Source organism: Cavia porcellus, unplaced genomic scaffold, assembly GCF_034190915.1.
Source record: "Cavia porcellus strain 051 isolate PalLab524CR breed Dunkin Hartley unplaced genomic scaffold, mCavPor4.1 scaffold_8, whole genome shotgun sequence".
Classification (NCBI taxonomy): domain Eukaryota; kingdom Metazoa; phylum Chordata; class Mammalia; order Rodentia; family Caviidae; genus Cavia; species Cavia porcellus.
In genome coordinates, this window is record NW_026947491.1 from 92,374,190 (window position 1) to 92,515,139 (window position 140,950).

Consider the following 140,950-nt stretch of genomic DNA (forward strand, 5'->3'; position numbering starts at 1 on the left):
GGGGGTTTTCTCTGTAGAGGATGATGTCATCTGCAAGTGATGATAATCTGAGTTCTTACTTTCCTGCACGTATTCCTTTTATTCGTTTCTCTTCCCTGATCGCTTTGACTAATGTTTTGGGATTTTGCACAGCGGTGGGGACAGCAATCTCCTTTCCTTGTTCCTGATTCTAGAAGGAAAGCTTTTAGCTTCACTCCATTTATTGTGACGTTGGGCATTGGTGTGTCATATGTGGCTTTTTATCAGATTGAGAAACACCCGTTTTGTCAGGTTTTTTTTTTTTAAAGAATGAATGGTTGTTGGGTTTTGTCAAGGCTTTCTCTGTGTCAGCTGACACCACTGTGTGATCTTTGTCCTTGCTTCCGTTTATGTGATGTTCTGTATTTACTGATCTGCACATGTTGCAAGGTCCTCGCATCCTGGGATGAATCCTCTTGGTCAGGATGTAAGAGCTTCTTGATGATTTGTTGCATCCTGTTTGCCAGTTTCTTGTTCAGGATTTTGCACCAATGGTTATTAAAGACATTGGCCTATAGCTCTCTTTTTTGGTTGAGTCCTTTTCTGGTTTTAAAATTGGGATAATACTAGTTTCCAGGAACGAATTTGGGAGTACTCCTTCCCTTTTCTTTAAACAGTTGAGGACAGTTTGCTTATATCTTGCACAAAGTTCTTGTGAAATTCGCCAGTGAACCCATCCGGACCCGGCCTTTCCTTAGTTGTTAGTTTTTATTATTATTATTAGGAATAGTGTTATTTCTTCAACCTCATTGAGCAGCATTGGATTAGTCAGAGATTTATGGCTTCATTTTTGGTAGTTTATGTGTACCTAGGAATCTATCCATATCTTCTGAATTCTGTTTTATTAGGATGCAGATTCTCAAGGTAGTAACTAGTAATCTGGGTCTCAGCAGTCTGTTGTGATTTCACCATTTTCATTCCTTTTTTTTTTTTTTTTTTTGTCTTTTTCCTTTTTATTGGTACCAGGGATCGAACTCATGACTGCCTACTTTCAAGGCAGGCGCTTATGCCGCTGAGCTAAATCCCCAGCCCCCACACCATTTTCATTTCTAATTGTACTGATTTAGGTCTTTTCTTTCCTTGTGTTTGTTTGTTTGTTTGTTTGTTAGTTTTTTGAGAAAAGGGTCTCGAATTCACTGTGTAGTCCAGGCTGGCCTTGAACTCACAGCCATGCTCCTGCAAGTCTCGGTTTTCTGCATCTAGCTGTGAGGCCTGGCGGTCTGTGTGGTGCCCATTCTCTCTTACCCCAGGCTGAAGCAACATCCAAACCAAGACACACCCATGTCGTGGTAGTAACAGGGAACACAATCAGAGCTCAGATCTGGGTGTGGGCGGCCGGGCAAGGGTTCCAACACTTAATGCCCAGGTGCTTTCAGATCCAGCTAATTCTTGAATGCAAGTGAGACCAGATCTAGTTTCTCACCCAATTAGAGATTAAGAGAAAGATTTTGAGGTAGGGAAATTGAGGCGGATTATCCAGGTGTAATCACTAAGGTCCTTAAAAAAGGCAGGAGCATCAGTCAGCAGTGGAGGTGGTGACTGTGGCAAGTAATTCCACAGTGGTGACTGTGACTGAGTAATTCCTGAAAGCTGGAAGGACAAGGACTTGGATTCTTTCTCAGAATGTCTGGGGAGCCTCAGCCCTACCAGTACCTTGACTAATACTTAGCTCCATGAGACTGGGTTTCATGATCTGAGCTCCAGAGCTGAAAGATGACATGTGTGGTTTATCTTATTTATTTTTGAGCCAGAGTCTCGCTCTATAATTCAGGCCTTGAATTCACTATGCAGCCCAGCTGGCTTTAAACTTGCAGCAATCCTCCTGCCTCAGTCTCTTAAGTGCTGGAATTACAGGCATGCACCATCACGTCTGGCTATGTGTGGTTACTTTAAGCTACTAACTTTGAGACAATTTGTTACAGCAGCAATAAGAAACTATTCCTATCACAGTGGGCATATGCTTATGTCAGCGTGGTAAATACTAAGGTGCCTAGGGCTGGAACACTCTATCCAGTCTGAGATTCCAGATTGTCCATTGATCTGTGTGATCCCACAATCATTGGTCACCCACCAGCTCAGGAATCCAAAGGTCCCTTAAATCAAAGAGCACTTTGGAAGAAGGCTTGTATTATATTCTCTGAGGTACAAACTCCATGCCCAAGAAATAGGAATCCACGGAAGCTTTTGTAGTGTGTGTGACCTGATCAAATAGGTTTGAGAGGATGTGGCCTCTAAGGAACGTGGACAATGGAGAAAGGGTCTGTCACACAGCAACTGTCACATGACAGATTATTTTGTAAACATAGTAATGCCTCGGTTCACAAACGCTTCTGTTCCTGAACAATTTGGCTCACAAATAGAACTCTGCTTTGAAGGACAAACATGATGATGGTTCTCTTCCCCGGAATCATAGACTGAATGGAGTTTGAGAATTGAGGTAGCATTGTAAACACAGGAATCCTATTCACAAGGATGTGCAGGACTGACGGGTCATTACGTAAAATGTCTCGGGTTTTACCATAGATTTTCAGCTGTGGGAAGGATGCCTTCATGTATATTTTAACACAAGCACTTAAGTCCTTGGTTATTTATTGTGTATAACACACAGTATTTTAGTTTGGAAAAGACTGGTGGTTATGCTATATAGCTACTTAAACAACTGTAGATGAAACTTATTTTCTGTTTTTGCAGTGCTAGGAGTTGAACCCAGAGTCTTATGCGTGCTAAACAAGCAGTCTACCACTGAGTTACACCTCATCAACTTTTTTACAAAAGCGACTGTCTATAAATTCATTATAGCAAACACTTCTACAGTATGTGATAGGTATTGTCCTATATATGTCATACGTAAAAACTAATTTAGTTCTTGTAAGAATCCTATGAGATGTTTATTATTTTTATTTCCATTTTAAAGATGAAGAAACTGAGGTGGAGTTTAAATTACTTGGCTTAAAATCACATGGCTAGTAAGCAGCAGAGCCAAGATCTGGATTTCAGCAATTGAGCTGTTAAACTGTGCTCTCAATCATGACATGACAGTGCCTCTTACACTAATTTATTTATACAATGGGATATTTGCAAATTCAAATTGCTTTCACTTATAACTTTTTTATTACAATACCTGCTGAGAATTAATTATGTTAATTAGTGCTAATGTGAAGAAAACCAGCAAAGCCAAACTTAGCCTGATAAGAAAATAAAAATCACCACATATTAAGCACTAATAATGTTATTATTTTTAAGTCCCCCCCCTTCCTTTCCTTCTAAAATGACTTGCCTATAGCTCAGCTCCTTGTTAGGTTGAGACAGGAGGATTACTTGAGCCCACAAGTTTTGAAACCAGCCTGGGCAACATAGCAATACCATATTTTAAAATAAATAAGTAAATAAAATGTCTAGAGGACCAGGTGGGTAAGGATTTATGCTTCTTGCTATATACTTTTTACATCTAGCATGGTAGCTGGTCCCTAGGAGCACTCAATAAATACTTGGTCCACCACAGACGTAATGGTTTCATGTAGTGGTCAGTTTTTCATCCCTGTAACAAACTCCCTGAGACTGGGGGACTCTGTAAGCAGGAGTTTATGCCTGGCTCACAGTTCTGGTCCCAGAGTGAGGATCTGCACATGGTGGCGGCCTCCTTGTTAGGGGAGGAGGCTGCAGCAGGGAGCGTGCGTGTGTGCTCACCGTGCTGCTGCACAGCAAGTCTGGCCTTGAATCTGGAATCCTCTTCCTCGGCCTTCCACGGTGCTGGAACTGCAGACGTGTACCTGCGTGTCAGATTACTCTCTCCTTGTAAAGCCAAGACGATTCACCCATTAGGGCACCACCGTAAAGCCTGTGTCAGTCCGAGTCACTTGCCAAGGACTCACCTCCACCCCACAGTGGGAACTTTTCCTTTCTTCTTTTAGCCCAGTTGGTGGGGAGTGGATTAAGCCCTCGGCCTCCTGCTGGCTCCTTGGCTGAACTACATCCCTACTTACACAAATTTGCCTCTTAATTTCTCACAGTGAGAATCAAATACATGAGGCTTTGGGAGACACACTCAACCCAGATCCAAAGCACACCCAGGCTCCGGGGCACAGCGGTGTTAGCTGGTCAGAGGCTGAGGCTGCGTGTTTAATTCCCAGTTCTGCAAAACACACAGAACAAACCACAGCATCTCACAGCCATGCTCAAGACTGTGCTCGATGCTGATTAGCTTTGGTACTTACAGTGTTGTACAAGTAAACTCTTAATAAGTTTATCTTGTTAAAGATTAAAAAACATTATGTCTTCCCCGGTTAACCAGTATCCTTGTGCAGTGTGATTTGAACTCTCCTCCTCTGCATTTGCAAATGTTTGCACAGAAACGTGTTTGCGTAACTTAGAAATACAAATGTGACCATAAATTTGCATTATTCTGCAACTTCCTCGCATCAGCTTTTCACGCCACGTAGACCTATTTCGTCTAACAGTTCCCTAGTATTTCATGGAATGGATGTATCAAGCTTCACATTATTGTTTTGTGGTGTTTTTGTTTCTTTTTTTTCTGTCATTCCTTTAGATGCTTGCTTAGTTTCCCATTCGGATCTATTATAAATCACATTGCAGAGATGATCCTTGTATGAATACAGGTAAGGACGGACGGAGAATGAAGGGCAACATTATTCCCTCCCTGCTTCTTGAAGCTCCCAAACCCTGCAAGTGTAAGGTAAACCCAGTAGGAAGATTCCCTTTGGGGTATCTGTGAAATATTCCTCCTTCTTTGCAGAGATCTTTTCCTAAAGAACTATTCACCAGGGACGTACAGGAGAGGACAGGAACTCCGATGGTGGTGTCAGGAAAGGGGCTCATGCCTGCACTTCTCCAGGAAGCGGCGTGGACAGTGTCCTCCTGGACACTCATCCTTCCTGCCTCCCACCAGCCTGCCCCTTGAGGTCAGAGGAGGGAACAGTTGTCTTGGGCATTAACAATAGCTGCCAGAGGATGAATGTCGTTCACTTTGGAGCTGGGAGAGAGCAGTGTCAGCCGATCGTAATTCATCTCCTGAATGTGCTCCTTGCTGCTGCTACCGCCAGGGCCATCCTGCGAAGGTCACCAACCACGAGAGGTGGAACTGCGGCTGTCACACTGACGACTCTTCGGGCAACCTTTCCACCATTCTATGACGCATTACCGGACATCAAGGACTTTATTTGTGCAGGCTGGGCATTGCCAGATGAGGCAAAGGGCACTGCACTGTGGGCCATCGAGGGAACTGAGGTGACCCCTTACCTTGAGAAGAGAGCTGCATGAGGTATGCTCTGCTCTGGTGCATTGCTCCGTGCAGCACCACAGGAAAACTTGCTACACCAAAGCAGAGAGGGATTCAACACTTCTTGCAGCTGTGAAGCCAGGGGGAATCCTCTGTGTCTATTGGGACGCAGGTTTAGATCCAGGGAAGTCTCTGTTGTGGCTTGCTAGCCGTGGTCTAGACACAGGACTGTTGCGGGGTTTACTGGGGCTAAGTGAGCTCACACTGATTGCCCCCCCTGCATGTTCCTATGTAGCTCACTCCTGCAAAGCTAACTGCTGCCTTTGCGGAAATGACACGACACATCACACCGTCCAGTCAGGTGTCGCTGCAGGACTGCCACGCACCAGCTTCCTTCCAGGACTTGGCCAGGACATGAAGAGGTTCACTGACGTGGAAAGAGTGCTCATCGAGGAACCCACGTTTCAAGAAACGTTTTCAAATCTACGATGTTGTGCTTGGAGGGACGTGAGTTGCTTGCATCAGTTAACTTTCCAGACCTTTGCAAGATGGCAAACACCAAGAAAGGCAGACCTGACTTTCTGCGACTGGAAGTCGGCAAAGAACAGCTTTCATACCCCTGACTGCAGGACTGACGCCGTGTTGGTGACGCCACCGGTCCAGAGGCACACCCTAATGTAAAGGACGCAGAGGGACGTAAATGGTGCTGAGAGCCTTGAGCAAGGCCTCAATCGCTCACCACGGCTCATGAGAACAATCTGCAAAGCATGTAGATTCATGAGGAAACGTCTGCATGCTTTGGGCTGACAGGGGATCTGATCTTTGATGGGACACTAGTTTATTGTACCACTTCATGACATGCCAAGTGAGTTACACGCATCATTTTCTCTTGACTCAAACTACAAACCAGGACAAGAAGTCCAAAATATGCTGCTCTGGCTCAAGGCACAAGAGACGATGAGCAGTGATACGAACGCCATGTGCCAGCCTATGCTTGACCTCCTACGGGGTGAACCCTGCCAGGACATGTTTACAGCACCTTTGGCCAGCGGGACCCCTTTCACCAGATATTTAACAGGACTGCACCTGGCTACAGGTCTGATGAGTGGGAATGTTGCTCTTTACCTGTTCTTAAGTGTAGGTATTGTTCGAGTCCTGGACCAACCAGACACTTCATCCTCTTGTACCTTATGGTCACCAAAGTATATTTTACAACCTGTACACTGGCATTCTGTACTTACAGTATCATCTGGGCTCTACATTCTCACCAAGGCTATGGACTGGTACTTTCTGAGTTTCCTGCTCAACTGCACAGAAGTGGGATCACCGAGATGAATCGAGACAGTTAACTTCCAGAACCTTGGTACTACGGGAGACGTGAGGATTCATGCCTCCTTAGTGGATCCATCACCACTGCTGTAAGAACATGCTTCAACTGAGGTCTTTGGTGCAACACACTCAGTTGCTGTCTCAACTCAGCTGGCCTTGGATACATGCACGTGCCAGCCCCACGGATCACCCTGAAGGACCTGTACATCAAAATAGCAAGCTCGGGGGCTTTTCATTTCTTGTATATGCAAGTGTCCTGCTTGTAGAGAAACTATCACATGGATAGATGCAGGCTCAGTCACCTAATGATCCAGTTTCCACGTCTGTCTTAAAATAGACATGAGACTGTTAGGTTTTTTGGCACAGTTGAAAGAGAAAGAGACAGACACAGACAGACAGACAGACAGACACACACACACACACACACACACACACACACACACACACACACACACAAGGCTTTATTGTAGGCATGGAAGGGCTGCAGAAGAGTGCAAGTTTCCTGCCTGGACCGCAGCAGTGGTTGGGCTTTTACTAGGTCTGGCAGGGGGCGGCGTCTGGAAGGTGAGCCCGGTGACATAGCAGGGGAGAGCACTGGCTGGGCCCCGGCCTCGAGGATCTGGACCCCGTCATTCCCGTCTTCCGGTTGTTGGAAGGGGGATGACTCCCTTCGAGCACTCCCTGCCTGCTGACTGGGGTGCTGTGATAGGGGCTGATGGCTGTTGAGATGGGGGGTAACACCCACACAGAAGCTGGTGCCGGGGTTGTTGGCCAAGACAAGAAGCTCTGGTGGTGAAAGTTTGTATCCTGAATTGGAGAAATTTCAAAAGAAGTTTAAAGACACAGGGTGCTATCAGTAGAAAAAAAAATTCTGGTGAAAAGGCCTAAAATGGGAGGGTGGTGAGGGGCCAGGAATCTAAAGCGGGTCACTAGGAAGAAAAGAGAGAGGAACTGAGGACTTTTTTTCATATGTTGGCAGCAAGGTCTTAAAGTTTTCTAACCTTATTTTAAACAATACACCATTGTGGGAAATTTCCCAAGTCAAACCAAACCAAACCAAACCAAATCAAAAAGACTCTTTGCCCCGAGGAGCTAAGAAGGTGGAATTTAATCTTTACAGCAGCAGACTGATGGATTTCACACCAGTGGACTGTGACAGGGATAATTCCTCCGAAGCAACCACCTGAATCAGGAAAGAGTTTAGTCTACACAGAATCAGAAGTGGGAGGGACAAAGCAAGTGACCAAACGTTACACAACTGGTTTCATCCTTTGAATCCTATACCGACCACAGGCTGGCCTCGGAACAGTAGAAACACTCCTGTCAGGAACCAGGGGAGGCGGCTCTTACAGCGTGAGCACATGTAAGGGCATTACCGTGATACAGCGATGCTCTGGTGAGAGGGACTTCACTGAGTGAGCTCCAGTCAGCCCGGGTGCCTTAGGTACAGGCGATCACTCTGACTGCAGCTGGGCTGCAGACACTGTCAGGGTCCAATGAATTTAGCACAAACAGCAGAACAGCAACATGGTCAGAGACCTCTAACTGATCATGAAGCACCTTTAAGTTTACCATCTCATGAGTGTGTTTCTACCTGATGACAGGGCCCCAGGGTTCCCTCCTATTTCTATTATAGAGGAGAACCTTTTTCCCTCAGTTTCTCCAGCTTCCTTAGTAGCAAGGGTACTAGGTAACAGGGAGCTGTTTGTAAAAGCAGCTGGTTGTATATAGCTTAACAACTGGGGGTCTATACCCTGAACTCAAATTAGACATTTTTCATGTCCTGAACTTTTATATACTTTCAGAGAGCTCATGCATATTATCCATAAGGGAAACATTTTTACTGCAGGTATACACAGTTAAAATGAAGCAACCCAAGCTGACTATTTATAAAATAAAGAACAAAGGCAACCTGTTCAGTCACCTCCTGGTGTGCTGAGGTTGCCGCCCGCAGAGCAACAGTTAAGACTAAGGTTAACAGAAGATACGGAACCAGGAAACGCGCAGGACAACAATCCTTTAAATCTGTAACTCAATAAATCAAAGTCAGGTGCTCAGAAATACAGTTACATCAATAAAAAAGAGGAAGAAGACAGCTTTTTTGGGGACCTTCCAGTCCTCTGGGGATATAACCCAGAGTCCTGTAGCCAGCACTGGAATGAATGAGGAAAGAGGAATCAAGCTTCGTCCAGGGCAGCGGAGCACACAAGCAGTCAGCACAGGCGCTCCCATGCACGTTGGCCCGTCAGTCCTCAGCGCGTTGAGCTGCCAGCCTCCAGGGCGGCAGAAGCAGGGCTCTGGGTGCGCTGTCTCTTCAGGGCGGTCCTTGCGGATCTGCCCAGCAGTTGTTAGGGTGAGCTCCTTTGATCTTTTGTCCTTTGCCCGATCGAGGGCCGGGGCTGACCAATTTTGAGGAGGAGACTCGGCCACTTTTGTGGTAACAGCAGCACAGCCAGCCCTGTGTGGTCCGTCTTTAACAGAGTTACTCTCATCTGTGAACAGAGGCTTCACCTGGATGTCAGGGCGACTGGTGGAGCAACGGCAGGCAGTCGTGGTCAGGCTGTTCGCGCTCTGTGGGCTAACAGGTGGTTGGATTTAAAGTATTTAATGGCTTGAAGGTGAACTGAGGATTCCCAACAAGCAATCCTTGGTACTGAGTGATGCGGGTTACAAGCCGCCAATGCCTAAGACTATCGAGTTCAAAGATGGCACGTGGCCCTCGAACAGTTAAGTTCTGTCCCACAGTCAGTCTGTCTGCCTCTTTATCCAGAAGGGCAGTTGCTGTAAGTGCCCACAAACAGGGAGGCCAAACTTTAGATACTGAACCCAGTTCTTAGACAAGTAGATGACCGGTCTCTTTTAGGGACCCTCTTTTTGGGCCCCTGAGGCAACATGCGGTCCAGGTTGAAGGAGTGAGCCACATTTGGAATACCTGCAGCTGGAGCTGGGATCAGGGATCAGGGCTCTTTGAGTATTCTGGAACAGTCCAGGTTTTCCAAAATCCAATTTATTGTGTCTCTTTTAATTTTGGGGTTTTCCAGTGTGCCACGAAGTGGTGCGGCCTTTTCAGCACAAGCTGGCATCCATCCGAACTTGGCAGAAACCAGGTGACCCTGAAAACTCTGAGTTTCCCCTTGTAGTTAGACCAGGGGATGGAACACATGCCAAGTGTCGAAGTCCCTTTCTAAATCAAATCCTAGATGTCTAATTTATTACGGCATTGTTTTATATGTCTTGTCATTATACTTTTCTGTTGGATGTTCAAGACCAACTTAAATGGAGACCTGTACTGATACAAATTAACCTCTTGCTATCTGTCAAGGTCAGTTCAGTCTCCTTGGGATCTGCCTTGGAACCGTGAGAGCCTCTCAGTTCTTGGCAGTGTCAGCCATCAGGATGAGTCACGGCCATGGCTTGACCAAGCGGTTTCCTGTGAAACTCGGGAGGTTCTCTTTCTCCTAGTGACTCTCTTGGGCACACTATACTTCCCTGGTGGCCTCATTATCTCCTGGATCAGAAAACCAGGGACTCACAGGGGACAGGATGTTGCAGAAAAGGTTCCCTCATATCCTGGGTTTTGAGGGCTAGAGCCAAAAATATTAGTTATCTCCTTTGCCCGGTTACTTTTCTAGATTTGGTTTCTAAACCTCAGTTGTTGAACAGCCAGAAGAAAACAGGGATAGCATCCCAGAGTAACAAAGCAGTAAGCTTGATTATCACCTTCTCTCAATATTTAGCACCTTAGAACGTAAAACAGAACCATTGTTTTATAACCATGGATGTCCTAGTATTTAAATCTGTGTAGAATGCTAACAGTTACATAGTTTATATAGAAAATTAAAATCAAAACCATACATAACATTGTAGATTATGGCATTTTAAAAACATGTAAATGTTTATCTTAGTATTGAACAGAGTAACACACAGAATGTACATGACATAAATTAACATTTGACTGGTGACCTCACACTGGTTTGATCTGAACCTCCTATCACAAATAGCAGGAGCACAAGAGAAAGGCGGATGTCTCAAACTGAAAGAAGGTGTCTGTCACAATGAACAATTCCAGGGTTACATTTTAGAAGACTTGCACATTTGAAGGCATGAATACATTTAATATACCATAAGATTAACAATTGTTTGGGCCATATAAAAATCTTTTACAATTTAGCTTTGTACTAAAAGCATCTTTTATGGGAAATCTTATTATATTGTTTCTAGGAAATTTAAATTTTGAGGACCAATGTAACACAGCGTAATCACAACATTTAGCATAGTATTTGTGAACAATGAGACTTCTCATGATACATAAAAAACATGCATTTTAAATGTATATAACCAATTATAGCACCATAATTAAAGGACAACACTTTCATCATAAAGAATTTTTATATCAAAATTATATATTTTTATGTATAGGCTTTTAAATATATTTTTCTGTATTATAACCTTTTACAATTAATTTTGATTGTGGCCATTTGGATTTTAAAATATCCCCTTTTTCCCCCTCAGATAGTTTAACTTGACTGGCTGACAACAGACTTCTGGGTAGCCCTGAATCAGTGGTTTGTTTTAAAACAACAGCACAGAAAAGAGCAAGTTAATTCTATAAATTTAAAACTTTGTACAAGAAATGCTTCATGCACACCAGCTCAAACTGAAAACCAAAAGCGTATTTACCAATTAGTTAAAATTTGTAAACAAAGGAAAAACATGTCGCATTATGCCTGAAGTTAGATTACAAGATTCCCTGTGATGGGAAGGCGGAGAAGAGAGCTGGAGTCCAATAGAGACAGACTGAACGTGGGAAAGTCGGCTCTTGCCGAGGGTCAGAAACCTCTTTATATCAATATTGCCGACATAGGTTTGGAATCCCTGTGTGGCTCTTTGGGCGTAGTGGAAACGACTGTGGGTGAAGAATGGCGAAATGTGGGGTGAAAGGATACCATGCACTGTGGGCTGAGTTGTGGGTAATGTTCAAGTAACCGTAATTATCATGATTTGTCCAGAAAGCGGCCCACAGTTTCACACCTATGGACTCTGAGCCCAGCAGGCACAGTAGTAGGGGACTCATCACAGATACTCGAGGACAGCCATGTACTGTGTTTAATAGTTTTGAGAGGTAGGCTACTGCTTGGAAGGACCCTTTTTGTGTGCTAAATGCTAACAGAGCACTACGATCTTGAGAGGCAGTGTATAAGATAAAGGGTTGAGTTGGGTTTGGGAGCCTGAGTGCTGGGGCCTTTACAAGGGCCTCTTTTAGGTTGTAAAGTGAGACATGCATGAGGTTAGTGGGGTTGAAAGGTTCTGATTGGGAGCCTTTGGAGGCCCTGTAAAGAGGCTGGATTAGTGTAGCAAACTTAGGGATCCAGGGTGAAAGAAGTTTGCTACCCCAGGAAGATAAAACTTGTTCTTTTGTAGTTGGTACCTGCAGGACAGCTCTGCAATCAGGTTATGGAGTGGGCAGTGGGTGTAAAGGTGAGCCCTAAATATTTGCCTTTTTGGTGAAGCTGTTTTTGCTTTGATGGGGGACATTCTGCATCCGTGACCTGAAAGTCAAGAAGGGAAGCCATGTTATATGGCTAGCACATAAGATGGGGAACAGAAACTCATCCCCATATTGGAAGAGTGCTGGCTTTAAGATTGAGAGCTGTGAGGTCTGCAGCGAGGGCTTGGCTGAAAAAGTGAGGACTGTCCCTGAATCCTGCAGTAGGACTGTCCACGTGTGCTGTGTAGATCACAGGGTGCCTGGATCTGTCCGTGTGAAAGTGAAGACATCTTGGCAGTATGGTTGTGAAGGAATAGTGAAAAATGCATCTTTAAGGTCCAACAGAGAAAACTAGGAGGTGGACAGGGGACTATGAGAGTACAGTAGAAGGGTACTGGTACCAGTGGGTGAACTGGCATCACAGCATCATTAATGGCTCTGAGACCCTGAACTAAGTGGACCATTGTGAACCACTCGATTTGAGCACAGGCAGTAGAGTTGTAAGGTGGGTGGGTGACTTTAAGGAAGCCACTGGTTAACAAGCGATTGATCATGCATGGGTGGCACAAGTAGGGTTGGAGACATCCCAGACTGTGGGACCAGTGACAGAGGAGGGAAGCTGAGGGGTGAAGGAAGGGGTGTAGAATGGTTTGGTTTGAAGTATCACAGCCTCGGGGAGGGAGAAAGTATATGAAAAATTGAGTCTTTGAAGAAGGTCTCTACCTAAGAGGGTACAGGGCAGGCTGGGGTAACAAGAAAATTATGAGTGAAGAAATGGGTTTGGAACCTCCAAGGGATGGGCCCTGTCTGGAGGGGCTGTGTAGGTTGGTAGTCAACCCCCATAATGTAGACTGTGGATCCAGCACACAGGCTTGAAAACTCAGGAAAAACACTATAGGTGGCCGTCAAAAGAAAAGTGTTTTACCTGAGATATCCAGTGAGACTCAGGGCTCTGAGAGATACCTCGGTGGGGGCCATGGGCCCCAAGCCCCATCAATCGTCTTCACCAAAGAGACCAAATAGATCAGTTAGCAGTGACTACAGAGATGGTGATGGCGATGGCAATGTGATCTTTATTTGTCCCCATGTAGGGAGGGGATTTAAATTTGGTCGCTGTGAGCAGCGGGAATTTCTTAGCTGTAATCTGGCCATAGCTGCAACAGGAATAGGCTCATTATCCTCAGCCTCTAGCTGGTTTTGAGCTCGCTTCGGAGGATACGGTTCCTGGGGGAGTTGTTTCCGGGACTGGCGAACAGGGCCTCGAGGCGCGGATCCTGATCTATCATCTAGGGACCCACTGCTGAATTCCATGTTCTGTGGAGGTATAACCAAAACCTCTCCCCTTATAGAGCAGTGTCCCATTCTCCCATTCTGCCTCTGGGGCTGTTTTAGTCCAAATAGGCTCATTAATTACATATGGCTGTTGTTGCTGTTCGAAATGTCTTTCAGCTCTTGTTAATATTTCACCTTGTGGTAAATTGAGAAAATTTAAAATAAAAGGTACCTGATGTAGTAATGTTTTTGGACTGTTTTGCAATTTAAACAGTATTGGTGTCTGAATATCCTCCTGACTCCTCTTTTTTAATTTTTTAATTTGTAACTTAAGAGTGCCATGTGCTCTTTTAACAACAGCTTGACCCTGTGGGTTATATTTAATCTCTGTAACATGAATGATATTATGGAGATCACAAAATTGTTTAAATGTTCTGCTAGTATAGGCGGGTCCATTATCTGTTTTGATTTTAGAAGGAATTTTTACAACTGTAAAAGTCTCTATTAAATGTACAATAACATTTTTAGTGGATTCTCCCTGTTGAGCAGTAGCCCATAGAAATGAAGAATAGGTATTAATAGCTACATGTACGTAAGAAAGCCGACCAAAAGAAGGTACATGTGTGATATCTATTTGTCATAACTCATTAGGTTGAGTTCCTCGAGGATTGACACCTGAGGGAATAATTTTTAAATGTAACGGCCTATAAATAGGGCAGGCTTTTATAATTTGTTTAGCTTTTGTAAAGGGTATCTTATATTTAAGATGTAAATGTCTGGCATTTGCATGATTAAATTGATGTTCTTTAACAGGTGTAGTGAACATAACTAAGGAATCCACTGTATTATTACCTGATACTAATGGTCTAGGTAACTGAGAATGAGAACGTAAATGAGTAATAAAATAAGAATGATTTCTCTTTTGAACATGTATTTGTAAATTTTGAAATAAAGACAATAAGGCAGGCTTATTAGAATATAACACAGCTGAATAGATATTTGTCACTACTCTAACAGAATAGGCTGAATCAGCTATAATATTAATAGGTTGGTCAGGAAAATCTAAAAACACTTGTAATATAGCAAAAAGTTTATTTTGTTGCACAGAATTAAAATTTGTCTGACGTACCCAATAAGATTTTTGAGTCCAATATGCAGCCTTATTTTTAGATCCATCTGTAAATATAGTCAAAGCTTGTGGAATTGGCTGTACAGCTAATAAAGTATTAACCACAAATTGTTGACGTCTAAAAAAATCCCATAATTTACTTTTAGGAAAATGATATGAAAAAGTTCCCATGAAATCTGTTAAAGCAATTTGTAAGGTTTCAGTAATTGATAACAAATATTCCCACTGTTCCTTAGTTAAGGGGATAACTATATTATTTATATCTTTTCCTATCAAAGTTATAGAACGAGCTCTACCATTTATAATTAAAGCTGCAACCATGTCAATATAAGGCGTAACATTTTTAGATTGTTTAGTTTTAGTGAATAACCATTCTACTGGCATAGCATTCTGACCTAAAACTGTAGAGGGATATTGAAAAGTATTAGTAATATATAAAGTTAGAGGCAATTTAGGATCAATCCTAATTAAAAATGCATCCTTAATTTGTTGTTCTACAAACTGTAATTTTTGCTCTGCTTTTGCTCTTAATGAATGAGGGCTGGATGGATCTGAAGAGCCCTGTAAAGTAGCAAACAAATGCTGCAGTGCATGCGTAGGAATACCTAGTGTGGGACGAAGCCAATTAATATCGCTTAATAATTTTTGAAAATCATTTAAAGTGGATAACTTATCTCTCTTAATAGACATTTTTTGTGGAATCACCTTTTGTCTAGTAAGAATATATCCCAAATAATGACTAATTTTTTCCTTTTGAATTTTATCCTGTGCTATTATAAGTCTAAATGGGGAAAAATATGGAGGTAAAGTTTTAAAAATATCTTCTAAAACATTTTTATCATTATATGAGAATAAAATATCATCCATGAAATGAGCCGTATAAACCTGAGGCCATCGTGCACACACTGGTTTTAATGCTGTATCAACATAAATTTGACATATAGTTGGGGAATTTCTCATTATTTGGGGTAATGTTCTCCATTGATATCTTTGATAAGGTCTTTGATAATGTTTGAGGAATTGAAAAGGCAAACCTTTCTCTATCTTCTGGATGTAAGGGTATATTAAAAAAACAATCCTGTAAATCTATAATATATACAAACCAACCAGCGGGGAGCGCTGAAGGTAAAGGAATGCCGGGCTGAAGGGCTCCCATTTGAAATAAAGATGTATTTACAGCACGTAAGTCTGTTAAAAGTCTCCACCTGCCTGATTTCTTTTTTATCACAAATATTGGAGAATTCCAAGGAGATGTGGATGGTTTTATGTGATGTAGAGAAAGTTGTTGATCAATCAATTCCTGTGCTGCCTGTAACTTTTGAGTAGTCAGAGGCCACTGATCTATCCAAATTGGGTCATCATTTTTTAAATTAAGCTTTAAAGGATTTATTCCCCAAACTGCAGAAACATGTAAAATATTAAAAATGTATATGAGCTCCCCATTGTTCTAATATATCTCTTCCTAAAATAGAAACTGGCACCTCTAAGATATAAGGTTTAATAACAGCAACTTGATCCTCTTCATTTTTTATATGTATATGCATTGTGGCTTGTCCAATTGTATTTACTGGAGTTTTACTTACTCCTTTTATATTACATGGAATAATAGTATAAGTAATATGAGAAGGCCAATCAGTAGATTTAACAATAGTAATATCCAAGCCCGTATCTATAAGAGCTTGAATTTTTTTATGCTCAATAAAAATATTAATAAGAGGTTGTTGTTGAGATAATTTAGCTGTCCACATTACATTAATAGGGTTAGTGCTGCCGAACCCTCCTGTTCGCTGAACAACAGAGGATCCTATCGGGATATAAGGTAGTAAAATGAGTTGAGCTATACGTTCTCCCTTTAATAATTTATAATCTGTAAGTGAGGACATCAAGATTTGAATTTCTCCAGTATAATCTGCATCAATAATTTCTAAATGAACAGTAATGCCTTTTTGATTTAAACTAGACCGACCCGTGAGCAAGCCAAAAGTTCCTGCAGGCAAGGGACCAAAAATTCCTGTAGGAATTCTCACGGGAGATTGTCCTCTTTTTAATTCTATGTCTTTTACGGCTGGTATATCCACTGTGGCGCTGTGTTGGGTGGCTGGTTGTAGGGAGAATATGGTAGGTTTACCCCATTGATTTGTCCCGGGCCTGGGGTAAGGCCCGCTCTCCCATTTCCCTTCTGTTCAGCTGAGTTAACTTGTTTACTTTTGCATTATTTCCCTTATGGCACCTTGGACATAAGCCAGGGGCTTTAGATTTTTTTCTTTGATCATTGTCTAAAAGTTTTGGACAGGCCCTTTTTACGTGCCCTGTCTGACCACAACTAAACCATTTTAAAGACTGTTCCTTTTTAGACTGCAAATTATTCCACGTGGTTACCATGGTTTCAGCAAACAGTTGCATTTTTTTTAGATTCTGAATTTAAATCTTTACATTGTTTTATAAAACTGTCAATCGTTCCAGTATCTTTTATTGGAATTAAAACCTTTTTGCATTTATCATTCGCATGTTCAAAGGCTAAAAGTTTTAAGAGATGTTGTTGTAAGTCATGCCCCACTACTGTTTTTTCTATAACATTTTGAAGTCTAGCAATGAACTCAACATACGGTTCATTAGTTCTTTGCAGGACTTTAGCCCAGGATCCATATTCTGATCCTTGAGGCCATATTTTATCCCAAGCTTCTAAAGCAATATTTTTTAATTGAGCATGAATCTCTCTTGGGGCCCCAGCCTGATGTTTAACAGTATCAAAGAAACCTGTACCAGAGAGCATGGGATAAGAAATGAGTCTAATATTAGGATCTCGATCATCAGCATTTTGTCTTGCCTTTTCCGCACAACCTTCCATAAACCACATATGCCACTGTAAATATTCTGGCTCTTTTAAAAGAATTTTAGCCAAGGTTTTCCAATCATAAGGAGCAAGATTACCATATTGATCTGCTACCGACATTATTAATTCTCTAGTGTAATGAGCCTGAGGGCCATAAAGGGTTATGGCCTTTTTTAATTTTGCTAAATCATCCATATTAAATCCTTCCCATCTAGGGGGAACTGCCGCTCCATCTACAGGTTGTGGCCTGATAACAGGGAAAGCAAAGGCAGACGTTTCCTCGTCAGAATCCCCTATTTTTGGCATATCAGCCAAAGCTAGTTTGGCTGCATTCCAGTTAGGGTTAGATGGAGGAGGTGCAGAGGGAGGTATAGGTAGGTTCTGCTTAACGGAAAGCTGTTCTACCATTTGTGTTAAACGCTGTATAGCCTGTAAAATTGGGTGGTCGTCACAAGTTGATATTGCTGCGGCAGCTAAAGCTGAGTCAGCAGCGAATTTTACTTTTGGTTTGGAGTCATTTCACTACTTAAAGCGATAGCGTCATTTTGAACTACAGTCTGCTCCTCCTATGTGAGGGACAATTCCTGAATAACCGGTTTAATTTCTAGTTGAAGATTTTCTACAATATGTTCATCTTCCATAGCTTTTAATAAAGAGTACACAACGACCAAATAGCCCAAAAACGTAAAGGAATTTTCTCCTCCTGTTGCATAGCCCTTTCTATACTAATCCTCGACTTCCTCTATACTTCTACATCCAAAGTTCCTTCATCTGGAAACCAAGGATTGTATTCTTTAATTGTATCAATACACATATCCAAGTCAGCTGACTGGAGCGATATGCCATATATAGATGATAAATGTTTAAGAATTTTTAAGAAAGGAGAAGAGGCAGATTGTCCCATATCCCCGAAATAAAAATATACTTACCTTTCCTAAACGACCTTTGGAGTCCCTGTTCGGGCGCCAGTCGTGAGTGTCTAGTGCACTCTTGACTCTGGGAAAGGCACACACGCACACAGAGACTGGGACACGGGGGGTGCAGCACTCGGAAAAGAAAACAGAAGAGACACGGCACTTGCTACTGGCTGCACTGCACTGCACGTACAATCTTTATTTTAAGATTCTTATATAGTAAACCGGATCAATTCACAGAGCACAGACAATTAAGTAGTGAAAAAGCATTCTTTGTGACAAGCTACAATGTGACAGACTACAATGTTTATTTTAAATTATCTAAGTGAAGTAAACAAGCACAATCAGTTCTCCTAGCTCCTCTAGCCCAGGAGGAAATTTATTAGCCCAAGAATGTTGTTAATTATGTTTGTTGCTAGTGTCACAAAGGGTGGCCGGCCACTTCCTCATGACTGCAAAACAAAGCCAGGTCACACAGTATGGTTTTAAGAGGGTGAGAAGATCCCACTGAGAACAGGCATTCCTGTCCTGCCTCTGTCTCGCATACCGGGGACTCTTGTTTACTGCAGGACATGAAGGGGCCAGGGCCTTCAAAGTGACTCCTCATCCTCCACACTTCCTTCCTTTTTATTTTTTAAGAACAATTTTTATAAGACCAGATTATTTGTAGCATTTCGTCTTATGCAGTAAAAACACACAATAACTATGGCAATGAGAGCTATAATCAAGCTAAGTCCCATGCCGCTTAAAGTGTGGGTAAAGCTTTGCCAAATTCCTTTAGGGTCCAGCCCTTCCAAGGAATGAGCAAGCAATTGAGCAAATTGTGCCAGGGATTCATCATCATTATGCTTTGCAAAATCTCTGTCAATTTGATTATGCAAAGATTCTATTTCCTCCTGGGCAGAAGTGTTTCCATTTAGATACATTTTAATCATTTCCCATTCATGTTTCGTTTGATTATATGGTCGTTGTGTTATACAGAAAGGAGTTGAATTCCAATCACATTTTAAAAACACTTGATGCTGAAGAGCCAATATTTTCCTTCCCATCCATTCAACTGTTTGTTTAAGAAGGTCTATTTGCTGTTGTAGTTTAGCATTTATTTGCCATTGGGTTAACCAAAGTTCATGAGAATTCTCATGCCATTGTTCCACAACATGTTTTGCTTGTAAAGAGGTTTGTAAAGCTATTCTCGAGACTGCTGCCAAAGACGCCACAGTTATCAGACTCAACAATACAGCGACCACTATTTCAATAAAACTTTTTGTACGTTTTAATAGATGTTGAAAAAATTCAGTAGTAACAGAAATTACTGGGTCTTAAGACCATGGTCGAGTAAGATTTATAGGTAACCAAATACGAGTTTTTTTGTTGTAAAAGCATAACTGTATAAGGTTTAGTGAAACTTAATGTGCTATTTAAACAGGTAAACAACTGACAATTTAAACAAGTACAAGAAAAATGTGTAAAATTAAAAGTTTCCACTAAAAAGACATAAGGCAGAGGTGCACAAACAGTAATATTATAAATCATAAACTTAGTAAAATTATAAGTAGTAGATACAGATTGACTAGTTCCTGAATAGGAAACATTGTACAAGGTTACAGGTTGCATAGTGTCTGGAATCTTCCAAATGTGACTTTGGAGATTATGAGGGTACTCTTCAGCTGCAACAGCAGGATTGTCGATTCCACCGTCTCCCCACTACAGGAGATGTGTCTTTTGAGGGAAGACGGGAGCTCCATCAGTTATGTTCTTCGGATCTGGAAGACTATATATAACAGAGAGATTACATCTTGTCTCATTCTATTTAGCACATCCATTAACAAATTTCCCAAATGGTCCCCAAATAATATATCCATCAATATTTTTAGCAAACTTCCCCATACATTGTTGCGAAATTATGAAATTATAAGAAATATTATTATAAGTGAAATCAGGGCATACAGGATATGTGTTTTTATCAGGCACTGTTAAATTTTTTCAGGTAACATTAAAAGTTTTAGCAGCCAAAGCTTGAAGCCTTGTCCTTTTGCTGCCTGCTTTAATTCCATGTTGAATCCAATACTGCCATCCCAGAGGGATGCAAGGTGGTTCCTCAATACAAATAGGCCGTTGATTGCCATAATAAGTAAAACTGAACAATGTTCCATCATCCTGATTATGGGGGGTTAAATCAGCCCACGGTGCTGACAAAATTTCCCTTGGTGTTGTATATAGTGATATATCAATAGTTCCCCATACTACAGCTTCCAGTAAAGGGGGATTTGGAATATAAGCCCAGTAAGAATGTTGGGGTACCTCAGTCCCCGATGCAACGGTGAGCAAGGCACATAAAGCTAAAAACAAATTTTTAGGGTTAAAGGCTTCCCTGCTTGAAGGACAAGCCATTGCCCTTCTTGGATCAATTTCTTTATTTGTCCCCATGTAGGGAGAGGGTTTAAATTTGATCGCCTTGAATGGAGGCGGGATTTTCTTAGCTGTAATCTGGCCATGGCGGAAACAGGGACAGGTTCATTATCTTCATCCTCTAGCTGGTTTCGAGCTTGCCTCGGAGGATACGGTTCCTGGGGGAGTTGTCTCCGGGATTGGCGAAGAGGGCCTCGAGGCGCGGATCTTGATCCATCGTCCAGGGACCCATTGTTGAATTCCATGTTCTGTGGAGATATAACCAAAACCTTTCCCCTTTTAAAGCAATGTGCCCTTTTCCCATTCTGCTTCTGGGGCTGTTTTAGTCCAAATAGGCTCATTAATCACATACGGTTGTTGCTGCTGTTTGAAATGTCTTTCAGCCCTTGTTAATATTTCACCTTGTGGTAAATTGAGAAAATTTAAAATAAACAGTACCTGATGCAGTAATGTTTTTGGACTGTTTTGCAATTTAAACAGTATTGGTATCTGAATATCCTCCTGACTCCTCCTTTTTAATTTTTTAAATTGTAATTTAAGAGTGCCATGTGCCCTTTCAACAATAGCTTGAACCTGGGGATTATATTCAATCCCTGTGACATGAATGATATTATGGAGATCACAAAATTGTTTAAATGTTCTGCTAATATAAGTGGGTCCATTATCTGTTTTGATTTTAGAGGGAATTCCCATAACTACAATAGTCTCTAATAAATGTATAATAACATTTTTAGTGGATTTTCCCTGTTGGGCAGTGGCCCATAGAAATGAAGAAAAAGTATCAATAGTTACATGCACATAAGAAAGCCGACCAAAAGAGGGCACATGTGTAACATCCATTTGCCATAACTCATTGGGTTGAGTTCCTCTAGGATTAACACCTGAGGGGGTGATTCTTAAGTGTAAGGGCCTACAAATAGGGCAGGCTTTTACAATTTGTTTAGCTTCTGTAAAGGGTATCATATTTAAAATGTAAATGTCCGGCACTAGCATGATTAAATTAATGTTCTTCAACAGGTGTAGTAAACATAACTAAAGAATCTACTGCTCTATTACCTGATACTAATGGTCCAGGTAACTGAGAATGAGAACGTAAATGAGTAATGAAATAAGAATGGTTTCTTTTTTGAACATGTATTTGTAATTTTTGAAATAAAGACAATAAGGTAGGTTTATTAGAATAAAACACAGCTGAATAGATATTTGTCACTACTCCAACAGAATAGGCTGAATCGACTATAATATTAATAGGTTGGAAAGGAAAATCTAAAAACACTTGCAATATAGCAAAAAGTTCATTTTGTTGTACAGAATTAAAATTTGTCTGATGTACCCAATAAGATTTTTGAGTCCAATATGCAGCTTTATTTCTAGATCCATCTGTAAATATAGTCAAAGCTTGTGGAATTGGTTGTACAGCTAATAAAGTGTTAACCACAAATTGTTGATGTCTAAAAAAGTCCCATAATTTACTTTTAGGAAAATGATATGAAAAGGTTCCGATGAAATCTGCTAAGGCAATTTGTAAGGTTTGAGTAAATGATAACAAATATTTCCATTGTTCCTTAGTTAAGGGGATAACTATATTGTTTATATCTTTTCCTATCAAAGTGATAGAACGAGCCCTACCATTCATAATTAAAGAGGCAACCATATCAATATAAAGCATAACATTTTTAGATTGCTTAGTTTTAGTGAATACCCATTCTACTGGCATAGCATTCTGGCCCAAAACTGCAGAGGGATATTGAAAAGTATTAATAATATATAAACTTAGAGAGGCAATTGAAGATCAATCCTAATTAAAAATGCATCCTTAATTCGTTGTTCTACAAACTGTAATTCCTGCTCTGCTTCTGCTGTTAATGTACGAGGGCTAGATGGGTCTGAAGAGCCCTGTAAAGTAGCAAATAAATTTTGTAATGCATGAGTAGGAATACCTAGTGTGGGACGGAGCCAATTGATATCTCCTAATAATTTTTGACAATCATTTAAAGTGGATAACTTATCTCTCCTAATAGACATTTTTTGTGGAATCACCTTTTGTCTAGTAAGAATATATCCCAAATAATGACTAATTTCTTCCTTTTGAATTTTATCTTGTGCTATTACAAGTCCAAACGGGGAAAAATATTGAGGTAAAGTTTCCAAAATATCTTCTAAAACATATTTATCATTATATGAGAATAATATATCATCCATATAATGAGCTGTATAAACCTGAGATCATCGTGCACGCACTGATCTTAATGCTGCATCAACATAAATTTGACATATAGTTGGAGAATTTATCATGCCTTGGGGTAACACTCTCCATTGATATCTTTGATAAGGTCTTTGATGATTTATTTAAGGAATTGAAAAGGCAAATCGTTTTCTATCTTCTGGATGTAAGGGAATATTAAAGAAACAATCCTGTAAATCTATAACATATACATGCCAACCAGCAGGGAGCGCTGAAGGTAAAGGAATGCCAGGCTGAAGAGCTCCCATATGATATAAAGATGCATTAACAGCGCGTAAATCTGTCAAAAGTCTCCACCGGCCTGATTTCTTTTTTATCACAAATATTGGAGAATTCCAAAGAGATGTGAATGGTTCTATATGATGTAGAGAAAGTTGTTGATCAATCAATTCCTGTGCTGCCTGTAACTTTTGAGTAGTTAAAGGCCACTGATCTATCCAAATTGGGTCATCATTTTTCCAATTAAGCTTTAAAGGATTCATTCCCCAACGCTGCAGAGACATCTAAAATATTAAAAATGTATATGAGCTCCCCATTGTTTTAATATATCTCTTCCTAAAATAGAAACTGGCACTTCTAAGATATAAGGTTTAATAACAGCAACTTGACCCTCTTCATTTTTTATATGTATATGCATTGTGGCTTGACCAATTGTATTTACTGGTGTTTTACTTACTCCTTTTATATTACATGGGATAATAATATAAGTAATATGAGAAGGCCAATCAGTAGACTTAATAATAGTAATATCTGAACCTGTATCTATAAGAGCTTGAATTTTCTTATGCTCAATAAAGAGGTTGTTGTTGAGATAATTTAGCTGTCCACATTACATTAATAGGGTTAGTGCTGCCGAACCCTCCTGTTCGCTGAACAAAAGAGGATCCTATCGGGATATAGGGCAGTAATATGAGTTGAGCTATACGTTCTCCCTTTGATAATTTATAATCTGCAAGTGAGGACATCAAGATTTGAATTTCTCCAGTATAATCTGCATCAATAATTCCTAAATGAATAGTAATGCCTTTCTGATTTAAGCTAGACTGACCCGTGAGTAAGCTAAAGGTTCCTGCAGGCAAGGGGCCAAAAATTCCTGTAGGAATTCTCATGGGAGATTGTCTGCCCTTTAACTCTTTGTCTTTTACGGCTGGTATGTCCACTGCGGCGCTGTGTTGGGTGGCAGGTTGTAAAGAGAATATGGTAGGTTTCCCCCATTGATTTGTCCCAGGCCCGGGGCAGGGCCCGTTTTCCCGTTTCCCTTCTGTTCAGCTGAGTTAACTTGTTTATTCCTGCATTCACGAGCCCAATGACGCCCTTTATGGCATTTTGGGCATAAGCCAGGGGCTTTAGATTTTTTTCCTTGATCATTGCCTAAAAGTTTTGGACAGGCCCTTTTTACATGCCCTGTCTGACCACAACCAAAACATTTCAAAGACTGTTCCTTTTTAGACTGCAAATTATACCACGTGGTTACTATGGTTTCAGCAAACAATTGAATTTTTTTAGATTCTGAATTTAAATCTTTACATTGTTTTATAAAACTGTCAATCGTTCCAGTATCTTTTATTGGAATTAAAACCTTTTTGCATTCATCATTGGCATTTTCAAAGGCTAAAAGTTTTAAGAGATATTGTTGTAAATCTTTCTCCACTACTGATTTTTCTATAACATTTTGAAGTCTTGCAATGAACTCAACATACGGTTCATTAGTTCTTTGCAGAACTTTAGCCCAAGATCCATATTCTGATCCTTGAGGCCGCATTTTATCCCAAGCTTCTAAAGCAATATTTCTTAATTGAGCATGAATCTCTCTTGGGGCCGCAGCCTGATGTTTAACAGTATCATAAAAACCTGTACCAGAAAGCATGGGATAGGAAATGAGTCTAACATTAGGATCTCGGTCCGCAGCATTTTGTCTTGCCTTCTCAGCACAACCTTCCATAAACCACATATGCCACTGTAAATATTCTGGCTCCTCTAAAAGAATTTTAGCCAAGGTTTTCCAATCATAAGGAGCAAGATTACCATATTGATCTGCTACAGCCCTTACTAATTCTCTAGTGTAATGAGCCTGAGGGCCATAAAGGGTCACGGCCTTTTTTAATTTTGCTAAGTCATCCATATTAAATCCTTCCCATCTAGGGGGAAGTGCCACTCCATCCGCAGGTTGTGGCCTATTAACAGGAAAAGGAAAGACAGACGTTTCCTCGTCTTCAGAATTCCCTGTTTCTGGCATATCGTCCAAAGCTAGTTTAGCCTTCTTCGAGTCAGGGTTAGATGGGGGAGGTGCGGAGGGACATATAGGAAGGCCCTGCTTAATGGAAAGCTGTTCTACCACCTGTGTTAGGCGTTGTATAGCCTGTAATAGTGGGCGATCATCAGAAGTTGACATTGCAGCGGCACCTAAAGCCGAATCAGCTGCGGCGAGTTGTACTTTTGGTTTGGATGCTTTTTCACTAGTTAAAGCGATAGCGTCATTTTGGACTATAGTTTGCTCCTCCTCTGTGAGGGGTAATTCCTGAATAACCGGTTTAATTTCTTGTTGGAGATTTTCTACAATATGTTCATCTTCAATAGCTTTTAATAAAGAGTACACAACCGACCAAATAGCCCAAAAACGTAAAGGAATTTTTTCATCCTGTCGCATAGCCTTCTCTATATTAGCTCTCGCCCTCCTCCATAATTCTACATCCAAAGTTCCTTCATCCGGGAACCAAGGATTATATTCTTTAATTGTATGAACACACATATCCAAGTCAGCCGACCTGAGTGATATGCCATACATATAAAGTGAATGCTTAAGAATTTTTAAGAAAGGAGAAGAGAAAGATTGTCCCATTTCCCCGTAATAAATATATACACTCACCTCTCCTAAGCGACCGTCGGGTTCCCTGATTCGGGCACCACTTGTTGAGAGTGTCTAGTGCACTCTGAACCCCGGGAAGAGGCACACACACACCAGATCGGGACACGGGGGGTGCAGCGTGAAGAAAAGAAACAGAAACAGCAATTGCCAACTGCACTGCCTGCACTGCACACCAAGTCTTTATTTTTAGGGTCTTATATAGTGAACCAGATCAACTGACAGAGCACAGACGATTATCTTGAAAAAGCATTCTTTGTGACAAACTACAATGTTTATCTAAACTATCTAAGGTAAGCAAACAATCAAAACCAGTTCTTCTTGCCCCACTAACCCAGGAGGAACTCCATTAGCGCAAGAATGTTTTTAATTATGGTTGTTCTTTCTAGCCACCTGAAGGTTGGCCACTTCCTCATGACTCTGCAAACAAAGCCGAGTCACACAGCATGGGTTCAGAGGGAGGAACATTTTCCCTCACTGGGGTCGGGCCTTCCCGCCCCATCTCTGTCCTGCATACCGGGGGCTATTGTTTACTGCAGGTCACGAAGGGGCCAGGGCCTTCAAAGTGACTCCTCCTCCTCCACAGCCAATCACATATTTGGCAGCCTCGCCAGTCTAGACACAGTAAAAATGAAATCACTGAAGGTATCTATAGTCACATGAACGTATTTAAGGTTGGCAAACTCAGGAATGTGGGTGACATCCATTTGCTATAATGCATTGGGGATCAGTCCTCTGGGATTAACTCCAAGGTGTGTGGCAGAAGAGGGGCAATTTTTTACTATCTGTCTGGCTCTTTCTCTAGTGATCTTGTGCATAAGCCTGAGGATCTGGGCATTCAGATGGTGTAATTGATGACTTTTTTGTGGTGAAGTAACATTTTCATTTGAGTTAATGTTAGCTAAAGTGCAGAGGGAAACTTGTGGTTGAGTGAGCATGTGGATGTCCGATAAAGAAGGGGCAAGTTCTTTTCGTAATGAGCACCTGTATTTGCCTAAACAGTTCTCCAGTGTTGGAGGCATTTCTGATTTGACCAGCTGTTTCTAGCAGAGGAACAGAGTGTGCGATATAAGAACTGTCAGTATATAGATTTATAGGCTGAGTGGAGAATGCAGAAAAGACTGTGGTGACAGCATGCAATTCTGTGATCTGGGCTGATGTACTGTTTGTTTGGAAGGTTACAGTTTGGTCTTGAAAAACATAGGCTGCCAAGCCAGTTTAGGAGCCATCAGTAAATACTAATAAGGCATTTTTAATGGTTTGAATGATGTGACCATAGGGAAGATAAATGAATGTATACTGGCAAATTTAACAAGCTTGTCTGGGGGAATAATGGTTGTCTATAAACTTGTGTAGGAGGCAAGGGCAATGGTCCAGAATTCAGTTGTCTGCATGAACCAATCAATCTGTTCTTTGGTAAAAGGCAGTACAATAATATCTGGCTCCTTGCCAAAGTAACATTTTCCTTGTTCTATCCCCAAGAGAATGAGGGTAGATATGGCGTGATAGTAGGGTTCAATGACCTTTTTATGTGTTGCTGGCAAGTGAATCCACATCAATGGTGCTGTCTGCCAGAAGACAGTGGTTGGGGAGAAAGTGGTCTTGCATATGACAAATTTTAAGGGTTTACCATAATCTATAAAAGTAATAGTCTGGGATTGGATGGCCTGTTCAACAGCATGTATTGCCTGCTTACAAAGTTTTAAGTAAGGCATGCGCCAGTTAATGTCCCCAGTAAGTTTTTTTTTTTTTTTTGGTCTTTTTATTGGTACCAGGATTCGAACTCATGACTGCCTGCTTGCAAGGCAGGCGCTTATGCCGCTGAGCTAAACCCCAGCCCTCCCCAATAAGTTTTTGAAAGTCATTTAAAGTCTGAAGTTTGCCTCCCTCAACTGTATCTTCTGAGAAGAGATCTGAGGTCCCTTCATTTGAAAACCCAAGTATGTGTATGGATCAGTGAGTTGAACCTTGTCAGGGGCTTTTTTCCTGATTTCTTTTTAATGACAAAGATGGGAGTGTTCCATGGGGAATTACTAGGAACTATATGGTCTGCTATTTATGCTGTTTCTGCACTGGCTCTTGCGCAGCCACTAGCTTTTCAGAAGTGAGAGGCCATTGATCGACCCATGTAGCCTCCTTTGACAGCCACGTAATTTTGTCTGCATGGATCACAGGAGTCAGTGGCCCCTACAGAAAATGGCCCAATCTGACTCAGTCTGTCTTTGGTATAGTCTCTATGGGCTCTGTCATTCCGGTATTATTTTTTCCAAGAACAATACCAGGTAAATATCCACTGTTCAGCATTTCAGCAGTGACAATGGCATTTGGGCTACCCATAATTAACACCATTTGTGCCAATAGATCTCTACCCCAAAGATTTATTGGTAATCCAGCTATGACATAGGGTTGTATTGTGCCTTGATTGTCCTATCCTTTTAGGTTAGAAATTTTGAACATTGTTCTGGGTTTTGGCCTTGACCTATACCTTTTAAATGAGTCATGGTAATATCTAAGGGCCAGGTCAGAGCCCAGTCTTCCTTTTTAGTAACAGTGACATCTGCACCTGTGTCTATTAGCCAGAGAATTCTTTATCATCTAGGCATAATGACGTAAGAGGTTTTTGAGTAGAAATTATCTCTGCCCAATAGACACTGAGGATCCAAATCCTTTATCACCTTGTTGCTGGGAAATTATCTTATTAGAGGTCTAAATTAAAGACAAGAGTAGCAACTGAGTGAACCTTTGTCCAGTAGTGACAGTACTAATGGATTTAGGTGAGGACGCCATTACCTTTATTTCTCCAGAATAATCATTATCAACTATGCCTGGAAATACTTGTAGTCATTAAGCGTTGTGCTGTTGAGCACAGGCAGTAGAGTTGTAAGGTGGGTGGGTGACTTTAAGGAAGCCACTGGTTAACAAGCGATTGATCATGCATGGGTGGCACAAGTAGGGTTGGAGACATCCCAGACTGTGGGACCAGTGACAGAGGAGGGAAGCTGAGGGGTGAAGGAAGGGGTGTAGAATGGTTTGGTTTGAAGTATCACAGCCTCGGGGAGGGAGAAAGTATATGAAAAATTGAGTCTTTGAAGAAGGTCTCTACCTAAGAGGGTACAGGGCAGGCTGGGGTAACAAGAAAATTATGAGTGAAGAAATGGGTTTGGAACCTCCAAGGGATGAGCCCTGTCTGGAGGGGCTGTGTAGGTTGGTAGTCAACCCCCATAATGTAGACTGTGGATCCAGCACACAGGCTTGAAAACTCAGGAAAGTTTTCTGATGTAATAGTAAGGATCAGCAGTGAAAGATCATAAACATTCAGTGATTTGGGAAACTTAAGAGAGAGTTAAAGGGATGTGGCCTTTAGTGTCTCCCACCCAGCTGGGAGAAGGCAGAGGCTGTGGTGGGCTCCATGATGAAAGAGTTTGGAATGATGGCGATGTTTGGGAGAGGTCTCAAGATGATGGCGAGTTGGGGCAGACACAAGAGAGAGGCGGCGGAGAGGAGTCACCAGATGGCAGGGGCTCAGTGGAGGAAGTTCTGGTGGGGTGTGCTGGTGGAGATAATGGTGACCGTGGAGCACAGGAGGAACTGGAGGGGGAAGGAGTCTGGGGAGGAGGAGGATAATCTGGGGATAGTGGGGAATGGGAAGGGTCCTTTGAGTATGGTGGAGGATCTAGGGCAGAAGGGTCATGACCCATAGGCTCAGTGGTGTTTGATAATGTGGAACCCTCCAAAAGCTGCTTGGTGGCCCCACGTTTGAATGAGGAGGGGATACTCCCAGAGGGCGATAAAGGCCATAACAAAAGGAATCTCTGACCATTTGCTGTAACAGACGCAAAAGTTGTGTATGTAAGTCACAAAGGGTGGCTTAATCGAAAGTGCCCTCCTTTGGCCAGTGGTAGCCACTGTCAAATTTGTACTGAGGCCAAATCGTCTGGCAGTAAAGTATAAGTTTTTTTTATTTTATGCTCCCCCAGAGCCTGAGAGTGCCCAGGTGTTCTAACAGGCACCGGAGCAGAGTGTGCTTTTGAGGACAGGAAGGCGCATTTCCCATTGTGGCCGGATCAAAGGTGAGCTAAAGGCTGTGAACCCGAGTCACAGTCCCTTGCGTAAGACCGGTGTCGTGAAGGAGACCCCAAGGACTCAGCTCTCATGTAAGAACAGAGGGGTTTTATTATTCCGTGCGCACGGGGTCCTCCAAACAAGCGGGAACAGAGAACCCTGAACTGAAGCGAGGCTGGTGCTTTTAAGGGTGAAAACTGCAAAGCAAGCGTTTGATACGGAAGCCAATCATTGCAGTTAGAGCGGGATAGCGGGATAGTTGGCGATTTGTGATTGGTTAGATCACCAAGGGTGACTAGCGGGTTAGAGTTGATTGACTGCCTTTTTTTCCACAACTTATCTTTAGACACAGTGCAGCCAGAGCACACCACATTTGCAGATGTTTTCTTTTGATCTTCCTGCAGGGCTGAGTTAGGACTGAGTCATGAGGCCCAGTTCTGTTTTTAGCTGAGAAACAGTATCTTGTTTTTAACCTTTAATTTTCTGGTCTTTTACTTGGAGAGTCCTCACCTGTCTCAGAGTGGGAGCAGGAGAAATCTCAACAGCGGCTTCTGTCAGCTGTCGGGGTGGGTGGTGAAGAGACCATCTGCTGCTTCCCCTCCCCTTCTCCCTGCAAATCTAACTAGGTTAAATTTTAACTTCCTAAGGGCCATAAAACAAAGGCCTGAGGTAATAGCTCCTGACCACACGGGTCTTCTCTACCAGGTAGCCCCATCACAAATTGTGTTAATTGCATCAGATTATATTAGATTGTACATTCTTCACAAAAATAGCTTCCCTTAAATTATAGTAATCCCTGTAACTTGGCCTTACTGTGAATGTGTGTCTTCCTTTTCCTCTGGGCAAACGATTGATATGTTAATCAATCCTCTGTAAAGAATTGTAAAATCTTACCTAATTGATATGTTAACCATTGTTGCCCTCTACAAATAGAATGGTTGTGGTGCTAAAGTAAGGTAATTAAGAGTGTTAATTGCTGTTAGACTTTTCTATTCAAGAGGCCTTGTGCAGCTCTACCGCCACAAGACCCAGTGTTTCTGTTCTTCAGAGTGGCCCACCTATGCAGTCGAATGGCCTCCGGAAGGGACCTTCCACCTTCCCCTGATCCTGGCCACAACGGGTGTAATTTTCCGCCCTCGTAGACACGGCCACCCAGATCAGATACCCTACATTCTGGTTTGGCAGGACCTACGTGAGGACCCCCCATCCTAGGTAAAACCCTTTCTCCCCCCCAGTGAGCCAAACACCTCTAAACTCCTGCCTGGGAAAACACCTTTGGCTCCGCCTGTCCTACCCGACTCTCAACCTGATCTCCTCCTCCTCGAGGCCGACCCTGATCCTCCCTGTCCTCCTCCTCCTTACCCGCCCACTGCCCCACAGACGCCACAAAGTGACCCCCTCTCCCCAGGATCAACCCCCTCAACTGCAAGCCCTCTGCACCCCCCCCCCCGTAGCCTGGATAAGTCCCCCTGGGAACAAAGGCCCCGCCCAGGGGACTCGAAGTAAACATGCCCTCCATCGTGTGGGCGGCCCCACTGGTGACTCTCCTGCTTCGGCCCTGCGGGCCTATGATTAATGATGGTGCAGCTGAGGGAGAAATGCCCTCCCTACCGTATTGGCCATTTTCCTCCTATGATTTGTATAACTGGAAAAATAACAATCCCTCTTTCTCTGATGACCCCTCCAAACTAACAGGGCTAATGGATTCTCTTATGTTTTCTCACCAGCCTACATGGGATGATTGTCAACAACTGTTAGGAGTTCTCTTTACTACAGAAGAAAGAGACCGGGATCCTGTTAGAAGCTCGAAAGAATGTTCCCGGGACAGATGGGAGACCCACCCAGCTTCCAGATCAAATTGATGACCTGTTCCCCCTGAGGCGACCTGCAGGGGACCCAAACTCTCCTGACGGTAGGCAGTACCTGTCCATCTATCGCCAGACTCTGATAGTGGGTTTCTGGGCGGCCGTGAGGCACCCCACTAATTTGTCTAAGGTAAGAGAAGTGATTCAGGGACCCACTGAGACTCCCTCAGTGTTTTTAGAACGGTTAATGGAGGCTTATCGCCGGTACACTCCGTTTGACCCTCAGGGCGAGGGACATCAAGGCTCAGTGGCCATGACCTTTATCTGCCAATCGGCCGCTGATATCAGGTGTAAGCTTCAGAGGTTAGATGGACTACAAAATCTCTAAGAGATTTAGTTAAGGAAGTGGAGAAAGTACACTATAAGAGAGAGACAGAGGAGGAAAAGGAGCAGGCAAGAGATAAGAGACAAAATAAAGAATTAGCAAAAATGTTGGCCGCCGTAGTTAATAGGCCAAAGACGGATAGGAAAAAGCCCAACTGGCCTCCATTAGATCCAGATCAATGTGCATACTGTAAAGAAAAAGGACATTTGATTAAAGATTGTAAGAGACTTACAAGGAAAAAAGAAAAAGAGGAAAAAGAAAAACTTTCCTCTCAGCGAGCTCCCATGCTTGTCTTCGATGAAGAAGATTAGGGAATTCGGAGCTCGACTCCCCTCCCCGAGCTCAGGGTAACTTTTAAAGTGGAGGGGACTCCTGTGGACTTTGAGATCGATACAGGAGCGGTTTATTCGGCCCCCTTAGGGTCACTCTCATCCAAAAGGTCGTTGGTCCAAGGGGCAAATGGGAGCCAGTACCGCTCCTGGACAACCGAGCATACTGTGGATCTAGGCAGAGGAAAAGTAAAACATTCCTTCCTGGTGATCCCTGAATGCCCTGCTCCTGTTAGGAAGAGACTTATTAACCAAACTAGGGGCTAAAATCTCCTTTGAACCCCATGGGCCACAAGTGACTTTCAGTAACCAAAAGGTTGGACAGCCCACGGTTACAATATTGACTCTAAATATGGAAGATGAATATTGGCTCTATGATAAACTGGAACCTCAACCTATTCCCCACGAGTGGCTAACTGATTTCAAGCAGTCTTGGGCAGAAATGGTGGGGCTCGGACTGGCAAAACAACAACCACCCGTGGTGGTTACTTTAAAAGCCACTGCCACACCCATCCGAGTCAGACAGTATCCCATCAGCAAGGAAGCCCACCAAGGAATTAAAAAACACATACAGAGACTTCTAGACTTAAAGGTGCTAACTCCCTGCCGGTCTGCATGGAATACCCCATTGCTCCTGGTTAAAAAGTCCGGGACAGATGACTACAGACCAGTCCAAGATCTAAGGGAGGTTAACAGCAGCGTGGAGGATATTCACCCTATGGTGCCGAACACATATAATTTACTTAGTGGCCTAAACCCCTCCAAGACCTGGTATACTCTTCTTGATTTAAAAGATGCTTTCTTCTGTCTACCTCTACATAAGGACAGCCAGCCCCTGTTTGCATTCGAATGGACTGACCCAGATACAGGGGCTACTGGACAGCTGACTTGGACACATCTCCCTCACGGATTCAAAAACAGTCCGACCATCTTCGATGAGGCACTCCACAAAGATCTACTGACTTTTCGGGCCCAACATCCTTACCTCACTCTCCTGCAATATGTTGATGATTTATTATTGGCAGCAGACTCGGAATCTGAATGTAAAAACGGAACTCGAGTGTTATTATGTGAGTTGGCTGCTTTGGGATATCGAGCATTGGCTAAAAAGGCCCAAATCTGTAAAAAAGAGGTAATCTTTCTGGGCTACACCCTAAAGGGAGGTAAAAGGTGGCTCACTGAGGCACGCAAACACACAGTGACTCAGATTCCCCCACCCAAGACCCAAAAGCAGTTACGTGAGTTACTTGGAACTGCTGGGTTCTGTCGACTGTGGATTCCGGGTTTTGCATCTCTGGCAGCCCCCCTATATCCACTCCTAAAAGGGAATTCTCCTTTCACATGGGAAGAGTCACCAACAAGCCTTTGATGCCATCAAATGAGCTCTCTTGTCAGCTCCAGCCCTGGCCCTTCCCAACATAGATAAGCCCTTTACCCTCTTCATAGAGCAGAAAAAGGGAGTAGCCCGAGGAGTATTAACCTAGACTTTTGGGCCATGGAAGCGACCAGTGGCCTACCTCTCAAAGAGACTGGACGTGGTGGCAAGTGGGTGGCCACCATGCCTAAAGGCTATTGCAGCAGCAGCCTTGCTCACTAAGCATGCAGATAAATTAACTTTGGGCCAAAAGTTAACTATCATTGCCCCACACACCCGCGAGAGTGTTATCTGTCAGCCCCCTGACAGGTGGCTCTCCAATGCCCGAATCACTCATTATCAAAGCCTTTTGCTAAACAAAGACAGGATAGCTTTTGGGCCCCAGCAGCTCTCAACCCCGCAACTCTGCTGCCAGAAGAAACCTCAGAACCAGTATTACACACCTGCCAAGATATCCTAGCTGAGGAAACCGGAGTCTGATCAGATTTGACAGACCAACCATTGCCATATGCTGAGTTGACATACTTCACTGATGGAAGTAGCTTCCTCCTACAAGGTGACCAACTGCTCTAAAGTAATTTGGGCACCCGGACTCACAGAGGGCTCCTCAGCCCAGAGGGCCGAGCTGATAGCCCTCACCAAGGCCTTAGAGCTCACCAATGGAAAACGGGTGAACATCTATACGGACAGTCGATATGCTTTTGCAACGGCCCACATCCATGGGGCCATATATCAACAGTGGGGGCTTTTAACCTCTGCAGGAAAGGAAATAAAACATAGACAAGAAATCCTCCAATTGCTAGATGCAGTTATGTTACCACAAAAAGTGGCCATAATACATTGTAACAGCCATCAAAGGGGGACAGACCCAATTACAAAAGGAAATAATCTAGCTGATCAAGCTGCAAAATCAGCCGCCATGGGCGACACACAAATTTTGGCACTCAATACTCTCCCTCAAAAAAAAGTTCAACCAGATAAACAACCCGATGAACCTGACTTGGCCACTTACCTTCAACAGGCCCATCATCTTACTCACTTGGGGACTAAAAAACTGTGCTTGTTGGCTCAACACCAGAACTACCCGGGGATAAGTCCCTTGAGTATTCATAAAATCGCCACTCAAGTAGTGGCTAACCGCAAGGCATACCAGTTAACTAATGCCCACCCCACTAAGTTAGCTCCGGGAAAAAGATTACGGGGCACGATGCCCGGACAATATTGGGAAGTTGACTTCACTGAGATCAGGCCCACCAAGTACGGATATAGATATTTGCTTGTGTTTGTTGATACTTTTTCCGGATGGACCGAAGCCTACCCCACTAAAAAAGAGACAGCCACCACAGTTACTAAAAAACTGATGGAAGAAATCTTCCCTCACTTCGGACTACCCAAGGTGATTGGGTCAGATAATGGGCCGGCGTTTGTGGCTAAGGTAAGTCAGGGGCTGGCCAACATACTGGGGATTGATTGGAAGTTACATTGTGCTTATAGGCCCCAGAGCTCAGGACAGGTAGAAAGAATGAATAGAGCAATTAAGCAGACCTTAACTAAATTAGTTTTTGAGACTGGCTTAAAAGATTGGACAATGCTCCTGCCCTACGCCCTTTTCTGTGCTCTAAACACTCCCTCGGCTATGCCCCCTAATCTAACTCAAACCTTTGAGGTCCTCTTTGGCACTCCTCCTCCTATCCGAGATCTGTCTCCCCGAGTAAATGATTCGGCAGTATTACCTACTTTTCTGTCTGATAGGCTTGTCGCCCTCGATCGCCTACAAAAGATCCTCTGGAAGTAGCTGTCATCGGTTTATGCCCCCGATGAATCTCCAAGTAGGGGATTTTGTGCTGGTCTGCTGCCATCAAGCTGAAACTTTACAGCCTCGCTGGAAAGGACCCTATCAAGTACTGCTGACCACCCCCACTGCAGTCAAGGTTGATGGTGTTGCTTCCTGGATCCATGCGTCGCATCTAAAGCCTGCCCCTCCATCAGAGGACAACTGGACATTAAAACAGACTGGCAATCCTCTAAAAGTAAAGCTGCGCTGCGCTTGCCCTACTGGCCCCTGATATGCTCTGCTACCCTGTATGGTTCCTCATTCTATTGTCCATCTAGACATGCATGTTTGCTGTGGCTTTATGGGAAGTCGCTCCTCCAGATGTTAATCTGGCCTTTAAGGTATGTTATACTCTGTTATTTCTTGGATTAATTAGCTTGACTGTCTATGATGCTTAGTCAAAACATAAGGGTTATATACTGAATTTTGAGTGGCCTGCTTATGCTGCCTCATGGAAAAGGGGGATTTGGGCCACCTCCTGACAAAACCACCATCATAAAAAGTGTCTTGGGAAACCCCTGCAATTGTAAGACAGGAGTCGTTATAAGCTCAACCAGGACCACAGGATATTCCATAGATTGCGAAGACAAAGTGGCCTATAAAGAGTCCATCCCTGGACTCCTGGGATGGACATGCTATCTCAAACCTAAACCTAACCTTAACAGCAGATCCCAAATAAAAACATGTCCCTGCGGGACTTATTCTGAGGCAGTACATGCCACTTGCTATTCATCATCCTACTCAGAATGTATGGGCCCAAACCAAACAATCTATGTTACTGCCATTCTAACTCAGACTTCCACAGGGACTATAGGAGGAGATGGGAGCACCAATTCAGTTGTTACCGGAAATTATAAGTTATCTCAGGCCCCATGTGTTGGAAAGATTGGCTCACCGGTATGCTGGTTTAAAAAAGCTCCCATTCATATCACTGATGGTGGAGGCCCTCAAGATACAATTAGAAGAATAGAAACAGACGCTAAGATACAAAGATGATAAATTACCCAGAGGTCAACTACCATCCTCTCCTGCTTCCCAAAGCCGAGAGGAATAGATCTTGATGTCCAAACTACAGACATACTGACGACTACTCACCAGGCCTTAAATGTTACTAACCCAGAGTTAGCTAAAGACTGCTGGTTATGCATGACCTTTGGGACACCCATACCGCTGGCTCTACCTTCCCCCAATGCCTCTCATCCTGAGAAACACCAAAGCTGCACCCTCATGAGCCTTCCTTTTAAAGTGCAACCCGTAGGGTTCAATATGACTGCTTGTTGGGTTGGACCCGCCCAAAACAATAGTTATGACCTGGATCTAGGGGGAATATCGTTTGCCACGTGTGAGACTGTATTCAACCATAACAATAACCAAGATTCACTACTTTGTCCTCTCCCCGGACATGTTTTTGTTTGTGGCAACAAGGCCCATGTCTTTCTGCCCCAAAATTGGACGGGAGTATGCACCATGGCTACAGTACTGCCTGATATAGAAATTGTGCCTGGAGATCAACCCATACCTGTTCCCATGCTAGATTATTTTATAAACCGCCCCAAGAGGGCACTACAGTTTATCCCCCTGCTAATAGGTCTTGGCATATCCGCCGGAGTGAGTACCGGCACGGCCGGCCTAGCTATGGCTGCCGATACCTAATACCAAGCTTTCCAACAAGCTAATTGATGACATGCAATCCATCTCTGGCACCCTTCAAGACATCCAAGACCAAATTGATTCATTAGCTTAAGTAGTCCTTCAGAACAGAAGGGGACTCGATCTCCTCACAGCAGATCAAGGAGGCATCTGCTTAGCCTTACAGGAGAAATGTTGTTTTTATACAAACAAGTCAGGTATAGTAAGAGATAAGATCCACAAACTACAAGAAGATTTAGCAAAAAGAAGAAAAGAATTGTTAGAAAGTCCCCTTTGGAAAATGTGGAACAGAACTCTCCCCTATCTCCTTCCACTGGTAGGACCATTAGTGACTTTGATCCTAATCTTAGCCATTGCCCCCTGCCCGGATTACCCAATTCATAAGGAGACAAGTTTCTCAGGTCAAAATAATGGTCATGCGTCAACAATATGAACCCCTAGCTACAACTGACCTCTAGGATTAGAGGCCACCTACAAGAAAAGTAGGGAATAAAGAGACCAAGAAAGCTCTTGCATCTGCTGCTTCCCTTCCCCTTCTCCCTGCAAATCTAACTAGGTTAAGTTTTAACTTCCTAAGGGCCATAAAACAAAGGCCTGAGATACCTAATTGATATGTTAATCAATGTTCTCCTCTGTAAAGAATTATAAAATCTTACCTAATTGATATGTTAACCATTGTTGCCCTCTACAAATAGGATGGTTGTGGTGCTAAAGTAAGGCAATTAAGGGTGTTAATTGCTGTTAGACTTTTCTATTCAAGAGGCCTTGTGCAGCTCTACCGCCACAAGACCCAGTGTTTCCGGGCCATTTGAGGTAAACAGGCTGTTTTTCTCAGTCACGGGACAAATGCCCGTTCCTAAAAAGTGCCACCCCCTCTGGGAAAACACCTCCCTTGCCCCACAAAGAAACCCAATCTCTTAAGGACAGCTCACAATCAACCCAGCTCTAATCGCTATGATTGGCTTCTGTAACAACACTTGGCTGCTTTGCGGTTTAGGCTTTAAAAGACACAGCCCTGCTCGAGTGCGGGGTTCTCCGTTCCCACCTGTTTGGGGGACCCCGTGCGCACGGAATAATAAAAACCCCTTTGTTCTTACATGAGAGCTGAGTTCTTGGAGTCTCCATCGCGACACTGGTCTTACAGTGGGGGGGTGGCCACGAAGTGAGGGCAATCCCGACCGGATCCCCACGACTTCAAGAGCAAAAACCCGGCGCGAGAGGTGGCTCACCTGTGAGAACCGGAGGGGCGGCGGTGCTGGATGGCGGCTTGGATCGGCGCAGCAGAGGGAGAGCGAAACGGCGCGGCTGTGGGCAGGGGGAGCTCAAACCGGGGGACCCCCAGGAGCTATCACCCCGCCTATCTGATTAATGGCACCGGAAATGTTAGGCTTTTCGGTGCAGTTGAGAAACAGAGAGAGAGAAAGCGGCCTTTACTGCAGGCGCACAAGAGCTGCAGCAGAGTGCAGGCTGCCTCAGAGTGGAACCAAGGCTGCATGGGATGGTTTTAGGTTGCGCGGCAGAGGAGTTGGGAGGCGGGCCAGATGACGTAGCAGCAGCCGATTGGAGGAGCCTCCCGCGCGCGGGAAAAGAAACAGGAAGTTTACTTTGGGCTGAGGGGAGAAGAAAGATGATGTTTATAGGCTGCTATTTTTTGGCTGATTCGCTACGTTGGACCACCGCCACTAAGACTCGGCGAATTTCGTACGGCACAAACCCATCAGAGACACAAGGCGGAGTGGAAAGCGCTGCGCAGCGTGACACGCTCAGCCAAGCAAGGCAAAGCAGCCGCAAAATCTAAGGGCGCGCTGAGTCCGCCGCTGCCGCGGCGAGCGCATCTGGCGCCGGCCGGAAGACTCGTTTTCCCGGCAGCCCATGCGCCCGCCCGCAGCGCGGGGGCGGGGCCTGGACCGGAAGTCACGCGCCGGATACCCGCGGGGCGAGGCCTGCGTTGCTCCCCGGCAGGTGTGGTTTGCGGCTGTGGGAGGTCCCGGGGTGATGGCGGTGGAGACCCTGACTCCGGACTGGGAGTTCGACCGCGTGGATGACGGCTCGCAGAGTAAGGGGGAGTCAGGGGTACGCCGGGGTGTCTCGGTTCGCTGCGGTTCGTCCTGGCGCTTCCGGCGGCTCGAGTGGACGGGCGCGCGGGCGCGACGTGGACCCGGGGCGTCCGCCTTTGCCCGGGCTCCGTGCGCTGCTCGGCGGGGACTCGGGCACGGTGGGCCCAGGCGGGCGCCCAGCCCTGCTCTGCCCTGCCTTACCCTGCCCTGCCGCAGCACCGCCCCCGTCCTGGCCCTGTTTGTGCACCCCAGGTTGCACCGGAGCCAGCCCTGGGTTCTTGTTTCGATTTCCTGTTTTTCTTCCTTTTCTTTCAAATCAACTTTCGGAAGTTGCTGTGCACGTTCTTACAGCCGGAGAAAGTGGCTAGAAAACAGCTCTGCACGGAGGAAAAAGGACAGTGAACAACGCCCCGCCGGCGGCTGCAGCTGGCCCCCGCGGTTTCGGAGCTGACAGCGGCGCCGCCGCCGAGTTTGCTTCGAGAAAGCCAGCTAAAAACGGAATGCGGGTTTCCCCAACAAAATGTAGAGGCAAAACGAATCCTCTTGGTTAAATACAGGTTGAATGCCCGGCGGCAGTCTGTAGATTATCTTTTGTGATAGTGTTCAGTATGAGAGACAGATATTGGATTATGGTGTTTGTGGATTTTTTAAGTGTTATTTTTACCAAAAGGTGGGATGCCATTAAAAAAAATCTTAGCAGGGTCTTGATTTATTTTACAAAGACAGACTAGTGTCTGCTAAGTCAGGTATTACTAGGTTTTAGTCCCCTTTCAAAGAAAGGTTATCTACCTCCTGGATGGTTTGCAGTTTACAAGTTGCATTCCCTAAATTTCTAGCTCTTATGCAGCATCTCAGAAGAACACCTTGGAGAAGATGGCATTTGTGTGTGTGTGGGGGGGCGTTGTGAGCTGTGGGTTGTCTGGTCTGATGTTTTATAGGAAAAATTGCCCGGGTTAGTATCTTTTGGAACATTACATGATTGGGTTTGAAAATAGTCGACCTGGCAGTAGGAGGACCTGATTCACTCAATGGCCATTTCTACTCTCCAGGCTGTTCGGAAAAGAAAGATAAGGAATGAATCTGATGGAAGAGATGAGCTTGTTCGGTCTTTGGAATTGTCAGAGTAAAGGTGTTGTTTCTACCCCGTCTGCACTTTTATCAGTTTATGGCTGCTCGTTAACTTAGCGAGGAAGTTAGTGTTACCCCAGGTGTTGTAAAGGGTGACCTTGTGAATCCCCAGAGAGACCGAGGAGCGATTCTTTGGCGTATTTTTCTTGCACTGTTTAAGAGCTCGTTTTCTGGTCAAATGAAGTGCTCTCAGGTCATTTGTCGTTTAACAGAATTTGACATCAACTTGGGGTTCCGAGACTTAGAAAATTGTTAGCAGTAGGAAAGAGGATTGTTTCTTCTGTGGCTGGTTTTCATTTATTTTTGGACCGTGGATCGTACCTAGACTAATTGCTTCTCCGGAATCGCCCAGGTTAATGCTGTAGCAAGATAGGAACCCTGGTGAACTAAGTTGATAACACCAGATTCAGAGCATGAGCAGCTCTTTAGACTGCCTCCCTTAGGCTTCCTGGCTTTGTGTTGCTAACTTAAAGCGATATTTTATTCAACGTCTTCTTTTTTTTATTTAAAGGAAAAAAAAAGAGTATAAGGGTACAAGTAATACAGAATTACAAAAAAAAAAAAAACCGGTAAGAAATCACTAGTTAATAGATTACATATTGTCATCTTAGAAATAGTTGTTCAAGTTACAGGATTAAAGCATACAAAGTGGACATTCAAACAGTGAGACTGCAAACAGTTGTGTTCAGTGATCCAACAAAAACTCAGTAATATGGTCATCTATCTTAACACACCTAAACATACTTGCAGTTGTATCCTTTAGAGCACTTTTTTTTACAACAAAATTTACGCATTTTGGGTTTCAGTGTCTTCTTAAAAAAAGAAAAAAAGTTATGCAGGTCAGTGAAAGAAACTGAGTTAATTTGCTGCCTTTGGGAGTAAGTAATGGGTTCTTCTGTATAAGATGAAATATTGGTCTCATTAATGTTGATGAATGGGCACTTTTTTGTTCACTTTACTCCAGTGACTAAGCTGAAATTCACCTATTATGTGTACAATCTGCAAATAGCATAGTGTTCTAGTGTTAGCCTTCTTTATCAGCCTTTGCTACTCAATTATGGTAGCTAAATAATTAAGCCAGTGAGCTATCTTGTAGATTGTATTCATTACAGGAGTGAAAGCCATGATGTTACAGCGGGTCCAAACCTTTTATTTAAAAATGCTTAGAAGCCAGGCATGATGGCATATCCCTGTAATCTCACCCCTCTACGAGGCAGAGGCAAGAGGGTTTCCAAGTTCATCTTCAGCCTGGGCAATTTAGATCTTGTCTCAGACAAAATACAGTGGGCTGAGGGTGTAACTTTAGTGCAGAGGTGTTAGGTTCAGTCTCCCTAGTGCCAAAGAGGGGAGGGGAAGCAAAATGTAGGTGCATTTTGGAACAGCTTACTGGATGTAGAATTAATATTTTAAGCCATATTTTAAAAATATTCTGTGATGACATAGACTTTTGTATCTGGTTCAGGATGTTCAGACAGATAAGAAGCCCTAGATTATGGGGCGAACAGGTTGCCTGCTGCTTTTAAAATTGTTTTAACTATTTGGGAAACGTTAAAAGCTAGATGAGTTTTTAAGTTTGGAACTATTTTCAAGAAGTTTAGACATCCCGAAGTAATGATTAACACTGCTTCGCTGTGACTTGTGAAGTTATTTGAAGGACTTGTTCTGTAATTTATTACTTTTACTTATGCTGTTTTAAAATTTAAATTTAGAAATTCATGCTGAAGTCCAGCTTAAGAATTATGGGAAATTTCTTGAGGATTATACATCACAACTGAGAAGAATCGAGGATGCCCTGGATGAGTCAATCGGAGATGTTTGGGATTTCAATCTGGACCCTATAGCGTTAAAGGTTTGATTTGGTTTTTTTATTATTATGGTAATTTTTAAAGCATACCATGTCCTGACAATGTCCTTTTAAGAAACAAAATATTTTTATTTGAAATCTGACAGTGGAAAGAAACTTTGAAAAATTGCTATTTCCTTTTCTCTAAGCCTTGAAGTGTTTTTAAAATTTAATTTTTGAAAGCATGGTGCACACTTAAAGGCTTTAGTGTCAGATAATTGGTATTTTGCATTAGCCCTTTTTTCCTTATCAAGAGAGTAAAGAGGGTTGGGTAGAATATTGAGGCTGTTTGTTGCTTCTTATTGTGGTTATTTTGCATACAGTAAATGCACAGCTTTGTTTGTGAAATCTAGGTACTACATACTACCCTAAATCACATATTTTTTTTTTAATGACAGCTTTCTATGTTTTTTTGTTTGGTGGTATCAGGGATTGAACTCACAACCTGATGCTTGCTTGGCAGGCACTTGTGCCACTGAGCTATACCCTGGTCCTGTGACAGCTTTCTTTATGTGTAGTTCACATGTCATATAATCTGTCATTAAATTGTGCAGTGGTGGTTTTTAGTGTGTTCACAGAATTGTGCAGTCAGTACTACTTTAGAGATTTTAGATTGTTTTTACCACCCTAGAAAGAAATCATTAGTGGTCATCTCCGTCCCCCATGTCACACCAACGCCCCCAGACCTAGACAATCACAGATCAGTTTAGTTTACCTTTGCAGCTGTATGGGTGTCTCTTTTGAATGTTTTATATAAGCAGCGCCATTCCACATGTGGTCCTTTGTGCCTGGCTGCTTTCACGTAGCAGGTGTGCTCAGCTCACCCATGTGGTTCGTAGTTAGTACTTCCTTTTATTACTGAATGATACTCCATTGTGTGGAATGCTTTACCATGTCAATACGCATTTATCAGTTGGGCCGTGGAGTGTGTTCCTCTTTGGGCTCTTAGGAATAACGTTGCAGTGAGCATTTGTGTATCTGTTTTTGTGTAGATACGTTTTCATTTCATTTCTCTTAGAGGCGTGTTGGTGGGTCCTGTGGTAGCTGTGTATGACTTCATGAGCCTCTGCCAGATGTCGCAGTGCAGCTGTACCGGTTACGTTTCTACCAGCAGATGAAGAGTCCAGTTTCTCCACATCATTCTCCGCACTCCTTACTGTCTTTCATATGTACATATTTTTCTTTTTTTGAGACAGTGTCTCACTGTAGTTCAGGCTGGCCTTGAATTCGTGGGATCCTCCTGCCTCAGCTCCCCATATGTGGGGATCACAGGTGTGGCTCTAGGATCTAATTAGGGCCATCTTAGTGGGTGTTAAACAGTCATCTCATGGTTTGGTTTGCGTTTCTTGGATGATGATGAGGTTAGCATGTTTTCATAGGCTTATGGTCATTTGTATATTTTTGGAGAAATGTTATGCTGATATTTTTACCCTGGTTTTTGTTTTGTTTGTTTGTTTGATTGGTTGGTTGGTTAGGTTTTTTTTGGACATGGTGTTGCCATGTTGCCCAAGCTGGATCTAAACTCCTAGACTCAAGCAATTTTTCTGCTTCAGCTTCTCAAATAGCAGAAACTGTAGCACATGCCTTTGCCTGTTTTTAAATTTGGCTTTTCATAATTACGTTGTTGGACAGTTGATTAACTTTTAAATTCTGCAGCACTCTATTATGTAAATACAGTATCTCCCTTTGCAAATGAGAACTGAGGTGTCTGGAAGTTAAGCAACTTATTTACGTACGTGAAGGGACATACCTGGCTAGGTGGCGAGTCTCGCAGGCCAGCTCCTGAGCCTGTTCCTACCCATGATACTGATGGTTTGTGTACATGTAAGTCTAAGTTAGTTTTGAATTTTTTTTTTTATTCGGTACCAGGGATCGAACTCACAACCACCTGCTTGCAAGGGAGGTGCTTATGCCGCTGAGCTAAATCCCCAGCCCCTGTTTTGACTTTTTTGTCTTGCAGGCTGGGTAGGCTGTTCCTCCTTTAAAAATTCTTTTGCACCCAAATTTAGTGTTTTCTGCTGTTCTTGAGTGTTGTCATGTGTGAGTTACAGAACTTCCCTCGGAGAGTGTAGTCCTCAACCTACATTGTCTCTAGGGATGATGAGCTTTACCGATTTGTCACTTTCATTTGCTGATATTTTTTAAAGATTTTGGCCGTAAGAGCCTCTTCCAGTTATGATCATGAAAATCTGTTTGTTTGTCTCGGGGTTGTTGTTGTTAAACTCAGGTGTTACGAAGGGCTGGAATTGTCTTAGTTTTCACCTTCCCCTGTGGATGACTTCTGACTGCTTGGATTGCATCATGTGGACCCATATCGGCATCTTCCCCAATTGCCTGCGGAACTTCTTTTTAATTCCATTATTGGGCTACTATTTTATGTTTTAGTGTGATGGTTCATTGCTTATATGGTTGAGAGAGTCATAAACACAGAGTCTCTAAACAGAAGTACACCTGAATGAGACAATTTGTAAGTTGCCTACATAAAGCACTTAATTGTTAGTTTGTCACCAAAAGAGGGATCTCAGGTTTACTGTAAAGTGTCCTGTGTAGATGCTCTTATGAAGATGGGGAAATGAGGTGGACTTAGAAGACAAGTGGACAAAAATTTTAGCTGGGCTCAATTTGTGTATTTAAAAGTTTAGTGATTTTTCAAATTCAGATGTGCTTTTTCTTTGTTTCTATAGCTTTTGCCTTTTGAACAGTCTTCCCTGTTGGAACTGATAAAGACTGAGAACAAGGTACAAAATCCTAAACCTAAATATGCATTTTAAGCAATGCTTTTGCTATTTGGTTTTTACTTTTTTCTGTTTTATCTGTTCGCTCATGAAACTAGGTCTTAAACAAAGTCATTACTGTTTACGCTGCACTTTGTTGTGAAATCAAGAAGTTAAAATATGAGGTAATTCTTAATACTCTTTTCTACAACTTTAACAGCAGGTCATTTAAAGAGAGATACATACGTGTATGTGTCTAGTGTGCAGTGAGTGTTGACTGTTGAATGGCAGTGCTAATGCTGCTACGAATAGTCAGGCTAATCCTAGTCCTCCCAGGCACTGAGTTAACCCAGCAGCAGCAGGGGCGGAGGGTGGGTGGAGAAGCAGGCCCTGAGAAGATGCTGCCGGCCAGTAGTTTCCTGGCAGTCCCAGTTGAAGTCCGGCTCTGCGTCCCTCGGCATTGCTGTGCTTGCCTTGGGTACATGTTCTCACTAGACGGAACCGATCTTGTTAAGGACGCTTTGAACTTACGCGATCAGTCTTGTGTTTCCTTACTGAGCTGCTAACACTTGCTCCGGTAGAAGTTGATAAGCGTCTCTTTTCCTGTTCTTGCACACTCTGTGGCTGCCCCCTAGGAATTGACAGGAGGATGTGGACAGGGTGGGTAAGACAAAGATGAGACAAAGGAGTCAGGACGTGCTTTGAGTATTAGGGATGTCTTCCTTGCTCTCGGTAAGCTGAATTTACTTACAAGCAGTGTTTGCAATTTAACTTCGTGTATAGGTGATTTAGTCCACTGTTACTAATACAGAGAACTGAGAGAGTCAGAGAATTCACAAAGAAAACAAAATTAAAAATTATTTTAATTTTTTTAAACAGGCTGAAACTAAGTTTTATAACGGTCTTCTGTTTTATGGAGAAGGAGGTAAGTTTCAAAATTGTTAAATTGTCATGAAGTCAAACTGAAATGAACAAAAAGTTCAGATAGTTACAGGAATGGCATGATCAGGTAATGTACTTCAAGGAAATAAGAATTTGCGTTTTTGTGAGTTTGGTTAAATTAGTGGCAAACTAGTGAAGCAGAAGCAAACAATTCTTTTTCATATTTTCACCAGTGATATATGTAACAAGATGCAGATTTCCCTGGAGTGATTAATGATTGTCTCATTTTCCTCTTGGGTGTAAATAATTCTGTGTTCTCAGGACTCTGAATATTAAAAGGTGTCTATTTTAAAAAATTGCTTGCTTTTTGGTGTTGAGTTTAAATTTAAAAATTGAAATGCATTTTTTAATGTTGCTTTTTAAAGCGACAGATTCCAGCATGGTGGAAGGTGATTGCCAAATTCAGATGGGGAGATTTATATCGTTTTTACAGGTAACTGACTCTTACTTTCTGTTGTACTTTTGTCTTTTAAAAGCTTGGGTAAGGTAACACGTAATTTAAACATTTTAAAACTTGGAAGGCTAAGGCTGTGTACTCTGAGCACAGAGCACTTAGTTGTCATTGCGTGCTTGCTTAGAAGATGGTACTTCCTGAGAGATGGTACCTTCCTGGCATTTGCGGACAATAAGGATCAAAACAAGTTTGTCCGTGTAATTTAATTCATGTCACCGTGCCGTTTATAAAAGGACTGAAACTGTGCAGCAGTAGGAAAAGAGCCATCACAAGAGTTGTAAGTGGAATCGAGCAGTTGCTGGGTGGTGAGGAGGTTGTGAAAAGCAGCGTGACTTTATGTTTCTAGCAGAAATGGGTTTTTCTTTTGTTTTGTTTTAACCTGAAATAGTTCTGTCTCGAGTTGTGTTCATTGGGACATTTGCATCAAACGACGAGATTTCTCCAAGTACAAATCCCTTTCCCACCATGCTCCATTCAAACAGAGAAGCAAAACCCACAACTCCCAACTTGGCTTCAGATAAATTGGAAGAAATGAGGCTCTAAATATTTATGTATGGGCCAAGAAATTAGTCACCAAACTGTTTACAAAAACACACAAGCTTATATGCGTTAACAATTTACACCAGTTCACAAAAATATTAAAACATTAAAAAAACCTATAAATTAGAGAATTCAAAAGTGTAGTCTAGGACTTTCTAGGATGCTTGTCTTGTGCAAATTATGGTTGAAAAAACAGATTTTGGTATCAGAATCTAAACTGTAAACTAACCGTTTTTATTCTTTGAACATTAACAGTACGAATCAGATAAGGAAAAAAGACCCTCTGCACACCAGCTCACCTAAACCCATTAAAATGCATCATTCCTGACATTTCTGTGACACACAGTACTGGCGATCACATGCCTCTAACCTTTCGAAAGCTACTTTGTGACACTTCAGCCTCATTGTTTCCTTGCGCTGTTGCTCATGTGATAGATGCTCTGCCACCATGCTGAGTGGGGACCAGGCGGCTGGAACAGAGCCGTGGACTCGAGGGGCTCCTTCCTGAGCTAAAGGGGCAAGTCCCAAACTTAGACCCTATGCATTATTACTGCTTGCAGTGTGACATCCCACTGCTGTCCCCACCCGCTGGCACAGTTCTTCCTCTTTACAGAGTTAGTCCTAGAATTTTTCAGCCTGGCCCAAAAATTTAAAAAAATGCTTTACCATGTAGATTTGCTTTGCATTATTGAAAAGGTTTACTCTTTTCAGGTCTTTGGCTTACTAAAAAGCATGATACAGCTTCTGTTTCCTCCCTTTTCTCCTTATGACAATCAGTATACAGTGTGAAGAAGCAAAAACTGGAGACAAGGGAAAAAATACCTGTAGTATCCCTCCCTTATATTTATTGGATGCAAGATTTGATTTATTTCATCAGGTGAAGCATGCTCACATATTGCTCTAATCTTTTATGTCTTCAGGGCTGTCTTGGGGAGGTCTGTTTGACCTAGTCAAGAGCATTTTATTGATAATATGGCATGTGTTATTCAGGGTCCTGTCTAAAAAACCAGTTACACAGGGCATTTCAGAAGCAGTAGGTCAGAAGATACAAAGTGGCCGACGTGTAAAACAGCTCTGAGACCTCATGGGGAGCGTGAGTGTAAGGGGTGGTGTAAAATCATCTTGTATATGGGATTCATGTCAGATGAGCAGGTTTTACTGCTTTTGTTACGGAAGCAAAAAGAACCTGTATGAGGGGATACCCACAGTGTTCTGCGCTGTGGTAACCTTTCTGTTGTCTGCACCTGACCCGTAGCGTGTGAGGCACCTCACATCCGTGCAGTGGTACTGATTGAGTTTTAAAGGAGGGAAGTAGTGTGGAGAGTTGGTTACATAGGAGTTGGAGGGTGGAAAGAACAGAATAGTGAGATGATCCAGAGAACCAGAGCAGAAGTGGTCAGCTTGGCGGGAGGGGCAGCCCTGCTGGTGTTCCCACACCCCAGGGCACACCCCAGGGCGCACCCGAGGGCGGTGGTGGGAGGTGAGCTTCTGAGTGGTGCGTTTGCAAGCAGCCCTTGCCCAGGTGAACTGCTCCTCCTCCATGCGCTTCCTCAAGGCCGAAAACCTGGAAGGGAGTCCTTTCCCTGCTCCTGTGGACAGCGCTGAGTGCGAAGCCTGCTGGCCAGGATGGCATCCAGGTCCGGTGGTGTGCAGGCTCTCATTCCAGGGAGTGGGTCAGTTTCCTCATTTCCTTCTCTGATAGTGCTTCATTCAGTGCATGCAAGTTTAGGATTGCTAAGGATTTTTATATAGTGACTCGTGAGCTGTGATAGTCACGTGTATAGTATATTAAAATCTATAATGTGTATCAAGGTGGAGAAGTACCAATCCAAAAATCCGAAACTGAACTGCTTCAGAATCTGAATCCTTTACCAACATGACATTGATATAGGGGAAAGTGTAACTCCCAATCTGTCAGATGTTGGATTTGCTGAGTTTTATGTTCCCTGAAGTCAGAGAATGAATTCTAAGGAAAAACAAACGTTAAGAGTAGGAAAAATTTAGTGAGGGATAACTCCTGAGAGACAAGAGGGCCAGGAAAGTGGTTTGCCATGAAGCCCACTTCTCTGAAAATGTGGTATAAAGCCAAATCCTGAGGTGGGTACAAAATCACAAGGTGGGTACAAGGTGCTTCCAGCTGTGGCCAGCTAACAAGGTCACCCGTGTAGCTGCTCAGCTAACACTGCTGCAGTAGGGATGCAGGTCATGCAGAGGAGCAAAGGCGCTCTTAGGAAGGGCAGGGTCCAAGGTTCTGGTCGCCCACCAGGGTAGCTGATCTTTTGACTTTGTTGGACCAGGTAGTACCAATTATAGTACAGTCTTAAGTTTCCGCTTATCCCTTGGGGGGCAAGTACCCCGTCAGCCCATCTCTGTCCTGAGGCGTGCCTTCGACGGTGTGGAGGCACCTCCTGCCACACTGTGCTGTGTTCTTGTCCTCTGCGCTGACTGCCTTGAGGACTGAACCCTGTCTGACTGCATGTAATGTTTCTCCCGAGCTTAGCTGTCTATCTTAACATCACAAGTGGAGAATTTCACTCCTGAAATGAATAAAAACTGCATAAACCTGCCCAAAAAGTTGTACATGAACATAAATGAATTTCACATTTCCACTTGGTTCTTTGCCCAGATTATCTCATTATGTATATGCAAATATTTCCAAATCCAAAATATGAAATTTGAAACCCTGGTTTGAAACATTTGGGCTGAGGTCCTCTATTTAGCAGTTAGCTATAGCGATGCTAATGGAGTCTGTCTGATGGTGGAACTCCTGGTGTACCTGAGTAAGTTGGTATTTTCCTGATTTATCATTCTTCATTAAACCTTCATTATCATGTTTTGGTTGGCATTTCTTTAAAGCTGCATGGAGAGCCATGTGCTGTGCAGTCGTGTGTTGGTCAGCAAGGCACACTCACGACCAGCGTCCCGTGGGCTCGTGGTCCTGCGGTGTCGCCGTCCTGGTTGGTGTTGGTGTCCTCTGTGATAGCCGTGCCGCTGAATCTGCTGCAGGGTCCCCGAATGTGTCCCTGCTGGCCAGCTACAGGCAGCTGTGTCTGCAGTCTGCTGCTGTGCTGCTGTAAACCGCCCGGCAGTGTCCGTCTGAGTGGCTGGCTCTGCTTCTGTCCTCTGAGGCCTTTTTCCTTGGGCTTTCTGGTTTTCCTGCATTTCTTGTTATTTTCTCTGATTTCACTCAAGTGCTAGAACTTTAGTAACAATGTAAAACTAGAGGTGTTTAAAATTCATTCTTCTTTATTTCCAAAAACTTTTAAGTGGGTTTTGGGTTATAGTGATACCTGTATAAAAGTTCCATTTTTAAAAAAAAAAGTTCATTTTTAAAGGCTGAACGAGTATGTTTTGTGAGCCTTTAGTATCTGTTTGAAACTGTTCTTGGTGGTACAGAAACTCCTGCCCTCTTAAAACTGAAAGCTTAAGAATAGATACGGTTTAATCGGACATGAAATATTTTAGCTACAAACTGTTCTTGTAGGTTTAAAACTTGAGAATGTCTACAAACAAATTTCTAGAAGGTCTGGGACAGGGTAGATGTGACTTAAATAAAGGACAAACATGTCCCTGGGATGCCTTATACTTCCCTTGCTGTGCTCCGGGCCCACTGATAAATACAACTGTGAGTCATAAATGCAGTGATTTCCGAGTGGGCTCTGGAGACAGCCCCTTCTCGGCGTGTTTACCACACTGGCGCCTCTGAGCTTCTGTTTTACTCAGATGCTCATTGGCTTGTTCATATGATAGAACATAAATCTCTTGAGAAGCAGTTAAATATTAGCCACCATGATAGACAGTGAATATTCCAAAAGAATGAGACAGTCCCTGTCACTTAGAAGCTCTGTGGGCAGCCGAGACAGTGGGCTTAACATGGAGTTATGCAGGAGGCAGAGGAGAGCGGAGGTCGGGCAGCTCCAGGGTGCGGGGGACTCGCGGAGCTAAGTACTGAGCCCTTGAGAGATGCTGATGCTGGCTGCTGAGCGATTGGAGAGTTCATGGAAATGGTTCTGTTTTTACTAGCTATGTTACCATAAAGTTCAGTTTAAGGATGGTGACACTTCAGAAGCAGCTTTGTGACCTGTCCTGCTCTTGTCATTTCAGGAGCTGTCCTGTTTTGTCACGCGGTGCTATGAAGTGGTGATGAATGTGGTCCATCAGCTGGCTGCCCTCTATGTCAGCAACAAGTAATGGATTTAAAGGGTGTGGGCTTGTCCAGTAGGGCTGCAGGGAGTGTGCTCCTGAAATAGCTTTTGCTCACTGCATTCATTGGTTCAGCGTTCTCTGAACACTTGTGATATTCGAGTACTACTTGATGTGCACATTATGTGGATTAATAAGACACAGTTTCTGCCATGTTCCCTGAAGCTGCTGTCTGTCAGAATGAGAATGTTGACGGAAAAGTCTGCATGGGACATAAAGGCAAAAGCTGAGTGGACTCTGCACTGGGGTGGGAGAGAAAGCACGCAGCTCCCCAGCCCTGTGGCACTTACTGTGTGGTTCTGGGGGTCTCCCCAGCTTCCGCTCTGCCCTAGAGAATGAGATTTATCTGAATTTTCTGTTTAGTTTTAAATTGGGTTTTCCTCTGCTAGACTGAGTGTAATTGATTTGTAAGTGCTTTGGTAAATATCGGGGAAGGAAGCACCAATGTATCATTTGGCTTTGGACTTTGGTATATTCTCAGAAATGAGCGTTGTTTTTCAGTAGGATTGAAACCAACCTGGCTGAAAACAGGGTTCTGTTTCTGTCTATTTGGGGAGGATGAAAATGCTGGTTGCTAGTGGAGAAGCTCTGATAGTTCTGAATGAAGTTTGCTCTGTGACTTCTCCTCTTGTGCCCCACGCTAAGTCCTTGAGTGGAAGCCCTGAGGTTACCAGCCCCCCCGAGGGGCGGGTGCAGGCCGGGGAGCTCACTCTGGGTGCGCAGTCGGTGGGCTCCTCGGTGGGGAGATGGGGTCTGGGAGGGTTCCCCCGGTCTCCTGAGTTTTACGGGGTCAGGCTTCACTGACACAGCACGCACACACGTCCGAATTCAGAGGGCTCTGCTCCTGTGCGTGCTCCTTGAGATAGAGCACTGTGGCTGAAAAGGGGTTCTTAACTTGGGTGTTGTATTATTACAGGGTCGCACCCAAAATTATAGAGACAACTGGAGTTCATTTTCAGGTAAATATGTAAAACTAATTTTTACTGTGTCTTTGGAGTTTGCATAATTGGGAAATACAACAGCTGTAGGAAGACCGGTGTTCGCCTATCATCATGTTTGCCATCTTTTATGTGTAGCTGATGGGCACTGCTGACTCGTACCGGAGTAACTGTGTTTTGCCCAGAAACAGCCTCGTGCAGGGTTTTCAGGTAGCCTTCCTTTGGTGCAAAGGCTAATATCCTACTTGACTATCGCTTCACTGATTTTACCCCTGGTTTAACTAATTCAGTAATTTCCCTAAATTGTTTTGCTTTAAAAATCTACTTGAGGCTTGTGTGGTGGCACATGCCTGTAATCACAACGCTCAGGAGACTTAGGGCAGGAAGATCACTGCAAGTTTGAAGCAAGCCTGAACTACATAGTGAGAGCCTGTCTCAGAAAACCAAAATAATTAAATGCACGCATGCATGCATACATACATTCATAAATACTTCTAAAAGAATCTACATGAGGCTTAACTTCTAACTGGTGACTAAATGATAATCATTAAAGATTTTTTTACAGACTATGTATGAACACTTGGGAGAACTGCTCACAGTTTTGCTCACCCTGGATGAGATTATTGAGTATCACGTCACACTGAAAGACCACTGGACCATGTACAAAAGGTACACCAGCTGAAGTGCTTCAGAGTATTTTCTTACTTTCTGTGGCTAATGTATTAGTAAAGAGTAAACAGATAGAAAGAATTTAGATCTTTTAAAAGACCAGAGAGCTGGAGATGTGATATAGAAGGTGCTCATGAGAAGATAGAATCATTCTTTAATTTGACAGGGATTGGAGAGAATAATGTAACTGCATAAAGCCCCCTTAGTCCTAGTGCAGAAGAATATTAATTTGCCCACCTTAGAATTTATTTTCTTTGCATTCTATTCAACAGTTTTTCTGAACGTGGTTCATTTTGTTGCAGAACTTTTGTATCTTGTGTTTATGTTCACTGAATGCCTGGTGGCAGACATCTGAATGTAGGAGGGAAAAAAAGCACAAGAAAATTAAATATATTAAGATTATTATACTCAGATGTGTAGAGCCAAACAAGAGTACCTTGTTTTTAAGAATCTGTAGGTAGATGTAACCTGTTTCTCATAATCTTTTGCAAGGTTAATGAAATCTGTCCATCACAACCCTTCAAAATTCGGAATTCAGGAAGAAAAACTAAAGCCATTCGAAAAGTTTTTGCTGAGGCTGGAAGGACAGTTGCTTGACGGGACGATATTCCAGGTAGGTGGGGCCATGCAGCTGGGCTTTCTCAGCTGACCGAGCTCAGAATTGCGGACAATGAATTTGTTTTCCTTTAAAAAGTGCTTTGGCTTAATGGATCGTTAGTGTATAAAGTAACTAACAGTGACGTTTTAGAAATATGTAAATGAACAAAACTAAGGATTGAAATCTAAAACCAAAGTGTTTAACTGTTAGGTTAGATTTGTGAGCCTATTCCCAAAACATCTGGTTAATTCTCCTAAGGCCCACAGCATGTGAGGTGAGCCTGCATGGTCCAGTGTACGGGCTTTGAGCACGTGTGGCTGCTTCACATTAACTGACATCAAATTAAACAGCACTTGTGTGGTCACAGTAGCCAGATTTCAAGTGCTGATCAGCCACGAGGCATTATGGCTGGCCAGCGTGTCCTCCAGGATGGAGCAAAGCATCTCACATCACGGCAAGTTCTGTGGGACAGGCCCACTGTGGCTATGTCCCCCAGAAACAATGTATTCCACCCCACTTTACATCCGCACCAGGCTGACTTCAATTTATATTTTACATGCTCACAGTTTTAACAGATGGACCCAACTCTTGTGTTTACCTATTTATTTCGTAGTCCATTTTTCAGCAAATAATTTTTGTTATTTTTTCCAAGGGACATTTCCACATTGGCTGTGTTAAAGTGCTAACAGAGTAACTAACCAGAAAGTACAAACTCTACTCTTAAATGTATAAAATACGATAAAATGAAAAGAAGAAGAAATATCTTCCAAACACTCCTGAACATCACTCTCTAACTCTGTGTGACACATTTGGGGTTGACAGGAAAAAGGTTAAAATAACCAGGCAGCTGAACGAACTCAGCTGCGTGCCATTCCGCACAGATAAAACTGTTGCCTTGAGAAAGAAAATGTTGTTTATAGAAAGCCTTGAGTGACTATCTGTGTGTGTCCTTGAATCTAGCCACGCGGGAAATGATCCCGGCTGGCCATCCAGGCCTGTGGGCACCAAGTCCTTTTGTCTGTACATGGCACTTAAACTAACAAACTGGCCTGGTACAGCTTTTCTTTCTCACCTGCTAAAGGGTCTCTCTCATACAAGATCCTCCATCTTCTGTGCTGTCCCCTGCCTTGTGTGGTAATGTATTATTTGACTGTGTTCATAGCTGCTGTATTTTTTTGTACCATGGATCAAACTCATGCCCTTGCACTTAGTAGTCAAGCACTTAAGCCCCTGAGCTAAATCTCCAGGCCCCTATTTTTACAATAAACTTTGATCTATTTAAATCATTATGTGGCTCTTCTGTGTTCGTGCAGATCTGAACCTCAAGCGTCTGTGGCTACCACCTATGTGTGACCCCTTGCTGTTATGGGGGTCCTGTTGTGTGACTTGCACATAATGGTTAAAGTAAGAATTTAAGCTTCTGTCCTAAGTTAAAGTGATAACTAATGATCTAACCTCATCACACACCCTGCCAAGTGTTTAACAGCTTATTAATGAGACTAATTTCTCTTCGCTGTTCCCTGTGTAGGCCTGCATAGAACAGCAGTTTGATTCTCTCAATGGAGGAGTGTCTGTGTCCAAAAATAGCACTTTTGCGGAAGAGTTTGCACATAGTCTTCGCTCGATTTTTGCAAATGTAGAAGCCAAAATTGGTAATATAAATTATTACATATTTGAGATTTTATTGATCAAGTTTGTGTTTCTTTAAAAACATAATTTAATTATCTTCGTTCTGCTTTTCTCTTTTATTACTGCTTATAAGGCGAACCTTCGGAAATTGACCAGAGGGACAAGTATGTTGGAATCTGTGGATTGTTTGTTCTGCATTTTCAGATATTTCGAACTGTTGATAAAAAGTTTTACAAGTCTTTATTGGACATTTGTAAGAAGGTAAGAATTTAGAATTTCTGTTTTTCAGTTGGAGTATATTAAAAAGATTTTGTATAAGTGGATTTTTAAAATGCATTGTATTCTTGTTTACAAAGGTAGTTTGCTTTTCAGAAGTAAGTCATATAATAAGTGGAAGTACAGGTTTCATGCTGTGCTGCCGTAAGGTGGTGTCTCATTTTTATTACAAGGTTATTTTGTGCATGGTTATTTTTTCTTGAAATGAAACGTCTTAGCCTGTATTTAATGGAACAGCTCCTTGTCTCTCTCTGCGGCTCTCCTTCATGTGAGTGTGTATATTGGTAGATGTTAGGGTTCTACTTGTTCATTTAGTTTCTGTTACTGTTACTGATACTACATTTCCCCCCCACTCATTCTCACTGTTGAAATACAAAAAAATTTAGTTTTTTGTGTATCTGCTCTTTCCATTGCATGAAACCTGAATGTAAAATCAAAGATTTAATTTGATCACAGAATCTGCGAGAACCAAGACATCTATGCATTTTTCCCCCCAATAATATAGAATGAAAGTAAGGATGCGAAGATTCAGGTGTCTGCCTTTTTGCATATTTTTATTTTCACTGTTCATGTGAAAAATTGTACTGAATATGTCCACGTGCATGTTAATATTTAGGCAGAAAGAGATGATCATATTCAACACTGGTATAGAAGTGCTGCCACCCTGATGCAGTGTGTATTAACGAGGTGTTTTGTGTCTGTGTGCAGTCATTTTTGCCTGGCGTGACTCGTCTCAGCCTGTATTTAATGAATGTCCCTCTTGCCTTTACCATTTCAGGTGCCAGCCATCACTCTAACTGCTAATATTATTTGGTTTCCTGATAATTTTCTGATCCAGAAAATGCCAGCAGCTGCCAAACTTTTGGACAGAAAAAGTCTCCAAGCCATTAAAATACACAGGGATACTTTCCTACAGCAGAAAGCCCAGTCACTTACCAAGTAGGTCTTACAAGTAATTAACGAAACTGTTTAGGTATTTTACATTGCAGGCATTTGAATTTCAAGATGAAATGAAGTCACTGCTGAAAAAGGTTGGTGGTCTCCAGGGCTTTATTTTCTAGGAACTTTAGGCTGCCCATGTTTAAAATGTAGGCACCTCGAGCTTCACAGCACACACACTTTTGCCAGCTGTCTTGTTTTTTTTTTTTATCAGTACCAGGGATCGAACTCATGACTGCCTGCTTGCAAGGCAGGCACTTACGTCGCTGAGCTAAATCCCCAGCCGTAGCTGTCTTGTTTTTTGTCTGAAAGTCCAACTCACTTGGTGTGGGCACTACTTGCTGACACAGAGACGTTGAGTAGCCATTGAGTAGCTGTGATGATTTGGGGAGGCCTCCCCTCAAACTTGGTGTCCTCCCATTTTTATTTTTATGAAAGTAACATTTGCATATGTTTAACATTAGAAAGTGCTAAAAGTTTAAGGAAAAAGTACTTGTCACCAGCCCAGCTCCTCCCTGGCTGGCAGTCTTCTCTACAGCAGACACTTTTCGCTGTCTGGCTCCCAGTGCTGGCTTGCAGGGCCGCTCCCTGCCCCGGGCACCTGTTTTGAAGTAAGGAGATCAGGCTTGGAGAAGTGACCCTCGCCGGGTCACGCAGGTGCTTGGCCTGGCTCCGACTGTGTTTCTGGGGCGGCCGTGAGGCGTGTGTGGCTGCCTCTGGGCCCTGGGGGCGGTGCAGACTCCCTGCCCACATCCTGTCAGCAGTGAATCTTGTGGGTGCAGAGGGCCAAGCTCACTTTCAGGGATTCCCCAAATGGAAACATGTTGTTTTCTAATTCTGTAATTCCAGAAGTGAGCTAGTGCAGTCGCTGGAGTTCTGTGACACTGGGCGGCGGCGTGGGTTTTGCCTTTTCCTTATAATTTTGCAGAGGAAATCTAAGGTTTATGCCCGAAAGAGAAATTTAGGGGAAAGGGTGATGACCGGCATAAGCCTTGTCTCAGCAGTTCAGCGGGCAGAGGAGCTGACTGGGCTCAGGCCAGGCCGCTGTGAGATGGAGACGCAGCCGGGGGGCCGTACTCCACCCTGCACCCGGCTCCCTCCAGGCTGCAGCGTTTGCGGGCTGCTGCATGCACCTTCACTCCTAGCCTCTGGGCGGAATAGAAGTCTGAGTCCTCCTTGTCTGCCCCCTCCCCGTGGACAAGCCTGTGTGGCTGCGACTCGGTGTTTTTGAGCAGAGGGGAGTTGGGTGGTTTCTTCTTGGTGTGTGTGTCTGAAATGGAGCTGGTGATCGCCTGGCCTCTGGACGTGAGCTGGTGGCTGGAAGGGGTTAGGAAACCCTTGTTTTCCCCTGCGGTCTGGTCCCAGGCCAGCGGGGTGCTTTCTCCATGCTTCCCTTGCCCCAGAGTGTTGCCGGGCTTGACGCTGTGGGGGAGCACTTCGTGGTCAGGCCTCTTTTTCCCTGGCCCTTGCTCTCAGCCCATCCTGGCAGGGAGGAAGCCTTGTTCAGGGCCCTGTGGATGCTCAGATCCATGCTTCCAATCTGGGGCCAGTAACATCCAGGAAGCGAAGCAGACTGGTTGTTGATGTATTTTGTCTAATCGACTCGTTGCTCTGCAAAGAACATTTTTCTCAGAGTTTATGGTGGGGTTTTGCCTCCCTAAAGCACATTCACGGGGACTTCGGTGTGATCCCTGTTCAGACTGAGCCATGGAGACAAACTGATGGCCTGCCAGTGTGGCTGGCTCCTCTTCCTGGGGGATTCTGCCTCCCTCAGGTGCACCCTCATCCCTGGCCCTGGAGAGCCCTCCTCGCTGATACCTGACAGTAGTGCTACCGGAAGGTTTTTGGGAAGTATCAGACTCCGAAAGGAAGCAAGAGTTACCCATTTTTGCACACTTTAAAGGAAGAACAAAAAAGGAATCACTTGAACAGGATGTGGGCGGTAAAGCGGCCCTTCGGAGAGAGGTTGTCCAAGTGGAGACGCGCTGTGGATGCTACAGTGTTCTGGTAGTCCTGAGTCGGGGAGAGACTTGCCTGTATTCCTGCCTTGGTGTTGTCAGAGTGGGGAAGCTCGCACCTGAATCCTGGCCTGGCCACTTGCCAGTTGTGTGATCCTGGCGTGAGTGCATGCGCCTTCCCTGTGGCAGTGCAGATTGTAGGACCACCCTCGCAGGTGATGTGAGGGTTAGAGGTGCCCCTTTGTGTGAGCAGAGCGTAGGTGGTGGTCGGCAGATGGTAAGCGCCCAGTGCTTGTCAGCTGCTGAGTTCAGACTCCCGTGTCTCGGACTGCTCCCACTTGGCTGAGCCTTCTTTCTCCCACGCTGCACCTCTAGCTTCCTGGCTAGTGTTTCCTGGAAAAGCATCGCCCCTTCTGCGGTTTATTTTTGACACATCCTTGCAGGGCAGACTGTGCTCTCTGGTGGCTTCCCATAATTGATGTCCTGTCCCCCAGGAGGCCTCCCCAGCCCCTTTCCTTCCTTCCACCATGCACCTCTCCCCTGCCAACCTCATCCCTGCTGTCTGTTCTGGCCACACTAGCATTTTGTGTTCCTACCCAAACATGCCAGACGCACTGCCAGACGCCCTCCGACATTGGCACTTGGTCCTCATTTCCGGTTAGCTCTCTTCTCAGGTTTGCAAGATTGCACATTAACTTGCCTTGTCGTGGCTCAGAGTCATCCACTCAGCTTACTGTCGTCATTCCATTTTTCCTCGTCTCTATTTTTTCTCTGCCTTATGTTTCCCATTGCATGCCTCAGTTGACGTCTTTTAAATTAAATAGGATTTTAATTATTGATTGCTTCATTGTTCAGCTATCCTAAACCATAATTCTCATGGGGACAGGAATTTACATGTTTTGTTTTTAGTACCGAAAATAGTGCATGGCCTCTGTGGGTTCTCTGTAAGTACTTGCTGAATGGGACATGTCTTTTAAAAACCACAAAAATGGAATGGGTGCTGCTGGGCTGTATTTTCTTACAATCAGTATGAAGAAATGGGAGTCAGTTTCTTGGCTGTGCTGAAGACTCCAATGTTTTCCCGCAGAGATGTGCAGTCCTACTACGTCTTTGTGAGTGCCTGGATGATGAAGATGGAATCGATTTTGTCTAAAGAACAGAGAATGGATAAGTTTGCTGAAGACCTCACCAACAGATGCAGTGTTTTTATACAGGTAGGTCCAGGGGGTAATTTCTTTGTTTAACTTGTAGAAGTTATATTTGGAGAAAAACTTGGAAAGGATAGGCTGTGTTTTGGTTTCAGAACAAGTTGATTTATGTTTGCATCTGTTTGGCTTACTTACTTAATTTTTCTGGTGGACCCATTCACAGCTCTGTCTTTAGTGCATTTAGCGCGTCACTATGTATGTAGCTGTGCCCCTTAAGTTTAGGTGTGTTATATTTAGTTAAATTCAAAACACGTTGTTTTTGTGGTTACTCTGGAGATTCCAGGGTGCATTACGTGCTCTTTCAGCTCTTCTGTGACTTGGTGGTTTTATTGTCACTCTCCGCAGAGCAGAGCGAGGGTTGTAAGCACTTGGTTGGTTTGTTGCTTTGCGAGCTGCCTGGATCATCTCTGATTTCAGCCTCCGGGCGCTGATGTTCGCAGTCGGTGCCGAGGTTTCTCCACGGAGCTGCTCATGTTGTTGTTGCTTCTTGGGTTTCCTATATCGTCATCGTGGCTTTTCTCCTGCTGCTTGTGGAAGGCCTGCTGGTATCGCATTTACTGTGAGCTCTTGTGGACAAATTGCCACAGTTTTGGGTACAACTGTGGCTTTATTTCAACAGTTTTGCTGTGTTAAATTTCTAGACTGCTTAGAATGTTTTGTCCAGCTTTCAGACAAGTCCTTAAATTGTTTTCCGGGCTTCCTTTGTTTTTGTTGAATTTAGCCATTGGTTTTGTTGCCTTATAAGTGTAATAGCTCTTAATTACGTGTAAGATTTAGACTTTGTGCTGGGGATATAGTTCAGCAGCGCAGTGCCTGCCTGGCACGTGAGAGGCCCGGAGTTCAGTTCTTGGTACTGAAAAAAAATTAGACTTTGGGTTTTTTGCAGCATTGCTGGGATGCCTGAAATAGTGGATTTCAGTGTACTTGTGCTGCTTGGGGTTCGGCAGCTTCTTGAATTTGTGGAACATTCTCACCCCGCTGCTGAGCCCTGATTCTCTTGTACTTTCCTGCCTTCTGTTCTAATTCTCTGTCTGATCTGCTGTTTTGGGCACAGTGGAAACCCGCTTTGGCACAGTTCGGCTGGGACACTGGGCAACCTGGGTCTCGCCTGCCTGTCCTGGATCAGAATGATTTGGAGAACTTTGATCCTGTGGTGCTGGGTTTTTCCACTTCACCCTTAGTTTTGTTTTAGGGAGCAGGGAAGTTCATCTTTCAAGGTCCCAAGTCAGAGCTGAACGTTTGCCAGAGTTTCGTCCTCCCCTTGATGGATCCCGAATTCCTGTTTTTATCTTTTTTTAGGGCAGCATCAAAGCAAATGCTTGAAGTGAAAGCAACCATAGATGCCAGGCTCACTACTTAAGCTCCTGTCGTCTCCTAGGTCGGTCAGTCAGTTGGTCTCTCTGTCTGTCTGTCTCTCTGCAGTACTGGTGTCAGCGCCTTTGCATCAGTAGTCACTTTTTATTTTGAGATCAGGTCGCCTTAAGTTGCCTGGGCTGGCTTGTACTTGTGATCTTCTGCGTCAGCCTCCCAGTGTGCTGGGGTGATGGGCTCGGCCGTGTTGGCTTCTTAGTTTTTATTTTCTTGATAGCTCTTTGATGCCTTCCGAGAGATACTAGACCTGTTTGCCTGCCTTTTCTAGGGTTTTTCTGGGTGGCTTCTCTCTTGTCAGTAGTAACAGACCGCAGACCTGCTCTCCCCATTTAGACACTCCCTCCCCGTGTAGCTGGTGCATAGACTAACAGTGAATGGCTGATGTGGGCCCAAGAGTTCTCTACTTGAAGCCTTGCCAGAAAAATAAACAAACAAACAAAGAGGAGCTTCTCTTTCTGGCCGGGTGGTTTGTGCTGTGTGACTTCCCAGTGCTGCCCTCAGGCAGGATCTGCCGGGAGGGTCTGGGAGACCTGGGGCTCTGTGCACAACCCCCCAAGCCTTGGTCCTGCTGCCTTCTGCCTCGCCTCTCCCATCAAGCTGCTCCACAGCTGGGGAGGGGAGGCCTTTCACCCGGGCTGGGGAGCAGAAGGCCGCCCACCCGTTGGCTCGCCCAGGTTCTCCCCAGCTGTGCTCCTGTCTTTCTGCACCCTTTACAAACCCCAAGAAGCTGTCACTGTCTGTGTGTTCCGGCACAGCCATTTTTAGGTTTGAATGAAAACATGCGAAAAAAAGAGAGAAACGGGAGAAGTAGTATTTTTCCCTGAGCTTAAGAGCATTCAGTGTTTCAAACTGTCCAGGACTCGCCCTCCCTTGGTGGTAGACTGTCAGTGTACTCTGAACTCCGGGAAAGGCAAACACGCAAACATGCCAGACCGGGACACGGGGGGGGGGGGGGGGGCAGCCCTCGGAAAGGAAAACAGAAGAGACAAGGCACTTTTATGTCTGCACTGCACTGCACGCCCAATCTTTATTTTAAGATTCCTATATAGTAAACCGGATCAGTTCACGGAGCCCAGACAATTAAGTAGTGAAAAGGCATTCTTTGTGACAAGCTACAATGTGACAGACTACAATGTTTATTCTAAACTATCTAAGTGAAGTAAACAACCACAACCAGTTCTCCTGAATCCTCTAGCCCAGGAGGAAATTCATTAACCCAAGAATGATGTTAATTATGTTTGCTGCTAGTGTCACAAAGGGTGACCGGCCACTTCCTCATGACTTCTGCAAAACAAAGCCAGCTCACACAGTATGGTTTCCAGAGGGTGAGAGATCCCACTGAGAACAGGCATTCCTGTCCTACCTCTGTCTCGCATACCGGGGGCTATTGTTCACTGCAGGTCCGAGGGGGTTGGGGCCTACAAAGTGACACCTCATCTCCCACAGTAGACGAGGAGGAGGGAGCCTGTACTTAGGGCTGGAGGGAGGGCGCGTGACAGACAGCAGTGGAGGGTTGGTCTGGGTGGAGAGGAGGGAGGTCAGCTCACTGCAGAGCCCGGGGGCCAGAAGCCGCTTTTCCTCCTCCTCACTCCTGGCTCCTTCCTGGAGGTCCTTAGCTCTCACCCTGAGCGGCAGCAGGCAGGCGCGGGCACGGCAAGGAGGCTGTGGCAAGGGGGCATAGCTCCCGCTGTGACATACATATTGTTCCTCTGGAGGTTTTTTATTTTAAATGGAAAAAGTTTTTAAAAAACAGTTGTACCCTGTGGTCTGAACAGTACTCACCGAATGTGATACTCTTAAGTAAACTTCAAGGGGTGCCTTGGGACAGCTGTCACTGTGCCACAGTATTTCTGCCAGGAAGAATACTGCTGTATGGTAAGAGCTGCCTTTAAAAAACAAGTAGTTATGGCAAGTTGAGGAATTAGTGCAGGGAATGAGGTCTTGGAGAAGTGGGCTCTTCCCTCAGTTATACTAACATCGTCTCTTCCTTCACAGGGCTTCCTGTATGCCTACGGCATTAGTACCATGGTCAAGACCACCATGAATCTCTACATGTCCATGCAGAAGCCAATGACCAAGACCTCCGTGAAGGCCTTGTGCCGGCTCATCGAGCTGCTCAAGGTAGGGCTTCCGGAGCTGCTGTTGCCCTCGTGACTGAGAACCGAGCGGGCCTGCAAGACGAGATTGTTGGGTTTGACTGCTTGGTTACATGAGGACGAGAACTTTCTACTGCGTATGGTGAATGGCTAGTCTGGGTGCTCTACCTGGAACTTAGGCCAGCCCACCTTAAATGTGCTCAGAATCAAGTGTTGAGTGTCTTGGGGTTCACTGAATCTGGTAGCAGCAGTGGTTGTGTGCGTGTGCTTTTGCACCACTGTAAAGTCAAAAAATTGTAAGTTGAGCACTCTCTGTTACTAAAATGTTACGTTATGAGATGTTATGTTAATGTTAATGTTATGAGAAAGAAAAGGAGGACAATGGGCAGGTTGTCTTCAGTGCTATTAATACGACTTTGCTCATAGGAGTTTTAAAAGGGTGTTGTGTGAGTTTAAAAGGTTACTTCTGTGCGGTGTTCAGGCCTGTGAGTGAGGTCCTTTGGCGTGGAGCTGTTCTGTGACTTGGAGAACACACTCTGTTGTCTAGTGATTTGGACAGTAGGCTGCTTGCGTAGAGGAGGTGAGGTGAGTTCAGAGCCACCCTCCCTGTAGGGCGCACTGTCACTGGAAAGGAGAGAAAGCTCCTGGGAAAGTAGGTCAGAGTGAAGGTAATACCTGCTAGTAAAGTTCTGCTAATCATGGGGGTAAGGTTTGTGTGGAAATCAAGTTGGTTTTGGATTTCCAGGCTTTTTTTGTTCTGGGTGTATTATCTGTTATTAGTTAATACTTTATTTAGTCAGATAGACAAACAAAAGGGTATGTATGTATGTATAGATGCATATGCAGTATAATCATTAGTTTTAAAAATAAGCAGCCCTTAAATACTGATCCCCTTGAGAAGTAGGATGTCCCGATGCTCGTGGAGCACCTGTGTGTCCTGCCTGGACCGTGGCTCAGCCCACCTGCTTGGGACACCTGTGTCCTGAATTTCATGTTTGCTGGCCTTTGTGTGGTTTTGGTCCAGGATGTGCAGACGAACTGTAGACCATTCATGGTTGTGCAGGGTTTGGGTTTATATCAACAGAACAGCGCTGTGTGTGTTCTTTGACTTTAACTCAGCAGCTTGTATTAGAATGTTCTCGTACTGTGAGGGGCGGCTGGAATGCCTCCCTGTTGTTGCTGTGTGTTTGTCTAGCCCGGGCTCTGGGCTCTGGGCTCTGGGCTCTGGGCTCGCTGCAAACAGAGCTGCCATTCTCTGTGTTGTGGTATGGACTTTTTCTTAGCGTTGGGCGACAGCGTGTTAGTTGTATATATGTTCATTTTTCAAGATGACGTCATGTTGTTTTCCTGGATGGAGTGTCTGCTCATACACCCCCTTGTATGTCAAACTTCCGCTGTTCGCCAGCAGCCCGCACTGCTCTAGGATGGGCATCACTTCCCCCAGGGCTTGGGACTGAAGTGCTCGGGATCTCCATTTGGTTTTGGGTTTTGAAATGTTTGCAGCTAGATGTCTTGGGGATGGGACCCAAGTCCAGACATGAGCTTCACTTGGTTCATGCACTCCTCACTCGTGGACCCTGGAGTTTTTCTTGTGTACCTGCGTTTTGGCTGGGACCCTTCAGGGGTGGCATCTCCCACTGGTGCCATCAGGTGGACCTTCAGAGAGCTGTGGATTTTGGGTCAGTTCTGATGTCTGATTTGGGTTAAGGATGGTCGGCCTGTATTATCAGGATGTGATTTTTGTTTGTTTTGTAAATCAGTGGGTGTTACTAGTTTCTGTCATGATTTTTAATGTTCAACTCCTAATTGTTAATGATGGTGAATATATTTTCTATTATTTATTAACTGAATTTCTTCTTTTTGAGAAAAACTTGTCTTTTACAAAGTTTTCCGTGGGACTGAATGTCTTTTTTTGGTGATGTTGTATCCTAAACGTGATTATTGTATTTGGCAAATACCTTTTTATAAATACCACCTTTTACTTCCCTATTAATGTCTACTGTCAAGCGAGTTTTTAATTTCCGATTTTACCTCTTTGTGTTTATTGTATCTCATTTATAAATACTTCCTCTTGGGTGAGGTCTTAAAGATTTATTTAGGTAATTTTGCTTAAAACTTTAAGTTGGTTTTCACAGCGTTGCTTTGGACTGTTTGCAGGCAGTCGAGCATATGTTCCACAGGAGGAGCACGGTCGTGGCCGATTCAGTCTCCCACATAACCCAGCACCTGCAGCACCAGGCCCTCCACGCCATCGCTGTGGCCAAGGTATGTGCGTCACCAGGTTCTCAGCACAGCAACGGTGCCTTTTTGGTTTGCTCTGCTGTTCTGTATGTGTTTTTTGTTCAGCCTGCTTTATTCCTTGTGAAACATAGTATTTTTGATCACTTATTTCCAAAGGATTTTAAGGTTTTTATAGTTACCAGTCAGGACTTTGTTTCCTCTGAAATTTCAGCATATATCAGTACACCTGTTAAAAATAGCACAGTATGCAGTTTTAAAGTTGATTCTTTGTTTCTGGATGTGATTTCCTGTTAAATTAAAGTAGAAATTTCCAAGTGCACCTTTATACTAGCTGCTCCTGATGGGGCTAAGAAATGATAGAGACAAAGCGAGAACATGAGCTGTGTACCAGGGAAGGTGTTTTGCTGTGTTCTCTTAAACTGAATCATGCAGAAGATAGTGAGACATTTGTCTTCTGAGTCTTTGGTTATCTCAGAAACAAAACTAATAGTTTCCTCTTTTATTTTTAAGAAAAGAGTAATTTCTGACAAAAAGTATAGTGAACAGCGTCTCGATGTGCTCTCTGCTCTAGTTCTGGCGGAAAACGCTCTCAACGGGCCCAGCACAAAGCAGCGGCGGCTCATCGTCTCGCTGTCGCTCAGCGTGGGCACCCAGATGGTGAGCGGCCGGGCCTCTCCGGTCCTCGGTTGTCCTTCCTTGGCCGGGCCTGACCTTATGTTGATCCCAACCTCTGCCTTTCCCTCCTTGTCGTAGAAAACGTTTAAAGACGAAGAGCTTTTCCCGCTTCAAGTGGTCATGAAGAAACTGGACATCATCAGTGAACTCCGAGAGCGGTGAGTGGACTGTCTGTGTAGGACGCTCCGCACAGTTAGCACAAAAGGCAGCGCCCACAGTTTTGTAACTGTCATCACTTGGCACGTTTCAGGGACACCTGATGCTCACGTTTGTTGCAGGGACTCTCTCCTTGTACCTGATGTGCCTCGACAGTGCTTCCCCTCCATCGCCTGCCCTCCTCGCAGCCCCTCTTCCCCTCCTCACTTGCAAGCTGCTTTTCCCGCTTTTCTCACCCTGTTTTGCTTTCCCTTCCTCCTTTCCCCCTCCTGCTCCAGTTTTCTTTTTAGTGTAGTGTAGGAAGGAGTGAAACCTGGAGAGTGTAGTCCCCCTGCACCCCCAGGGAGCGGCGGTGGGGCTGGGACTAGGCTTACCCGAACTTCGCCTGGCCTCTGTGCGGAGCACTGCCTGGGGGACCCACCGAGGAAGGGGTCCCCCCCCAGCCTTCTGGGGTGAACGTGGCGTTGCTGCCGAACTATACGGCTTCATCTGCCTGTGAGAGACAGAGCTGTGACCTAGCCTTTGTAATTGTGTTCAAGATTCTGTTGGCTTTGAATTACATCACCAGTAGTCAGTCACTAAGCCAAATTAGTTTAAGTTAAAGCTTATTTTTGCAGCTGTTTGTGACTTCTTTCTTTGTATTGAGTAAGCAGTAAGCTTCTTAAAGAGAAAATGAGTCTTCCTCATTTTGGTTTCCCAGGTGGATGATAGATAGAGCAGTGCCCATGTAATGCTCGTACATTGTTTTATTGACCTAGGAAGCTGACATTCTTATAGTCAGTGGCATTTAATTTTTCCATTCTTGGAAGAAATACTGAACCTTACTCATTATAAGATATTTGAAGCCAGGTAGCACATGCCTGTAATGCCAGCATTCTGGGAGGCTGAGGCAGGAGCATCCAAAGTTTAAGCCTAGTTTGGGCAGCTTAGCAACTCAGTGGGACGCTGGCTCTAAAGAAAGCAGTAAATTAAAGGACTGTGGACGTAGCTCTGCACACGCCTTGGCTGCATCCCCTGGTGCTGCATATGGAAAAGATGTGTTCCCTGAATGGGGTGCAGTAGTCATTGGGTGGCAAAGATGAAGGTTCCATGGGATCGAGTATTTTTGGGCACTGTTTTTATAAATTTTCTTTCCCTGCTTGGAGGCAGGTAAAATGCAGCAGTGGTAAAAGTTAGGTGGTAAAAGTTGTTAGGTGTAGTTCTGTCAACACTGAAACTACATTTTTTAAGTTACTTCAGTTTCTATTTCTTTGCAGTTCTGGGGATTGGATGAGGGCCCCCTTGTGCAAGGCAAGCACTCTACTGCTGAGCCCCTATTCCTATAAATAAACTTATTTTAAACTGTTTAAACGTCATCTGTAGTGTTTCCTAAGGCTTTAAAACCAAAGCAGATACGTGTGATTCAGACACTGCTCCCCGCTGCAGTTAGCTGTGCTCAGTTTGGAAGCACGCACTTTGTGTCTTCTGTACAGTGTCGGGCTCAGTGATGGGGAGACGCAGAGTGCGCAGGCAGGCAGGACCCTTCCCCTCCCGCGTGGTGGGCTGTCCAGCTCCGCGAGAGCTTCGGGAGCAAGGCGCTGACCGCTCTCTGTGTCGCAGTGTCCAGATGCAGTGCGACTGCTGCTTCCTGTACTGGCACCGCGCCGTCTTCCCGATCTACTTAGATGACGTCTATGAGAACGCTGTTGACGCGGCTCGGTTACACGTAAGTACAAGCGATGCGCAGGGGAGGTCGGGAGGTCGCTCTGCTCTCTCAGGTGTAAAATAGGTCATCTGCTCTGCAGGAGACAGTGTATGTTCATGCATGCCGGGCTTAGGTTTGTATTCCGACTGATGGGGTGACTTGTAATGTATGCAGCTGTCCCCGTCAGTCCATTCACGTTAGTTCCGTTTGTGTCACAGTGCTGTGATTTTCTCATCAGCACACTGTGTGATTTCTGTTTCTGTTCACTGCTCATTCCCATAGATACTTTCCCGTAGATACTTTCCCGTAGATACTTTGCCGTAGATACTTTCCTGTGGAGGTTGAGGCTTTGCCTCCAGGTGGAGAATTAGCTCATCAGCGCGGTGATGGCGCTGAGATGGGCGATTCGGCTGTGTGAATTCACGCCCACTGGGCTTCCTTCTCAGTACATGTTCAGTGCCCTGCGAGACTGCGTGCCCGCCGTGAAGCACACCAGGCATCTGGAGTCCCCTGAGGTCCTGCTGGATTGCTACGACAGGGAGATTATGGGAATTCTGAATGAGGTGAGCATGTGTTGGAGATTGTGGGACCAGGATGGAAGCTGGGGCCTGCTTGCCAGGCAGACGCTGAGCCCCTGAGCTGTTTCCCCAGCCTGAGGTTGGGTTTGAGAAGGAGACGTCTAGAAATGCAGTGCTTAGAAAAACTGCAGATGGATGCAGACTTTCACCGAGGGAAAGATTAGAAATCAGCATGTAGAACAAAGGGTAGTCTGTAATTTCTTTGTTTCACAAACCATAGTAGGCATTTGGAACTTTTTAACTTACTGTAGTAAAGAGTATATTTAAATTTAATCTAATTCTGTGAATTAGAAGAAGGCACAGTCCAAATGGACTTGAAAAGGGATGCCGTTAGGCACTTTAGCTATTAATACCCAGTTAGCTTTTAACTGGTAATATTTCATATGGAGAGCTCCTAGCAGGAGAGTTGTGCGTAGCCGGAAGGGTTAGCTGGGTGACAGAACACATGTGATCACACTGATGGCAGACAGGGCGGCTGCTCTCGTCACCTTCGTCCCAGGGGGCTCCGGAAGCCTTTTCCTGCTCCTGCTGTCCGCCTTCTCCAGACCGCCCTGCTTGGCTGCCATTCCACACACCTCATGGCTCACGTCCGTGTTCTAGGTGACGCCATCAGTTAGCTTCTGATTTTCTTTTCAAGATAAATAAAACAGCACAGTAAGGGTGTGGCATTTATGAACTCTCCAACCAGAAGAATCACTGATTTAGAATGGAGAACAGAGGAATTTCCATGTTCTCAGTGAGATTGTGACTGTTTAATGGGTAGGATCCTGAACCCTGGGTAGGAGTCCTGTTAGCAGTCTCTTCATTGGTATGCTGTGTAGAATGCTTGGGGGTGCAGCGCCAACGTGGGGCAGCAGCTGCACCCGCCCTGTGAAGAGCTTACTGTCACTCGCTTCCTTGGTGCACAGCACCTGCTGGACAGGCTGTGCCGAGAGATCGAGAAGGACCTGCGGCTGTCCGTGCACACGCACTTGAAGCTGGATGACCGCAACCCTTTCAGGGTGGGCACGAAGGACCTGGCCCTCTTCTTCTCTCTGCATCCAATTCGCTTCTTCGATCGGTTCATTGACATTCGCGGTGAGTGTTCTGTCTGTCCAGCAAGGCATCAGTGAGACAGAACCCAGAGGGTGTGTTTTGGGTGTGGTGATGTCAGCTGTCGTTCTCAGCCCCTTATTTAAGGGGGAACCTTGATGTTCAGAGGCAGTGGAGGGTTTCCCTCCTCAGTTTCGTTTCTTACTTACTGTCCCACACCTTCGATTCTGTTTTACTTTTGTAGCTTACGTCACTCACTATCTGGACAAGACTTTCTATAATCTCACCACGGTAGCTCTTCATGACTGGGCCACTTACAGCGAGATGAGGAACCTGGCCACCCAGCGCTACGGCCTGGTCCTGATGGAGGCCCATCTGCCCAGCCAGACACTGGAGCAGGTGAGCGGGAGGTGCTTCTGGCTCACTCTTGACTCGAGGGGAAACCTAGTTTCTTCTTGCTTTGTTTAAAGAAAGCATTTACTATAAGAAAAATTCCGTGTCACTGGTTGGCTAGCCTTCTAGTGTGCACTCAGACTTTTGTTGAGTTTTGAAATATATATGTATATATGTACGTAGATCAATATGGATAGATACTAATTTCAAAAATGGGCCAGGATCCTGAGGGACTTCAATTAGGGTTGTGGTATTTAAATCTAATCTGGACATGTATATAAACTTCAGCGTCTTGGGGCAGGTGATAAGCTCTATAATTGCAAATGCATTTGCTCTTAACGTGAGGAATGCAGAGTAGGTTTTTACGCATGCCTGCAATCCTTGCCTTCAGGAGGCTGAGACTGGATCACTGTGAGTTCTGGGCCAGCCTGGGCTACATAGTGAGTTCAAGGCCAATCTGAATTATACAGCAAGACCTTGCTTAAAAAAAAAATGCAAAGCAGCATTGGCTGTTGCTAGGTCAGGTAGCTAATTTGTAATATTTATAGTTTAATTTATAATACAATGTAACAGAGTGTAATAGCTTGCATAGAATGCTCAAATAATCCAGATAACATTTATCAAAAAAAAGTGACTCAGTTTCAGAATTTGGCATAATTTTTTCTGAGCCTGCTGCATGTAAGGTCCATTTGTGTATCCTCCCATTCACTTATGTATGCATCTAGGGTTTATTGAGAATATGCTAGACAGTGCTCCTGTGTTAGGGATTCAGAGAGAGAGAGAAAGCATTCTATTTTTTGTTACTTTCAGTCTTATGGGAGAAAAAAGTGTAAACAGACTTAGATTCAAAAAGAGAAAAGCTGTGATAGAAGGTGCAGGTGTGCAGTGCAGCTTTGGAGCCTGTGGAAAAGCTGTAGACTGAGGTCTGTAAATACCGCGGGATGTGGGCGTAGTACGTGAGCCTCACCTGCGATGGAAGCGGTCTGGGGTAGTCAAAAGAAAGGCAGCGATTTGGCATTAGACTTTGTAAGATCTCAAGGGTCTGCCTCTTGCTGTCTGCCCTCAGAACTCGTGGAAGTTAAGTCCCTCCTCGTTGTTTGGAAATGCCCCTCGAAGAACTGTGCAGAGACCCGAAGGGTGGTTTGTGTGTTAGACACCTGGGGCGGGGGGCTGTCCGAGACTGCCTGCCGGGATCTGGCCATGCTTCTGCTTTGTTAGGAAACTGCAAAGAAGTTCCGTGGGGAGACTTTGTGGCTCAGGGTCTTTATCACTAAACAAGTGCTCCTGTCCCCGTGGAAGCTCCGGAGGAGCCATGAGCACCAGGCTTGCCCAGGGCCTGGGTGGGCCAGTCTGGAGGCTCCTGCACCTTCACTGTGCCCTTGTGTAGTTTGTAATTCTAAGCACATCAGAGAATTCACCTACACCACAAGTGACAGTATGTTACAAGCTTAACTAATGGATGTGACTTTAATAACAGTGTTTTCATGTGAATTGTGTTGTAGGGCCTTGATGTTTTGGAAATTATGAGAAATATTCATATATTTGTGTCTCGATACCTCTATAATCTCAACAATCAGGTGAGTGGGTTTAGGGAATTCTTTTTAATGTGGCTGAATAGAGAGGGGAAAGGTCAAAGGGCAAGAAATTGATATTTTTTAAGGGTAAAGATTTGTAAAATATATAAAATAAGAAATAATTGTTCTGAGATCTTACTTGTTGGTTTTTGGTGTATGAGTGGCTTTATAGTCAAATTGCCTTTAGTGAAACCAGCTGTAAAGTTTCTTTGACTAATCAGTGTTTGCTGTGGGCTGTATTGTAATTAAACATGCACATGTTTTGCTGCAGATTTTTATTGAACGAACAAGCAATAATAAACATTTGAATACTATTAATATTCGACATATTGCTAATTCAATTCGAACACATGGCACGGGAATCATGAACACCACGGTAAGCATCTGGTTCGGTGGTTGGGAGGTTAATATACTCCTGATAATATAATTTGGAAGATAATTTTCTTACAGGATATTTTACTGCCTGTTTATATTATCCTGCATTTCCATTTCCCCTAGCAGTAGGTAGAGTCTTACAAACTCTGACACTGAAGTTGTGCTGGGTGTGAGGGCAGCTCAGTGGGAGGCTCGCCGAGGTAGCGCCAGCGCGGGGCTGTTGGCACGAGCAGCTGTGTGCGTTGGAGGGTGGCGGGCTCTGTGCCTGTGTGCCTCTGTTGATTCTCCAGTATCCTCTGAGAGAAGCGTTTCAAACCAAGTCGTAGAGAGCAGTTTATTAAATGTCATTCATGCTCTCAGACAGAACTTACTACTTACAGATACCATCTTCCTAGACATGGGCGCTCAGCTCACCTGGGGTCACTGGATCTTGTGTGCTGTTTTTGCCTCTCTAGGAAGCGGAGAAAGGAGTCTTAGTACTGACCTGTGATCAGGGCACAGTTCATTTCTCTTTAAAGAGTACGAACTGTGGATGCCTAAGTGTCGGCATGAAGGCTCAGGGAGGACTGGACAGCGAGTCGGAATCACTGTAGTAGCCGGCGGGGAGGGCTTTGAAGGTCTGCGCTGACGGATGGCTGGAGCTGTCCTGTGGTCACGGTGCGGGCTGAGGTCTGGCTCCCCAGTGTTTAAATGTGAGGTGTGGAGCTCATGCCTGAGCCTTCACAGATGAGCTGTGGAGTTCTGAGGATAGACTGTGGCTTACCCTCAGGCATGTGTGCAGCCAAACACGCTGGCATACTTAGTGTCTCAGCCCTGTGCTGGGTGCCTGCGGTGACCTGCTCTTGTGACGGACACCGAGGGGAGTCGGACAGCCACGCCAGGAAGCAGAGCTGGCGGAGGAGCTTGGGCAGGGCTGTGAGGGCGAGCTAGAGCTCCACAAGATGAAAGCGGGCAGGGGAATGAGCAGCTGGGCAGAGCGTGTCAGCCCGCGCCAGCTCTACTCCCGAGCCCAGCAGCTTGTCTCAGGAAGTGGGGAGCTACAGCTGCAGCTCGAGCGGAGGGGCCTGGCTTTCCTCAGGCCAGCAGCGAGTCGGGGAAGCTGGGGGGGCGGCTGGGCGTCCCGTGTGGGTCGGGGTTCAGCTCGGCGCTCACCTGGCGGCCTTTTCTGAGTCCCTTTCCTACTCCTTCCCGAGCACCACGCTTCTCAGGTTGGAGATCGGGGCAGGGGGGATGTGAGTCACTCAACAACACGTGTGGAAAGTGGCTACCACCCCAGTTAGGACAGCCGTGTCCGGCGGCGGCAGGAGACCAGGCGCGTGGCTCAGCGCGGAACATGCTCAGAGTTACTTGCTGACAGATGGTGGCTTTCTTCAGAAAGTTCGCGGGGCTTTCGGCTCAGTCTCGGGTGCAGCTGCTCCTGAGCGAGCTCACTGACCCGAGCCTGGGGCTGAAAGCCAGCGACCCCAGTCCAGCTTCCTGTCTCCCCGCCGAGGATGGCTTTGTCCTTTTGCAAGAAAATGTGCCACTGTTTTCTCTCTTTTTTCTTTAGAGAAATACGTAAAAGACAAAAGTCAACTTGGGTATGGAAAATTTAAATATTTTTAGGTCAACTGTGAATTGAACTTTGCAAATAGTACTTTTTCAGTATCATTTAATTTTATTAACTCTCGAATTTTTGAATTTAATCTTTATAGGTTAATTTCACCTACCAGTTTTTGAAAAAGAAGTTTTATATCTTTAGCCAGTTTATGTATGATGAACATATCAAATCAAGATTGATTAAAGACATTCGGTTTTTCAGGGAAATCAAGGACCAAAATGATCACAAGGTATGCTGTGTGTTCTTTTTAAGGCACTTGACTCAGCTGTTAGGTGTGTGGCAGATGTTTATGCACAGTGCGCTGTTGAGATCACAGCGGGTTTGGGTTTTCTGTCGTAGGTTTCTCTTGTCTCCAGGCTGGCTCTCTTGGTCCACTTCTGCTTGCAGGCTGCGCTTCGCGGTCTCTGTCAGACTCTCGAGGGGAAGTGCGGGGCTCGGGACAGCCGGGTCCCTCTCTCCCGTTGTAAAGTAACGCAGATGTTGCTGGGAAGCGCTGAGCGGTGTGAGTGGCCCGGCCCCGCTGGCTTTCCTTCCTCCCTTCCCTGCTCTGGAGTCAGTTGCCTTTACAGGTGCTCTGTCCACTCGGTCACGTGTCTGTGGACGGATGTTTCTACGACGAATTAGTTTCTCCTGTTTTTGTCTGATAGAGCTGTTGGGGATTAGAGACCAACACTGGTGTGGGGCACTTAAATAATAGTGACCTGGAACATAAGTAGTTTTTATTTTATCTTTTTAATTATTTATATTTTTTTTGACATAGGATCTCACTGTGTAGCTCAGGCTGGCTTTGAATTCACTAGGTATCCTGGGCTCTGCTGGAACTCACAGTGATCCTCCTGCCTCAGCCTCCTGAGTGGCTGGGATTAACAGGTGTATGTCACCACACCTGGTACTTTATAAACTTTTCTGTCATGAGACTTGAGAGTTTTGTTTTTAAAGCAAAAGGAAATAAAATTAGAAAGTAGGATTGGCTTAGTTGACTTGAAAGTCATTTTCTAGCTTATGGTCTAAAGATAGTTTTTAAATTCTTTCTGCAGTACCCTTTTGATAGAGCAGAGAAATTCAACCGAGGCATCCGGAAACTTGGAGTAACGCCAGAGGGGCAGAGCTACCTTGACCAGTTCAGACAGCTCATCAGCCAGATTGGTGAGTCACTTGTGTCGGGAGGCACAGCGCAGATCCTGGGAGCTGCTTGTCCTGAATTGCTCATACTGACCAACAGCTTGTGTCCAGCTCAGCGCTGTTCCACTAGGGGAATTTGCCTTCGAGGATTTTTGCTGCAGAAATAATTGGTAAACTGCAGACTAATAAAAAGCTAAGTAAAACCTCTCCTATCAAATTAATCATCTCAGAGGCCATATTCAAAATTAATAGCCTGTAAGTACTTACTGATACCTGTTGTTCAAAGCATCATTTTAACTTTAAAAGAGGTTCTCTTAGCTGGGTGTGGTAGTGCAGCCTGTAACCCTAGCACTGGGCAGGCTGAAGCAGGAGAACTGTTGCAAGTTTGAGACCAACCGGGCTGCAGAGTGAGCTGAAGACCAGACAATAGAGACAAAAATAGATACATAAAATAAAAGAGATTGTCTCACATAATAGCCAAAACACGAAGGTAGGAAACATTTATATGAAAAGATAGTACTTTAAATTAATAACATATATAAGTTAGAGATAAAATGCCAAATGCTGATTTTTTTGGTTATACCAGCTTAATACTTGTGTGATTCGTACTTCTGTCTTATAAGTAGACTTATAAGGAGACTTGTTTTCTGAAGTACAGTATAGTGTATTTAAGAGCAAGAGCTACATGTAGAAATAATCATAGATTAACAAAATCCTGCAGTCTCCGAACTTTTCCCAGAAATGACCTGCGTTCAGTGCCCTGCCGTTAGCCCCGGAGGTCACCACACAGCCAGTTGCGGAGTTTAGGTTTTTCTTCCTTTTGACATGGGATCTTGGCTATACAGTCTGGGCTGGCCTTGAACTTGCTCTGTGGTTCTGGCTGGTCTCAAACTGTTCACTTGCCTCAGCCTCCTGGCTGTGTGTCCCGCCACGTCTGGCTGTGTTTTAAAAAGGTACAGGAAGAAGAGAAGTGAGAAGTGGTTACCTGAGACTTGCCCCGGCTTCTTTAGCTGTAAGTCCAAAGGTGTTTCACAGTTTTCAGTTTGTATCAACTGACACCAGCCGGTTAATAAAATCATGCCTCCTGGATTGATTTCTTTTACCAAACATTTACTAAGCGTCAGTTAGGCCAGACGTTCTGCTATGTGCTGGGTTTGCAGACAGGCTTTGCTCCCGAGCGGCTTGTTGCTCTGTGGGAAGGATGTGACTAGTTAGATCTGGCGTGAATTCACGAGGGCTGGCCTAAACTGTGCCAGTTACTTGGTTTGCATGTTAAGTTTTCCTGTTCTGTTTTAGTGTGTAGGAGCTTAGAGAATCTTCATAAACTTTTTATCTTAAGCTGCTCAACATGAGAAATGCCAGCTCAGCACCGTTTATCTAAGGAGGCAGTTGGTGTCACGTTAGATGGCAAGCTTGCTTGCTTTTCTTTAAAGATACGATCTTACTGTGTAGTTCAGGCTGGTCCTGAACTCAGTACATAGCCCCGGCTGGCCTTGACCTTGCTGTGCTCCTCCTGTCTTGGCCTCCTGAGTGCTGGGATCACAGCCGTATGCTGTCCTTCCTGGCCTCGTTGGTAAACTACTGGAGCAGTAGATTTTAGATGCCAGTGAAACTGGTTTCCTGGAGCTGGGCCGGTCTGCTCTGCGCCTGGTGTTCTGCCTTCTCGGTGAGTGCTGCTGTAACTGTTTTTCCGTATATGCACATCAGAGTTTTGCCTCAGTGAGTAAATACTGCCTTTACAACAGTTTCCATGTTTTTATGTTCTTTGAAAGTAGGACTTTATTTGAAGAAGTAACACTTAGGTCACGGGCTTCCCTCAGCTCATGTCCCTGATACGCCTCCGTACCCAGGGCCACTGGAGAGATGGGGTCTGGCGTGGCCCTGCTCCTCCAGCGTGCTCTCTCTGGGGAACGCTCCCTCTTCTCTTTAGCTCAACACTTTATTCTTTACTCGCTTCTTTTAAAACATAGATTCTTTGTCTGTGCCTGAAAAATACTGCAGTGTGCTTTCCGGTCTTTGAGAAAAGGAGTGGAGGTGGGAGCAAAGTGGAGTCCTGGTGCCACCTGCTGCTGGTGACGGAGCCTTTTTGCTTTGCGCGCGGTGCGCGTGTGCCGTCACTCAGGGAACCTCCGGCCAGGCGGTGTTCCCTTTCCTTCATTCCCAGGGGCTGCTGCTGCTCAGAGAGACGCTGGCCAAAGGCTGAGCCCCGCCGGAGCTGACCGCCAGGCGAGGACACTGACATGTAAAGCAGTCGCATAGCTTGGGCAGAGCCCTGCCGCTAGCAAGTGCTTCAGTCTGCGTTTGAACCAGGAAGTCTGGCTCCTCACCACTGTGTTGTGCCCACCTGTTAGTTTTGATCAGCTAGCTGCTGGTGTGACAGTTGGGGGAAGAAATAGTGAAATTAGGTACTTGCTTTTCCCAAGATTCTCGTGAGAAGGAAAAACAGCTGGGTGTGGTGGCACACCCCTGTCACCCTGGGAGGCTGAGGCAGGAGGATTGCTGTGAGCTGCAGGCCACCTTGAGCACATAATGAGACCTTGTGTCAAGAAGCCAACAAAACCAGACAGTTGGGGTGGCATTGAGCGAGGTGCAGTGGTCCCTGCAGGGTGGTTAACGGTGAAACGCGTTGCTCTGGTGATGTGGAGTTGCTGACGGTTAGCATGTCTGTCTTTTGGCCAGGTCATTTCAGTTCAGCTTGTTTTAGTTCGTGCTGGACCCTCGCCTCCCCGTGTTGGCTGTGAGACGGAGCAGTGGGACCGGAAAGGCTCTGCTCCTGCAGTTCGATGTTACCATTTGGGGGAGGTGGGTGAGTGGTGGCAGATCTGCAGGGCAGTGTGCGTGCTCTGCAGGGATCCTTGGGGAGGACTTCCCAGAGGTGACACTTAAGCAGGGACCTGGATCCTGTAAGGACGGAAGTTTCGTGCTATCTGGAGAAAGAGCAGCAGCCAGAGCCACAGTGAGCGCAGAGCCCTGAGTGTGCTGGGCCCTTGGAGGCGGAGTGGGGCTGGAAGCAGTTAACAGGGGCCATCGTGGGGGGCTGGCTGTGCCGTCGCTGGAAGGCTGGGCTTCCCTCTGGGACTGCAGGCTGCTGGTAGTGTGGCGGAGCTGCTGGCCTGTGAGTGGTGCTGCACCTGTGGGGCTCGAGCAGCCGCGGCTGGAGGCTCTGACAGGTCCTCCGTGGTGCGGGTGAAGCCGGGGCGTGGCAGGGCACCCGGCGGGGAAGTCTGCAGTAGGGTGAGAGCTGTGAGAGTGGTGCACGTGCTCCCCAGGCTGCATTTCCCGGGCAGAGCGGCCTTCGCTTGTCCAGTGCCGAGTCGCACAGTGGCAGGGAGGGGAGGAGGCAAAGGGGCTTACAGGTGCCCCCCCCCCCAGCTGCCGCAGGGCAGGGGCCAGCTTCCGAGGGGGAGCGTGGCAGGGGCGCGAAGACCCCGCGTCTGCCGTGGTTGTTTACATGGGAACGTTTTCCTAGATGGATACGCATACTGGATTGAAAGAAGCCTGGACCTCAGTGAAATCCGTACTGGGAATATAAATTTGTCCGCATCTACTAAAGATTTCTGGGCGGGTGGTGTGTGTGGGAAGCCTCTGAAGGGCAGAGGGGAGAAATGACGGATTTTAAATGTCTGGTCACACGTGTAGTCTCCGGGTGCGTTTAGTGAGTTTACCTTCAGCTAAGTCATGTGCTGACTGTCACTGTACCTTTGTAAGTGTGGAAATACGCCACGGTCTCACTGTTTATGGGACGAGAACTGAAGGGCAACAGCAGAATGTTCGGAGCTTAGGAGCAGAAGCCTGTACCTGACTGCATGTAAACACTGGTTCTCTGTGTGATTTTTAAGGTAATGCCATGGGCTATGTACGAATGATCCGATCTGGTGGTCTTCACTGTAGCAGCAAGGCCATTAGGTATGGACGCAAACCTCATTTCTGACTTGTTGATACCGCTTAAGATTATGTTATATAAATTTCTCTTGTGATTTAAGTGATACTATGGAGGTTTTTGTTTGTATATGTTGAGAGAAAAATGGAAGAAAACCACTAATCTTGCTAATTATAATTAGACTGTTTCCCTCATTTTAAATCTCCATTAGACTTGAAAATCTTTATTTCTCTTAAGGTTACAGTTAAGTGATTTTTGTCACTATGGCTTATGAATTAGTCTCAATAGAGTACATGATTATAAAGGTTAAAATGTGATAACTAAAATCTGATTTACAACGAGGGGGGGATATTACAGTACCACTGAAACACATAGTTGCAATACTGGAATGTCAACAGTACCCCTTTTCCTGTCAGTTGCACCTATTTTAGTTGCCTTAATAAATTTCTTCCCAAATTCTTACATAGATTTGTGCCTGATCTTGAAGATATTGTAAATTTTGAAGAACTAGTGAAAGAAGAAGGTCTTGCAGAAGAAACATTAAAAGCAGCAAGGTAACCTAGTTTTGGAATAATCTAAATTTGGAAGTTTAAAAAGGCGTGTTTAGCTAGGTGGGTGTGTATACTTGCCTATAATCCCAGCATTTGGAGGCTGAGGCAGGAGGATCACTGAGTTCAGGGTCATCTGGGCTATGTAGAGATCAAGGCCAGCCTGAACTACATAGACCCTGTCTTGAAAAACTAAACAAAGATGTGTTTGTATAAAACATTAAAGAGCAGCCTGTAGGGTGGTGTGTAATGTAGGTGCCGCTCTTTTTACTATGTGAATTATGGTCTTGGCTTCATCCGTGGTTTTTTTTTAAACTGCAGTGCCCTGAGTCTTTCCCCTCTGCTGCAGGGGGGTCTTGCGGAGCGTGCGGCCAGTGTGCAGCCTCCAGCCCTGTGCCTCTGGGCCCCTAAGTGTGGTGGGAGCACATCCCTCCCACTTGAAGACTTAGGGTCAGGAAGGGAGTCCAGAGGGCGGGCGCCTTTGGGAACTCATTCCCCCCGTTTCTGTTCACTTGGGGAAGATTTCTGGTAGAAGCCAGGGTTTCCTCTCCTGTGCTCCGGAACCTTGCCGCAGTACGGCGCGCCTCCCCTGTGCCTGTGCGGCGCTGAGCCGGGAGGGCAGCGGGGGGAGCGGGAGGCTGGAGTGCAGATCGGATTCCATTTCACTGCAGATACTAGTGGCTGACCGGAAGCGCGGTCTCCAGAGAGAGCCAGCAGTGATTCTGTCATGTAGCTTAAAACAAGAATTTGTTTAGCAGGCAAATAAATGAGAGAATCTAGCTGAGGGTACAGCGGTTGTTACCCTGGGTTTTAACTGTTTGGTAGGCTCAACAGTTTTAAAAGTCAAAAAGGAAAACGCATGCGTGCGCCTGTGAGCTGCACCCCGTTCCCCGCAGGGCAGAGCCGTGCACCGGGGCCTGCTGGGTAGCGAGGTTCGTGCCGGTGCCGGCAGTCGGGAGAACGGAGCTGTTGGAAGTCAGGCGCGCGAGTATGGAGGGTGTGTCCGCGAGCGGAAGCGGCCTGCACTGTCGGCGGGATGGTGCCATCTTCCCCAGAGTTAGCCTCTGGAAGCTGTTGGGAGGGGGTCTGGGCAAGCAGGAGCGCAGTGCTGTCCTCTAGGTTTTGTGGCTGAAGCTGAGGGTGGCCGTGGGTCCGGCTTGTCCGAGGAGGGCTCGGTGGGGCCTCACAGGTGACGGGGTCCCGCAGCTAGTGGGAAGGCCACTTTCAGCAGAGGGCAGAGGTGTTCACAGAGGGCCCTGGCTGGACTCCTTTTCTTACTGTGAATTTTACAAGCTTGGGAAAATGATCCGTGAAAACTGACATTTAAAGATTTTTACTGTTACCTTGTGCAGTGCCAGAGCCCGACCCAGGGCCTGGCGGGCTGCACCGTGCGTGTGGATCTCCTGCAGGAGCCATGTGCAGGGTGCCCCGGGAGGGCCGGCGTGGGGGCTGCTCTGGCGGCTCCTGGCGGGATGTGGCCACCCACAAAGGGCCGGGCGGTGGGATGAGGTGCCCCTGCTCCTTGGCCTGTGGGCGGCCCGTGGGCTTGCCCCATGCAGCACCGGGTGCATTGAGGAATATCTGCTGTGAGGACTGTGAGAAGTGACAGTTTGAAAGTACGCACTTTGATTCCAAGAAAAAGAGGAGTCGCGTTCTGAAGGTTAAAAGGGCAGCTAAGTTCTTGGAAGAGACCCAGGTTCAGGTGGAGGTGAGGAGACATTTAAAAGGGAACAGTCGCTCACGGGGAGGGGACTCCTGAGGCTTGGGCAGCTCTGTACTGGGGCGACTTGGCCAATGCCGCGGTGCTCGGGGTGCTCCAAGCGCGATCTGAACAGGCGGAGCTGTTTTTCACCTGCCTGAGGAGGAGGGGTTTTCAGAAGACACCTGCTTTTGAAGAAGGAACCGAAAGCAATTTCTACTATTTTATTTTTGTTCTTTTTTGTTTGTTTTTTAGGCATCTGGACTCAGTTCTCAGTGATCACACACGAAATTCTGCGGAAGGCACAGAGTATTTCAAAATGCTTGTGGATGTTTTTGCACCAGAATTTCGAAGGCCAAAGAACATACACCTCCGAAATTTCTATATCATTGTGCCTCCTCTAGTGAGTATTTGCAGAGCTTAAAACGAAACTTTTTTTAAAAAAAGATATTGGTAAATTTTGGTTTCCTTATAGCATGAGGCAGACTGTGTTCCTGACTCTCTGATGTAGGTAAAGCTGCAGGTCACCTCAGGCAGTGTGCCCTGGAAGTTTTAGTGAGTAGCTGTGCAGAAGGAGGTTATCTGTGGCTAAGAGGGCTCCGTATTAATAGACTGCAGAGAAGTTCTGCTGGTGTGTGTGTGTGGAACCAAACTCTGGACCTCACTCTTGCCAGGCAGGCGCTGTGCTGCTGAGCTGCATCCCCAGCCGGTCCCGCTGTTCTCACATTACCTGAGTGTGTGCTGTTACGTGTGCACCAGAGTCTCCGGGGAGAGTTACACCGCACCCCGCCCGAGGGGCTTGGTGCGAGCAGCATGAACTGCCGTAGTAGGGAGCTTTTCCTGACCGGGCACTTCCAGAGCCTGCTGTTTGAGAACTATTCTGCTGGAGAGTAAACACGCCTAGAATAAACTGTGACTGTTTTCTCCTCTGAGACTGTGGAGTGCCCCATTCTGATTCTCTAGTGGCCTGTGTATGGCTCAGGCTTTGCAAATCGCATTATGAAGACAATTGCCGCAGTGGGGAGGTTGGAGTCAGGAGTTGGGAGACTCTGTGCGGGCAGGGTGGCTTCCTGTTCGGTTTCTGTAATCAAGTGGAGAGCTCCATGGTTTAACGAGCACTTCTGTGTTGGTGCCTGGACCGTTACTGTGTTTTCTTACATGGTGCGTAAGTGTTGGTGCCTAGTGGGACTGGAAATAGCCAGTCACCTGCAGAGGGCTGTTTTCTCTGTGCATTTTCTGATTTATGCCTTCGGCGTCCGCTCTCCTAACTGTGACACGGCAAAGATTCTTAGAGGCGTCCGCGCGGTGCGCGTCCTTTCGTGCTAGGCAGACGGCAAGGCCGTCCGGCCTGCTGGCGCTGCGGCCAGCTCAGGAAGTGGGGAGAGCCTGAGCCGCAGGGAGGCGGGGATGAGGCTGCCATGGGCGCTGCTTCTGTGCTCTCCTTTGTGATCTGCTCTAGGAAGAAGGCGGGCTGTGGACCAAGAGCTGACACGGCTGGGACTTCAGCTCGGTGGCACAAGCACTTGCCTGCCAAGCGCGCAGTCCTGAGTTTCCCCATACCAAAAAAAACCCGAGCTGATAAGAGGTTTCACACTTAATGTGATTGGTCACCAAATACATTTCCTAGGCAATAAAAGTAAAATTTTTATTTTGTTTCCAGTGGAGGGTGTTAGGGCTGTCGCACCTAGCATGGTCTGCCCTCCTCCGTGACACGGCCTCTTTAAAATTTTATAGAAGAGAAATTCCACTTTGTCAGTTACCCTGGCTCCCACCAGACACTCAGGGCCACGGGCAGTCAGCGCGGGCTGCAGGTGCACGGCGTCTCTGCCGCGGCCACTTGGAGTGGACGCCAGGTGCTGACCAGCTTCTCAGAAGTGTTTGGTATACAGTGAGTCTCGGTGAATCTTTTGCCGACTGAATGATTTGATTAGACATTTTAAAAAAGCAGGATTTCAAGAGAAAGTACTGTTTTGAGGAATTTATCCTTTACCTAAAGGGCTACTAATCCTCTTTGGAACTGAGAATACGGGAAGAGGCCGGTGTCAGGGAGCACGGGCAGGGGCGGGAGGGCTGCCCTGTGTGTGAGAGGCTTCTGCTCCCAAGGAGGACAGGCCCATTTTCTGATACTGCCCATCCACTTCTGTTGGTGGGGCCGCAGAGTCCACCAGCATCCTCGTGTCCAACCCAGGTGCTGTTGTGTAACGGCCGGCCCTGTGGCGGGTGGTGGTGACAGGGTAGTGCCCACCTCACAGATGGCCGCTCTCCCCAGGCACCGCGTGTCCGAGGCCAGTGTTGCGCACTGGAGGACACGAACGCGGTGCTGCACATGAGTTTCAACACGCCTCTTGCAGGAGCTAAATTTCAAAGGTTTCCTTAACTGAATTTTGACTCTCATACCTGTTATCTGTTTTTAGACCCTCAACTTTGTAGAACATTCCATTAGTTGCAAGGAGAAACTGAATAAAAAAAACAAAATCGGAGCTGCCTTTACTGATGATGGTTTTGCCATGGGTAAGCGAATGGAACCGTTTCCCCGCTCACGTGATGGCCGCCTGGCGCGGGCTCTTGGCCGTGGTTTTGTGTGCTGCTTACAGCAGGGTGTGCTTCTCCGCCCAGCTTGCCTCCCGCCCGCCCGGGCTCTGTCCTGGCCTTAGTTCCGCGTCTTGCGCCGAGTTCTCCTGGCTTCCCCATCGATTCCTGGGGCTCTCTCTGAGTGGGGGAAGTTTTTATTGTTCTGCGGCTATGTTTTTCCAGGTGATTTTCATGGCTATGGGATTTATTTAATTTCTTCTTCAGTTATTTTCTCTTTTTTATTTCTTTATGCTTTTACACTTTTTTTCTTAAGAAACAACTAAGCCGTCTTGCTAACCCTATTTATGCCGGACAGTATGATTTGAGAGGGTTAATTGGAAATGACAAGCTTAGTGCAGGAGCTGCTGGCGCGGGAGTGGAGAGGACTCCTGTGCTCACTGTGCCCTGGCTTTGGTTCTCGTGGCTGCAGGTGTGGCGTACATCCTGAAGCTTTTGGATCAGTACCAGGAGTTTGACTCGCTGCACTGGTTCCAGTCTGTTAGAGAGAAGTACGTGAAGGAGATCCGGGCGGTCGCCAAGCAGCAGCTCGTGCAGGCGGCCAGCCAGGACGAGAAGCTGCTGCAGACCATGAATCTCACCCAGAAGCGGCTGGACGTCTACTTACAGGTGGGCCTGCGGGCGGGTGCTGCTCCGACTCGGCGCTCGGGGCTGCAAGCTGCCAGCCGTGTGGAAACCCCACTTTAACCCGCGAGATGGACGGGGTAAAGGGAGCGGGTTTAGCATTAACGGCGTTTGCAAACCTTATGACTCAAACCTTAACGAGTGCCGGGGTGGTTTCTGTATTTGGGAATCCTACTAGAGCTACTGAGAGTACGTTTGATGTTTTACTGTAATGACTTTCCCCTCTTATTTCAAATTTATTTACTTAGGAATTCGAATTGCTGTATTTCTCACTGAGCAGTGCGAGAATCTTCTTCAGAGCAGACAAGACTGCAGCTGAGGAGAACCAGGAAAAGAAAGAGAAGGAAGGTGAGCGCGGCTGCGTCTGGGGAGACGCCGGCCCCCGCGGGGCACACGGGGACTCCAGCTTCTCTCGGTGCCTCGTGGGAGACTTCTGTATGTCTGCGTGTAAAACGCCATGTTTTTCTTCATCAAAAATCGCTTTAAAGTGCTCTTCTTCTTACACTGAGTAAAGGCAGTTGCTTAGAGAATGCCTTAGTTTGCCTGTAAGGAAACCTTAGCTGCTGTTTGTTAGGCCCAGAGCCAGCCGTTGTAGAATTGCACGAGGTAGTAACATTTGTTAGCAAAGCGGAGGCCCCTGGGACACGCAGTGGTCCCCAGCTCGTCAGCAATTTGTTTACAAGCAGACGCGTCTGGCCGGCTCCGTGGCAGACACGGTGACGTCAGGGGAGGAACACAGCCGCAGCCGTCTTTGCCACGGCCCGGGAACGCGCCCGTCCGTCCCAGGGTCCCAGGACCCCAGGACAGATTGTTTGCCCGCCAGAGCACCACCGTATTCACTAAACGGAAACTTGAATGTATTATGTTTAGGTTCATTTCCAAGACAGGGTAAATAGAGCCCTCCCTCGGGAGGCGCTGGCAGTGGCGGCGCTCAGGCAGGGGACCCCCGGCGAGGTGGCCCCTGCTCTCGGGGACAGCCGGTGCGACCTCTGCGGCCTCCGGGGTTTTAAAATGTCACTCACTCCTTTGAGGTAGCGCCTCGTGACACAAGGCCGGCCTGGAGCATGCAGCAGGCTGGAGGCCGCCTGCTCCTGCCCCCGAGGGCTGCAGTGACAGCTGTGCGCCGCCACAGTCAGCATTTGAAGGTGTTCTTTTGAGACGTTTTTAAAAAATTAAATATTAGAGAACTATTTGATAGATGGATCCTTTCCTGAGTTTGAAATTTAGTAATACATCACTTCTTGAGTTTACTTACCTCTTACAGACTTTCAAAAAATGAACATGAATCTGGCCTTTATCGTTTTCCTTCTGCTTCCAGAAGACACAAAAGCGAGCAGTGGAGACCCGGACAGCGCCGTGTCCGCCGACCCCGTGGTGAAATGATGCCGCGCTGCCCTCACCCGGTGCATTCGCGCTTTAGCCAGAGATGGAGGTCGTAACTACGGTGCATCGTGTCCTGGAGAACATTGGATGTTGCGGCTTCCCGAAGGCAGCGCTCTGAAGTTAACCATTCCGCTTCCAAAGGCTCTGCTTCTCAGAGTTGAAAGATTGTAAAATTGGACTTTCCCTGGACTTCAGGCGGGAACATGCTCCTTGGAACAGTTATCTGACAGGAAGTTACACAGACAGCGAATCCAGACTCCTCGGGGTGCCCCGGCGCTCTCGGAGTCTGCGTGTGTGTAACTGCGTTGCCAGCTCTCTGGGCTCCGTGTGTCCAGGCATCGGCAGTTCTGTGCGTACTGTCTCTAAGTCAGTTTGTTGCTTTTGTAAAGGATTGAGCCTGACCACGCAGGAGATGCCTGTGGTCTCACTCCGAGAGCACATGTGCAGGTGGCAGCGGCGCTGGAGGAGCCTGCACGTGGGCCTCGCTCAGTGGGCCTTGCAGGAGCCACTGTGTCCCTCCCCGCGGGGAGTTTACACCCGTGTGCCCTGCTCCGGGCCCTGCCCTGAGCACCGCTCTAAACTCAGATGCGCTGCATACCCCGAGGAGGTTAGCGGACGCCAGGGAGCCCAGCTGGCCGTGTCATTCTCGGGGACGACACTGGCGTGGCGACAGGAAAGCAGAGTGAATGGCTTCCACATTTAAACTCAGGTTTCTTCTGTGTCCGGTTAAGGTGACTCCTTGGCGCTGGTCTGGGCAGACTTTTTCTGACAAGGCTGAACACCTGCCCTGTGCGGGCTGGGAAAGGGACTGCTGGGAGAGTAAAACCAGTGACATGAGCCACTCTGGGACTTGGAAAAGTGCAGAGAGCTTCTTAGGAGATTTACTTCCCAGCAGCCCACTTTTATTTCTGTAAAAGTTTATTAGTCAATCAGTGGGCTGATCATCCCCTTTAAAAATGCAGTGAAGTGGTCCCTTTCCAGGGAAAAGCAAAGTGTGAGTGGGACACGAACAGCATCGGGGAAGCGGCGGGCAAACGTGCCCGCTCTGTGCCCAGCTGCGGCCAGGGCCGGGCTCAGGTGCTTCCCCAGCCCAGCGCAGGTGAACACCGGCACTGTTAAAGTCGGAAGAAACAGAACGTGAAGGAGAGAGGGTTTGTTTGTCATGCAGACACGGCACAGAGTATGGACAAGAGCGGATTAAAGCATCTAACGTTCCTAATTCGTACTAACTGTAGACATGGCCCTAAAGCATGCTGCATAATAATTTATATTTCCATGATTATAAATGTCTATATTAATGATAGTGCATTTGATTATATCAAATTAATTGCCATTTCATAGCAACAGTGTGGCTTTCTGATTCTACCGTCCTGACACCAGCCTGCCTGCTAGGGTAGGGTCCCAGTCGGGAGAGTGCCGTCCTCTGCCCGTCCTCTGTCGTGGGCCCCGTCTTGCTGTCTTAGCGCACTGGGGCATTCCTGCCCACTCCCTGGATATCCAGCGGCGGGAAGGGCGCACAGTTACCCGATCCTTAGTCTAAAATGGTGTCACTGCAGTGTGGAGAATTCATTACGAGTTCTGGTATTGACGTGCAGAGCCGCGGGGCTTCGGTGTGTTCAGGCCTGCGCTAATCCTGCCTTTAGCTGATGCTTTGCTTCGCTAATGAATGAATGTTAACATTTTTGCAGACATACTGTAATTTAAAAATTAATGTGAGCATTGGTTTTAAGTTCACAGAAAAATTAATGAGGTTCAGATTCTCAGGAGTTAAGGACTAAGTGTACCTTTGTCTGCTCTCATTAGAGCTTGTGAAGGTGGCAGGTTCGTGACCTGACCTGAGTGGGGCTCTCCCCTTCCCAGCTCTGAGTGAGTACACTGTATAAATAAAACATTGATAAATACGATCTGAAAACTCATTGCTGTTCATGTTCAGAATTGAATGTCTTAAGCCAGTAATTACAGTTAACTTGGGGGGGTCCTCCTTAAGTCAAAATATATGGGATCTTTTTCTAGAAAGGCTTGCACCATTTTGTGATGTTTGTACTATTAAACAGGTTTTTTAAATGTGTGCAAGCCGGGCGTGGTGGCTCACGCCTGTAATCCCAGTGCTTGGAGGCTCCAGCCTGGGCTATGCAGGGAGTTGAGGGGCAGCCTGAACTGCACAGTGAAATCCTGCCTCAAAAAGATGAAGTAGATGCATAAATGAGTGTGTGTGTGTGTGTGTGTGTGTGTACGTGTGCGCGCGCGTGAGCCTTCGGCAGCACTGAGCAGGGCTCGCTCTCACGGTGACACTACTTGGGCTTTTGTTAGTAAACCTGGATGTGGGGAAGTGCAGCTGCGCAGGGAGAGCGTGTCACGCAGGAGCAGATTTAGGCCGGATCCTGCTGTCGCCTGGTCGGAGCTTCTGTCTCCTCCACAGCTTGGTGTTGTCACTGAGGCCGAGTTACGCTAAGCCCTAGTCCCGGAAAGGGCCGCACGTGCGCAGTGGGGAAGCTGAGCAGGACGCAGGTCACACTGGCGGGTGCTGACCCGGAGGCCCAAGGCAGGGCCCTGGGGTGGGAGCGAGCTCCTGCCCCCCGGAGGGAGGTCATCCTGCTGTGCTGCCCGGTTTGCTAAATGGGAAACGGCAGGCAGGCTTCGACCGGTCTGCGCAAGTTTATCACGATTCTCAAGACTCACGCTGCAGACATTGCAAGCTGCGTTTCCTTCCTCAGGTCTTCACTGCGTGTTTTCACAGGCAGCTCTTGGACGTCCGCAGCAACTGCGTCGGCTGCACACTTGCAGTCTGCACCTGAGAGGCTGAGCCAGGAGCGCTGTGGGTTCAGGGCCAGCCTGGGGGAGGTGGCGCAGAAGGAGCGCCCAGAGGGAGTGGGAGCCCAGGGGCTGCCTGCAGGAGGGCCCCGGTGGGCTGAGGGCTGCGCTGGAGGGCGGTGTGCACAGGGAAAGCCTGCCGAGGAGCACAGCAGATGCGTCCCCACGTTCCAGGCAGCTCAGCCCTTTGTCATGTAGCTGTGGCCTAACGGGGGCTGCCTTTAAGGGCTGTAAATACATTGTCTATTGCATGCAAGACACGGATACCCAGATGCTCCCTAGCAGGCCCTCATCAAGGGTTCACGCCGGCAAACGACCTTTTTTTAAAAATAGTCTGAGACAAGGTCTCACTGTGTAGCCCAGGTTGGCCTCAAACTTGGGGTGATCCTCATACCTCAGCCTCCTGAGTACTGGAGAAATACTTGTCTGCATGAAAATAAGGTATTTAATCTTTGAGGAATCTGCTGGAAAGGTAGCCAGGCACTAAGATACCTTGACAGGGCGCCTGCTGGGATAATTCTTCAAGCTCTGTGGGTTGGAAATGCAAAATTGCTTGTCCAGGAGGTCAGCTCCATGGCTGGCCACTAGCCTCTAGGCCTGCTGAGTGAGTCCTGTTTGGTCCTGTGCCCTGGACTCCTCCCACCTCTGCAGGCAGAAACTGGGCCGAGAACAGTTTTCTTTTAAATAAGCAGACTTTGGGTCTCTAAGGGCTGAAGTTTATTAACCCACTTAGGCTAAAGGTTGTACTCTGTTGAATTTTTGTATAAAATGTCCTACGTTACCTAGAAAAATTCAAGGGACAAGAATTTGAGAAAAATGTTTATTATGTACCTCTGGAATAGTGGCATCCCAAAAGTGGCACACTGGCCCTAAAAGGGTTAAGGGGCTCAACTTGGGTGGTGAATTAAGGCAGGCTGTCTTCCTGAGAGGTAGGGTTGCTCCCTCAGACCGGAAACGGAGGTTGGTGAAGAGAGCAGGCCTCTGAAAACGCTCCCTGCCCGCCTCTCATTTAGGCACTTAAATGTTGGCACACGTTTCAGTAGCTGTAGAGAAGGGGAATCACTGCTGTTGCCACATCTTAAAATTGTTGGCCAGGCCTGGTGCTCACCTGTAGGCCCGGCAGGGAGAGGCCGAGGCAGGAGGAGCCTGAGTTTGAGGCCAGTCTGGGCTACATAACAAGGCCCCTGTCTCAAAAAACATAAAAAGTTATTTGAAATCACCAAGCATTCGCTGCCCACAGAGGCTCTGTGTGGCAGGCAGCCCCGTGCTGCCCCGCAGCGTGCAGCCTGTGCGTCTTCCCCGATGGCAACATCGGCCCTGCAGCCCAGCCTCAGTGGGTCTCACTGTTTGGGCACTGTGGCTTCAGCATTCTCAGCGCCCACCGTGTGGACCCCCAGCCGATTCACTGGGGGCACAGGGGCTCACAGTGCACACAGGCCGAGTGCCCCCCAGGCCGCCGGCTGCTGCTCCGCGGTGAGTGTGGGGTCCCGGTGTGGCCTGGCTGAGTGTGTTTCGGCCCGTGAGGCCGCGGTGGTGTAAATGATGCCCACGAAAGTGTGCCTGTGCTGCGGGGGTGCGGGCTTGGTGCCTTCTTGTGTCCTGCCCATTGCTTTCATCCGCCTGGTGTATCTGTGGTGACGTTTCAACAGCGCTCAGTTCTGGTTTTGTTTGCTCCTCATGAGTTATGTGCTTTGTCTACTACCGAAGCCACAGTCTCGACAGAGCCGTGGAACTCAGGTTTTCTACCCCGCTGCCACCATCCTGTAGAATTTAAGCCTCAAGAAAAACACCCAGGCCTCGCAGCTCAGCAAGCACCCTGCCCGCTTGGTGCACTCGAGCTCTTTGCTGCTGTGGGTCTCACACGGGCTTTGGTCGGCTCTGCTCCTCTGCACGTGTGCGGCACAGGAGCGGATTCTCCCAGCAGTTCTTGGGAGTTCACCTAGTTTGGGGCTGCAAAAATTATCAGTGCATCATTTTATTTTATTTTATTATTTTTTTTATCAGTACCAGGGATCGAACTCACGATAGCGCGCAGAGCTAAATCTCCAGCCCAAGTGCATCATTTTAAAGTGTTCTACCGGCCCAGATGTGTTGGCACCTGGCTGCAGCCCCAGCACTCGGGAGGCCGATGCAGAAGGACCTCTGCCAAATCTGAGGCCAGCCTGACCTGCATAGTAGGACCTTGTCTTAACCAAAATAATAAAATATTAAATTTAACAAGTAACATAAAACATAACAAAGTAAAAACATTGAAGTAAAATAAAAATGGTGTTGTACCCATTGAACAAAGGTGTTTGGGAGCAGTCGGTCCCGTCTGCTGTAATTTTGTTAACCTCCATGCCAGGGGCTCCCTCTGCTCCCCCACAGGGCATTCTGGGAAGTAACGAGGGCAGAGAGCACTGCTGCTTTCGTGGCTAAGTCAATTTATTACACAGGTCACAACAGTCTGCTGCACTTGTTACAGGTACACGCCGCGCACAGTCCAAGACCTTTATCCCTAAGCCTGGCTGGGAGGTTGTGGGGTTGGGGGATTGTGGGGTGGGCCGGGCTCCAGGAACCTGATGACCACAGTGGAACAGAAGTGCACCCTGCTCACTCTGCTTCGGGTGAGTTTGGGGTTTCATCGGCCCGTCCTTGAGAAGGGTCTGGCTCAGAAGAGGAAAACACCGGTGGCGAATGGCCACTGATGCAGTCACGTCCCCAAGATCCGAAGCTCCTTTCGGCCTTCGTGTCCGTGCTGCTTGGGCAGCTCCCAGGGGAGAGCCACTTGATGGCTGGTGCACACGCGGCCACCGCGCTGGGCCTGGGCCCGGGCCCGCGAGGCGAGCTGGTTTTCAGTACACTCTTAAGAACAACAGGCACTTAAAGCTCATTCACATACAAAAATAGATGCTATTAACAGGAAAGTGTAGGTATCAAACTGTCAATCAGGGCCTCTGCCATTCTTAAAAAAAGGACGCCGGACACAGGAGTGCTGACCTCTGCTTCCGACAGCTGGGTCCGGGGGCCCACGGCACAGTCCGAGGCCGCATCGCCGGAAGCACCTAAGGCACCGGGTGCAGGCGCAGGCTTCGGCCAGGCGCGGGCGAAGGCGGGAGGGGTGCGCGCATCAACACCCCGAAACCCGGTCGTGCGCCTGTGCGGCAGAGAAGGTGCAAACCCTTGAGGCCGAGCCCCAGCCCGCACACGGCCGGCCAGTCAGGCCTCGGACTCGGCGCCTCTGCTCCCGCCCGGGCCTCCGTCACTGTCGTCCGTGTGATCGCTTAGCAGCACGTACTTCCCGTCATGGGTTAGCGGCACAGACAGCATTAGTCGGGCCAGTGCTTGTGGGTCCTGAAGTTAGGCGAGTTTGAGAGGGCAGGAGAGGAAGAGGGGGAGAGAGAGAGAGAGAGAGAGAGAGAGAAGACAGGCTTAAGATGCACGTGACCCCTGGCTCTCAGTGCGGGCCACCTGGCTCGTCCTCCGCGCTCGCCTGTGGCTTTTCAGCTCGGGCCCCTCGAGGCTCGGAAACTGCTGGACTCAGGCTCGGTTTCCCTCTGGGCTGAACGCCGCTCACACAGCCAGTCCCTTATCCTCTCCTGCAGAGGCCGGGCTCGCAGCCTTGGCCTTCCGTTCCTTAGACACCGGTGCCTGGCTCAGGAGCACGGAGCTGGGTGTGTGCACGCTCATCCACTCACTGGCCTACTCCCTTGAGGGCACAGCATGGGGCAGGGGACGGGTGGTGACAGTCGCCAGGCCTGACAGTAAGGGCTAGCAGGAGAAGGAGGTCTGGCTCTGAGCCACCCCACTGGCAGTCATGCTGTGTGTGCCGTGGTGCCTGCACTGGGCACCTGCCCTCCCTGGTGACCCTGCCATACCGGCAGGGTAGCTGCTACCCACACATTACTGCCTCAGACTCAGAAACCCCGCTCCCGTCAGGCGAACCACACTCAGCCCTCGTGTTGGACCGTCGGCCACACACGGCAGAGGCAGGGGCGAGGGAGCGTGTCTGTCCCTCCACTAACCAGGCTCCCGAGCTTTGCTGGGGGACACGTGGCCGCGAGACAGGAGGGGTGGGTTCTAGGGACTGGGACTGTCGGGGCTACAGGCCTGGGCCACGCGCTGGGGACATGGGTTTGTGTCCTGGTAGTGAGTGGGAGCTCCAGCCAGCAGTGCAGAGGCGAGGCAGGCAGCAGGCGCCGGGGCAGGGCCTGGTTAGCGAGCGTGGCTGTGTTAGCAGAGCCAGACCGCGGGGGGCGGGGTTAGAAAGCTCTGGAAACGCACGCTACCCCACTCCACCTAGGGAGCTCGGCTTTCCAACTCGACAGTGGTCTTCCCGTGTGGACAGAGGTCCTAGCACGAACGTGCGCCTTACCTTCTGGGCCTCAATAATTTCTTTCCCCAAATTAACAGCATAACATATCTGCAAAAAACAAGAAAAGCAGTGCGTTTAGCAAAGAAGGAAAGGATCAGCATTTCAGGGAAAAGATGATCCAGGAGCACGGTGAGGCCACCGTCCACTCGGGAGGTGGCGGGTGCCTTGCCTGTGCGGCTGGCAGTGCAGGCGCCCGGCTCTGGGGACCTCGGGGTCCATGCGGGTGGGTTCTACGGGCCAGGCGTGCTCTGGGCCTTGTCAGGCTGGATGCACGTTCCCGGCGTCTCCTGCCTGGCTTGCCCCGAGACTACTGTCCAGTGTAAAGATCTGCCTAGATTTTAATTTTGCAGGGCAAATGTGAAGCGCAGCTTCAAGATTTTACAACATGTCCCACAAACAGCTCATGGCCCCATGCCGCCGCCTCCTCGCCCTCTGTGGCAGGTGTGTGCTCCCCTGCGGAGACTGCAATGCACCCCACGTCCCTGCAGCAGGGTTGCAGGAGGCCCGAGGGACGGTCACCTGGACAGCTGGGGACACGGCTCCTACCCCCAATGTCCCATTAAAAACCGGACATGTCCGCACTGAGCCCTACAAATTAACACACAAACCAGACCTTCTCGCCTTCCGAGTTGCTTTCGAAGATGTACGTGCTCAGGGCCTCTTCTCCCGTGGACTCAGGCAGGCGGGTGACAAAGCCGAACAGCCTCTTGTTCTCCTGATGAGCGGCGAACTGGGTGATGCTGGAGAGTTCAAACTGGGGGGAGAGGAACACAGCAAGCCGAGCTGTCACCAACCGCGGGAGCCAGGACAGACAGCCGGGGTGGCAGGGCCCCGGAAAGCGGGGAAGGGGCTACTCTAGGGCGGCCATGGAAGGCGAACCCATGGCACATGTGCTGCCCTGGGCTGCTGGTTATGAGGGGCTCTGCCAGGTACCTGTCACTGCTGGGCCTGAAGCAGGTACCGAGGGACGCTGTACTTACGTTGGCCCTGGACACTTGGGTCTGAGGATCGATCAGCCTGAAATTTGAAGGGATTCACTGCGTCACACACACGGAGCACACCCCCGTGGCCCTGTGCTGGCTTCGCTGCCGCTGCCGGGCCCCGTGCAGCCCACTGCTGTGCTGACGGAGCCCACAGAGCAAACCCACAGCGACCTGCGCGCATCCAAGCAGCAGCACTGTGTACTGGTATGCGGACAGATCAGAGACGGCACAGCCTCCCCCAACAGACGGTCGCTGGTACTGAACTCCCCCGGAGTGCTCCCGAATTACTCTAAATGTAACTTTTTTTTTTTTTTTTTTTGAGACAGGATCTCACTATGCGGTTCAGGCTGGCCTCGCACTAATATATTCGGTAGCCCAGCCTGGTCTGGAACTCACAACCATCCTCCTGCCTCAGCCTCCCGAGTGCCGGAATAACAGGTGTGAGCCACCACAGCCAGCCCTAATTTTAACTTTAAACAAATACATAGGTGAGGGGAGAGAACAGTAAGGGGCTGGACAAAAGCACTCCCTCTTAGTATAAACACAAGAGGAGTCACACTGCAGGAGACATTCTGGAATACATTCTTCACCGAGATTTCAAGCTTCACCTCCCGGCAAGGCCACACACCTTGGGACCGTGCTGCAAAATTTAATGCTGACTTAAATTCAGTGGGACCTCAGCTCGCCAACCTGTGTGTCTGCAGTTTGATTTGCAAATGGAAGCCTTTGGCAAAATCTCATTTTTGTTTGCAAACTTGGCATCCAGTGATGAACAAGACCACAGCCCTCTTTCACCACCGTGGGATGAATTCAGCTTGTAATCCCCGTACATATTTTTTAGTGCCAGGGCTCTTGTTACGCCAAGCACATGCTGGAACACTAAGTTCTGCTACAGTCACTATGGGATTGCTGTGAAGTTTATAGGTGAAAGCAAAAACCTTTCCTGTTTACAAAAACAATGATTATAACTCCACTGATAACGAAACGTCTAGATGGGGCAAATCTATAGATTTTGATTCTAAGAGCAATAAACATTTCTATGTAAGGTCCAGGACATACAGAAAGGCTTAAAAACACATGTGAAATTTTGTTCACAATAACCTAATTCTCATGATAGGCTCACAGTAAGTGAGAAAGGGAATGAAGGGGAGCCCTAGGACCCTTTTATTTTTTGTTTTGGCCAGTTTCACACCAGCAGCTGAACCAGAAGCAGGAGCCATAACCCAGGAGGTATGGAGCTCTACCCCAGTCTTTCTGTGCTCCAGGGGGAGACTGGGTCCCGCTAGTCTTGGCTGGGCCTGCACTTGGATGCCTCCTGTCTCGGCGTCTCCAGTTGCTCGGGGGACAGCGGCACACTGACCAGGTCCCTAAATTCCTTTCCTGAGGACAGCATTTGCCGAGCACTTCTGTGTGCCGGGCAGCTGTGAGCGCTTGAGACACACGAACTCTGCCCCTCGGACAGGACGAGGGCTGAGGACAGTTAAGCTACAGCCGAGGGAACTTTGGAACAGAGGTTACACAGACGCCAGGGCCGGGAATAACCCAGAAAGCCTGGCTCTGAAACAGCGCTGGCCTGTGGAAATACAAAGGGAGAGCCCTGCCCAGAACCGAAGCTTTTCCAGAAGCTACTGTAAGAAAAGTGAACCTGATCCAGTCCTCTAAAGTAGGACCTGTCACGGTGCGATTAACTCAACAATTAACAGAGAAACTTTCACTGCTCGGCTCTGAAAGCAGTCAGCTCTGACTTGCTCCGGTCTGTGTGGCCCTGGACTGTCCCTTGGTGTCCGCTGCCATCCACTCATCTGGACCTCACTACCGGAAACCTCTCTGCCCTCCACAAAGAGTCCATTCTGTGCTTTTAGTGCTCCAGGTGTTTTGGGCAGATTCATGTTCTTTTATCATTGTTAATTTTAATTTTTTAGTTCTGAATAAAAACCCAACAAAACCTTTCCCTCTCCAGACCTGATAAGGTAGAGAGGCCTCCAGGGCATCGGCGTCTATGCAGACCTTGTGCAGGTAGAGGGTCCTTAGCCTGAAATTTGAAACGAACCAACAGCAATCCTCCGGTGTGCATTCCATGTTGAGACTTCATGTTGAGACTTGGGTTCCATCTCCAAGGTATATCATTGTATACATGCAAATATTTCAAAATCTGGGCGGGAAAACCCCAGAATCCAAACATCCAAATGCTTTGGGTCTCAAGCATTTAGAGAAGGGCACTCTACCCACATTCACTGGCCGCTGAATTCCGACACGAGTTCTCCTCTTTACGAGCATCTTGTACGAAACAGCAGCACCTTCATGTCACCCACTGCAGCAGATCCCCAGGTGCTAACGCTAGGTGTGGGGTGAAGCTGGAAGGGGCCTTGCCAACGAGACAGAAAGTACCCCAGAAGTTGGGCAAGGTGACACACACCATAATCCCAGCACAGGAGGCTGAGGCAGGAGGGTCACCCTGAGTTTGAGGCCAGCCTGGGCTACACAGTGAGTTCAACGCTAGTCCAGACTACACAGGGAGACCCTATGTCTCAGACGTAATAACTACAACAAAAAAAGCAAGCACCTGAGAGCCTGGCTGGTGACCATCAGGTGGGACTCGGTCATCCGGAAGATGTTGTGGATGGCTCTTGCAGCCAGCACCTGCCTCATGGCTTCGTAAATCACTTCCGTGGTGCTGTCTGTCTTAACCGCCATCGACCCCAGGAACCGAACCACGAACATCTGCTGCAGAAGCGAATCTGCAAGACGGGGAGGCGCTCAGGGTCCTGCCCCGGCCTGGCCGCTGGGCCACCTGCCCTGGAGCAGCGAGCAGTGGGCTTCCCTTGCTGGTCACGTGGGCATCTGATGGGGGGGCATCCCGTCAGATCAGACCCCTGGGCCTGTGCGTGGCTGCTGTAGCGCAGACGCTCCCGTCCTCTGTGAGTGAGGTGGTGGCACCCGGACGCCCCCTAGGGACTCAGGAGGGGTGCAGCTGCCACGCCGAGGACACCAGCGCGTGGGCCGCTGAAGACGCCTCTCCTGGAAGGAAACCCACTCCAGCATCGCATTTGTCACTGGGGGCAGTGATGTCCCCGAAGCAGGCAGAGCTGGGAAGCGGTGGCCTGTGGCTGCTGATGGCCTTCTGGGTAACGGTGCTGCCTCAGAGCGACTGACAGAAGCCGTGACAGTGCGACCAGGGGAGCTTGAGTAAGAAGCAGCCTTTCTCCCAGAGGACCAGTGTGTGCCCATCCTTTACGCCATGGGCCCTCTCCCCCCCTCACCCCGTTCCTAAACACCACGTTTACCAGGACCTGGCACGGGGACCTGGCACGGGGTTAGGAAGACGCCCGGTTAACTCTCTCCCAGGCGCTCACAAGCCTGAATGTGTTTTCTGGTGCTGGGTTAGGTAAGGGCAGCTCCGCACCTCAGGGCCAGCTCACTCGCTTCCCTTCACCTAAAGCCTTTAAGGAATGCACATTCTGAACTAAGGCTCCGATGGAAACAAGTGGCCTGTGCCGGGAGGATGTGGCCAGCCAGGAGCCGACGGCTCCTCACCGCGCTGGCCCCCCGGGGGAACGCGATTTGGGCGGCCCCCACCCCGCATGCTCCTCAGTACATTTTAAGACTGCAGGTCCACAGTGAAAACCTAACTGTTCTTCCTTTCAGTGCTGGGGATTGAACTCACGGCCTCACATTTGCCAGGCAGGCACTTGTGCCACTGAGCCAAATCCCCTGCCCCAAACCTAAATTTGAACAGCGTACACTTATCTACTTTTAATGCTGAACCCTGTTGTCTGTGCTTTTCTAATATGAAACTGTCCTTCACCAACTCTGCGCATCGGTGTGGTCATTTCACCCTCCTCAAATCTGTTTCATGGGGACGGACACCAGCCCGAGACCTGACAGCACTGCCGTCCCCAGGGGAACGGCGACCCGAGACCTGCCGGGCCACACCTGTTAACAACTCTCCAGGGAACAGCAAACGGGGTCACAATTTCAACCCCTCGTCCCAGTTCTACATCTCAGGAACGAACACCGATGTCACCTGTCCCTCCGCTGGCCCGTCCTTGGGTACAGGGGATGGAGGCAGCTCACCCTGCCGGTCACTGACCTTCCGCCTCTGGAAACGTGTTGTCCTCGCTCTCGCCGAAAGGGTTGGTCCGCCTGGGGGAAGAGGAGTCAGCTGGGTAGACACTCGGGGTCTCTGGCCGTGGGCCGGATGGAGACGCGACTTCCCCTCCTCTGGAGCCCTCCTATGCCCTACCTGCCACCTCGGTTCTGGTCCAGGAATTCTGTGGCGGGAAGCACGATGTCAAACTGAATGGGCGTCCCGGGGGCGATCAGCTGCTCGGCGTCTGGGGCTGCGGCTGCTGCCCTGGGGACACCCCCCTCGTTCGCCAGCTCCGCATGCTTCGGGCTCTGGCTGAGGTGACATGGGAGGAGAAAACAGCAAGGACACTGAGCCGCTTGGTCACTGTTGTGGCTTTTACATGTGGAGATACAAGGCTTCCAGGAGCCCCACTGTGCCCCCTCCTCTCAGGGCTGTGAGCCCACCCTCTCCACCCCACACCGGCCTGGGTAACGACTGGGGGACAGCATCTCAGTGCCAGGCCGTGTCTGTCATTGATGGCTGGCAGGGTCATCGGTGGGCACCCAAGAGTGTCAGCTGGAGGAGAAAGTGCCCCGGCCTGGGCACTGTTTCATGGGGACGGACACCAGCAGTCATCGGAGTCTGGCCCTGCTTCCCAGCTCCCCCGTCAATGCCCCCTGCACTGCAGCGACACCTCCAGCTGGCTCTGCCCCTGCCAAGGCCAGCGCCCGCACAAATCCTCCTTCCCCGAGCCCTGAGACTTCCCGGCGAGTCCTGTGCTCCCAGGTGCTGGGACAGTGGCCCCTGAACAGCGTGCACAGAGCACAGTGACAGCCAGGCGCCAGGCGTCTCAGCGCTGCGGTCACATCTCCCCTCCAGCCGGACTGAAGACTCCTTCCAGGGCAAAGGGCGTGGCAGGGCTTTCACTTCTTTGGTGGTGTGGACAGTGAAAAGCCCTCGGTGACCTTTCAGCACCCTGGACGTGTCTGTGTGGATGTGTTTGAGTTTCTCACACGTGTCAGTAATGGACCATGCTGCAGGAGGCAGTGATGTGACAGGCAGTCCCCTACGGGACCCAGACAGAGGCCACACCACTCGCAGGCCTGGAGCCCGGCTCTGCAGGGATCCTTGGAGGTGACCAAGTCCAGACACCACGGTTACCAGCGAAGGGATCCGGCCACTAGGGGGCAGGGAGGCGGCGGCCTCCATGTCACAGTGAGCAGTCGCTGGGCAGGCAGCCGTGTGAGAAGCTGAGAGAGAAGGTCCAGGCTGCTGGCTCCCAGACGGCCGTGTGGCGTGAGCCCGGTGACATCAGTAGCTAGAGTCGAGAACTCGACCTTAGTCCAGGGAGCCGCTGGGTGCTCTGGACGAAAGTGACACGGGGTCAAGGGTGCCTGCAGCCTCAGCCCTGGCTGGAAAGGGCGCTGCCTGTCCCTGGAGCACCTCTGGGGGCCATCGCAGATTATCTCGGTCTCCGCTGCTCAGATGTGCAGGTGCTGCTCCTCTCGGCCCTCCAGGTGTTGGGCCTGCTCAGGCCCATCCTTCCCCTGGTCACTCTCATGCTGCGGAGCTCCTGGCTCGGCCCCTGCCCGGTCCTTTCCTCTGCATCCTGGACCAGAGCCATCAGCTCTTCCTGGGTTCCCAGCTCTGCCATCCTCGAAAGCGCCCTGCCTGCCCTTCCCCCGCTGGCCAGTGGTTCACACTGTGTCCTGCAGTGTGTGTCCGCCTAGGCCAAGTGACAGCTGTCGCTCCTCCTCCAGGCCTGATTCCTCAGTGGGCACCAGCTCTCAACCAGCCCAGCTTCTGCGTGTCCTCCTTCTGCGTGTTGCAGTTCTGTGAGCCCAGGAACAGTGCCACCACCCACCCAGCAAGAGTGGAGCTGGAGACCGGACCAGGAAGCCGGGCTCAGCGGGCAGTGGAGCTCTCTGCACAGAAACCTTAACCAGGAACTACAACAGCGGAGGAGGAGGTGCCCAAAACACTCAACATCTAACAGTAAGTGATGGAATCCTGCGCACTTAGGTTAAGAAAACCTCAGCACTTGGGAGGCTGAGGCAGGAGGATCGTTGGGAGTTCGAAGCCAACTTGGGCTGCAAAGTGAGCTCGAGGCCAGCCTGAACTGCATGATGAGACCCTGCCTCAGAAAGATCAACAAACAGACAAACAAACAAAATGTAGACCTACGTATAAAAATAAAAGCAAGTTCACCTGAAAACAGCACGAGTGCAGAGCAGGCCTGGGCAGTCACATGGACACACAAAAGATGATTTCATCATTTAAAAAAATAAAATTTTTGCAGGTGTGGTGGGACACTTGTTATCACAATATTTAAGAGGTTGAGGCAGAGCCGGGTGGTGGTGCACACCTTAAGCCCAGCGCTCGGGAGGCTGAGGCAGGAGGATTGCTGCAAGTATGAGGCCAGCCTGGGCCACAAAGTGAGTTTGGGGCCAGCCTGACCTGCATAGCGAGACCCTATCTCAAAAAAGACAAAAACAAAACAACTAAAAACAGAAACCAGACTGTGGCAGGAGAATCATCCGGGAGAGGGGGCCGCGGGACGGAACTCAGCAGCAGGACACCCGGGGCCATCCCAGAGCGCATATTTCTTGCTTATGGTGCTTTGTGGAAGCTCTTAAGAAGTGGCGGGAGGGCTCCTGCCTGGCGGGACCTGTGACACAAGCCTCCGTGGCTCAGACCTCAGCAGCCTGGCCCGGGGATGCTGGCCCGGGGGGTACGCTGGCACGAGGAGGCTGGTTTCAATCCTGGCCACACCACTAGTCTGTGGTGTAGACCGGGGCAGGGGGCGGTGTTGGGCACAGGCGCTCAACATACCATACCCCACCCGGGACTAAGGACCACGCCAGCTTCCACAATGCGCTACGTCCCTCTCTAAATTAGCCAACCCGTGCGCACCTCGTGCTCACTCCGTATTCGCCCCGTGCTGACTCTGTGGCAACCCCTGATTGGCCACAGCTGGATATAGTAGCCAGAGCCTGCATCCCATTCCTGCCCTGCTTCCTCGTGGCAGCCTGTGATTGGTCACGGCCAAATATATAAACCAGAGCCCGTGTAAATAAAGCAGCAGTTAACTGTTGCCCACAAGAGCGTCTCCTGTCTCACTGGGGGAGCTGCGCCGGTCAGGGCGGGGCAGGGGGTCCGTGACAGCTGCTCCCAGCTCCCCCAGAGCCCGGCCCCCCATGCTGCCTCCCTGTCCTGGTTACCTGGGGCCGGAGCTTCCTTGTTTCTTGCTCAGACTCGTGATGGGTGTCACCGCCTGCAGAGCCGGCTGGTTCAGCCTGATGGCCACGGCCTGGAACCCCGGTGACACAGCTCAGCGGGCGGGGTGGGGGCACCGGGGAGCCGGTCCTGGGGGGACCCTCATTACCTCGGGGTCCTCAGTCAGGTAGATCTGCCTGGAGATGTTGTGGATGGTGCAGATCCACTGCAGGGGGAGAGAAGCCCTGAGCCCCAGAGTCACCGCGCCCGGGGTGGGGAGGCGAGCCAAGGCAGGGTGCCGGTTACCTCTTCGTATTCCTTTCTGCTCTCCGCCTGGAGGATGATTCCCCTGGAACAAGCCACGGCCCGTCAGCACCTCGGCTCCTCCGGACCGGGGTGACCCATGCTGGCTCAGCCAGCACCGGGACCCGGGCCTGGGCAGAGCTCTCCCTCCGAGCCCAGGCTGCCTCCCCCAGGGACTGCATGCTGTCAGCCTGCGGGCCTCCACCCACGTCCAGGGACTCAGTGCTGCCTCTGACAGCTAAGTGGACGATGGGAGGACCAGGCCAGGCGGGTGACAGCGGTGTCAGGGCCGCAGCTGTGGGAGGGCTCTGCTGCTTCCTTTGTTCCTCTCATTGAGGACACTCGAGAAACACCGATCTCACCCCTGTCTGGTGGGTGAGGACCCCGAGACCCGGCCAGCCTGCAGAGGTGACGTCCCCAGCTCTGTCCCCTAGGACATGCAGGCCACCTCTCCTCCCAAGGCGGAGGAGACCCTCACCGGGCCTGAGCCTGAGGAGCTATGTGAACCAACGACTGCTGTCCCTGAAGGTCCCAAGTCCCAGAGGGGGCCTGTCCCCGGCCACCCTGAGGCGTACGATTTCCCGTTGGGCGCTGTGATCTGGAAGCAGTAGCGCCTGTCCTCGCAGTCCACCGCCATCACCGAGCAGTTGTCCAGGTCCTGGATGAGCCCGCCGGCCACGGCGCCCCGGGGCTGGCACATCAGGTTCCCGCCCTGGGTGAAGAAGTAGAGCCGCTCCCAGCTGGTGCTCACCAGCCCCGTCCTGCTGTGGGAAGGGAGCGGCGGGAGGTGTCAGCACCGAGAAGGAAGCACGAGGCCTTCCACGCTCTATGGCCACCCTGTTTCCACAGAGCCAGGTCACACGAGTGACTGAGGGACGGTGGGCGCGGCTCCCGCTGGCAGTGCCAACCCCAGGGCAGCTCTGGGCCGGCATCGCAGGGACCCGAGTCCCAGCCACGGCTGTGCCCCTGGAGATGGTTCCCGTCTAACGTGCTGCCTGGGGAGACAGGCAGGAGCCTGGCAAACTGCAGGGTCTGTGTGGTTTCTAAGGGGGACGTGTGGCTTCAGGTCCCCGAAGGCTACAAGCTCAACTTCTCTACAGGCGGCAGCTGAGAGTGGCCGCCAGGGAGGGGAGCATCCTGGAGCCCTGGCACCACTGGGCTCTGCTCTCTCCCTGTGCCATCCAGAGGCTGTGGTGGCTGGGCAGGGGTGCAGGGTTTCTCCCCAGTGTCCCCACCCTCCTGGGGCTCGGGGCCGCTTCCTGGGAATGGGGCTTAGAGGAGGCACCCACTTTCGCAGGTTGAGGTAGCCGGCCTTCTGGATGAGGTTCCGGTTGACCTCGGGGGCAGCCCCGTCAAAGTCTGGGATGTACACAGACTCATCCACAGACAGCAGCTCCTGCTGCGACGCCCGCATCTGCTCCGCTTCCTCTTCCAGCTCTGCCTGGATGCTTCAGATGGACGGCGACAGGTCAGTCACTGGACCCAGGCCTACCCAGAACTGCTACAAAGCAGGGATGGGGGGCCTCACTGCCCTTGAAGCTGCCTGCCTGAGGGACGGAGCCGCTGGCTCCGCATCGTCCAACCCAGTCCCCAACCTTGGAGGTCACAGCACACAGCTGTGCAATGCCCACAGCTTGTTCTAAGGCATCCCATTGCCCGGCATGGTGGTGCCCACCTGCACAGGCATAAAACTTCCTCCTGCCTCAGCCTCCCACGTGCTGGGATCTCAGGCGTGCGCCACCACCCTCGGGACGTGGTCTCAGCAGGGAGTGCGGCAGGCCCACAGCACCCCACCGGGCCACATTACCTTTGCACCATGTCAGCCCCGGAGGACAGGAAGCTGTCCATGCTTTGGGAGAACATCTCCGCTCCCTTCTTAAAGAAGCTGATCTGAAAGACAGCGGTGGAGCCCCGAAATCACCCCAGGGGGCAATCACTGGGTTCCCTGCATGTGGGGTGGCAGCAGGGCAGCTGAGCAGGGTGTTTGTCTGTACTGCTGGCAGCTGTTGAGCGGGCACACCAGCAGGTGACTCCCCAAGTCCCAAAGGGGTGCTGCTGTGTGGCCGACAAGGAGCCACCCCTGCACAGGCCAGTGTGTGGGGCTGGACATGCTCACCCCAGCAAAAAACTGACAAGCAGTCGCTCCTGCCCAACTCGGATGCCCCCGCCTGCAGCCACGTGGCACCAGCACACCCAAGCTGTGCACGGGTGAGGGGTGGGCCAAGAGGTTCAGCACAGAGGGAGCTGGGGCTAGAAGCCTCTGAAAGCCGCTCTCCAGGGTGACGGGCGCAAGGGGTTGTGCGCAGAGAGCACAGGGCCCTCCTGCCACCCAGTGGTCTGCGATGGATACTTTCTCTGCCAGGGGACGGTGGCCTCCAGGACGCTTGGGGACCACGCGGGCTGAAAATGCAGCTGCTGGGTTTGGGACCCTTCCTTCCTGGGCTCCTGGAGGGCCCTCCCTTCCCAGAAGGCCTCGGACCCGGCACCCCCAGCACGACACACACCGAAAGTGGGGGACAAGAACATTTCTGGGCACCCTGGACAAGACCCAACACCGCTCTGGAAAGCTCAGCCTTCCACTCTTCAGGAAACCTGGACAGGATGCTGGTACACGCGACATGCCGTGTGGTGAGGAGGGCACCAGGCAGGGCAGACACTCAGCAGGCCTCTCCTGTGTTGCCCCAGCCCACCTGGATCGGAAGTCTACCTTTCCGAGGGTGGGCATAAAAATGGGCCCTCACCGAGGCCAGGAGGCATAATAACAGGAATCCAACCTCCTCCCCGGACACCTTGGGAAGAAGTGGAAACCTCAGTCTTCAGAGATCAAAGGGCAAAAGCAGCCTATGGCCATGCAGGCCGAGAGTCCTGGCTCTGTGGTCTCTGAATCCTACTGAGATCAGCACTGTCTATGCCATGCTGGTTCCCTGCACTGCCCAAAGACAAAGCCACATTGGTCAGTCTCAGGTGAGTACCCCTGAAGTCACAGGGCTTCTGCAGCTCTGTGACTCCTTGGACCGGGCCTCACTTGGCCCTAGAGAAATCTGATAAAGGAAGGCAAGACCCTGGGTCCTGTGCACCACCTGGTGCTGACCCTGTCAGTGTGACACTGAGCTCAGAGCCTGGACCAAACACCAGGCCTTGGCCTGCAGGGATTGCGAACCTGTCTGACCAGGACGAGCGGAGAGGGCTGGGTCAGCACAGCTCCTGGGGCGGGTGCCGTAGAGTAGCTGGAGTCAGTCTCCACCCCGCTAAGAAATCGAGGGCCCTGGACACCCCGACTCCCTAGGGCCGGGGAGGAGAGGAGCAAACAGCTCGGGACCATCCATGAGACTCAGTGTTCCACAACTCAAAGGAAAGGACTGCGGTGTCCAGCAAGGTTGAAACTGCCCTTCGGGAAGGGGCTTCTCACAGGAGACCTGCCATCCCCATCCTCCAGGGGTGGGTACCCGCCACCCTGCACAGACAGTGGCTGTGGGTCCCACGGCTGCTGTGCTCCCCATGGCCCGCGGCACTAGCCTGAAAAGCCTGGGCTGGGACACGTGGCATAGTCCTTAGCTGCAGGGTGGAGCCGGTTGGCCACACAGCTGTCCCCCAGGCCAGTGAAGTCCCTTCTCCCACTAGCCATGCTCTTGGCATCCACTGGTCACTCTGTCGCCTTTGTACTTCTGGGACACTAAATCCTGCTCCCTCGGGGCCTGGGCTCCAGGCAAGGGCTGTCACTCTAGGGAGGGCGGCGTGACAGGGGAATGAATGTCCAAAGACAGCACCCAAGCCGCTCTGCAGCAAACCCAGGATCAGCCCAGGTTGGGGTGCCTGCCACGCATCACCAGATGAGAAAGGAGGCCAACCAGGGCCCACTCCAGGGGCCCAGGCAAGGATACTTCGTGACTCCCAAGGATTCCATTGGCTTCACTCAGTGACTCAGAGGGTGACACAGCTCCCCTTAAATGTCCCCTCGGAGGGACGAGCTGACTGCACCCAGCTCCCCACGAACCACGTGGCCCCCACATTCAGACAGCCGGATGCAGATGCTGGAAGGTCCTCCGAGGCCCGTTACCCGATGGAGTGGACGTGTTCCTTTTGAACTATTTTGCGTTTCTCTTATACGTTATAGAAGACGCTGTTATGTGGACCTGGACAAGCAGTGACATTTAATTAATGTTTTTCTTCCTCTCACCCCTGTCTGAGTCTCGATCGTCTGGTGAGAGCTGATGCTGGGTCCATTTCTCATGGGCCAGAGTGCAGGTCCGGAGCCAGCGCTGGGGCCAAAGCAGGGGGTGCTGGGCCCGGGGGCCAGAACACCTGAGCCTGTCCCTGCCTCCTACCCTGCAGCTGGCGCCTCCCCTACAGGCTCAGGAGGCCACTGGGTCAGAGGGAGGAGGCCGATGTTCTGCAGAGGACCTTGCAGAGCACTGGTGACACTGTCCAGCACTCCAGAGGCGAGACACTGGCCACAACCTCGGGGAGGTATGGATGGACAGCAGTGCTAAGGGAGGGCCTGGCCACACTTGGAGGGCAGAGCACTGCAGAGTCCGGGGTACACGCTGCTCTCCCAGCCTGAGCCCACAGTGCGTATGGGAACACTGGCCCTGATTCAGCTTTCACGTGGATCAGAGAAAAAGGACCACACAGGTTCCTCCCAAGGAGAGCCTGGGATCTGCCATCGCCTCAGGGACACACGGCCTCCCATGGCCAGCCAAGGTGGTCCAACCCAGGTGGCCCGGCCCGGCCAGAGCCCCAGGGAGCACCGTGTTTCTCTGTGACAGTGCTTCAAGACACGCCGCCTCCCTACCTGCCCACGGGCGAAGCCCAGCATGGGCTCCATCATGGCCACCCGCTTCCGGTGCTGCAGCGCATTGAGGGCACAGTAGTACTGCAGGGCCGACAGGTGCTGCTTCTGCCGCGCGGCCGCCACCTCTCTCGCCAGCTCGGCCTTCACCTGATGTGGAGCGGAGGGAAGACTTCAGGCGTGACACTTCTGTGGGGGTACGCGATGTGACACACACTTGGAAGTTCACGGTGGCATTTGGTCACAGACACGGTAACACTTAAACAAGATTCCATCTCAAATCTAAGGGAGGTCTGCGCTGAAAACCCCAAGTCCAGGAGCAGCAGCAGCTCTGCATCTGTGAGGCCACACCGGGGAGGCCAACAGGGACACTTCGTGGGGAACCCGGCACTGGCCCTGGAGGCCACACACGCGTGGTTCACGGCGAGACTATGCTACGGGTGACTGTGCCCGAGGAAGTCAGGGCACAGAAGGACAAGTTATGTGCATGAGGGTAGCTCTATCAAGGCACCCAGACCTCAGGGGCTGCGGGGTCAGAATGGACCCTGGGCACCGAGCACCCGGCAGATGCTGGGGTCCCTGTGGGGTCGCCACCCAATGGGTCCAGGTCTGCCTTGGACAAAGCGGGCTGGGAAGTTAGGCTAGAGACGTGAGGGCCTCCTTGGGATGCGGAGTAACTTCAAGGGAGGACTGAGAGGGGAAAGCGCCGCAGGGCAAGGCGGGCCAATGCGCGGACTGACGGAGGCTTCGGGGCGCGGGCTCCGCTCACCTTTTCGTTCTCCTTCTTTTTCGAAAGCCTGCTGTATTTGGCCATTGCCAGGTCGTGGTCTGAAAAGACAGGAGGCCGGGAAAGTGAGGCCGCATGTGAGACCCTTCTCTTGGCGCCTCCCCACACTGAGGACCCGCCCGCCACCGACCACGGAACCCGAGGGGCGGGAGTCCTACCACTGCTGGTGAGGCCGAAGAGATCCTTCAGAGTGCTGATTTCTGCACGGGGGAAAGAAAGCAGCTCGGAGCGAGGAAAAATAAAACGTTCAGCCCCCAGCTCTGCCTTCGGATCTGTGAGTGCATGCTGCCATCACTCTGTCCCTCTGTGTTCTGGGCCCGGCCCGATGGCCCAACTCCTGCTCTCACTTTGCGCCTGGTGCCCCTGCCCACCCTGGAGAGGAGCTGGCACCATGGGGACGCAGGCAGACAGCGAGGTGGCCGGAGGCCACGGTGACCTGGGGGATAAACTTCAGCTCTGGGTCTTCAGCCCCAGCTCAAAGCATCGGTCCTGCGAATGAAGCCAGGACCAGAGCCAGAGGGACAGGAATGCTGGAGTGTGCTAAGCACAGCCTGTGACACAGCCCGGCACAGTCTGCACGCAACAAGCCAGCACCAATCACCACCACCCAACAAGGGCGGGACACCATGGTGCATGATGACGGATTTGTAAACCTAGAGCAACAAGGTCATCGACGGTAATAAACAGCCAGGATTAAAACTTTAAAAACAGGCCAGCCCTGGTGATGCATGCCGATCATCCCAGCCACCTCAGAGGCTGCCACTTCAGAAGCTGAGACAGGAGGATCAAAGGTTCCAGGCCAACCTGGGCAATTTAGACCAAGCCTGTCTCAAAAAACAAAAGAACTAAACCAAACCACAACAAAACCAAACCAAACCAATCCCTGAGCAGCACAGCACTAGCCTAGCACATGCAAGACTCTGGGTTCTACCCTTGGCAGGGGAAGCCAGGGCGCTTAACACAGACAGTCCCAGAGGGACGGGTGCGTTCCACAGCAGCAGCTCCACCCGTTCTCTCTGTCCAAACAGCAAGCACTTAACACCTGCATCCTTCTCCGCCTGCCTCCAGCTTTTACACCTCTGAGCACAGAGCCTCCTAGCACTGATACCGAAGGCTGAGTCAGGAGGATCGCTGCAATTTCAAGGCCAGCCTGGGCTACACAGCAAGTTCAAGATCAGCCTAAATTATGCAGGGAGACTTGTCTCAAATAAATGAATGAAAAATAAAAGAATCACCACTCTGGACAGTGAGGGATGTGTTGGGTCATCACTCTGGACTGATGCCAGCCACGGCACCATGTGCCCTGTGCCAGCCACCCGGCCTGCAGACTCAGCCTGACCCAGCCTGCAGACTTAGGATTGGTGACTTCTTCCTACCGGACATCAGGCTTGCTCTGCAAATGACCCCACACGCTCGCAGACTGTGGAGAGAGAATATTCCCCGCACGCACAGGGTTTGACCCCAGCTGGGATCAGATGGTCACACAGCCTGCGCTCAGTGGGTTTGGGCTCCGGGTCACCAACAGGTAAGCCACAGGGAAAAGCCCACCTCCTGCTTGGCGCTGCCCAAGCACCAGTGGCAGGGAGGGTTCAGTGCTCTGCCCGCTGCCTGCAGCGCAGGCCCCTGGCCCAGGGCAGACTCCAGCTTCCGCAGGTGCCCTCCGGGTGATGCAGCATCTCTGCCTAGAAGCCCAGCCATGCACAGGTCTCCTAGGATGTTTTACTCAGCAATGTTTCCCCGAGTGCTCTTCAAATACAGGTTTTTGTGTGGGGGCGGGGGTGGCATTTTGGAGATGGGGTCACACTGTGTAGTTCAGGCTGCTCTTGAACTCAGTATGTGGCCATCCTCCTGCTTCAGCCTCCCATGAGCTGGGGTTACAAGGCATGTGCCACCACTCCCGGCTTCAAATGCAGCTCTTTACTCTTTAGGTAATGAACACTCTCCATGGAATAGGAAAGAACAACAGGACTAAGCAGTCTGGGCTGCCTTTTCTAACATTTTTTTTCAAGGTTATGAGTTCTTTTTTATATTCTTTTTTAAATCTGACCACTTTGATTTCCAAGTGATATAAAATTATTCTGAAGTTTCTGTTGTAGCTGAAGAACTGAAATGCACTGCACAGGCCAGTTCGGCTCTGGGAAGCAGTCACAGATTCTCCGAGTCGCCCCTCGTGGGCTGCCTGTCCCGTGATGGGGACACCCGGAGAGTCTTACAGACAGTGCGGCCACTGGGCCATTCCCACCAAGCCTCCCCCTGTGCGAGTGGGGTCACAAACAGTGCATGTATCAACTTTAAATTTATTACAGTGGAGAGGGTGTGTGAACCACTTCGAAATCCTCCCCTCGCTTCCAGCACCCGCATCCCACATCCTGGCCCCTTCCTGCAGCAGCTCTGGAGTCCTCTTTCCTGAGGGTCTTGCACTGCGCCGATGACCTCGGTGTCCTGTACTGACTCAGATGTCCCTCTTTCCCAATCGTTTTGGTGTGAGAGAGAACTAAAAGGCCCACAGTGGCACAGCCCGTGAGCCAGGTGGAGGGGACATGGCGGGATGCCTTTATTTGAGACAGGAGGGCTGCCGCCACTTCGCCCCAGTTTCAGGAATCTGCCAACCGCTGCGGGAAGTGGCGAGGAAGACAGGGTGGGGATTTGGAAGGAGATGGACGGTGGTGCACTGTCACACCTCACACTTCTCAAAGTGGCAGCACGTGCCTGACCTGGACACACCCTGTTGCCGGCGCTCAGCATGCGGTCACACACCGGGGCAAGCCCTGAGCAGCGGCCCGTGGCTCACCTGTGAGGTCCTTCTCCCGGAACTGTATGACGGGCAGCACCATGGTGTCCGCCAGCTGCTTGGCCAGCTCCGCGTGGAGGGCGTTAAGCTGAAAGGAAGGGGACTCCGTGAGGCCAGGCATACACGTTGCTGGTGACGTGGCCCGTGGCACGAAGGGCCACGTGAAATGCAGACTGCACCAGGCTTCCTGAGCGAAGAGAAACCCCCATGATGCAGCTCAGGAGGCAGGACCAGAGGTGCGGGGATGAGACGTGAGCTGGGGCGGGACATGCGCCTGAGCCCCAGCCTCTGGAGGCTGAGGCCGGAGGACGGGAAGCTCGACGTCCCCCTGGGCAATGTGGCAACTTACCGGGAAAAATAAAAAGGACTGGAAATGCAACTCAGCATGAAAATTTAAAAAAAAAAAAAAAAAAAAAAGAAGGAGGAGGAGGAAAGGAAAAAGAACAAACTGTGGCCTCCAGCGGGACACCTGCGAAGCTTACTCAAGGCGTCTCTGGGTCCCTTTGTTTGCCATGCAAACCACACCAGCCCTGTGTTCCCAGCAGCCCCGCCCACCCTGGAACCGGATGCTGTGTGTGGGCAGCGCTGGGCACTGCCAGGCTGCCGTCAGTTGTCACAGAAGAGGTCGCATCATACGGGCAGCACTGGCCGTCCATGGCAGGCTCTGTGGGTGGCAGACGACCACCAAGCTCAGGGACTGTGCTCGGGTGTCACCGTTTCTCATGGCTTCTCTGTCCACCTCAAGGGCTTGCAAAATGCCAGCTCTGTAAGTGGCTTCGGGGGACAGAGGAGGTCGCCTCTGGTTACTCTGTGTGCCGCTCTGCAAGCCTCCACGGACAGCAGGAACTCTGAGCTCCCTGGCACAGCAGGCTCCATCCCGGGTGCAGTGTCTGAGGTCCATGTGGCCCACGATGACCTGGACTGACACTGCCGTGAGGCTTTGGGCCTCAAGGGGTCAAGGTGGCATCGAGGACCGTGGTGGACAGGGCCGTGTGTGGGGAGTCCTGCTGGGCCCCTGGGGAGCATTACCCTGCAGTCACTCGGGGTCAGCATGAGACCAGGCTCCCCCAGCAGTGACTTGGCCACACATTTCCACCCCACATCACCCCAGGTGTGCCCTCCAGGGCCGGGGCCACACAGTGGCTCTAAGTGCAGAGACCCGCTATGCTCAGCTTGTGCCAGTCCAGGGTGGGGCGTCGCCATCCCTCTGTGCTCCCGCTGGGCGCACCCAAAGCCACACTGCCTCGAAGACGAGTGTGAAAGTTGTCCTTCGGGCAGCCCCTGGCAACTCCTGAAGGATCCTCAGGAGTCCACCCGTGTGCGGGCTCTGTGCTCCAGGCCGAGAGGTGGCACAGACGTTTCCTTTCACACTGCTTCCAGGCGAAGACACCCCACTTCCTCGGCTGAAAACCCACCCCCCGCTGGTCACTCCCTTCCAATCTCCTCCCTAGGGTCTGTCCTCGCCTTTGCTGTGGGCCTGGGGCACTGCGCGTCCCCTTCTCCACAAGGTGACAGAGCAGACCTGGGCACACACCCCAGCACTCAGTCAGCAGAGACAGTGACAACCATGACTCAGGTCTGCTCCAAGAAGTGACCCCCATGAGCCCTTGCTTTGGGGGAACTCAGCACCCACAGAGCTCTCTGGGGCTCACGAGGACGATCCCACCCACGAAACACGGGCCACTCCCGCTGCTTCATTCTTTAATGCTGGGTTTGGACTGTTTGTCTTCGAGATCTTCCAACCCAAGCCAGGGCTCCTTTCCTCCTCCTGGGTCAAGGCCGCCTTTCCTGGGCTCCAAGACCACGATGGAGCCCTGAGGCTCCGGGATGCTTGCTTCTCCCTGGCTGCTCTGTGATTCCATTTCTGCCTCATCCTACACTGTGGCAGCACACACTTCCCAGGAGTGGAAACTGACACGCTGGACGGTACCTGCTGGTCTCTGCTGCGCTTCCTGGCTGCAACTCCTATACCCTTTCAGAGCAGCAGAGGCGCGGGAGCCCTTGGGTCCTGACACTTGGCCTCTGATGCCAGCTCCTGGCACAGAGCTCGTGATGCCCTGGGGCCTCCTGGGGGTCAGGAGTGTCCACAGGCAGCAGCCCTGGGGGTCAGGGGTCAGGACGGGCACAGGTCACCACCAGCTCAAGTCACAACCGAGAAGCTGCCCCAGCCCCACCTGCATGAGGGTTCAGAGAGCCATGATCCACCCCGTGCAGCCAGGACGGGGCCGGGGCTCTCAACTGGCACCTGGAGCTGGGTGGTCCTGGGGGATGCGCCCTTAACTCTGGGATCACAGGTTTCCTCCTGGGAAGCAGTGTCACAACAGGGTCACACTGGTGCAGGGGACCAAGAACGCCGAGCGGGGAGAACCAGCGGCAGGAAGCAGCTGGTCTCCTTCCTGCTACTCAGTGGGACAGAGGACCAAGCTCAGTGAAGACTGGTGACCTTGTGTCCTTCTGGCTCCGCCCTGAAGTCTGACTAATAGCTGGCTGTGTGTTTGTTGAAGGAGGTGTGGGCTGCTGTGTGTAATTAAAACACAGCAATGTGACTACGCGAATGCCGTGCCTCGATCTACCCGAAACGGATGGTGGAATGGGCCTGCGTTTTCTCTTCTGCTTCTCTGTTGTGATTTTCCACTCTAAGTACATGCTGTGAACTCCTTGGCAATGGAACATTTCTATGGCCTAATTCTGCAGTGTTCTGTCAGGAGTCAGTAGTATTGAGCTCTTGTGATCTTTATAAGTAGGACATACACAGTTCCTGGAGCGATCGAGGTTTCTCCAACACCCCACAGACATTACACAAGACAGCTGAGGAGCCACTATACCAAACCCTGGCAGTGTGCGGAACTGTGCACCCCCAAAAGTAGGTCCCCGGAGAACGTGGGGGTGCGTGGAATGCAGGGCTCTAAAGTGAGGTCACCCTGGGGTTTCGGAGTGGCCCTACACCCACTGTGAGGAGCTCTGATCAAGGAAGAGATACAGAGCATAAACTCAGGGATGGCAGAGTCAGAGGCTGGGGCGCCACAGCCAGGGCCAGGCACCCGAGCTGGGAGGCCTGAGCCTCTGGGGTGTGTGGCCCTGCACACGCCTCGGCCCAGGTGTTGGGAGGGATGACATCTCTGCGGGGACCTGTGCTCACCCTCTGAGGATGCTGGAGCCCTAGAAACCTCCTTTGGAAGGCTTTTCCACTCAGATGCTACACCTGGGATCCGGCGCCATCTGTCAAGTCACCAGCTGAGCACAGCGACAGCCTGAAACAGCTCAGAGCCCGCATGAGGCGTCTAGCAACGAGAGGGCCCAAACAGCAGGAATGGTCACCGAGAGCCGGACAGAAACTTCAGGCTTCTTACCTCATCCACCACCTTGGAGAAATAGTGGAGCGTGGAAATGACTTCCTCGTCACCTTTTCCAAGGGCAAAATTCTACGAGCGAAGGATGAAAGCATGGGTGTCACTTGCAGATCTTGGAGTTATGCCCCAAGATCGGCCACCGGCCCCCACCCACACCTCCCCTCCCCCATAAGCACCCCACGCCCACAGGAGGGTGGCAGCGGGAAGGCAGGCACTCCTTACCTGCTCCTCGTACGCCAGCAGCTGCCTGGAAAGCTGCTGGGTAGCCAGGCACATTTCGTTCTGCAGGGAGAAGAGACAGAAGAGTCAGTGACATTTGTCACGGGGGAAAGGCTGTCTTAGAGGGTTCGAGAAGTGTGTGCGCCCTGCTGAGGAGACAGAGTGTCACGTCCTGGCCACTTAGACAGCGAGACCGAGACAGGGCCAAGGTTAAAGCCAATCACACCTGGGGCCGCTAGGGCCCCAGTGGAACCGTCCCGCCTCCCCCGGCACCCTGGGGAGAATGAGGGCACAGGTCCCCCCAGGGCACAGGGGGGGGTCCCCTCTGCTCTGGCTCACCCCTTCCCAGCGGGGCAGCACTGGCCCCTGTCCAGGAAGGGGCAGTGAGGGGACATCCTCGGGGTGTCCTTGATGCTGGGTGGGTGCACACAGGCTCAGCACAGGCCAATGATGGATGCGTGAACGCACGAGTGAATGAACGGACGGACAGACTGACAGGCAGGGAGAGGCACCTACACGCCAAGGTCAGCACAGTCCTGGAGGGATGCGCATGGGTGAGGGTGATAAGACTCCAGAGCTGAGGGGACCTGCAGCTGCCGCGTCCCTTCTTAGGGCGGTGTGGTCACTGTGTAGGGGCAGTGCTGCTGTGACGTCCCCGAGCCCCTCATCCTCCCGTGTGAGCTGTGCTGGGCCAGAGAGCAGTTTGTTCATGACCCCAGGATGTGGCCCGGTGCTGTATCCTCTGCCACCCACAAGACCCGTGACCACAGCTGACCCCAGGGCCCCGAAGGCGGCCCGCATGGCCCCCAGACTCCTGAGCCCGCACGGCAGGAGCTGGCTGTGATCTCGGTTTCCAGATGAAGACACTGAGGCACAGCGAGGCGAGGCTGCTGCCTGCCTGAGGCTGCGCGGCGGGGGGACAGGGTGTGTGTGACACTGAGCTCCCCCTCCATGTGCCTCCATCAGAGACCCAAGGCCCGTGCGCCACGCGCTCCGGCCCTAACCACTCGCTTCCGCTGCTGCAGCCGAAAATAAACTGAGACAGCGGGGAAGTGGGGACCGCGGCTTCCTCCCAGCAGAACTTTCTCTGGAAACATCAGAAGTCAGCACGTGGCTACATGCTGACCCCACTCCGGTCCTAACGTCCCCAAACCCCACGGGTCTGCTGCCCGGGCCTACCCACAGCCCCCCACCTCTGAACAGCAAGGCAGCGCTAACTGTAACCCAGTCACCCCCCCAGGTCCTGCCTGTGACCACACGAGGCGTGAAGGGAACACCCGGCTACAAACTACGACAAGCACCCCGGCCCGCGCACCCAGTTCCCCAGCGTTCCCTGGCCAGTTCCCCCCACCGTACCCCATGGGAACGCCATCCGGGACGCTGCCCCGCTGGACGGCCCCCAGCACCGCTGACCCTGCCGTGTGGCCCTGGACCTGCGGCCTGCAGACATTGCATCTCTCAGTGGCCAAGCAAAGCAGCTCAGTTCCACCTGCCACAGGATCACACAGGGACCGAGCACCCTGACGACAGGGCTGTCACCGCCCAGGACCAGGCACCGGCTTGGCTGTGCTCTCGCTTGCACTTCCTCCCGGACACGAGGCTCCCCGGCCCGGGTGCAGCACTGGCCAGCGTCCATGCCCGGGGAGGGACAGGGCGGAGCGGCACAGGTGGCAGCACCTGCAGAACCGGAGCGGCCGGGGGAGCGGGTGAACTCGGTCACCACAGAGACGCGGCGGCTGCTGACTCTGAGTCTCCCACATCGCAGGAGCGCTTTTGCACAGTGTCAGGGTTGCCCCTGGCTGTGGCCCACAAGGCAGGACCTGCTCTCATCCCGTGACAAGCCACGGTGCAGAGTACGGAGGAAGCCTGGGAAATGGCAGGCGGAGTCGGTGCAGGCCAGTGGGGCTGGAACCTAGAGCCACGGTCCCAACACCACGTGGTCCCGGACCACAGTCCAACACTGTACGAAGTGTGGAAACGGCAGTGATGCCCAGAGTTTCGAGACTTTATCACAGAGACAGAGCCCTCGTCTCCCTCAAGGCTCCCTGCCGCTTCGGTCCCTCAGCCCGTCCTCTGCCCTCTCTGCGGCAGCTCTGGGGTCCCTGTACTGAACCTGTTCACTTGCACTGCCGTGGCTGCCTCGGGACCTGATTTTTCCGGAACACTGGTCCTTCCTGGTCATTTTGGCTTTGGGAAGAACCAGAAGTCACACGGTGTCAGTGAATAAGCTGAATGAGGCCGACCATGGCTTCCATCTAGACGTCCCCCAGAGCCTCACGCAGGGGCTTGGGGAGGTGACCGGATCACGGGAGTGTGACACTGGTTCATGGCTGGGTGTGGAGCTGGGAGGTGATGCCTGGTGGGAGAGGTGGTCAGTGTGGGCCTGGCTGGAAGGGTCTGCCTCCCCGTCCTCCCTTGACGGCTTGCTCCTCCTGCTGCCCTGCCTCCCGCCTTGGAGTCCACTGACCATGGACTGAAACCTCTGCAGACCTCGAGGCAAAATAAACCTTTCCTCTCTGAACTTGTGGGCGTTGGGTATTTTGTCACAGCAATGAGAAAGACAGACGAGGCCATGCCACGACGTCCTCAGCAGCCTGCTCTCTGCTGGGTGACATGTGACAGCAGAATCACGACATCTGGATCACACCTCATAGAGACACTCCCAAGGGAGGATTTCTAGAGCGGCTTCGAGTGGTGAGGGGGAGGGGAGGAGCCTCCTGGGTGAGGGTGAGTGGGGTGCGCAGCTCAGATGAGGGGCGTCTCTGGCAAGTCTGTCTTTTGCTGCAGTTAAGTTTTATTTAAGCATTAACGTGCATTCTGATCAGCCCTCGATCTGGCTAATATTCAGGAGCAGGAGCCTCGGTCTATGGACACGAGCATCACACTTTGCCAGCCATAGCCAAGCAAGAGACATGGCCTAACCCTCTCCACACAGAGTCTGAGGGTGACACCCTCTCCACAGTGCTGGGGACAGGACCCAGGGCCTCGTACCCCCAGCGGCCCTGCTGCTGAGGTACAGCCTGACCTGCAGCACCTCCTCAAGGCCCTGGGACAGCTCCCGGCTCCATCTACTCCCTGCCCAGCTCAGCACTGCAAAAAACAAAGCTAGGCGACCCAACAAGGCAGGAGGCAGAGGAGCGCCTCAGAGCCGGCAGCTCCTGGGCTAGCAGGAACTCCCGGGGCTGCCACCAAGGCAGAAGGGCAAGCGGCCAGCAAGCCCGGGGGAGCGGGGCTCCCAGCAGCGGGTGTTGCTCTCCCAGGGTACAGAGAGCCTCTTAACTGCGGCGGTCACCTGAGACCGCCCCCGGGCTCGTGGGCAGCAGCCTGGAGGGAAGGCCAGGGTGGGGGAGGAGGTGGCCCCACGGTCAGCAAGGGCCCAGGCTTCCACATGGGGCCTGCAGTACTGTGCCGACGGTCACGCTCATGGTGCTGCTGCCACCAAGCCCGGCTCATGGGCCGCACGGGCTGGGGTGTCTGCAGGAGCAGAGCGCGTGTGGCTGGGACAGTGCCCGCAGGACAGGCAGTCGGGACGTGGAGAGGCTTGGGCAGCCATGGAGCTGTCCCAGGGCCTTGTGGATGTGCTAAGGGCAGGAAAGAGGTGGGGATGCAGGTGACAGGGACAGGTGGGGAGACTGTCACACGCCAGCGGGGCCACAGCAGTGTCCTAGCCAGACAGCAGTGAGGGAGGAGGAGGAGGAGTCCAAGAAACAGGGCTTCCAGTGTGGGTGGCCGCATGGGCCCAGGGGGACCCAGACTTAGGTGCCAGCAGCATGCAGTGTCCGGGCGGAGGGTCCCACATTCACCGCCGCCTGCCCATCCACCCTAAACGTGCCTCTCTCGGGGACACAGGCGCCCCTGGGGCCAGAGAGCACGAGCTAGGGAGAGAACAAGCCTGGAACAGTGACTCGGGAATCTCAGAGGTGATCGCCCGGACCCGAGGGAGAGGCCAGAGAGTGAGGTAGGATCCTGGACACCAAGACCAGCGCCGGGCAGCACAGGGCTTCACGGATCTGTGGGAACAGCGCTCCCAGAGGCCGCTGTGAGTGCACGAAGAAGCACACGCCTATAATCTCAGCACTCTGGGAGGCTGAGGCAGAAGGATCACAAGTTCCAGCCCAGTCTGGGGCAACTTAGCAGTTTAGTAAGACTCTGTCTCAAAATAAAAAAAAAAAAAAAAACCAAAAAACAAAACTAAAGAGCTGGTGTTGTAGTGAAGGCCCTGGATTCAATCCCAGGTTGGAAAAGGAAAGTGGGGGTAGGACAGGGAGGGCTCATTGTGAGGATGGGGCCTGGGAGCCCAGGAGGCGGAGCCGGACAGAGTTTGGCAGCCTACAGCCAGCAGGCTCCCAGCGAGCAGCATCTTGGCTCTGACGACCGGACGAGGAGCCCGGGACTGCCCTTCTCAAGTCCCACGGCAGGGCCGCTTCCAGACTGGAACTCAGGGCTGGGGGCTCAGGGTCGAGGACCACTCGCAGCAGGAGTGACCCTCCCGCCACTGTCCCGGCGCCCGCCCCACTGCTGGGAGGGCCGGAAAAGGGCCGAGGTGCCATGAGCTGCACAACTCCACGAGGGACCAGGATGAACCAGAGAAGGGTGGAAAACAGGGACGCGTAAAACGGGACGCGGCAGGTCTCGTGGTGGAGACCAGGGGCTCTCGGCAGGCACTGACCTCAGAGGCTGGGTTTGGGCTCTGGGTCTTCCATTCAGCTGTGTGGCCGCACACCACGGTGCAGCTTCTCCGGACCTTTGTTTCTCCACCCGGGGAGCAAACACCTGTGTTCACCGCACTCCTGTCGGGACGGCTGAATGTGACCATGCCAAGGGGCCGCCTGGCCCAGCGCAGGGCTCTCTGTGCACTAACATACATGCAAAGTGGGGTGCGGTGGTGCACACTCCCAATCTTACCACTGGGGAGGTCGAGGCAGGAGGATCATTTCGAATTCCAGGCCAGACTGAAGAGTGAGATTCCCGTCTCAAAAACCAACCAAACAAACGAACAAAAAGTGCTGAAAGCCATCAACAGCCTACGGCTTCCCTCCAGAGCGCTGGCCAGGTAAAACTTAAAACTTCCTCAAACCAGCCACAGTAAGGGAAACTTTCTCTATTTTTCTTTTCTTCCTCCTTCTCCAACTAAGAAAGAGCCAACAAACATTCTGTGTATCACGATCCAGAAATTTACCACATAATCTGTTTAAAATCTCTCATGAATGTTTATCATTTATCAGCTGCATAAAGCTAGCTGCAATGTAAACCCTGTCTTGCTAAGTGCCTGTTCTTAAAAATGAAATTACAAAACTCTAACTCGACATGGCTAAGTATAAAGTGCCCAAGAAACAAACCAAGAGAACACAACTCAGAAAGAAACTGAACGCAAATGCCAGAAAGCACTGCTATCCCAAAACACATGCGCACCAAAGCAACTGGCCAGAGAGATCCGGAAGAGTTTTCTTTTTTAAATGAAGAAGGAACAAAACACGACCTCTGCATTTTCAAATAAGTCTGACAAACCAATGAGCCGGCCCAGCGGTGTGGACCGGGGTCTACACAGCAGGCATCCTGGGAAGCCAGGCAGCCAGACGCCTCCAGCCCCGGGAAGCCACGTGACAGTCACGCGCTGCAGGGTCAAAGCTGGCTCCCTGCCTCTCGGAATGCAAGACCTACTTAATTTTGGCAAAACCTAGTATTTTGGCTCACAGGGGAAAAACGCATGAGAGAATGCTTGGGCTCTCCAAATATAGGATTCAGCGGACAGAAAAAGGCAGGGCCCAGCTGGCGGCGGGGCAGCCCCGAGCACAGCCCCTAGGTCTTGGGGCCTCCACGCCTGAAACAGGAGAAATTCAGTGCCAGCACTCCGCAGACAGAAGCCCAAGTAAGCTCGGAGGTGAGTGGGCGAGGGGTTCTTTGTGTTAAATCTGGAATATCCAGGGAAATACAAAAACAGACGACACACAGAATCCAGGCTTCAGAATAAGAACTGGCTCACACCCCCCCAGGTCTTGCCCAGACAGACAGACAAGCAGGCAGGACTGCAGCGGAGTCCTCGGGCATCAGCACTGACTCCGGTCGGGAGGGACTCTGCTTGGTGGGGAACATCCATCACCAAGTCCGCAGGCCTAGAACTCCAGCCCTGAGTCCTGGATCCCAGCTTTAACAGGGACCCCTCAGGCTGATGTCCCCAGACACCTCCAGACCAGTCTCTCCCTGACACCAACACACAGCCACAGGCTCCTGTGTGCACACACGCGTGTGCCCTCCTCTCTCCACGCTCTCCCAACTGACCGCCATATGTCCCAGGCTAAGGCCCGGGCATCTCTCTCTTTTGGCATCTGTTTCTGTTTTCAGTTGACACACAGTGACACACAGGACCAGAGCGAGCTGCTCATCACCAGAGCCGGCAGCCTCCTGCCCAACCAAGGGCATAGCGTTGATGACAGCTGCCGCAGGCTGGCTGTGGGATTCCACGCCAGAGCCCCAAGACTGCCTTCCACAGGAGACAACTCAGCCTTTCACATCTCGGCTCTGACCATCGCCCTCCTGGGGGCGCCTGGTGGTGATGGCCTGGACCTTGACTGTCCCCAAGGTCCACGTGCAGCAGGCTTAGTCTCCACCTGAGGCCACCGAGAGGTGGTGGAACCTTAGGGAGTAGGGGCTTTGCTGTAGGAAGCAATCACTGGGGTGCCCCAGGTCCTGTCTGCCCTGCCCCCGCTTCTGGGTTTCAGGGTTTCCTGTCCCTATGAGGTGCTCAATCTCACAGGGAGGGGAAACCCCCGAGACTAGGAGCCGAAAGGAACCTCTCCTGCTTCTCCGCCCGGAAAGCTGACCACAGCACTCTCCAGCGGGGCTGGTGACCATGCCCGTGTTCCTGCCCAGCAGGAAGCTCCCTGTGACCAGGACAGACACTAAGACAGGGAGTGGTGATTATGGCGCTGTAACAGTGACCAGACGGGAGGACCGAGCGCCATGCACAGAGGCAGGGTGAGGAGAGCCACGCCGGGCAGGCACAGATCCGGCCGGCACGGAGCCACATGGAAAACCTGCCATCACAGGACTGCGACTGCAGCTTGGCCCCTGGCCTGAATGACTCACAAGTCTCCCCTAAGAAAGTGACGTGCACAGCATGCAGTGTTTTCACCCCAAAAAACTTCCTTTGAGCCACTCAGCAATTTATTTTCCATGGGTCTGCAAGCCTGAGGCATTTGTTCCTCAAAATAAAACCTCCGCCCTGTGGCTCCGCTAGAGCTGTGGCTCAGCCTTTGAGGGGAACCCCTGAGGGCCACCCCACCCTGCCCTGCCACACCCCAGAATGCCCACGAGGGAGACAGAGCCAGGGCCCCACAGACTGAACCACATGCACTCGTGGGAAGTGGAGGGCTCAATGCACCCCTTTTATAAGAAGTTCAAAGCAGTTAAATGTCCCCCTCGACTGATTCTTGCTACAAGAAAATGACTCTCAAGGAAACAGGCTGTCTTTGGCTTTGTTTTGTCCTAGTTTTTTTTCTTTTTCGGTACTGGGGTCAAACTCACAACCTCAAGCTTGTCAGGCTGCTGAGCTAACTCCCCAGCCCCTAAATTACAATCTTTTGAGACAGACTTTGGGCTAGGCTTGCACTCACTGTGGAACTCATGGAGATCCTCCTGCCTCAGCCTCCCAAATGCTGGGATTACAGGTATGCGCATCACCTGTTGTTTCACCTATTGTTCTGGCTGGGATTTCTCGACCCTGGGGAAGGGCAGGCTTACCTGGGCCCCATAGACGCGCTGCATGGCCTGCAGCAGCTGGTTGGTGTAGACAGTGAGCGTGCCGGCATCCTCCTCAAAGACACTCAGCAAAGAGCGGGTCTGCAGGGAGAGTGGGGGGTCAGTCTGTCTTCTACGGTTGTAATTACACACATGCACACATGCATGCACATGCACACATGTGTGTACAAAAGAAACGGAGGGATGGAGGTGGGGGGGTCTCCGGTTTTCCTCTTGTGGGGGAAGGGAGCTATAAGAGGGCTCCTTTTCTTTGTCTTTTTTGTTGTTGTTGTTTTTTGAGAGAGGGACTCGCTATGTAGCCCAGGCTGGCCTCGACCTCTTGAGCATCCTCCTGCCTCAGCCTCCCAAGGGCTGGGATGACAGGCATGCTCCACCTCACCCACTGAGAGCTCCCTGTCTAAACCCTGCAATGCAGCCAAGGCAGGGCCAGGCCCAGTGCAATGTGCACCTGGCCCCAGAGTTTGGGGCGGGGCTCAGGTGGAGCTTCGTCAGGCCATAAAGAGACCCAAGATGGTAGGGCCAAGCCTGCCTGTCCTCGCCCCACCTCTGCATCCACCACAGGGACGGGAGGCCCTCTGCGCCGGGTGTGGGAAGCATCACCGTGCAGCCTGGGCTGCTGGATTCTGCCCTCGTCCTGGGGTGTCTGCATCTCCTTTTCAGATGCCTCTATGCTTCTCTGTGTCTTTTGTCTTATTTGATTCAATCCACTCTCAGACCCGGGCCAGGAATTTCACAGTCAGGGCCCACGGTGGGTGCCAGGCAGGGCGATCCAAGGGGCAGCTCCAGGGCAGGGAGGGACCTCGGTCAGGCAGGCTCATGAGGGCACCCAGCTCATACCAGGCACTGGGACCTGCCGTGCGGGATGACAGGCGGTGCAGTCACACATGCCAGGCTGTCACCAAAGAGCATCAGGAGGGACGTGGTGGGGACCTCAAAGGTGACATCGGTGCCGTGGGCACCGGGCTCTGAGCCGGCCCTGCGAGCAGGCAAGGGCCAAGGACGGACAGCGGATCACAGAAAGGACCTGCACCAGGCAGCACTGAAGTCCATGGAGAACAGCCTGTGGGCCCTGCTTTCCTGCAGGTGAATGCCCAGTCTTCTTCCTTCTTCTGGGCCCTCAGCAAAGGACAGCAAGGGGCCTGTGTTGCCGTGGCCCCAAGAGTGCCACTCTGGGGTGCACAGAATGTCAACTCCTCCAAGCACTGGGCCCTTGACTTTGCCCACAAGCCTGGGCCCCTCACAGCAATGTGCTGGTCTTGCCTTGCAGGTGCTGGGTCCAGCTAAGGTGTCCTGTGAGGTACTGCCCACACCAGGCGGCGGAAGCAGTTTCCAGCAGCTCTGGGTGACAGCGAATCAACAGCCTGGTGCTGGGACAGCGTGCCACTCCTGATAGATGGGGCCTCTGAAGTTCCTAAAATTAAAACCCAGAGTTGGGCACAGAGGTGCATGCCTGTAATCCCAGTGCTGGGAGGCTGTGGCAGGAGGATCCCTACACGTTTGGGGCCAGCCTGGGCTACACAGTGAGTTCGAGGCCAGGCTGCACTACACAGTGAGACCCCATCTCAAACAAAAAAAGCCAAAATTAAAGTAAAAAAGAAACTCCATAGTTCAAAATACAGCTTATACCAGAGCTGAACAGAGGCTTCACCAGACACTATCAACAGAATGGGTGTATATTCTGGTTTCTCGCCCTTCCCTTTATTCCATTTATTAACAAGAATTGTGGTTGGGACCGTCTGGATTTCACAGTCCGGTAATGGATGACGACCCGCACACGAGTAACGCCCTGAGTGAGAATTCTTCATTACATCTCTTTCAAGTATACTTTTTCCTTGAAAAACACATTACTGCAAAGAGATGTTCACATGCCCTGGGTGGTCTGTCCCCCAGCGCGGGCCACCATGCCTGTGTCCCCAACTTCAGCTGTGCTGGGAATATATGTCACTTATTCTTCAAAACAACTCGGGTCGCTCTGTTTTAAAATTTGTTTTTGAGACAAGGTCTTGCTATGTAGCCAGGCTGGTCTGGGAGTCACAGAATGCCTCCTGCCTCAGCCTCCTGAAGACTAGGATTACAGGTGTGGTCTAGCACACCTGACTTCAAGGGGCTCTTTTTATTCTCAGTCCAAACCCAAGCTCAGACAGGGTGAACCTCTTTGCAAAGGCCACATTCGCGGTGGGAATTCCAGCCTTTCTCTGTCATCCCACGCTCCCCACAGTGTCTGAGGCAGGACCCGTGGCAGGGTATTCCTTTACCTTGGAGTAAAAGCAAACCGGGTGGACCCCATCACACAGCCCCGGACATTCTCAACAGTGTGAGGCCATGAGGCGTTCTGAGTTTAACAAAGTGTGAGGTCAGAAACGAAGTTCTCACAGGCATGCACAGAGTGAAACGCTAACAGCAGCCAGCCTGGGCTCCGGCCCTAGCGTGTCCCTGCGGCTCAAAGCCAAGGGCCAGCTGTCCCGAGTCCCGGCTGACCCTGGCTGCGCGCACTGGCTGTGCTGGAATGGAGGCCTCCTTATCTGCCCCCCGCGGGGACCCAGCCAGCTGTGGGGAGGTGCCCTGCGGGTGGGGCTGGGACACACCGCTGACCTAAAACCACCGCTGGCCCTTGGGGGTAGGTGGAGTCACCCCCATGCACACGCAGACGGCTCTCCACACTGCTGCCGAGGAGGAGCAGGTGAACCTCCTGGCAGAGGTCGTGCTTCCATTCAGCTCGTCCTGGGTCACCTGGTTCAGATACAAAAGCTTTTGTGCTCTTGTCGTTTGTCCTGTGCAGCCTGGTTACTGGAGCAACCCTCCCTCCCACGCTCGCACCTGACACCAGAGGACGCACGCGGTGGACAGTTTCCTAGGATTCTTCCTCCTCATGAAACCGCATTTTAGGTCACACGGACAGAGAAGGAGGGGGCGAGGCAGCTGGGAACGTAAGCGCTTTCCACCTCCACGCATGTGAGTCCAGCTCTGGGCAAGTTATTTAGTTCTCTGCTCCTTGGTCACCTAACAAAGGACCGAGGTCAAACAACCGCTGGGAGACTTTGTGAGCTCATATGATTACGCTCTGGGAACAGTGGCTGGCACACAACGGTAGGGGCCAGGCACTTGCTGTCACCTTTATTCTTTCCTGATAAAATCAAGGAAAGGGACAGACTGATTCCAGCTTGAACCTTGTGACTCTCTGACTGGGGCACTTATCTGGCACATGACATGCACCGGGAGGGCCATGCGAGCACTGTGACATTAGAGACCATCAGCCTCTCCTCTGCAGCAACCCCATCAAAACCCCAGAGGGTGACAATCAAGTCTCAACACGACTCACTCCCTACATTAAAAGGAACAGTAAGCCTGGGTGGTGGCACACGCCTGCAATCCCAGGGTTAGGACGGCTGAGGCACGAGGCGTTCCAGGGCAGCCTGGCTCACTAGTGACTTCAAGGCCATCCTGAACTGCATCGTGAGGCCCAGTCTCAAAGCCAACGATGAGACACAAAGTCTAAAAGGGAGCATCCAGCAGGAACGGCAAGGCCTCCAAACTTCCGTTCCCACTGATAGGTGCACGACTATAAACCTGAAGATACGACAGGACTTTAAGCTTCTGGGGCTCCTTGCAGGCCACCTGCTCCGTATCACGTCCTAAAGAGGGTCTGCGGAGGGGGAACTCGAGCCAGTGCAGGACGGGGACTAGCTCACTTGCCATAAGCAAGAGACCAGGTAGAGTGAAAGCCAGCACCGCAGCCCAGCTGTCTGACTCCTCTCCCGGCTTTGCAGTCCCTTGCAGCCCAGCAAACCCATCAGGCCACTCAGAAGCAGTCTCTGCTCACTTCCGTGACAGCCAAGGTTTCGGGATGCCACCTGTCCTCGAGGACTCAGCTGACACCAAGTCTGGCCAGGAAAGTGACGTTCTGTGTGCAGGACCCCAGACAAAGGCTCGCAATGTTGGGTAGAAACGTCCCCCTCTTATACTCAGACCCTTGAATGGGGTGATGGGTGAAATGCCCCCTAACCCGGGTGTGGGTCTGGCTCAGAGCTGCATACAAGCAGCCTTTGAGAAGCTGGTCAGCCCACAGGGTCTCAATGAGTACCAGGAGAAACCACAGCCTGCTCGGTTTCCTGCTTGTCCATGGTGGGGGAGGGGACACAGGTGTGCCCACCCTTGTGGCCCATCCTGTAGTGGAGAGAAGGAGACCTGACAGAGTTAAGGATCAAAGGCTTACAGGGCAGGGCTGGGTGGGGCCAGGTCATCCCACCAGAGGGCCAGGGAGGGAACCCAAAGAAGGGACTGTGGGGCTTCGTCCCACTGAGTCTGCAGGGGTTGAGACTCTGGGGACAAGGATGCTTGTTGACCACACAGGGACAGATTCCCCGTGCTGAATGTGATCACTGTGCATATCTCAACCATATCGATAAACTTCATTTAAAAAAATGAAGATGTTTATTTAACGCCCCAGGCAGGAGTGGAGACAGGACACTCCTGGGACAGGAGTCTTTCTCCTGGGAGTAGGACGCAGGGGACCTGCAAAAGGAGCGCAGAGCCTAAGAGGGCTGCTCAGGTCACCACACTCATTGCGTCTGCACCCGGTTTCCAGCCCCACCTCTCAGGACTCTCACCCCGGGCAGAGTGGCAGGCGCTGTGATCTAAACAGTGCCAAGGCGTGGCCTGGGACGCCTGGGTAGCCTGGGAAAAGGATCCAGCTTTCTGCTTCCTGTTCTGGACCTTAAATCCACCAGATCTCAGCACAGCAGCAGCAGTGAGCTCAGTGCCCATGGTAGTCAAACTGACCTTCTACTCTGACCCGAACTCCACAGAGACTTTCTCATCTAATTCTAACCCAGTCCGATGTCATTCCTGTTTTACAGAGACAAAGCCAAAGCACAACCGGTCTGGATGGTACACGACTGGAATCCCAACACTCCAGGAAGCTGAGGCAGGAGGATCACAAATTCCAGCCCAGTCTGGGCAACTTAGGGAGACTTGGGGGGGTGAAGCTCAGAGTGAAGGGTTCCCTGGGTTCAAACCCCAGTGTTGGAGAAAAAAAAAGAAAAGGTGACGTTGCCTGCCCGGTGAGGTGCACCCCTTTCTAACCAGCCAGAGAGGCGGGGCGGAGACAGCGGGCTGGGCCGCGGGGGGCCTTTGGTCCCCAGCCCTGACCCCAGCTGACCGAGGACGCGGCAGCGCCGGTACCTGGGGGCTGTCCTGCAAGGCCTCCTCCAGCAGGAGCTTGTCCACGGCGGGCATGGCGCGGCGGGCGAGCGAGGACCGAGGACGCTAACGAGGACGAGGACCGAACGCGGCGGGGACAGCCGAGCTCTGGAGCTCCGAGGACTGCTACAGCTCTGGCTGCCGCGGCCCCGCCCCTCCATTCAGGGCCCGCCCCTCACGAGCAAGCCACGCCCACCCGCCCTCCGCGCCCCTCCCCACAATGCAGATCAACAGGAAGTGTGGCGAGCGCCCGAGAGGATAGCCGGAAGTGTGGCGGCCTCGCTTCCGGCCGCCTTACCCCGCGCGGGCAGTCCGAATCCTGTTTGAGCCAGGCGGTCTTCCCTTTCCGGTCCTGGGCCACTCAATGGCTAGACAGCCTAGGAGGGGCAACTCGAGGGTGGGGAGACAGGGTTTACCTGCTTGCGGCTACTCAGCCGTCGAGTGGAAGACGGGAAAGAGAAGATTTTGCAGTCAGCTTTTTTTAGGTACTGAGGATTGAATCCAGCGAGCGTTCCTTCTTCCTCCCTCTCTCTTTTATTTGGTTTTGAGACTAGATCGCCCTGAGTTGTCTAATCAGGCCTCGAACTCGCCATCCTACTGACTTGGATCTGAGAGACAACCCTACACCGCTTCTCACAAGCCGGCTTTATCGGGTACACGCCAATTCCCACAAGCAGCTCTGAGAACAGAGAGGTCATTCGCGTTTGAAAGAAAACTGCGCAGCTCTGAGTCATCGTAACATTCAGGATGAGCCGTTTTAGAAATCCCAGCTACTTGATTTGGACCATGATAATTAGAGTCCATCCTCTTTCCACTTTGGAGAATTTTATGTTCAATATTTTAGAACTGGAATGGAGAGGGAATCTAGTTTGGTGTTGTCATTTAAAGATGAGACAGTGGACCCTCTTGAATCGAATGAGTTGATTGGGGTCAGAGAGCGGACGCTACCTACGGGAGCAGAGAGGGAAGGGAGAGGGATGCGGAGACTGCGAAGGGGAGGTGACATCCTTTTGTGTCGAAAGCAAGAGTCTCTGAGGTTCCTTCCTAGGAATCAGTAATTTTGTGCAACAGAATACATTACCAAAACCAACAGGAAGAATACGATGCTCCTCAAAGCACACATTCTTCAGAAACCACCTCCATGTCAAGAGGACCTGCCATGCAAACAGCTCCAAGTGGCAGTCTGCAGGCTGGCGTCCTGCCGTGTACAAACACCGGCGACATTCCCCCGGTTCTGGCCCGGGCTGCCTTCCCCCGGGCTACTGTCTGATCTCCGACTATCATGGTTTCTCCCAACCTAGTCCTACTACTCTCCAGGCAGAATCTTGCTGCCACCGCGTTGGTTCCTTTTCCTCTTTCTGCCAAGCCTTAATTTCTCCTGCAGTTTCCCACTATCTCCAGACCAAAGTCCTCTTCCCCAGCACCAAACTCAAGCCCTTCCTTCTGCCCTTTGTGACTGTAAGACTGATCCAAGGGTGCGATTATACCCAGGGAGAAGACAGGAACACATTTCCATTTCAAAGCAGATGTTGAGAGGCCAAATGGCATCCTGGAACCCTTGAAGAGACCCTTTATTGCCTTGAGAGTCTCTGTATTTAAGGACCGCCCTGTTTTCTAATTTAAACGAGGTTTCCTCAAGCACCAATGTTCAAAATTGTTGAATCCATGTTGTTACACTATTTTGCTTGAAACTACATTTCATTATTTTTCTGCACTTTATTACTACATGATGAGCTAAATAGCCTTCATGTAATTTCTTGGCACTGAAGTACCATTTATAACGTTTCTAGGGGAAACTAGATACCAAATACAAAACAAGTTCAAAATGAAATGCGAAGCACATCACACATAAAATAGTTTTTAAAAACACATTCCACTCACTCACTGCGCCTTCCACACTGTCTCTCCTTTATTTTGCTGTCTTTACTGGTATTATGGGCTGTGTAAGAAGAACATTGGATAAGCATAAAAAATTTTAAATGCTTCATTGAGAAAGTATCCTTTCTAGTATAGTGAGGGCGAACTTCAGCCATCCAGCGGACTGTATCTGGAATGCAAGGCCGGTGGCCGGAAGTGCACAGGCGGATGGTTGGAGGGCTGACACCTCTGTGCTCCGAGGAATTGTAACCTTCCCACTGAAATGCAGCAGGAAAGGTGGGCAGTGAGACACAAAAGTGGATGCAGGAGGGCCAGGTCGAAGAAGGCCTGGAACTTGGCAAATAAGAGAGAAAGCCAGGAAGGAGGTAGGCCCTGCCAGGGAAGGTGCTTGGGGAAAGGCGCTGGGGGTCCACGTGGTAAAGAAATGCATTGGGCTGCTTTCCCCAGTTCTCCTCCGTTGACCCCAACTGCAACCTGCAAAGCCCAGCTTAATGTGACTCTGTGTGTGTGCGTGTGTGTGTATCCCTGCAAAGCCTTTCATTGCTGGTGTCTCCTTGTTATGGTTTTAGATCAAGACTGATCCCCAAAACTCTCATGTGCTCAGAGGCAGAGCTTTTGTAAGAAGATTGGATCATGGGGCTGATTTACAGCTGACTTGCAGGGGCTACTTAAAGGTGGGTCACTGGGCTTGTGCCTGGCAGGTTAATCTCCCTTTCTGGCTCCTTTCTCTGTCTGCTTTGGGGCTCCCTGGATGTGAGCAGCTCTCCATTCAGACCTTTAACTGTGGTATTTCTGCCTTGGAGCCAGCCAGCTGGGCAAGCGGCGAGACTTTTAAAACACGAGCCAGAGAAAACCTCTTCTCCTTTAAACTGTGGGTGTCGGGTATTACACCTCAGTGATGAGGAAAGTGACAGGGACACCACACACACACACACACACACACACACACACACACACACACACACACTAAATCTTCTGGTCCTTTACTATGCTTCAGGAGCCCTTAGCTAGCTAACACTTCCCTGTGCCTGTTCTCACCCTGACTCTCCAGCTAGAGAAGGAACCTCGTCTTATTTATTTCTGTAATTGTAGCATCTCGAATGCAACCTGCCGCATTGCTCCATAAATATTTACTGGGATAGACTGCATGTTACCGTAACTCACACGTGATTAGAGCTCCAGTGTTTAAAAGGTGACAAATGTCACTTCATATCAGAGTGGCACCTGTGATCTTCACATTATTCACTTACGGTGCAGCATCTACCATTTGCTGGACTCCTCTAGACTCCGAGGATGTGACCAAAACAAATAAACGTCTTTGCTCTAATGCAGCTTATATTTGAATAGAGGAGATGACAACAAACAAATGCAAATTGGTAAGCACGTGCCAACATTTGGCAGAGGAATGTTACTAGTGTGCTAAGCTGGAAGTATTCTTCGAGGCGGCTGACACTGGTCAGAGATCTGAGGGCAGAGCCAGTGCTAAGGTCCTGAGACATCTTCAGCAGCTTGAGGGTGAGTGGAAAGGCCGGTGTGGTCGGTGAAGGGTAAGCAAGGAAGCCTGGGAGAAGAAGTTGAAGAGATTCCCACCACCAGGTAGCAGAGGGACCTGCGTCCGTGGAAGGACTTCGGGTGGTGGGCAGTGTATGGTGAGAAGCCGTTCATTCTAACCTGGTAACCAAGTGACCAGTTCCCCCGGCTTTAAAGAGAATATTGTTGGGACCATTCAAGCCTGAGACTGACAGGTGTGGATCAAGGTCTGGGGCTGGGTTAGTTAGGCACAAGATAGCTAAGCAAAGGCCAGAGAAAGAAGGGGCCGCCAGGCATTGCTGACTTCCCTGTTGTCTGGTTGTGAAGGCCTGTAACACCTTCGTCACTCTGTTCTGATCAATTTAATACTATTTTGTTGTGTATGAATTCACTGTGTGTGAAGATACGGACAACTACTTAGAAGAAAACAAGAAACAATATGATAGACAGTGAAGATCTCCTGTTGTCTTGCTTTGAAATGTGTTACATTATTTTCTTCTGACCTGCTTTGTTCTGTTTAGTTTTACTCTCTTTAAAATTAAAGAAAAAGGTCTGTCAGCTTAGAGCTGCTTTCTGGGTCAGATCCACCTTCTGAGTTAAACATTACCTCGGCACCAGGACACAAGCGGGTGGGAATAGGTAACTAGGTAACTGCGCATGCCTGGTGAGTCTCTGGTCGTGCACCAGCAGTCTGTTGCAACCGTGGGTCGCGTCCACCCTAATTACCATGTCACTGACTATTCAGATTTAGGACGGCCCCTTGCAGTGACATACTCCAGACCAGACCCTCAGTCCCACTCACCTCTGCACCAAGCCCCTCCGGGCTGGGAGCTCTTCCTGTGGGGTGACTTTTGTCTTTTCAAACAGACCACAGATCCTGCTGTGACTCCTGGGTGTCCGGTGTGTTCTTTGTTCAGAACATAGAGAACCCAGGCAAGACCTCCAACCGAGTAATAGTAGAAGCCGTGAGCAGGAAAGGAAATCTGCTCAAGGTCCCAAAGTAGACTGGACCAAAGAATAACAAAGAAAGAATAAAAGTGGACTGGTCACAGGGGGCAAGGGAAATAGAGCAGTTGGGCAGAGGCTGCGATTTTACTGAGGTGGGAAGGAGGAGCTGGTTGGGGGAACATCAGCCTGCTCACTGGGGACAGTGCATTTATGATGCCTTCCAGACCTCAGCACGGCGGCGCAGGTGAGGACTTCTGCACACCACCCTGGGTCCAGGGAAGAGACTGGGTCAGTGCTGTAAACCCGAGCACCCACTGGCAACTGGGTGGCCCTTAAACCACGAGAAGGGACGAGGTCTCTCAGGACTGAATACAGATAGAAAACTGGGGAGCTTGGAGGCCTGAGTCCCAATCGAGATTCACTAGTCCTCAAAGACACTAATGAGGGAGCTAGCAGGTCATCCTAGAGGCCCTCTAAAAGGTCAAGAGTGAGGGCGGGGACTGGCCTTTGCATGTGGCCACAGGCAGGGCACTGGCGAGCTGGGGAAGAAATGCAACAAGGAGAGCTTTATTGGAAGATGGCACGTGGGAAGACAGACGTGGATCTCCAGTGTTAGGAATTGAATACGAACCTTCACACTGCACTACATCGCTAGCCTTGTTAAGTTTTAATTTTGAGGCAGGATCGTGCTAAATCCCTAAGTTGCTCAGGACGGGCTCAAATTTGTAACCCTCCTGCTTCAGCCTCCCGGAGTATCGGGATTGTGGGTGTGCCGCAGCACACCTCTTTCACAGGTTTTCCAAAAAACAGGGCGGGGGAGCCACAGGGCAGGTAACTGCCAGCATGGTGAGCAGAGGGAGGTCTTTGGTCTATTTGCTTGTTTCAGCTGGGAGACTCTGAAGACTCGGGCAAGTTACTCAATCTTTCTGAGCCTTGGTTGACTTTGCTGTGGGAGGAGAAAGCCAACTTCCATCCCAAGCTGTCCCACAGGCCCCCAATGGTCTGTCCTGTGTTAATGAGGACTTTTCAGCTGCAGATGACAGGAACCCAACTCCCTTTATGTTTTTAAAGAGAACCAGAGAAAGGCTGGAGATAAGGAGAGGTGAGAAAACTCTGCTTCTGATTGTTGGCACACGAGTGAGAATGAGCCAGTGGAGTTGGGGACGGTGGGCGATGTGGGAGAGGGAAGTGGCCAGTGTCCTTGAGCAGACAAAGAAGAAGAAAGACCCGAATTCTGAGGGACACCTGCCACAGGGGGCTTGTAGACCAGGCCAGGGAGGGTGGCGGGGTTCTTTCTTGTTGTTGGGAAGATATGAGGTGAGACCACCAGGGACGATGGTCAGCGGTCAGGTGTGCTGGAGGCGTGAGGAGAGAGGGGTCACGAAGTCGGCCCACGGGCCCAGCTAGGAGAGGCGCAAGAATTAGCGTCCCGTTTTACAGGTGCTGTAGCTGAGACTCAAATGTGCCAGAAACAGGGGTCCAAACACCAGGAGAGGAGACGGAAGGTGCTCAGCTGAAGGCCTGAGGCCACCTGAGCCTGGGACTCTCTCCCCTCCCACTTGGTGCCTGAAGGTCTGGCCAAAGCACAGCGGCTTGGGATGGGTGTTGAGTGCATGATTGTTCCCGCCTCGTTACCTCAGACCTCTGTGAGGCGGGAGGCGTCTTCCCCAGTTGCCCCTGTCTGTGCTGCTCTGCCTCCAGTGTCTGGAAGCAGAGAGGAGAAACTGAAGGCCCCCAGGGCAGGTTTGTGTCCTTCAGGGCTGAGGCCACCCTGTGAATCATGGACAGAGGGACGTGGGAGAGACCTTGGCAGTTCTGATGATGGGCTTTCAATGCAGAGTGGCCTCTGTCACCCAGGACAAAGGTGACCAGGTTCTCCTGTTGTAACTCACCCAAAAAACAAGGCCCCGAGATGACAAACGGAGCAAGACGTCTTTTTAAAAGAAGCGCTTTTATTTTAGCTGGCCCAGCCACACAGTGCAGATGGAATTTGCAAAGCTGTGCAACTGAGTTAGAGTTTTCCCTGATTTTTATAGTTCATTTACGATTAGTTCATTGATCATTAAGTACATAGTGATGAGAATCAGAAACAAGGTGGGCCTTTGTTCCCCTTTGCTTGAGGTCAGAGGCATTTCACAGTGGGTGGTTAGCCGATTCATAGCCCTTGGTCTGCCAATTCCAGGAACATTTGTCTCTCTTATAGGGAACAAAAGTTGACACAGCATCATTTGTCTCTTACAAGGGGAACAAAAGTTGACACAGCAAACAGGTCACTAAGGTGGGGGGGATGACGCATTACAGAACAGCAGAATGATGCGGTCAGTTAATTTATAACTATGTGGTTGGTGCTTGTTTACTAGGGTAATGAGCTCAGTACAGAATGACAATATTGCTAATAACTATCTTTTTAAGTAGCTATTTTTGTTAATTATCTTTTAATCAATTATTTTAATTTTTCAGCATCTTAGTATAACACACCCCTTCTACTTACTCTTTGGTGATAACAGTAATAACGGGTACTTACAAGCTCCTGTGTGTGCCCTTATTTTACCGTGGGGACACCTGAATGGACGTGTGCCAACGAAATTCGTATGTTGAGACTTAGTTCCCGTGGGATAGCGTTAACTGGGGGGCCCTCCAAGGAGGGTGATTGGGCCAGGTCACCCCCTTAAGGCAGAGCCCACATGAGTGTGATCAGAATTTATGAAAGCGCTGAGGGGCCTGTTTGTCCTCTGTCGTGCCACATGGGGACTCAGTGAGATGATGCCGTCTAAGGAGAAGGCCCCCTGGCCTTCCCAGCGGCTAGAACTGGAGAGCAGATGCCTGCTATCTACACACTCCCCAGGTGGCCTTACTCCTCCCAGGGCTGGTGCCATCCCTGCTGCAAGCCTCTGTCCCCTGCCACGCAGATTCACTGTAGTCCTTGGGAATCTGGGTTTCCCTGTGCACACGTCTGCAGAGTTCTAATGCCAGGGCCCAGGAGCCTCTCACCAGTGCGACCCCCAAAGCTGCGTTTAAATCTCACTTCTGCAGCCAGGAAAGGTCAGTGAGCACACAGAGACTGAGCGTGCCCTCTGTTCCCACACTGGGTGGGCACTGGAGACCAGTGCTGGAAACGAGACATGGACTTCCGGCCTCCGTGGGGGCTTCTGGTCCAAGATGGAGGCTGCCAGGAGCAATGTTGGAGGTTCCCGGAGCACAGGGAAGAGGATCCCAGGCCAGGGCGTCTCCGGGGACCAGAGCAGGAGAGCACGGGAGAGAGGCAGCCACCATCTGGTCAGCTGTCAGCTTGCCTGGAGCCATGGCCGCACGCAGCTGTGATTCTGTGTGCTAATTGATGAGTCACGGTGAAAGCAAATGAAATGCACGCTGGGAAGAATTATTTATTTAGTGTACTTTCTCGAGATCATTCAAGCAATATTCCAAGAAGTAAGATATTTTCCTAGAATTGCGTGACTTTACAGGGGTAATTTAATAAGTTCAGTGTAGCCTGGGCACCTTGCCAGGAAGAGCTAAGGCTGCGTTTCCTCCAGTGCCCCTCTGCAACAATCATGGGCATTTCTCTGCGTCTGAGCGCTCACTGCAGGTGGCGGATCTGCATAAATAGGAGAGCCAGGGGAGGTGGTGTGTGCCTGTGATTCCAGCGCTCCGGTAGGCTGAGGCAAAAGGATGCAAGTTCAAGCCCAGCTTGGGCATCTCAGTAACTTAGTGAGACCGTGTCTCAAGGTAAAAAAAATAAAGACAGGCTGTAACTCAGTGTGAAGGCACTGGCTTCAATCCCCAACCCCAAAATTGTTTCTTACTAGTTTTTTATATATTCACAATAAATAAAAGTATATGATGTTGGAAGTATATTATGAATAGTTTATATTAGGAATTCCCAACACTTCTCAGAAATTCTTGTTTTTCATCATCAAGCCCTGCAGATTGTTTTGGTTGGAGTTTAGAAACACCAATGGGGAAGGCAGGGTAAATAAGACCTCCAGGTGTTGTAGGTCAGTTACTCCTGTCCTCTCTGTCCACTTGTGGGACTGATGCATGATTTGTTAGTGCTTCTCCTAGTCTTATGCTCATTTATATGACCATTTCTCTTGACTCAGCTGTGAACCCCCAAATTATAAGGTCTTTATGTGATGCATCTTTATTTATTTAGCATTGAGTCAAAAGCACCTCACTTAAATTGGCCGTCAGTAAAGATTTCCTTGGTGAGGGAAGAAATTCAGTATCTATTAGGTTTGGCTATCTAGCTATTGAGAGAGAAATAACAGTATTTAAAACATGACAGAAGCTTATTTTCTATTTCACTTTCAAGAAGCCTAGAGGTGATCAGTCCAGGGCTAGCGTGGCCTCCACTGTACAGTCACAGATCTCTCCTTCCTTCCCCAAAGTCCCTTCCTGGCCCCAAATGGCTGCTAACCTTCCAGTCACTAAGTCAACATTCCAACCAGCAGGAGTGATCCTTTGAATTCATAATAAGCAAGAGTGATCCTGTGACACACCCAGACAATGAGGTACCTTATTTCTAATAAAGAGAAACCATGTCATAAGCTTGTGTGTCTGATTTATTTCACCTAACACCATGGTCTCAAGGTACATCCAGTTGCCTACAGATGACTCAGGCTTATCCTTCTTTATGGCAGAGTAGTACTCTAGAGCATGAAAATACACCACCACATTTTCTTTATCCATTTCAGTAGATGGACATACAAGATGCTTCCTACATTTAGCTATTACGAATTGTGCTTCTATAAATATGGATGTGCACAGATTGTGATGTCATTAACACTTTCAGGAAGAAACCTAGAAGGAGTACAGCTGGGTCAGATGGAAATTTGGGTTTTTTGAGGAATCTCCATATTCATTTCCTTGGTCATATCTGGGATTCTATTTTTGCAACAACAAAGACAAAAAGGACAGTAGTCTCTGCTGCGGTCCCCTAAATGGGCTAGTTAGAAACAGCTCCCTGAGGACACCCTTGGGTGAGCGGGGCAGTGGGAGGGATGGGGTGAGTGGAAAGATGCCAGGAGGATGATGGGCTGGCGTCTGTCTGAAGAGGGTTCGGCACCTCTGTTCTTGAGTCCTGAAGCCTTGGGCTCCATTTTTTGTCACCTCCTTGGAACTGGTGCTGGAACTAAATCTTTCCACTCGAGCTAATAAAACAAGCAAAGATTCGGAAAATAATGCTCTAGTCGTAAGGACCCTGACTTCGAGCTTCTGCATGTCTTCAGGGGTGAGCAGCCAGGCCCTGTGCTACCAGGGACTTCTACAGTGGGGACAGTGAGAGCCCCAGAAAGGCTGCGGGGAGGCTGGCCCGGTCCTTGCCAGTTCTGGGCATCGGGAGCAACCTCAGCGTCACGGCAGGAGCATCCCGACATCGCCTTCATAGAGCAGAGTGTAGATGAGGAGGACAGCAGGGCGTGGTAGACAGAGGGTGCGGGCTTCGGAGTTAGAGCCCATGCACGCCCTGAGGTGTGGGCAAGTCGTGTCACCTTGTGACCCCCACTCTCAGCTCCCTGACATGACCCGGATGTACCTTGCATGACTTCCTGGAGGAGCTGCCTCTGTCTTGCAGATGTAAGTGACAGCGCTCAACTCTGAGCAGCCTAAGGAAAACAGAAAAGGTTGGGTTGGAGGATGCTGGGTCTCTCGGGCTCTAGGAGGAAGGGCACCTGCCTGGCGCTGGAATCCCGAAGCTCCAGGGCTGTCTGTCCACATCTTCTCCTTGCTGACTTCATCCCTGGGACCTGCCTCAGGGCGGCCAGAACCAGTCATCCGGCTCACTGCTGAAGCAAGAGAGAAAAACTGAAAAATGCAAGCTGACGTGGTGACTGTATCCCAGCTACTCAGGGGCTGAGGCAGCAAGATGGCTTGAGCCCTCCAGCTCCAAAACCTCGTCTTGGACAAGAGGAAGAAAGACAGAGATGGCAGGGAGAACTCTGTTGTCCTGCCTCGGGACACGTGGCACTTGTGTGCACGCATATACACACCACCAAGTACCATGACGCCCCACCCAGGTCAGTGCCACACCCCTGGGTCCAGAGGAGGCGGGATCTGTCACCAGAATAGGGAGAAGACTGCACAGATTGAAATATGACAAGTCCACCCATGTCTCGGTCCCAGTCCACCCACCCTTCCCTCTCACCCCAATCCCCTCTGCCTGCCCCACATCTCTGCCAAAGGTGTCTCCCCGGGGCTGAAGCGGACCCCAGAGTCAAGCTCTGCTCCTCCTGCCCACAGGGACTCACCAGTCCCTCTCCCTGTCCGCTAACTCCTGGCCCGGCCACCCCTCTCCCAGCGTCATGTGACCTCTCCGTCCTTCCCTGTGCTCCTGCTGAGTCCCATCTCCCCTCTCCTCTGACTCTTCCCAAAGCACCAGCCTTGTCGTGGGTCTTCTCTGTTTGGAACTGTTTAATGAGTCCCCATCAAGGCCAGGTGAATAATCTGTGGGGCCTGGGTGGGAAAAATAAAAGTCCAGGAAATAAAGAAATGTCCAAGAGTGTGACGACTTTCTTTTTTTTATTTAAAGAAAGACAAAACAAAATAGAAAACGGACAGAAATACTACATACTTTCAAAGAAAAGAAATAAACAGTAATAAATCACTAGCTGATGTATACATATTGTCTCCCTATAAATAGTTGCTCAAGGTACACAAGTGGAACATATAAATGGGAATTCAACCAGGGAGACTGCAGACAGTTCTGTTCAACTGTCCAACAAAAACTAAGTATTATGACTATCAATCCTAGACACTTAGACATGTACGCGTTTATCCATATCTTCATTTATGTTGAGACCTAACACAACTTATTAGATTAAAATCCTTCTGAACAAAGATTAATAATATTTCTGGATTTCATATCATAACCCTCTGGAATCAGCCCTGGGTACTGCAGGGCCCCTTTCTTTCCTTCAGAGTATTTGTTCATTTCATCATGTGTCATAAGATCAGTTCTCATAAGCTGTTTATAGGTTTTACACATGCATGAGTCTTAACGTGTTTCTATCCTTTCTATATTAGAGGGAGAAACAGAACAAAGCAAGACAGAACTAAAGTTTTTCCTATAGACACATAAAACTAAGAAGACATATAAATCTGCTGTATAAGGAGTTCTACCATGGTCACTGTGCTGTTTCTTCCACTGGGCCCCACCGGGAGGTGGCCGCTCTGGGGACACCCCTGCCTCAGGCTTGCTGTGGATCTGAGCCCACTGAGTGCTCAGTGAACTGGACTCCTGTGTGACCTCCACAGCCCATGACGTGGCCAGGAGCTGTGCACCTACCCCCTGCACCTGTCTCCTTGCTCAGGGGAAAGTCCCACCATGGTACTGGGCTTTGCTTAGAAACCATGAGGTCAAGCATACACGATTATGAATTTTCTAGTCCATCTCCAGTGAGCGCTGCCGAAGCCTGCACCCTTCTGAGCGCAGATCCCTGAGGCTGGCCTTGATTCCTACTTCCTGTGGGGTCAGTTCAAGCCATCTCATGCAATCCTGGACCCGTAAGGATCAGACTTCGACCTCATTGTTTTTGCTTTCTTGGCATCTGTTGTAGTAAGGGATTCATGGAGAACAAAACAATATCGGACACCGAATTTATAGTATTATTTATAATGGTCTCCCAAGGAGTCACACACAAAGAAAGTGCAGGATATCTATCCACACACTAAAGATCTAGAGAATCCAGCCAAGGCCTGGATCCCATGGTGATTACCTTCATGAGTTCAACTGAATACCCAAAGCCCACAACAATGACCCATGAAAATCTATCCCATGGTCTGCACTGCGAAGGCTCAAAGGTCAATGGTGGAAGCTGGAAAGTCTGTGCCAGCAGGATGAAGGATCTGTGCCAGGATGCTGAGGATCTGCACCGGAACCAAGAAGCAATGCTCAGAATTGGGACCAGGGCTTCCTTGAAAAGCAACACAGTATCATTGAGGTCCTGACCTTCTCCAACGATGTGAGAACAGCTGAGTTCATGTCAGGAAGCCAGTGTGACAGACTTCTGGAGATTAAAGGCACACATCTTCCCCTCCAGAGCCAGGGAGCAATGCTCAAAGTAAGGACCAGAGCTCCCCCAAAGTGAACCTCAGCCCCTCTGTGACTAGGTCCTGAGCTCCTGGATGATAAGAGCTGAGTTCATATTGGGAGCCAGCATGACAAGCTCCTCCAGGAGAATCAGCGGCTCCAAACAACAACACTTAGGAGAACCCACAGGCTGCTCTTCCTCTCCGGAGGGTTTATGCTGGTGACAGTCCTCAGGGGGGCCATCCATGCTCAGCACCGTGATGATTCAGTTCAGCTGGTGTTTAAGTTGAACCCCAGTTACCAATCCACCACAGCACCCCAGAAGCTCCTGGAGCATGAGCGACTTGCAGGCTCGCTCACACGGTCGGTTCTCTGTGCATCCATCTGTTGTCAGGAGTCAGCCTCCATTGACAAGACCTTGACTCTCCCAGAAAGGCTGCCACATTTCTCCTGGGTTTCTGGCAGGCAGATTCTGCATCGTTAGACACAGCCTTGTCCTCGATGTGGCCCTGCCTCCCGAAGACTGCAAGCTCCTTGAGGGCAGGTGCCGTCTCTGCCCTTTTGTAAACTCTCGGTGCCTAGCAGAGTGTCTGGGTAAGAGAGGGGCTCACTCGGTAAGATATTTGTAAACTTCACAGAGCAATGAGCCAGCCCGGCACACAGTAGGGCACGTGCATCTGGTCTCTGAATGTCCTCACCTCATGTGTGTCGTGGAATGACACCGCACCCTGCCGTCCTGGCTTCCTGGAGCACATGCAGTGCGGGGCAGGACTACTGGGCTGTCACACCCTGGTGGCCTCTTCCAAGCCCTGACTTTCTAGGGGCCTCAGCAGACATCATTTTCCTTCTGTCCTCTCACGGCGCCTCCGTGGGGAGGAACCGGATCAGGTCATACATGTTTTAAGACTTTCTCCGCTTCCACCTCCAGCTCAGGATTCTCTTTCTCTGCTCCATTCTCAGATACCAGGAGATGGGTGTCTGATCTCGCAAGAGATGTTTTGTTTTTGCTTTTTCTCTCAACCATTGCAGAGATCCTTAAAGGATGAAGATGAGGTCAGCCCCTTAGCACCAGCTGCTGCTCAGGCTGCAGAATTATCAGTCAGCTTCTCCTTGCTGGGACAAAATGCCTGACATGCATACCACAAAGGAGGAAAAATGGTTTCAGAGATGTCTTCTGTCCACGGCTGGCTCCAAAGGGAGGACATCAAGGTGGACGACAGCTGCCCACCTCATGGCAGCCAGGAAGGGTGCGGGGAGGAAGAGCCAGAGACAGAGATGGACTGAGGACAGGCTCCGCTCTTCTGCTAGGATGATCCACTTCCCCCGGCCGGGCCGACTCCGGACAGCACATTCAGCTGTGGACCCGTGAATGCAAAGCCACCGATGCGCTCAGCACCTGCGACCCATCACCTTCCAAAGGGCACACCTCTGACCGTGTGAGCCCGGCGGGGACATTTTCGACCCACAGTGCCATGCAGTTCTCCCTGTGTTCTCCGATGTCATTGCCTTGGGGTGCAAGTCACTAAGTGTGTGCCGGTTTCGTTCTCTTTGCCTCCCCTAATTGATTCTTTCACAAGTTCCTGGTAACATGCACCATACCTCATCATGAAAATTCCGCATCTTTGGTGGAGTGCAGTTGCTACTGGGCTCAGCTCAGCTACCAGAGAGAGAAACAGAGCTGCTCTCTGCGTGCTTGGATTCTGGGTGGCGAGAGCGTGTTTTTCAGTCCCCCTCCTCCTCCCCAGCTCTCCCCATCGCCCTCTGCCCTCGTCTCTCCCAGGCCTCCAAGGCCTCCTTTATAAATGGCTCCCTTCTCACTCATAACTTGTGTCCAGTTCCCCGCAGTAAGGCGTTCCTGAGAGAGGCCAGCAGAGCAGGCCCGCTCGCCAGTCCCTCCCGGCTGTGTGTGCTCAGTGGTGCTCACCGTTTGCATGTGAGATCTGTGGTGGGCAGAGCAGAGGCACTTCTCAGCGCTCTCTGCAACAGGAGGCCAGCTGTTGAGTCTGCTGTCCATTTGGCCCACAGGAGAAAGCAGCAAAGAAGAAACAACCACTGATGTTCACCAGCTCCTCCTGTAAGGAGGAGTTTCTGCGTCCCGCTGGCCAGGATGGAGGGAAGCACGTGGCTTACCTAGCTGCGAGGGAGTCGGGAGAACTGGATCTTACCCCCGCCTTGCCACATGCCGGCTCTGCTACCATGCAGGGAACGGAAAGTGAAGCTTGAAAATGGTCTGCCACAGAATCCAACCACCCTTCTTCATGACATCACTGTCTTCAGGGCGCGCAAGTATGATTCCAAAAATCTCACTGCATCCCTTCTGACCAATAGTAACAGTGCCAGTCTTGTGTCTGGCATCATGATGTACATGTCATGCACATGAATGGAGGCACTAGGGCCCCAAAGATAAATGAGAAACAGTTCCTCTCTGAATAGCGGAATGCTTCGTGTGCAGTACCAGCGGTAGTCACCAAGTGTGAGGCAGGGTGATTGGGGCCCGAGGGATGCGGAGGGGTGGCTTGCGAGGCCTCTTAGAGTCAAGGCTTGTGTTGAGGGATCTCGGTGGATAACGATGCCTTTGTCAGAAGCGAGCAGATATGAGCTGAAATCAACTGTTGGACACATTTCGGTTGTAGGCAAGAGATTCTTGGCTCAAATAAACAGATTCAAGCAAAGCTTTAGGGAGAAACGGGAAGAGAAAAGCTTTGCCTCCTCACTTTCCTTTATCTAAAGAACCAGGAGAAAGGAACACCGCGTACTCCCGGACCTCAGGGATAAATGTGGCTGACCTGTCACACTCTGGTGAGTTTTCCTCTGAAATGCTGGACACTTTTTCACGCAGAAGCACAAACCCAGCGTCGTGTGCATGGTGTGGAGAGGTCCCTCTTGTTATTACTTTTTTAGGGGTCTTTTCCTGGTCTGTTTTTATGTTTTCTTTTTTGGTACCAGGAATCAAACTCAGCGCCTAGCACTTGCAAGGCAAATGCTGCACCAGTGAGCTGCATCCCGGCCCAGGAGGCCCCTCGTAGGAGACAGATTAAATATTGGGC

The 140,950-nt window shown here is 49.5% G+C and overlaps 2 protein-coding genes and 2 long non-coding RNA genes across 10 annotated transcripts; 2 read left to right on the top strand and 2 right to left on the bottom strand.

The window, feature by feature from the left end:
- Nucleotides 1-18,382: 18,382 nt before the first annotated feature.
- LOC101787023 (uncharacterized) lies at nt 18,383-39,001 on the bottom strand. The gene is made up of 3 exons (XR_002792013.2): nt 38,406-39,001; nt 25,740-25,803; nt 18,383-20,876 (listed from the first exon to the last, which is right to left on the bottom strand). It is a non-coding gene; the product is annotated as an uncharacterized LOC101787023 (long non-coding RNA).
- A 74-nt stretch (nt 39,002-39,075) lies between these two features.
- On the top strand, nt 39,076-86,796 carry Washc4 (WASH complex subunit 4). 3 transcript variants are annotated; one of them, XM_003461735.5, is made up of 33 exons: nt 39,076-39,232; nt 42,071-42,210; nt 44,889-44,942; nt 45,038-45,103; nt 45,798-45,843; nt 46,226-46,293; nt 50,959-51,041; nt 51,974-52,016; nt 52,561-52,664; nt 53,157-53,277; nt 54,791-54,914; nt 55,025-55,152; nt 55,946-56,106; nt 59,152-59,278; nt 62,639-62,764; nt 64,897-65,004; nt 65,491-65,637; nt 65,734-65,813; nt 67,411-67,516; nt 67,942-68,058; nt 68,982-69,150; nt 69,350-69,504; nt 71,001-71,075; nt 71,344-71,448; nt 73,142-73,276; nt 74,085-74,193; nt 78,009-78,075; nt 78,517-78,603; nt 80,552-80,699; nt 82,711-82,807; nt 83,298-83,494; nt 83,758-83,857; nt 84,828-86,796. In XM_003461735.5, the coding sequence occupies exons 1-33, from the start codon at nt 39,172-39,174 to the stop codon at nt 84,890-84,892; spliced, it is 3,519 nt and encodes a 1,172-aa protein (XP_003461783.1). In that variant the 5' UTR covers nt 39,076-39,171; the 3' UTR covers nt 84,893-86,796. The 3 variants fall into 3 exon arrangements, 2 of the variants coding, with proteins under 2 accessions (XP_003461783.1, XP_063111563.1); XM_063255493.1 differs by having other exon boundaries at nt 84,831-86,796; XR_010049480.1 differs by lacking the exons at nt 82,711-82,807; nt 84,828-86,796.
- Nucleotides 86,797-90,109: 3,313 nt separating this feature from the next.
- On the bottom strand, nt 90,110-125,670 carry Appl2 (adaptor protein, phosphotyrosine interacting with PH domain and leucine zipper 2). Of its 5 annotated transcripts, none has more exons than XM_003461734.5 (21): nt 125,504-125,670; nt 120,305-120,403; nt 112,568-112,627; nt 112,346-112,417; nt 108,996-109,083; nt 106,363-106,404; nt 106,187-106,245; nt 105,421-105,567; nt 102,436-102,518; nt 101,918-102,076; nt 101,204-101,392; nt 100,632-100,674; nt 100,495-100,551; nt 100,331-100,419; nt 97,284-97,442; nt 97,131-97,183; nt 95,604-95,778; nt 93,038-93,074; nt 92,671-92,811; nt 92,058-92,105; nt 90,110-91,036 (listed from the first exon to the last, which is right to left on the bottom strand). In XM_003461734.5, exons 1-21 carry the CDS (start codon nt 125,555-125,557, stop codon nt 90,902-90,904), a joined length of 1,989 nt encoding a protein of 662 aa, XP_003461782.1. In that variant the 5' UTR covers nt 125,558-125,670; the 3' UTR covers nt 90,110-90,901. The 5 variants fall into 5 exon arrangements, with proteins under 5 accessions (XP_003461782.1, XP_063111566.1, XP_063111567.1 ...); XM_063255496.1 differs by lacking the exons at nt 120,305-120,403; nt 125,504-125,670 and adding exons at nt 117,234-117,354; nt 117,470-117,682; XM_063255497.1 differs by lacking the exons at nt 120,305-120,403; nt 125,504-125,670 and adding an exon at nt 117,234-117,685 and having other exon boundaries at nt 90,110-90,839.
- On the top strand, nt 117,755-129,492 carry LOC106028361 (uncharacterized). Its single transcript, XR_002792012.2, has 3 exons — nt 117,755-118,445; nt 118,907-123,274; nt 124,090-129,492. It is a non-coding gene; the product is annotated as an uncharacterized LOC106028361 (long non-coding RNA).
- Nucleotides 129,493-140,950: the final 11,458 nt, after the last annotated feature.

Excerpts from the sequence above, each read along its gene's own strand:
- Washc4 (XM_003461735.5), top strand. The coding sequence starts at position 39,172 with ATGGCGGTGGAGACCCTGACTCCGGACTGGGAGTTCGACCGCGTGGAT. Across the intron at positions 42,211-44,888 it reads TGGACCCTATAGCGTTAAAG|CTTTTGCCTTTTGAACAGTC; the intron begins GTTTGATTTGGT and ends TTGTTTCTATAG. Across the intron at positions 65,638-65,733 it reads TCAGCGTGGGCACCCAGATG|AAAACGTTTAAAGACGAAGA; the intron begins GTGAGCGGCCGG and ends TCCTTGTCGTAG.
- Appl2 (XM_063255494.1), bottom strand. The coding sequence starts at position 117,431 with ATGTATGTTAGTGCACAGAGAGCCCTGCGCTGGGCCAGGCGGCCCCTT. Across the intron at positions 100,420-100,494 it reads ACCTGACTGAGGACCCCGAG|GCCGTGGCCATCAGGCTGAA; the intron begins GTAATGAGGGTC and ends CCGGGGTTCCAG. Across the intron at positions 91,037-92,057 it reads AAATTATTGAGGCCCAGAAG|GACCCACAAGCACTGGCCCG; the intron begins GTAAGGCGCACG and ends GCCTAACTTCAG.